The 144,179-nt window shown below is 38.0% G+C and overlaps 3 protein-coding genes and 1 long non-coding RNA gene across 13 annotated transcripts; 2 read left to right on the top strand and 2 right to left on the bottom strand.

The window, feature by feature from the left end:
- Window positions 1-29,492: 29,492 nt before the first annotated feature.
- Window positions 29,493-76,360, bottom strand: LOC105205441 (28S ribosomal protein S22, mitochondrial). 2 transcript variants are annotated; one of them, XM_011174809.3, is made up of 3 exons: window positions 76,178-76,360; window positions 40,981-41,456; window positions 29,493-30,016 (listed from the first exon to the last, which is right to left on the bottom strand). In XM_011174809.3, exons 1-3 carry the CDS (start codon window positions 76,269-76,271, stop codon window positions 29,534-29,536), a joined length of 1,053 nt encoding a protein of 350 aa, XP_011173111.1. In that variant the 5' UTR covers window positions 76,272-76,360; the 3' UTR covers window positions 29,493-29,533. The 2 variants fall into 2 exon arrangements, with proteins under 2 accessions (XP_011173111.1, XP_039302292.1); XM_039446358.1 differs by lacking the exon at window positions 76,178-76,360 and adding an exon at window positions 72,849-72,995.
- A 117-nt stretch (window positions 76,361-76,477) lies between these two features.
- On the top strand, window positions 76,478-118,499 carry LOC105205440 (caspase-8). 9 transcript variants are annotated; one of them, XM_039446354.1, is made up of 8 exons: window positions 76,507-76,659; window positions 82,894-83,050; window positions 87,066-87,647; window positions 89,480-89,739; window positions 89,798-89,990; window positions 90,096-90,221; window positions 92,818-92,958; window positions 118,203-118,499. In XM_039446354.1, exons 3-8 carry the CDS (start codon window positions 87,101-87,103, stop codon window positions 118,400-118,402), a joined length of 1,467 nt encoding a protein of 488 aa, XP_039302288.1. In that variant the 5' UTR covers window positions 76,507-76,659; window positions 82,894-83,050; window positions 87,066-87,100; the 3' UTR covers window positions 118,403-118,499. The 9 variants fall into 9 exon arrangements, with proteins under 9 accessions (XP_025995451.2, XP_025995453.2, XP_039302291.1 ...); XM_039446353.1 differs by having other exon boundaries at window positions 76,508-76,659; window positions 82,829-83,059; XM_039446351.1 differs by having other exon boundaries at window positions 76,508-76,659; window positions 82,829-83,050.
- LOC120357036 lies at window positions 99,992-110,531 on the bottom strand. Its single transcript, XR_005574226.1, has 2 exons — window positions 109,765-110,531; window positions 99,992-105,361 (listed from the first exon to the last, which is right to left on the bottom strand). It is a non-coding gene; the product is annotated as an uncharacterized LOC120357036 (long non-coding RNA).
- Window positions 118,500-131,702: 13,203 nt separating the features above from the next.
- On the top strand, window positions 131,703-133,411 carry LOC105200092. Its single transcript, XM_011167467.1, has 2 exons — window positions 131,703-132,003; window positions 132,408-133,411. Exons 1-2 carry the CDS (start codon window positions 131,703-131,705, stop codon window positions 133,409-133,411), a joined length of 1,305 nt encoding a protein of 434 aa, XP_011165769.1.
- The last annotated feature ends 10,768 nt before the right edge of the window (window positions 133,412-144,179 follow it).

The raw sequence follows: 144,179 nt of genomic DNA on the forward strand, positions 1-144,179 counted from the left end.
CCATTCCGTCCACCGAACGATGTACAGACCGTGCCATTAATGCCTGGGTCACCCATTTTGGGGACCTCATTTCTTTCTTGGTCATTTTTACGTTCATGACCGAATGTCGCGCGCAACTATGAATGTATCGTAGTGTTAGTAGTGTTTTGACAGCTAGCCGTTCTAACCTTAATTTTGATCTGTCAAATTTCTGAAACATTCCAAAAGAATATTTAGTAATAAAGTTAGTTGTCCATTAGGAATTAAAGAAAATTACTCACAATTTAATCAAAAGGAAGTAAATTAAAGCATTTGATACGTCAGATAAGTAGCATTAAAAAAAATAAAATAAAATTGCTAATAAATTGTTTGTTAATAAAAAAATATACTTTGTGAGCTGTTCTTCTTATTTACAGGTAATAATAAATAAGCGAAAGGAGCGTTAACAACGGAGCGTTTGGGGCAACAAGCATTTTATTGGATGCAAAAACAGAAATAATACTTAATCATGAGATATATGACAGAATGTAATGGTAAAGTAGTTCAATATTACTGATTTTGCAAGAATGGATATTGTATGGTTGGATATTGTGTGCATGTAATAAAAATCATTAATATCTGAGATATGCACAAAATCTTGACAAAAATATCTATGAGCTAGCAAGACCAGCTAACGATGTATTTGTTTAGTTTTAGAGAACCTGATAATAAAAAAAAAGTAAATAAAGTTTATATCTTTGCCAGGACCCAAGTTTGGCAAAACAGCATGACGTTTTCTCTTACTGGAAGGCCGGTAGAGTCCAGAGCGTTCATCTTAGTGCTTGCATGCCATTATCATTATATTTTGTACGTGCTATTTTGTACGTGCTTGCATGCCATTATCATTATATTATGTACAAGTGGTATAATTTTTCCAGATGCCTCAGGTACGGAGGCTCTGAAGAGGGATGTCCATAGCTGGTTGCAACATTTTCTAACATAGCAGTGCATCGATGCATCCCCTTTGTCCAGCTGCTCATCGTACAAAATATAATGATAATGGCATGCGAGCACTAAGATGAACGCTCTGGACTCTACTGGCCTTCCAGCAAGAGAAAACGTCATGCTCTCTTGCCATACTTGGGTCCTGGCAAACATATAAACTTTATTTACTTCTTTTTTATTATCAGGTTTTCTAAAACTAAACAAATACATTGTTAGCTGATCTTGCTAGCTCATGGATATCTTTCAAGATCACGATATTATGCATATCTCAGATATCGAATGATTGTTATTACACGCACACAATATTCAACCATACAATATCCATTCTTGCAAAATCAGTAATATTGAACTACTTTATCATTATATTCTGTCAAATATCTCATGATTAGATATTATTTCTGTTCTTGTATCCAATAAAATGCTTGTTGCCCCAAACGCTTCGTTGTTAACGCTCCTTTCGCTTATTTATTATTACCTGTAAATAAGAAAAACAGCTTACAAAGTATATTTTCTTATTAACAAACAATTTATTAGCAATTTTATTTTATTTTTTTTTAATGCTACTTATCTGACGTATCAAATGCTTCAATTTACTTCTTTTCGATTACATTGTGAGTAATTTTCTTTAATTTCTAATGGACAACTGATTTTATTACTAAACATTCTTTTGGAATGTTTCAGAAATTTGACAGATCAAAATTAAGGTTAGAACGGCTAGCTGTCAAAACACTACTAACACTACGATGCATTCATGGCCGCGCGCGACATTCGGTCATAAACGTAAAAATGACCAAGAAAGAAATGAGGTCCCCAAAATGGGTGACCCAGGCCACAGTATAACCAGTAGCGGCACTTCATGTCGGTCCTTTTGATGTTGGTGTCCAATATCACGTGACATGAAGCCATGTTCTTGGTAGTAGCAACGCGCAAATCTTTAAATTGTGGAAAAGAAACGCAATAATAAAAACAAAATATTTTATTACACAAATAATCGTATTGTAATAAATAAATTTTTAAATGCAACATTAAAATAGTTTAAATAATTGTACAAAAATAAATAAAAAACATTTGAGTAGCAATATTTAGTACGTTATTATATTTATAGTAATTTAATAAAATAAACAATACATATTTATCATTTTTATTTTATTTAATAATAAACAATTGAAATTAATGTACAATTAGATTTATTACAAATTATGCATAAGACGTCGATTTACAGCATAAATTCTTGATCAATGATTCATATTCTCTTATAAAATAAAAATACACAATTCTTTTATATTTTACACTCTATATGGATATAAATTAATCATTCTAAAAATATATAATTTATAAAAATGTACAATTTCTAAAAGATATACAATTTTAACTTTATGCTAAATACAATTTATAATGTAGTAATGTAAAAGGCTAAAAAAACGAACGTAATTAGAGTTATTTGTGAATTATTTTGAGACTTAATTTAATTTTACTTCAACTTAATTGTTTAATAATGTTATGTATTTGAATATTTATTATTGACGGCTGAGGAAGATTAAATACGCCAAAACGTTACATCTTTATATTTAATACGGAATAAATTAATTATATTAATTATATTAAGATCTAATTATGCGCTCGTTTTTTAGCCTTTTACAATTACTATTTAAGAATATATGAGCTGATAGTTAATAGTTTTTATAATTTACAATTTATTATAAAATATAATAATTTATTTCTATGTTATTATTGTTATTTTATGTAAAATATTTAGTTCACATGGAAAATTAATATATTTCTGTTTTGTTAATATCAACAATTCAAAGAGTAGCACTCGATTGCTCACGTTGCTAATAGGCTTATTTAATATAAAATTTGTTGATTGGCTGTTTCAAAAGAAAACTTCTATGCACCCATCGTTGTAGATTAATTACAACGTCATTGTCAATTGGAACGCTCTCAAATAAGAATAATTTTGTTGATAATTATGCGCTGAATATTTTGGCAGGATTTAGTTACCTAAAAAAACAAAACAATATTAATTGCAAGACAAAAGGTTTCTAATGATAAACGACATCAATTATAAAACAAAATATTTTTATTAATATTTTAAACAAATTATTTACATTCTATGTAATGAAACAATACATAAACTATGCTTTTCTTCATTTTAAACATATAAAATAATATTGATCAATAAATGTAACTCAATAGTAGTAGTAGTAGGTACTTTATTCCTTGCGGAGTACATTGCGGACTTCCGCTCCGCTTACATAGTTTCAACCTTTTTATTCATTACTTCTTTTACCACGCACGAGAGAGAGAGAGAAAAATCACTCATCCATCCACACTCATTCTTTGGACCTCCGTTTCCGCCGCTTTCTTCCACCCTTTCCTCTCTTCCTTCTACACTCATTCATACCCAGCCACCCTCCTCCCTCCCGCAACTCCTCCAATTTTCTCATCCAAACTTCTCCCTCCCCCCTCTCACCTAAAACCTCTCCTACCATCTCCTGCCATCCCTTCTCCGTCCCCCAATCCGTGCATTCCTCCCATATATGCTCCCACGTTTCCTCTCCCCATCCACATATCCTACACTTTCTTTTCTCTTTCTCTTCCCAGTATCTATCTCCTCTCATACCATTTCCTAACCTAAACCTCGCAATCCTTTTCCATCTTTCCTCTTTCCAATCCCTCTTCAAGTACTCTGGCACTACCTTTCCCTTCACTCTGCTGTACCATCTGTTGAACTTCGAGCTCCTAATTTTTTCCCACCTTTCCTCTTCCTGCCGCCTCCTCTCTCTTGCCACCACCTCTTCCCCCCTTAACCCTCCCTCTTCTCTCAACTTTTCTATCTCCTTGATGTTCCAGCTCTTTTCTTCATAGAAACTTCTTCTTTCTTCCTCCCATTTTCCCATCACCTTTCCCTCCTTCGCTCTACCTCTTATCTCCTCCCAACACAACCTTGCCAACTCCCCCCCTCCTCCTTCACCCAGTTTCTTTTCATAACTCCATGCCCTCATTCCTGCCCTTCCCCTTAATTTATCCCTCTGCATCTCCTCCCTTACCGTATACCCCGGTGTGTACCTTCCCACCCTATTACCCATTTCAAGTACCTGTCCTGTATCCTCTCTACCTTTTCCCTTTCTTTCCACCCCCAAATTTCTGCCCCATAGATAACCACCGTCCATACCAACCTATCAAATAACCACATCCTTCTAGAACAGTTCTTTCCAAATTTCCTTTTCCCTATTCCCCATACTTCTCTTATCACCACCGCTCCTTTTTTGACTCTCTCCTCTATATGTTCTTTCTGTCCCCCATTTGCCATCATCATGTAGCCCAAATATTTATACCTTTTCACTTCTTCTATTTCATTTCCTTTCCATTTCCATATTATCTTTTTCTGTCTCCCACCCCCTCTTCTACACCTCAACACTTTTGTCTTCTCCACATTTACTTCTAATCTTTTCTGTTCTACATATTCTTCTAATGTTTTTATTAACCCTTTCATCCCTGCTTCATCCTCTGCCACCACCGCCACATCATCCGCGTACGCCAGGGAATAAATTTTTCTTCCTTTCACCTTTACTCCCCCCCATCCCCCCTTCTCCAATTCCTCATCCAAATCCGCTAGTAGTAGTGTGAACATGCATGAGCTCAACGGACATCCCTGTCTCACTCCTGTATTTGTCCAAAAGTTTCCCCCCCTCTCTTTCCCCCACCATTAGTCTACTTATTGTTTCCTCCAAAACTTCTTCACACCTCACCACCAGACTCTCTCTCACTCCTTTCCTCCTCATTGTCTGTACCAGTATCTCCCTATCCACCGAGGCAAACGCTGCTTTCATATCCACGAACATAACTACTATTTTGCCTTTTGCTTCCGCTATTTTCTTATTTATTAAATAATTTAATACGTATATGTGATCTATCGTTCCTACCCCTCTCCTAAACCCCGTTTGACTCGGTGATAATATCCCTTTATTTTCTACTTCTTCCCTCAATCTCTCCGCCAAAACCGCCGCGTACACTTTATACGCCGTTTGCGTAAGCGTAAACCCCCTATAGTCTTCTACCTTTTCCCCCTCCCCCTTTTTCACTATCGGTACCACTATCCCTTCTCTCCAATCTTCCGGCCATCCCTCTCCCTTCCACACTCTATTACATATCTCCCACAGCCATTCCCTTATTTCTTTTCCCCCATATTTCCATACTTCATTCGTAATCCCATCCCCTCCTGCCGCTTTTCCGTCCCTCAATCTACTTATCGCCCTACCAATTTCCTCTCTACTAATCTCTTCTTCCTCCTCTACCCCTCTCCCCATTACCACCCCTCTTATCCACCACTCTACTCCCCCCAGCACCCCTCTAAAGTGTTTTTCCCACTCCCCCATTTCAATCCCTTCCCTGACTCTCTTTCTCTTCCTCCTTCCTTTATTCACTACCTTCCACACGTCCTTTTCGGATCTTATTCCTTCTATATCCCTCTCCCATCTTTCTCTTCTTCTCCTCACAATGTTCCCTGTACCTCTTTCTCATTTCTTTATATTTTTTCCCTTCTCCCCCTCTCTTCCTCCACCATTTTAACTCCTCCATAACCTCTCTTTTTCTATCCCTACATTACTCATCCCACCATCCTCTCCGTTCCTTCTTCTCTTCCTTCTCCACTCTCTCTAATGCCACTTCTACTTTTCTCTTCATTTTCCTCCAAACCTCCCCTACCCCCTCACCGTCACTATCCTTCTTCCCAAGGTATTCCTCAAATTTTTTTTTCCCTTCTCCGTCCAAACCCCCCTTCTTCCTCTCCCTTTCCTTTTCCCGGTCCTCTCTTCCCTCCGGCCTCCTCCCTCCACCCATACCGTTATCGGCTGATGATCGGAGTCTACCCAATCCTCCACCTTCATCTTTTCCACCTTCCTTCTTGTCTCCTCATTCCCGATCACATAATCTATTACGGTCCCTCCCTTCCCTCCTGTATACGTCCATTCCCCCTTCTCATCCCCCTTTACGCTTCCATTCAATATTGACCATCCCAATTCTCCTATATAACCACATAGCTTTTTTCCCTCTCTATTAATCTTTTCATCCTTCGAGCTCCTCTTTCCCTGTTCTGCCCCTCCCTCTTCATCCTCACCTATTCTTCCCCCCTCTCTCCCCGTCCTAGCATTGAAATCCCCTCCTATTAACACCTTCCTCTCTGTCCTCCATCCACTCTCTCAGCCTTCCCATTTTTCCCTCTAAATCTCTATTTACATATACTCCTATTAGTCTCCACCACTCTCCCCCTAAATTTACTTTTACTGCTTGTAATCCCTCCTCTTTTCTTTCCTTATCATCCTTTTCTCTCCCTATCCCCTCCCTTATCCCCACAATCATTCCTCCCATTGCCCTCCCTTTCTTACTCTTCCTTGCCGCCTCTTGCACTTCCCACACGTATCCTTTTGGCAGCCATTTTCGAACTCTTTCCCATCCCTTCTTCTGTAACCAAGTCTCACTCAGGAACATCACATCCCATTCTTTTAGTCTCTCCCTGAAATCCTTCTCTTTATTTTCCATGCCTGCCACATTCCAAAAGCCTATTTTATACTTTTTGCCATTCTCTTTTTTCTTATTCCTCCTCTTTTTCCTATGCTTCTCATTTTCTATATTTCCTTCTATTTCTCCCTCTCCCTCTCCCTCCATCTACCTCCCTACTAAAAATCCTCTTTCTCTTTTTCCACTCCTCTACCCTTCTCCATCCCCCCTTCCATTCTCTTACTTCTTTTCCGTGCCATTCCCTCAACTCATCCTTAATCTCATCCCATACCCATAATTTCTCCTCAATCCATATTTTCATATAACCTACTCTTACTTTCCTATCTTCCCTCCTTATTCTTTCCGCTTCCTTCCTTATCCACCACTCTATCCTTCTCTCCTTTTCTGTCAGATCATCCACTATCCACGCCCTTCTTTCCCTCAGCTTTGCTTTTCCTTTCATCACTTCAATTTTCTCCCCTACACTCGCTAATCTTACCCATACCATTTCCCTTCCTTTCTTATCTTTTTTCCCTATACTCCTTATCCCTTCCACTCTCGCTGTCGCCCCCGTTGCCCCCACTATCTCTTCTATCTCTTTTCTTAACCCCTCTATTCCTTTCTCCTTTGCTTTCACTCCTTTTACTATTATATTCCTCTTCCTTTCTTCCCTTCTCCTCTTTTCCCCCTCTAACTCTATTCTCTTCATCCTTTCTTCTAATTCCTTCATCTCTCCCTTTCTCCCTCTCTCCATCTGCTTTACCCCTTCCTCTTCCTTCCTTTCCTCATCCCCTTCCTCTTTCTCCTCCTTCCCCCTACCTTTCTCTATCTCTTCCACTCTTTTCTCTAAACTGTCTAATCTTTTCCTCATTTCTTCCATCCATTCTCTCATCTCTGCTTTCCCCTCCTTTACCTCTCTTAATTCCGCTTTAATTTCCTTAAAACCCTCCCTTACTTCCCTTAATATCTCACTCAACCCCCCTTCTTCTTGCCTTTCCAGCTGTTTTTCCGGCTGCTTTTCTAGCTGTTTTTTCCGGCGATCTCACTACCTTTATACTTTTCTTAAAGATATCTGCCTGTAATGCATCTATCTCCTTCCTTTTCTCTCCTCTCTTAAACGCCTCTATCAGCGATATATGCTCTATCCCTCATCCCCTCTGCTTTGCTCGGTCTCCCCACCCTCCTCTTCTCTTCCCCTGTCCCCTCCTCTACTTCCCTTTCTCTCTCCATCTCGTCTTTCCTCTAACCTGCCTACTTCCTATTCACGAGTTTATTTACTTGCAGTCGGGTTGTAAAAGAAAAACAAAAATTTCTTTTAAGTAATCTATATATATATATATATTTTTTTGTGTAGAAAATATTTACTAGAAAATATGACTCTTTTATATTTAAGATGATCACTTTTACTCTAAAAAAAAAAAAACAATTTAAACAAGTTTTATAATATTTTAGCTTATTTTTATAATTATTATACCGCTGTAGCAAATGCAAAAATATAAAATCATATATTAAGATATTAAATCGGTTACTCAAACGTTACTCTAATTCAAAATTTCCCGCTACTGCACTTACTCTCTCCTGCTCTGCTTCTCACTTCTACCGCCCGATGTCGCTACCCTCTCTCTTTTCTGCTTTCTCTCTACACTCTAAACCTGCTCTCCCGTCTAACCTCCAAATCCCGTCCCAACCCTACTATCCCTCCTGTCTCCCTATTCTCTTCCCCCGGCCCTTTACCCTTATTCACCCTCTACCACCAGCCCCTCCCCTTTCCCTTCACCTTCTCGCACTCCACCACGTCTCACCCTATTCCCTAATACCTGTTTATCACTCGCACTCTCCACACCCACACGTCAGTCACTCTCGCTACCGGAAACGGAAGTCCTAAATGTAACTGAATATAATTTTTTAATATAATTTTTTAATATTAAAATAATATTGATCAATAAATGTAACCCAATACTTATAATTTTTACAATATAATCTTTTATAATAAATAATAAAACGAAAAAATCAAACTAAAAAGTCAAACTGAAAAATAAAAACTTAGAATAACATTCAAAACAAAAAATTAAGTGTGATTCAAAATTATAATCTTTTTGTTTTTCTGTTGTGTTTTAAAATTTCTGTTTGCAAATATTAAAGTAAAATAGAGACGAATTCTGGCATACAATTTTAAAAAATATTTTTTTGGAAAATCTTTATATGGGTGAGGACAAATTACTGTTTCTAATAAAGTAATCATAGTAACAAGAACGGATTCATTTAAAATAAGCGTATTTAAATGATTAAAAAAAATATTATCTAAATTTTTTATGTAAGTTACAAATATTTGGTTTGGAACACATAATCCGCCATACATATTTTTTTCAGTAGATTTTGTTGCTCTAAATAATGTACAATATCTGTTATTATTAAAATTATCAATGTCTTTAGCAAAATTTTCACATGTATCACAGGAATGTTGTTTTAAACTTTTTGACATAAGATAACCGCAAATATAATAAAATTCATTTTCCTCAACTATGTCCTTTTGTCGATAATCATGGTCATCAATTTCAACAGGTACTACTTTTTGCAATGATGTATTTTGCATAAACATTTCATCTCTAAACTCGTTTATTCTAGTCATCATATCTGTTTTCGAATCTTCAACAACTAAAGTACAATTTCCTGTTTGAATTGAACAATGATTAGAAACAAATGATTTTTTAAAAGAATAATAAAATTGCACTGGAGTTGGATTAAATGCATTGCCTAATAAATTTCTTATATTTCCAAATGTATGTTCGACCATATCTTGATTAATACGCCTCATTAATAAAAATTGAAAGCCTGAATTAATTTTTTTTTAATATTCCCACATTTGATTTAAGCTATTTATGTTTTGATTCCAGCATTTAAATACATTAACTTTGTTTGTAATATCTTTGCCATTTTTTGTAAAAACTGTAAGACTGCTGAAATATGTTTGTAATGATTTTAAAAATTCCAATTGTTCTTCTGAAGCTGTAAATGTGTTTCTGCTTGGTTTCTTTCCTTTAACGGATGATGAATTAAAAATATCAAATGCAGCATCTAATTTTTCAACAAATTCTGATGTATCTTTAGCAGATGTCGGCAAACGTCCAAATGAGATCATTAATAGCAGAAGCTACAGAAAAACTTAAAATTTGAGCTGCATATTTTACTTTCATTCGTTGAAGATTATTGAGATGAATGTGTGTGTCCTGATTTAATTTAGGTAATAATTTATTAAAATTCTTTTTATCAACTTCATATAAATTTTCAATGTGTTGCCACGAAAAAATTTTATCTCCTGATTTAATTATATTATTCAATAAATTATTTCTAGCTGCTTTTATAAGATGTGGTGGATCAAAAAAGTAAAATATTTTTTGCCCATTAACAGTATAGTAAGGTCTCTCATGAGTTACACCTAATTTTTTAGCTGTCTTTTTATAATCCGTTCCCATATCTATTACTTCTGCAACAACTCTTAAATTTATATTTTGAAGCCGTTAAACACATTCAATAATAATCATTTGCAACTCATCAGCATCCATAGCAGAATTAAGAAAAAAATAACCAAGTGGTTGCTTAAATTTATTTGTTAAACCTCTGACCACGATTATCGCTGCATTACATGTAGTTGAAAATGTTTTACTATAACCTGTATCGTGAAATCCACCAATTACTATATCTCTATTAATCATATAAAATAAACTTGCTTTTAATGACATTGTATCAATGCAAATACAACAATACTTATCTAACAAATGCAAATTTTCAGTTTTAATCTTAAGTCTTTCAAATATAATATTATTTAAACCTGGAGGAATTATAAGTCCTTCTATAATGCGTTCAAGTGTTCTTTTTGATGGTAAAATAAAAGTGTTACTTAATGCTCTATAAGCTTTGGGACCTTTAAAATATAAATTTAAACAGAACATTTTAAATTCTTTAGTATATCTATTACTATTTTTTTTGTTATTGAAATTATCTCCCTGAACTTTCATAAAATCAGCTATCGGTTTTGGATAAAATTTGTAAAGGAGTTTCTGAAAATCGCTATAAGTAATATCATCTAAATTTTTTTCCTTATTATATTTAAGTTTGGCACGTTTTAATCTTTTTTCTGCAGTATCACATTTTCTTCTGAGAGTTTCTTTCCTTGGTGTTCGATTGGATAATTTTGGTTCGGTTTCAGTAGCTTTATCTTCTTTACATTGTAGAACACTATTTAATAAATTAAAATCTATTGTATTTGAAATAGCATCTAAAATTACAAATATAATAAAAATTAAAAATCTGCTAAATAAAGTAAACAAAATCTAATGTAACTAAAAGTTTCTCTAATAAATAATATTCTATCTGTCAAATTGGCTCTTGAATAACTGATTTTAACTTCGGGCACATTTACTTGTACATCTTCTGTACAATTTTCTATTGAAGTTTCAACTAAAAGAAGATTTAGTATAAACAATTTAATATTTATATAACATATTTAATAATAATAATATAGTAAAAATAATTAGTAAAAAATATGTAATGTAATAATTTATTTTATAATTAAGAAGAATTACCGTTGATTTCACTTTCAGTAGCAGTGACAGCTTCGTTGGAAATATTAGGAACCGCACTTATTGGAACTGCATGTGGCTGAAGTCGATTCTTTAAATTATTTAAAAACATGTGGAGGACAAAATGTTTTGAGCAAACTCTATAATTATTGTAGAGTTTTTTTTCTGGAATATTCTTTTTTATGCCACACGCTTGTAGCCACACTTTTGCTCTAAAATACATATTATTGTAATTTTAAAAATAATTTAACATATGTACATACATCGTATAGAAATTGTCAAAAAGTTTATACCTTTCTGAATTAGATGGAAAACGAAAGAAACTTAAATGACGATCCGCTCCCGAGTTGTTATTGTAATCACTCATTGCGCACATAAAACCGCCAACAATTACACGCTCCATAACACAAATCTTGTTTAATAATATAATAATATAATAATATAACATAACATAACCATACTTCACTCACAGAACATGTGCTTATTATACAGTTGACGCCATATTGTGGGTAGTAATGTAGCGCATGCGCTGTAGCAATTCTCCGACGCTATTTTTATGAAGTGACGCTACTGGTTCTACTTATACTGTGCTCGTCACTATCACCGGCCGAGCATTCTTGACCAATCACCGCCATCCTCGAGTACCTGGATCTCCACATAGACCCTGAGTCAAACTTCGTAACCTGGACATCGACAGGGCATCCGCGCCCTTTTGCCTGGGGGCGCGCTCGGGCGAACCGCGGACACAACCGCACCGGCAACGGACCGCGTTCACGCGACTCCGACAACCAATCACGCCACGTTCCGCGATTTTCCCGACCAATTGGACCGACCGTCCGTATAGCACACCGCCGATTAATGTTACACGAATTATTATAAACTAGCCTTAAAGCCGTTGTTTTTATTAATGTTGCGAATTGTTAGGAATTAGCCTTAAAGCCGTTATTTTGATTAATGTTACGAATTATTAGCCTTAAGCCGGTATTTAGATTAACTGTCGGTATTGCCCGCGTAGCTTTAAGTTGTTCTCACGTATCCGCCGCCATACCCATGAGCTGCTACTCTCTCCCTTTCTGTTATTTTCGTGCGCATTGCGGTGTTCACGAACGCGAACTACCGGTCTAGTCCACATGGTACTGACACTACATTTCTGTTCTTTCAAACACCATTGTATCGACAACTACGATTACAATGTTTAAATAAAACCTTTTTTTTCGTTTACTTGAAACACTGGGTATAATCGATTCGAACACCTGACCAACCAACGAGCCTTATCCGGTCCAATCCCGAAGTTCCCGCACCACACCGAACTGACCGGAAAACCGGTAACGTTACAATTTAAAGAAAATCTCGTAGTTGTGGGACTCGATCCGTTAAAAACAACTCTTAATTTTGTTGTAGAACTTTGTTCTCTCAAAACTCCATGGTGAGGAAGATAATAAGTATGTAGAGGCTTATTAACTTGATCTTCATTAACTAATCAAATATGTTGTAATTCCTCGTATTCCTTAATAAAATTTGAGTAAGCTTGAACGTATTTAGGTTTATGATTAAATTGATTGAATAATTTTGCAATTAATCTTGATGCTTTTAAATAAGAATCTCTTAAATTTTCTACAGGTTTTTTGAAAGGAAGTTTTACTATATATCGGCCTTGATTACCTCTTGAATGTGTAGTAGAAAAGTGTTTTTCACACTCTTGCTCTTCTAAAGTGAGAGATGATTCCTTTTTTGAATAAAATTCTTCTAAAGTCCAAAATTGACATAACAAATTATAAAGATCTTCGCGTGAAACATAAAATGAAGAACAACATCCGTGAACATCAAATGAATTTCATTTATAATTGTCGATCCTGATAATATCCATCCTAATGTAGTTTTTTGTGATATGGGAGAATCTTCTGGACCTTTAATAACTCCATCTTGTATAATACGTCCAAAAACATCAGCTCCGAGAATTATATCAATTGAGCCGGGGCGATAATATTCCAGATCAGCTAATTTTAAATTGGAAAGATGACTCCATGGATATGGTTCTGCGGCCACAAAAGAAGAAAATGTAGTAAGTTTCGAAAGAATATGAGCCGATATTGAGCAATTAAAGTTGGATTCAAAGTGAGGTGATATATTAAGGGTTGTAAAACCTTTTGTCTTTATTGTTCATTGGGCTCCAATTCCTACAAGAGCTACTTTTGAAGATGCACGTGATAAATGCAAACGTTGAGCAAGACGTTCTGTAATTAGAGAAATCTCGGATCCTTGATTGATTAATACCCTTGCTTGAAAGATCCTTCCTTGAAATGAAGAAACCTTCACAATAGCTGTTGCTAATAAAATGCTTGAAATTCCAGTAATCTTTTTCACAGAAGAATGTAAGACTTGAGATTCAGTTTGATCGGAAAAATTAACAGTTTTGTTTGTGTTGGGCTTTACTGAAGTTTTGGAAGATATTTGATGAATTGAAGAATGATGTTTCGCTGCACATTTAAAACAACGTTTTGTACTTTGACATTGCGATATAATATGGTAACCGAGACAGTTAAAACAAAGTTTATGTTTCTTAATAATGGCTATACGCTGTTGTACAGTTTTGTTTGAATATTTCGGACATGATACTATATAATGTTTTTCTTTCCAAATTGGACATGATTTCATATTAATATTATTAGTCTCTGTTAATTTCCCATGATAATGCGATTTAATGGTGCCCTGGTATGGTTGCGAATCAATCTTTCCTGAGCGTGATTTCTCATAAGCTTTTAAGGATAATAATCGAGAAACAAGAAATTCAGTAAATTGTACCCAAGTAGGAAGCTCTTTCGTTGAGCCAAGATGTTATTCCCACGCTTTTACAGATTTGGAATCAATACGTTGTAATATAATAAAAATTAGAAAATCATCCCAAGAAGATACTGGGCGTTGTAAACTTTCTAACGTTTTATATATTTGCATAACATATATAATTTTTCCAATTCGGCAGCTGATTCTTTCGTCATGCGTTTGATATTAAGTAAAGAATGTAATGTTGCGTTTACTAATAAACGTTTATTCTCATAGAAAGAATTTAATGCTTCCCACGATTTTTGGAAATTTTCAGCTGATAAAGTTGTATTCTTTAATAATGAGGCATCAGAACCAATTAAACTCGTTTTTAAGTATTGTAGTTTTTCTATAGAAGACAAGGTTGGATTTTCAATGACAAGTGAATTGAATAAATCTTTAAATGGCAACCAATTCGACGGAGTACCATTAAATTTAGGAAGATCAATTTGTGGGAGCCAAGCATGGTGAAAGTACACTGGTAAACTGGAAGAAGCAATTGTTGCCGTTTGAGAAGAAGATGTACTTGGAGCATTTCCCTGATCATGCTCGATTAAAGTATTTATACGATCAATTGCATCAACATAACGTTGATGAGTTAATGAATAAAGATCTGACGAAAAGTATAAATAAGATTGTATTGCAAATCTGTCTTCGTTATTAAGTTCGCAAATTGCTATTAAAATGGCTTTGTGTTCCAAACAGAAACGCTCCCAATTATCTTTTAAAATGGATAAGCGTGCATTAATTTTTTGTAATGTAATTTCAGATAATCCATCTTTCACAAAATTATCGTATAAACGAGCTATTAATTCAGAATGCGCAAATTGTTGTTCAATATGAATTTTGATATGACTGAGCCTCATCTTTTAATATGATTACTTAAACCAATTATTAATATCCGGCTCAAAGGACCAAAAAATGTTAAGAATAGTTGGAATGTGAAAATGTTTAATTAATAGTATAATTTTAAACATAAAAAAACGATTATTTTATATAATGTTAAGAAATTATATTTTTATATTTTAAGATAAGCTTCAGACAATAACTTTATTATAACAAATTTATATTAATAACAAAAATTCTTACGATACTTTAATCGGATAAAAATTAATTTGAATATCAATTAAATATATTTACAATGTTTTCTTAAGATAATCCATAACCAATATAATTATTCTTCTTTTTTTATGAAGAACAGGGGATGTCCAAATAGACAACTTCCAATAGGCTAAATTATAATTGTTGAATTAAAACTCCTCACCCAAATGGTAGGAAATACGGGGCGTCCCCCTTAATTTTTCAGACTCTTTCACCCAAACGGCAATCACTCCGCTCGAATGGCTTAACAAATCAAAATACTTTATGATTCTTCTTTTTATATAATGCCGAACGCATCAATATTATACAATGCCGAAAGCCAAGAAGATCTTTTCTATTAGATTTCACAAAATCTTATTATTTATCTCATAAATACTTTCCAATCGTAATAAAATACCAACTAATCTCTCAAACCTACTTTTTGAAACTGAAAAACATCGACACTCGAATTTTTGTCAACAACAACCTATCACCTAGCAACCACATTACTCCTTTTTTTAAAAAATACGAACGGAATTTCTCGATATTAAATTTTTACAAATATTATCAACACATCGTTATTATAAATCTACCTCTTCGCGAATCATGATATACTATTTTAAACATCGTTAAATAAAATTGACCAATCACGATTGACATTTAACCGGCATTTAAGTTAATCGGCGTTGGTGCAAGTGACCCTTAGAGTTCTTCGCAAGATATTAAACGTTAGTGATTTCAGGTCTGTTTCGCCTACTCGTGCTAGTTGAATAATCTACAAAGAATATAAATGAGATTAAATCTTTTTGTATACTATTAGTTTCAAAAAATTATTTTTAAAAAATACATACCAATTCATTACTATTAACTTTATTGTCCATTATTAATCTTTCCAATTTCTTTAATTCTTCTAAGCTTTTTAATGGAAAAAATTCCATATAATTAGTTTCAGAATTTTTTTTCTGCTTTATTTTCTATGGTCATAGTTTTTACGTGCTTTTGTAAATCATCTAATTTTGCTGTTACAATATTTTGTAGGTCATATATTTTCGATATTTTAAATTCGATATCCAATATTTTTCGAATAATAAATTTTTTAATATCTGACGAAACTAAAAGATTTCATAAAATTAATTCTTTATAAACTATAACTATGTAATTATAAGTTCTTTATAAAATATGACTATGTAAATTGTTCTAAAATTAGTGATTTCAAATATAGCAAGTCATCAAAAAAATAAATAAAATCATAATTTAACAATTTTTATTTTATACGGTAGTTTTTGAGATATAAAGGTTTAAGTCTAGCCAGTAACCCACTGCGCTTTTATAATATACATATCCATGAATTGCGCCTGTATCAATGATCATATAACAAGTGACATCTAAATCATCTGATCTCTGATTGACCAACTTTAAGCCTTTACATCTTAAAAATTACTGCTTGAAATAAAAATTTCTAAATAACTTTCACTTTATTTTTCAAAAACCTTTCTATAGTATTTTGATTTGTAAATTTCGGAACATCGTCTATTACAAAACAATATAATTAGTACTTACATGAGTTAGCAGTATGAATTTTAAAATGTCCAAATTCAAATGCATCTGTTGGCTAGAGATAGAACTCGATCTAATCTATTTTAACTAAGTTTATTTTGTAATAATACTCATACAAAACTGAGCAAGAGTGGTACAAATCTTGTTCAATCGGAAGTGTGTTCACAAGTCACTTAACGCTTAGCTAAATGTGTCGTACCTATCTCCGACGGATGTCGCTCTCCGGTAACGCTATCAGTAACTATCGCGCAGTGAATATGAATCGAACGCATCATTTCTAGCACCGATCTCAAACATACCGCCCACCAAATTAGTCACTCTAATTTCTTTTCCTCATTCGATGCTAAAGGCAATTTGCAAAGTTTAGTAATCGCTCTTCTAAATTGACCATTCTCAGTTCGTACCGAGGCCACGCAGACTAATCCGTCACTACCGGAGTGTAATTCTACTACACGGCCTAGTTTCCATTTTAGCGGTGGAAAATTTTCTTCTCTTAAGATTACCATGTCGCTTGAAGATTGTTTTGCTTTCCTTTCAACTTGAAGATTGTTTTGCTTTCCTTTCCATTTTGTTCGACCTTGTAGTCCAGCGATGTATTCGACCGCTTACCGTTTCCAAAAATCTTGAAAAATTGAACGAGTCTCCATCGGTCCAGTCAATTCATTTGATCATCGGTCATATCAGTGTCTGGTATACTTGTTATTGACTCGCTGGAGTAAATGCGCTGGAGTAAGTGGCTGTAAGTCAGTTGACATTGGTGACAGTGGTCTTGAATTAAGACAAGCTTCAATTTGTATGAGTACCGTTGATAACTCTTCAAACGTAAATAATACATTGGTTATTACTTGTTTCAAATAGTATTTGCAACTCTTTATACCCGCTTCCCAGTATCCTCCCATGTGAGGTGAATGTGGCGGTATAAACTTCCATTCAATTCTTTCTCTCAATATCGTTTCACCGATGCTTTCTTCGTCCTGAGTCTTGGCAAACTGATAAATTTCTTTGAGTTCTCAATTAACTCCAACAAAATTTGTCGCGTTGTCGCTGTACAGTGTGCGTGGAGGTCCTCTTCGACCAATGAATCGATGTAGTGTAGCGAGAAACGCCGCCGATGTGAGCCTCCAAGTAAACGGGTGGCCTCCAAGTAAACGGCCCTGGTTGCAAAGCATACGAAAAGAGCGACGTATGACTTATTTGTTTTGCGACCTCTACCCTTGTTAACGAGTGATATAATCAGTAAAATCGACACTGGTCACTGTAAAAACTCTGTTGGGAGTCACTCTATCACGGGGTAATGATCCCATCAATTGAGACAGACCTCGCAGGTTAACCCTTGCACAGCGAATACAATCGTGACAAACTCGCCTAGCCAAATCGCGACCCTTGAGAGGCCAGTATTTTTCTCTTATGGAAAACAGTAAAAATAGCTGATCCGCATGTAGCAATCGACGAAGTTCTCTTTCCAATAGCAGTCCTGTAAATCTCGCCTTGGTCGGCAATAATATAGGATGTCATTTCTCGAATTTTTGAGGTGAGTTTTGCAATCGTCCGCCTACTCTGAGCACGCCTTGCTCGTCCAAAAAGGAGTCGGGTGTAGCTGCAAAAGATTGCTATTTGATTTTAACTCCCGATTTCCCCGTATATCGGCGACAACATCTGCGAACTCGGTTTCTTATACGTGCCAAATAATTCGGATATGCGTTGCCTCGAACACCGTTAATCTGGATAGAGTTCGCTGGTTCGAATCGCTCCGAAGATTGTGTATATATCGTAAACAATACGCCAGCACTCGTTCAATTTGCGTCAATGATGAAAACTTGTCTATTAGCTCTTGAATTATCGAACACGACTGCTTGGTGAGAGCGCAAACTCGTACGTTTTGTCGCTCCTCTGCTCGAATTTCCTCGTTAACTTCACCCAATGCCTCAAGTCCTTAACAATCCTCGACCATTAACACTAGGTCTGTTTGCAGCCACTGCGGGCCCGACCACCAAATCTCGAAATCTACGAGTTGATGCAATGTTACACCTCGAGATATTATGTCTGCTGAGTTCTCCAACCCTTTCACGTGCCTCCAACGGTTGGCTGGTAATAATTCAACAATTTCCATTACACAATTAGCCACAAACGGCTTCCATCATGAAGCATTCCCGTGGATTCAATACAATACGACTCTTGAATCTGACCACGCCAAGATGTCGTCGACATGCACTCTTAAATTTCGTTGGACGTTAGTCATAAGATGAGCAAGCATGACTGCGCTACACAGCTCTAATCTCGGTTTGGAAGTTGGTTTAATCGGTGCCACTCGTGATTTTGACCACAATAATCTAGACGTTATTGCTCCGTGTCTGTCAATGGCTTGGACGTAGACACATGCTCCATATCCCTTTTCGGATGCATCGCAAAATCCTTGTAGATATATTTTTGATACAGTCTCGTTTGGAAGCACTCGCCTTGGAATGTAGATCGCTTTGGCCTTATTCAGGGTTCCTTCCGGAAATATTCCCACTTATCAATGAGTGGGGCTGGCAAAGTCGGGATGCGCACGATTGGATACCGCACAATTGGACACCACCACTCACAGCGGCCGATGCCTAGAGTTTTTCCGTTGGTTTGATTAGATAAGTCAAAATGATTGGTTGGTGTCCAATCGTGCTGAGTCCAAAAGAGTGTCACCCGCAAAGTCCCAATCGCACGACGTTTGCCATGTGTCCTGCATGATAATCTTTGCTGTGATTATTATCAGGCCTATGAATCCAAGTGGATCAAACAGCTTACTTATGGCTGAAATAATTTCTCTTTTTGTAGTAGCTGTTTTCATTTCAAGTACCGAAAACTGAAAATAATCGTCAGTAAGACTCCACTCGAGCCCAAGTGTTTTTATAATGTCCTTCGCGTCAATGTGAAGATTTGATGTCTTCCCTCAAGCGTAGTAGTATCCTCTCCAAGACTTCCATACTGTTGGAGCACCATTTATGAACTGAAAATCCTCCACGCTGCAGTGTCATTGCTATCTGCTCTCGTAGCCTCGCGGCGCCCTTCCAGTCATCCGCACTCACTAGTATGTCGTCAACATACATTTGCTCATGTAACATTTGCGATGCTATTGGAAAGTCCAATTCAGCCTCCTCTGCCAACCTTTGAATGCACTTAATAGCCAGATAAGCTGAACTTGCTTTGGCGTATGTGACCGTATTAAGTCGAAATTCTTGAATAGGTTCGTCTTGTGAAAATCTTCAAAGTAATCTTTGACAGTCTCGGTTTCTTGGATGTACCAGTACTTGCCAATACATCTGACGAATATCTTCAGTTAACACGATATTATAAAATCAAAAACGCAATACAATTTCGAACAAAGTACCTTGATTCGTGGTTTCGACGTAGAGCAAATCATTGAGTGATTTTCCAGAACTAGTTTTGCTTGACCCATCAAAAACTGCACGAAGTTTCGTGGTCGTGCATGATTCCTTTATTACGCCATGATGTGGCAAATAAATTATTGGACGTTCAGACGCCTTAACCGACTCACTCACCAATGACATGCGTCCAGCGTCAAGATAATCACGCATGAATGCCACGTATTCCCTTTGCCATGTTTTATTTCCTCTAAACCGTGTCTCTAACTGCGCTAGCTTTTTGATTGCTATGTCACGAGATTCGCCTAACGTTATCGGATTGTCGCGAAATGGAAGTTGTACTACGAATCGACCGTCTTCCCTGCGCGTCGTGGTTTTTTCGAAAAACTCGTTGCATTCACGCGATTCCTTCGACAAAGTTTGATTCGCATTAAACTGAAAACCCTCTAATTCCCGAAATTTACGCAAATTATTATCGAGCGCATTGTGAGGTTTCAATAAACATGTCAACGTCGTTATGCCGCGATCACTAGATGATGACGCGACGCCTGTACTTGAAAACGCTCCAGCGACCACCCAACCGATCTTCGTGTTTTGCAATATTGGCAGATTATTCCCGAGTTCGATTCTTTCCGATTTTAACCAATCGAAGAAGAATTCTGCTCTTGTCAGCATATCAATTACTCTTCGCTTATAAAACTCCTGATCAGCGAGGTTTATATTCGGTGGCATATTGAATGTACTCTGATTAATCTCGACATAAGGTAGATGTTTTATAATTCTTGGCACGACTAAACAACAAATGTTAGCGCTCATATCAGAGTATCTAAGACCATATCAAAACTTCGCAAACTTGACTAACTACGCTTTCAATTTCGTTTACTCTCGTGAGTATCTCGGAGACCCCGTCGCGTTTTACTCCTAGCCGATTACATGCTGATTGTGTTATGAGATGCGCTTTGCTAGCGCTATCTAGTAATATTCGCAATGGAACTACGGATCCATTCGGACGTAACGCGTTGACTACCGTCGTGGCCATTAGTATGTGTTTTTTCGTTGACTCCTTCGTTGCATGACGGCGACATTGTTACTCGTCTTTTTGTTAGTAACTCGCTCCGCTTGCTCGACGGTGACCTTCTCCCCTAGAGGTTTCTCGTCTGTCGTTGAACGATGGCACAATGTATTATGCCTCCCCGAGCATTCCCGACAGGGTCCCATGTTGCATATTTTGACGAAATGATCGTTGTGGAGGCAGTTCATACAAAGTTTGAGTCGACGAACTTCCTTGATCCGCTCGTCGATTGTCATACCTAAGAAGGTCTCACAACGATACATGAAATGATTACCTTAGCACAAATAACACCTTGGAACAGTGGTTACATTGGCTAGAGTCGTCGTTTTGTCATGCAACTTAGATTTTGGCTTGCTGAGCTCCGTCTTTGGCGTGGTATTCCTTTCCTTGACCCTTGCTTCAATCCTCTCCAATGTTTGACATCTCCTCTCTAAAAATTCGGTTAATATCTCCAGCTTCGCGTCAGCTGTGTTTCCATTTTGCTCCCAGGCTCACAGCGTCAACGGATCCAACTTCGCCTCTATCATATGTATCATCAAGTCATCCCACGAGTTTGTCGGCATCTCCATAAACTTCAGAGCTCGTAGATGTTTCAATGTGTAGTCCACCAATCCTCGGATAGCTGTAGCTGATTCTTTCTCTACCTTCAGCATAGTAAATAAGCATTGGATATACTTTTTTTTATGGCTCTCGGATCATCGAATCTCTTTTTTAACAGGTTCCATGCAACCTCGTAGTTAGCGTCGGTTAACTCAATTGATTCGATAATTTTGGCCGTGTCTCCATTCAAAGATGTGAACAAATATTGGAATTTTTGAATGTTTGGGATGCTCTCGTTGGGAGGGTTCTGATAGCGCACATCCCGAGAGCCCACCAACCAATCATCTTGACTTATCTAACCCAACCTACGGAAAATCTCTAGGCATCTGCCATTGTGAGTGGTTTGTGTGCTATCGGGATGTGCGCTATCGGGACCCGCCGGCTCTCGTTAGCATGTATCATGGATTGAAATGTTTCCGAAAATCCTTTCCATTCTTCTGTTCGTCCGTCGAACGTCGGAAGCTTTACTACAGGTACTCGATTCTCGGCCGAGAACACAACGCCTGCGTCTGTGAAACTGCAATCAATTGTGTTTGTTGTTCGAGCAATCTTGTGATTGAGTCGCTATTGCCCACCATTTGCGCTCCGCCATTTTGTAAGCTCAACTGCTTCATAATCTCACCTTGTTGCTGTAACACACGCGCTAGAGTTTTGTCACTCGTCGATACATGTGACTCACCTGGTTGCATCGGCATGTTGCACCATCGTTTAAGCTGAATTTTTAATGCTAGATATCTCTCTTCGAATTCTATGTTTTCCGCAGCGTCTGCGTCGGCTAACCTCACCTTCTGTATGATCGTTGATTTCGTGTTGAATGTTTTCAAATTCCCTTTGAATATCCTCGAGCTTGGCAATGTATACTTCTACTTCTTCTCGACTTGCTTGTCGCTTATCTAGTCAATCAATCCTTGTTTTGAGTCTGGTCATCTTCGCCTTAATCAAACCTCATTGCTTGTGAAGTTTCGCTATCTCGGCCATGTTTCTCGAACTAACCTTGTGCGTGCGTCAACCTCGTATGCGTGCGCCTCGTACGAGCGCCAGCCTTGTATGAACCTCGCCTCGTGCGAACGCTAACCTCGTAATGTGCGTCTCGCCTTGTGCAAACGCCAACTTCGTGAGTACGCGCCTTTCTCGCGCGTACTCTAACCTCGTAATGCGTCTCGCCTTGTGCGGACGCCAACGTCGTGAATGTATGTGTGGACTGTATACTACCGTTGCCTCGTTGAACTCGTAATCCAGCTCGAAGGACTATATGTTGGCTTGAGATAGAACTCGATCCAACCTATTTTAACTAACAAGGGGAGGATCAGGTGAGAGACCCTGGGATTTTGATCCCAATTTTTTTAGTTATTCTGGAGACGAAAAAAAAGTTTACGTCTCCCGGCGTTTTATCGAATAGGCCTTAGTTTCGAAATAATAAATTTGTGAAAATTGGCCATACCGCGGCGCGGCATATGAGCCTTCCTGGTAACTGTTCTCGCGACCAGTGCAGTCGGCTCCGTGCGTTAGGTGCTTGCTTCACAATAGTAAGATCCAGATCGTTCGCTCCCGGATGTGTGCAATATTTTTCTTTTTAATAAATGTATTTATTTATCTTGATGATATTAATATAGTATGCAAATTTCTAAAATAGAAAATTTAATTTAATATTATTTTCTAAACTTCAATTTAAATTTAATTTGAAGGGAATTTGAATTCAATTAATAATATTTAAAATAATAAATAGGTAATAATAATAATATATAAGTTATTTGAAATGGATAACATATAAAGGCAACGTATCTAAATTTTTAAATTGTTTAACTTAAAATTTAATTGGAAATAATATTAACAGTATTTTAAAATTCTAGTTTTTAAAATAATTAATTGTAAAAGAAGAATAATAACCTAACTATAACCGTTTTAAAAGCCCTACCTGAAGGTGCAGTTACATGCAAGCGTCAAGTTGCGAAGAAGTTATTGCGCAGCAAGGACAAAACGTGAAAGAATTTCGGCTTTATAACCGACTACATACCCCTGCAAGGGGATTAAAAATCTCTCGTTTATTTACCATTTTATATCCACTTCTTTTACAAGTGTTAAATTTAAACAATTTGAAAATTTAGATACGTTGCCTTTATATGTTATCCATTTCAAATAACTTATATATTATTGTTATTATTACCTATTTATTATTTCAAATATTATTACTTGAATTCAAATTCCCTTCAAATTAAATTTAAATTGAAGTTTAGAAAATGATATTAAATTAAATTTTCTATTTTAAAAATTTGCATACTATATTAATATTATTAAGATAAATAAATACATTTATTAAATAAAAAAAAGAAAAAAAATATTGCACACATCCGGGAGCAAACCCGGATCTTACGATTGTGAAGCAAGCACCTAATGCACGGAGCCGACTGCACTGGTTGCGAGAACAATTACCGGGAAAGCTCATATGGCGCGCCGCAATAAGGCCAATCTTCACAAATTTATTATTTCGAAACTAAGGCCTATTCGATGAAACGCCGGAAGACGTAAACTTTTTTTTCGTCTCCAGAATAACTAAAAAAATTAGGATCAAAATCCCAGGGTCTCTCACCTGGTCCTCCCCTTGTAAGTTTATTTTGTAATAATACTCATACAAAACTGAGCGAGAGTGGTACAAAAGCTTAGCTAAATGTGTCGTACCTATCTCGGACAGATGTCGCTCTCCGGTAACTATCGCGCAGTGAATATGAATCGAATGCATCGTTTCTAGCACCGATCTCAAACAGCATCTTTTCCTCTATCATCTCCGATATTATAAAAATCATATACTATCACCAAAAATAAAAAATTTTCAAATTATATAACTTTAATTAAAACGTAATTTAGTATTATTGCACATGGAACGTGTGCATGTGTGTGTGGTATGCATGAGAGTGTACATGTGTGTGTGCACGTGTGTAAATTTCTTACCAGTATTAATTTTTGAAGAACATAGCTTCTTCTATACATGGATTTTTTGACATATCGTTTATCGTTTCATACTGTTTTAATACATGTTCCGACTGTTTTAAAACATGTTTGCCTAATTGAAAGAAAAAATTGCTGCATTATAAATCTAACTCACGTAACTGTATGTATGCACATGCGTGCGTATAATTCCTACCTGCATTAATTTTTTCTTTCTTACTTGTTTTCCTGTTTGGTTGATTATCATTAATCTTATTTTCAGTTTCATTTAAAACGTTTTTGCCTATAAATTAAAAGAAATACATTGAGAATTTTTCTACTACACATTTTCTACTACAAAAATGTATTTAAAAAATGGATGATTGGCTACAGCATGAAATAAAAAAATTCTAGACAACTACGAGTAGGTACAATAATCTACTTGTAGAATAGTAGATAATTACATTAATAATAATTGTTTACATAAACATGTTTTACTTTTTGCTCTTATAATCGTCAAAACAAAACATATTAATAAAGTATGTATCTGTTATTGACTTTTACAATTTTGTAGAAACATTAACTAATAATACTTTTTGACTAAATTATAATTAATAAGTATTTTTTATATACAAATTTAAAATATTTGTTGTTGTTTTAACTCGCTAACGCGTTGTGTCGTTGCGCGTATTTAGCGCCGAAACGTGACCGCGCCTCTTGATATTATTTTTTAGTAATAATACTACTTATATTTTTATTCATTTAGATACATATGATAAAGGGATGAAAATTAAAAAAAAAATTGAATATGTATCGGATATTAATTCTCAAAGTGAAGATAATGAAATTTCAAAAAAAAATAGAAAAAAACAGAGCTAAAAATATAGTGAGTAGTGAAGAAAGCTTCTCCGAAGAAGAAAACAGAGTTCAAATATCATCTTATCGAAAAATTCCACAAACTATTTCTCTTACTCATTCTGAAAATGTACTTCAAAAATTGTGTAAAACGTTATCATGTAAAAGTAAGTGAAGATATTTATATGATCGTATTGATAATCTTTTCTTGAAAAATGAAGATTCCTCGTCTCTGTCTGTTTTTTGTCTCGCGTATTTTAAAACGTAGTACGCGAGATAAAGAGAGACGGGAACAAGGAAACCTTACACATATGTAATGCGTGTATTTATAGACCTTCCTTAAGAAATAAGGTTTCCTTGTTCCCGTCTCTCTTTATCTCGCGTACTACGTTTTAAAATACGCGAGACAAAAAACAGACAAAGACGAGGAATCTTCATTTTTCAAGAAAAGATCATCAATACAATCATATAAATATCTTCACTTACTTTTACATGATAACGTTTTACACAATTTTTGAAGTACATTTTCAGAATGAGTAAGAGAAATATTTTGTGGAATTTTTCGATAAGATGATATTTGAACTCTGTTTTCTTCTTCGGAGAAGCTTTCTTCACTACTCACTATATTTTTAGCTCTGTTTTTTCTATTTTTTTTGGAAATTTCATTATCTTCACTTTGAGAATTAATATCTGATACATATTCAATTTTTTTTTTTAATTTTCATTCCTTTATCATATGTATCTAAATGAATAAAAATATAAGTAGTATTATTACTAGAAAATAATATCAAGAGGCGCGGTCACGTTTCGGCGCTAAATAACGCGCAACGACACAACGCGTTAGCGAGTTAAAACAACAACAAATATTTTAAATTTGTATATAAAAAATACTTATTAATCATAATTTAGCCAAAAAGTATTATTAGTTAATGTTTCTACAAAATTGTAAAAGTCAATAACAGATAAATACTTTATTAATATGTTTTGTTTTGACGATTATGAGAGCAAAAAATAAAACATGTTTATGTAAACAATTATTATTAATGTAATTATCTACTATTCTACAAGTAGATTATTGTACCTACTCGTAGTTGTCTAGAATTTTTTTATTTCATGCTGTGGCCAATCATCTATTTTTAAAATACATTTTTGTACTGCTTTTCTGAACTTTTCATTACTGAAGAAAGTCGACCAATATGCAGATTTCTTATCTGCAATTACCCAAGAGAATGGTATCATTTGTCCTCCATCATTAAATTCTATTATAGCGTATTACTCCATAATTTAAAACTGATAAAAATAAACATATATGTCACATAATTTTAAAACATCAAGTACAATACACTTTATTAATGGAATTGTCAAAAAGGCACATATTTAACTTCTAATAATGGTAACTTTACTTATTTTTATCATAACTTTGAAATTCTTATACATCAAATTCAATATTGTCGGAAAATATATTTCGATATCATTTCTTTTTATATTTTAGCGTTACGAGCACTTTTGTATTTAAATCTAAGCGGCTCACTTCGTTGGTGTCTCAAACCCAAATAACTCATTTTTCTTTTATTTTCCGTGCGTGTAGACCCCGCGAAGTCTTTTCTCGTTACAACCGCTTATTTGAAATTGTATTCAGATTTCTCTCATTTCGAATATTAAATATTTCAATAATTATAATCATGTCTTAAGTGTGTTTTATTGAGCAAACACTATTTCGCAATCTACGCCTCTACAACAAATATATGTTTGAGTTTGATTTAATTCTAATATAAAAGAAAGGTAAGTGTAGGTTTGCCCAAATCAGAGAGGAACCTAAGAGCGGCCACGCCGGCCTTTTCTTATAACGCTAAAATTCCCGGCGCACTAACGACGCACATCCATTCTGGTCGAAATATGAACTAAAATTATATTCATTTTGTGACTCTGTCGATAAAAATGGTTCAAGTCTGTGCTAAAATTATGTAGTGGAGGTACCCCCATTATATGGTTCCTCTCTGCCCAAATGATACTAAAATTAGTGATTGTAATGAAATAAATTCAATATCAAGTAAAAAAGAACATAGTTTGTATCGCTTATTAGAGTAATAGTTTCTAAATAAGAAACAATAAAAATAGAACAAAAATAACAAATCAGTAATTTTTTCAGCATCAAAAGTATGTAATCTTTTAATATCAAATATTCTATATCATTCGTTATAAATACATATACCTTTTAATAGAAATGAAAATATGCACATTTACTGCATGTGATATATTTATTACAATAAACATGTTTAAGTCGACAAAGCAGCTAGGTTAGAATAGATTAATAGATCCTACACAACTTACTCTTCTACTTTAACAATCTTTGGATTTCCAATTCTGGTATGATTAATATCACGGTGTTAGAAAAGTTAAGCACTGACCATGTAGCTAATAAGTTGTGTTACCAATAAAAAGACCACGAAATTCAATCCAATTAGATACTGAAAATTAAAGAGTTCGACTGCATTGCCAAGAATAAAACAAAAGAAATTATAAATTAACTAACAAAAAGTATAAAAAAAGGAAATGTCCAATCATAAGTGAATATCCAATTAATACGGTACTTCTTTAAAAAACATACTTAATAAATATCGATAGGCCGGTATTGCTGTACCGCCACCGTTACGAGCCGCTAGTCAGTCACGAGATAAGAAAGTGCATGTGTTGAAGAATATATTAGATATATAACACACACATACAATGTGTGTGTGTGTGTGTGTGTGCGCGCGCGCGCGTGCGTGTGTATTCACTTGTACACTGCCCGTCATTAATTCGACAGGTCATAGTAGATGGCTGACTTACCGACGTCATAGTCTAACATATACAATATATGCTAGACTGTGGCGTCGGTAAGTCAGCCATCTACTATGACCCGTCAAATCAATGACGGGCAGTGTACATATATATTTATAATCATGCACCACATTGTTTCTCATACATTCATGTTGAATTATTGTAATCAAATTAATGCAATCATTCATTTTCATTTAAATAAATTCGCAGAATTATTTTTATATATAACTATGCGCAATCAATCATTTAAACGGAATTCCACGCCACCGCTCTCAGTCATGCTTCTTAATTTAAACGATGACTAATAATAATAACAATAATGTATCTCTTAAAAATATTAAATAATCTCTGATCACATAAAATATAACTAAATATTTCAAATTAATAAAATAATTTTTATTTGGACAGACCTCTGGACTAGTGATAGCAGTCCACAGATATTAAAATATAATACTTAACAATAATAATAATGAAATAAGATAAAATAATAAAAATATAAAAACTCACGTCCGACCCACGCTCGGACGTCACGATTTAAAAATTATATACTACTGTGTCCAAAAAGTAAGGTGACATTGCATTTATTTCGAAAATTCTTTATTTATTCTTGCAAATCAATTTCGTCCCCTTCAAAGTAATCCCCCCATGATATAATACACTTATTCCAACGGATTTTCCAATCTTCGAAACAGTTGTAATAATCGATTTCAGGAATGGCCTTTAGCTCCTTCTTCGCAGCGGCTTGAATCTCTTCTATCGACTCGAAACGGTGATTCGTGATTTTTTAACCAAAAACTCGACTAATATCGTTCCACAACCACCGTATTCACCTGATTTGGCTCCATGCGACTTCTGGCTATTCAGCAAACTCAAGCGGCCGCTCCGGGGACACCGTTTCGCTGCGAAGAAGGAGCTAAAGGCCATTCCTGAAATCGATTATTACAACTGTTTCGAAGATTGGAAAATCCGTTGGAATAAGTGTATTATATCAGGGGGGGATTACTTTGAAGGGGACGAAATTGATTTGCAAGAATAAATAAAGAATTTTCGAAATAAATGCAATGTCACCTTACTTTTTGGACACAGTAGTATATAACAATTAAAAAATATAAGATAAAAAAAATTGCATCCGCGGGGATCGAACCTGGGATCCCAAACGTACCAGTCGATATCCTAATGCCCTACGCTACGTCGCTTACTCAAGAAGCGTTCGTCTGAAAAATTATGATAGAACAAACTGAATTCGTATTCAGCATTCAAAAAACTACAGTAAATAATTTCATTATGGTATTATTTTTGTTAAACTATTATCAGTTATCCGCGTTTGGGATAATAGATCGAAAAAATGGAGAAAATATTAGATAATTAGATAGTAAGAAAGAATAACAGATATTTATTGTTTATGTTTACACTTTATTTGTTTCGGAAGAAATTCCGTGCGCCTGTTTAATATTCTCTGCCACAATTTCATATTCCCGTTGTAATTCCTTATACGATTGCAGGAGCTTCTGGATTTTATCTCTCTTTGGCGAATTTTCCAAGTTCGCGTAATGCATAATAAATTCCGCGTCGTCCGTGTGCTTGCATGGTTCGATTGTCGACTTAGCTGTGGCATGAATCATATGATATAAACGTATCAGCAGTGTGGCATCCTTGACGCGACTGGTCTCGATCATTTCACACAGCAGGTTGTCAATGTTACTTGTCCACACTAGGTGAAATACCATTGGACCGAAGTGACGTGTAGACCTCAAAAGATCAAAACACCTCTCAGCGTTTATGTGCTCGTAGACTTTTCGGGTTATTGTCTGATATTCCGGATCGTCCGGTTCAAATTGCACACACGCACGATCTAGTATGAATTCGTACTCGCTACAATTTAGTAGATCCTGCAAACAAAGCCGTAATATATCACCGTTTATTTCATGCAAATACTTTTCTTTTTTCAGTTTTTTTATTTCTAAATTAAAAATGTGCAAATTATTTAAATCTTTATGATACTACGAACTATTAACAAATTTTGAATTTAAAAAGTTTGAATACGAATCATATATAGGACGATTCAGAACGACTCTAGCGTCCTTGTAAAAACATATTCCATACTTGATTCTAAAACAATTTTTCCTTTACGAAAATTTTATCCGAAGCTTACTTTCAAATTATAAAGAGAAATAACATCATTTATTATTAAATTGATTTTTAATTTAACCCTTTGTGGCACTTTTTCTTCTAGTACATATATTTTTGTGAAACTTGATAAGCGTTTTTGGGGTCGTTGAGTACAAATACGGTGTGAAAAATATAAAATTTAAAATGACGGATCCAATATGGCGAACAAAGTTTTTAAAATTTACTAAATTTTGTTTAATACATATTATTCAAGAGTTTTGGAGGTTGCTAATTAAAAATCCAATGTCAAAAATACAAAATTAAAAATGATGGTCCAAAATGACGGAAAAAATTTTCAAAATCAGCGATTTCGTTTGAAACTTTGAAAATTACGTTTGCCATATTGGTCCACTATATTACACCTGGCATTAAAAATTTTGGTTTCTTTTTATATTAGATTTGTAATCAGAGACCTCGGAAACACTTAAATAACAAGCTTTAAATATCAAAAATTTGGTTGATTTTGATATTTTTGTCGCTATATTAGAGCTACCATTTTGAATTTTTGACATTGGATTCATAATCAGAGATCTCGAAAATCCCTAAATAGTAAATTTCTACCAAATCCAGTAGATTTTGATATTTTTGTCCGCCATATTGTATTCGCCATTTTACGTTTTAAATTTTTGACATTGGATTCGTACTCACAAGCAAACCTACCCAACTGTTACATTCCGATTTTGATGAGCTTTAAATATGTTGTATTCTAGGTCAAAATATAAGACATATTTTTTTATACAGGCCTACACGCACTTTTAAGGGGTGAAACATCTCTTTGAAAAAACGGGTTTTTTTCTTTCAAAACATATATCGTCGAAACTATAAGGGATAGAGAAAAATGTTCTAAATGAAAGTTGAATAGCTTGAAAAATACTTTATAAAAATAATAAAAAAAATTTTCATTTTAATTTTTTTATACTTTTCCCCACTACATAGCTATTTTTTTTAATTTTTACTTTTTTTCGAAAAATAAAGCTTATTTTATTACAAATTCAACAATATAAGATAAAGTTATGTTCCGACATTTTCATATTCCAAAAATAATTAAAAACCTCTCTATACGCATGGTACGCGCACCCGTTCATGCGTTATGGAAGTATCCCCCTCCGATTTTGACGAGCCTTTAATATGTTGTAATAGAAATAAAAATATGGGACACGTATTTTTATATACAATATGACTGTCAAGAGGATAAGACACGCTCTTGAAATAAACAGATTTTTTAATTTCTGAGGTAATACCATCGAAACGATAAAAGATATAAAAAGAAGTTTCAAATAAAAGTTTTATGGATTTCTTTATAACAATTTGCTCAAATTTTTTAAAAATGTCATTTTTTTCGAAATTCCTCTCTTCTTCTAAATTTGTGAAAAATTTAAAATTTAACTTATATCAAAACTTAGCATATTTAATAACAAATTCAAACATGTATGATAAAGTTATAGTCCAAAGACACATTTTTCAGAAATAAACTAAAAATATCTATATCGCTATACGCGCCCCATCCATATCCGCTTTAAGGCGTCTATTGTTAATATTTCTTTTTTATTTAATTGACTATAATTTTTTGTGTTATTATATTTTTATATGTTTTTCAGGTTTAATTTTATTGATTTCTTTATTTATTTATTTATCAGCCATTAGATGTTTATACATTTAAGCCATGAAAGAATTTTTTAAAACATTTTTCAGATATAATTACATTTGTTCAGGAACGTTCTTTGAATTTTTTTTCATTATTCGAGTTAACCGTATTATGTATCCTAAATTCAATATTAGATGTAACTCAATTCTCTGTAACTTCTCGAAGCTTCTCAGTCAGAGCACTCTATTTTCGTGTTCTCGTCATCGCCTTTTTCTATATAGATATTCTCTCGATCACCGTGTTTTTCCGTTCTCAAACACGGATCATTCGACTGACCCGTGATCTGTTCCTTTCTTCGACGGGAAACTAGGATCACCAGCCGCTTCGTAGCAGTTCGCGCCAGAAATCTCCGAGAACTCCAAGCGAGAAGTCAAATATATTACTTTTAATTCTCAGATAACATTTCTTGCTGGCAAGTTTTGCGTGCGATGTGCATGCGAACTTTGTAACAGATTTGCATGCGTTTTGTTCGTAGAACGTGTTACATCGTGTATATTGCTTATAAGTGGCTAGCTCATGTATTGTCCCATGTACTAGCAAATTACATGCAGATGGCTAACATATTGTTAGTTGTTTGCTCCCCAGATAACATTTTTTGCGCGCAAAGTTTGCGCGTCTTATGCATGTGAACGGTGCACGCGGTTTGCGTGAGTTTTGCCCGCAAATTGGTTAAGCTCATGTATTGTCCGATACACCAGCATATCACATGCAAATAGATACCATTTTGCATGTGATTTGCTGGTGTATTGAATAATTATATTTGCTCGTAAGTTGCTTGCACCCAGATAATATTTTTTGCGTGTCTTATGCATGTAAACTGTGTACGCGGTTTGCGTGATTTTTGCCAGCAAGTTGAAATTCTGTAATTTCAGATTGAAATGGGTTTAACAAGTGAGTGCTAATGCCACCGCTAGGCGGCACGCCGCAGGAGATTTTCTCGTGAGTTGAGTGCGGCCACAGGCGTTATACCTATCTAGGCGCCACCGCCGCCAACTCGTTAGCTCATACTTTCGTGATACTTTTAGGAGCTGCTTTTTGTAACCTCGAGACGAATATTCGCTCTCATTCTTTTCAAACATAGCGTGTGTGTGAAACGCTGTTCCACATAAAATTTTATATTTTTACATGTAAATAACAGTTTGTATTGTTATTTAATCTTGTACATAAATTAAATATTTAATTCAAATTTAATCTTTTTTAAATCTTTTTTAACGAAAAAAATAGAAGAAATATTTTTTTTTGTAAACTAAACATTTATTACGTTTACATTAATGTATTCTGTTTTAATAAACCTATCTGGGTTTGGATTTTATTTTTCAATCGGTCTTAATACCGTATTTTCGGTGCAGAAATTCCGATCGATTCAGATTAACTTTTTTTAAATCGGTTTTAATAGCACATTTTCGGCAGGGTATAGCTTATTGAGATCGTGCGCAAAGTGTGCTAGTGTTTTGCTAACGCTATGACGACGCAGTTGGATAAGGTTTTGCTTGCGTTGTAGGAATCCCTTTTGCGCGTGATTTGCTGGACGTTTACCCGCAAAATGTTTTCTGGAAAGATTCGATTAAATGATCCGAATCTTTCCAGGCGAACCTCAGTAAGAACGATTCCGCGTTCGGGCGCGATCTCAGTACGTCATCGGGAAGTAACAGAATCCGTGTCGACGCAGTGCAGTTGTCATCGTTGCATATCCGCCGCTATCGACGAGAAAACCGTGCGCGCGCCAAGTAATTCGCCTCGTCCTCTGCGGCCTTTTTCATACGCTGCACGTAATTAATGTGATGATCGCGTTCTAGTGGTATGCCCGCATTCGCCGTGAACAGTTATCTTTGTGAACCTGTTTTTTTTTCTTTTTAATAAAACTTGTGATTGTTCAAATAGTGCATTCAATCGCAAACTATGCCGCGCAGTGCTCCATCCCACACGTTATCCTCTATCGCGCTCTCTCTCGCTCCCTCTCGTTTCCGCTTTTTCCCTCTCTCTCCCGCACTTGCTCCGTCGCGTTGTCCACGGACAAAACGCAGCACGCCCGAAATTCAAATCCGCACCGTCGCCTCGCGAAGTGGATCCAGTATTCGTTTCACACGCATGGAAAACAAAAATTTTGACAGTGCGTTGTGAACAATATTATATACTTATGATATAAATTTCCATATCAAAAATAATGTTTAAAAAATTCAATCTCTTAATCATAATCAATTTTCATCTCCTAGATTCGTAAATCTTTTTAGATATGCCTGGTACAAGAGTGTTTACATTGAAGAGAAACCTCCTAAATGCGAGACACCTGTAAATTTTTGTTTTAAAAATTGTAATCCTATTTGTAACTCCTGTCATGAGATAGTTTTTAACCCTTAAACAAACCAATCCCGCAAAATACGTAAACATATTTTCGAGTCTGGGACACTTTTTCAACTTTGAGAAGTTATAACTTTAATTCTAATCAACATTTTTCAGCAATCTTTTTTTTCATATAAAAGTTCAGAATCTCAGAAATTTAACTACAATCGATATTGCCAAAAAACGACTATTGTTTAACTATTTAAAAAAAACCATTAAGCAAAAATTAGAAATTCACTTTTCAAAAATTCACTTTTCCTTTAAAAAATCATATCTCCGCAATAAAAAACTTGTAAGAACTTTCAAATACGGCATTTTAAAGCTAAAGAGTTTTACTTTAAAAAAAAATTATGGTATTGTCATTTCTTTTAAAAAGTAGAATTATATAACAAGGACAATATGAGATATTTTTGGGTGTCTAAAAATCTATTTTTTTTTAAATCATATCTTTGCAACAAAAAACTTTTAAAGACTTTACAATACGGCGTTTTAAAGATAAAGAGTCATCAAAACAAATTATGTCACTGCCATTTCTATTAAAAAATATATTTGTATAACAAAGCAAATATAAGATATTTTTCATAAACTAAAGGTGTCTAAAATTGAAAATTGATATGTTTTATAATATATTTCAAACCCTACGCAAAAATCCTCTTTTTCACGGCACTATAGTATTTTAACTTTAGACAAAGTAACATACGCGAACAAACCTGTTTGAACGTGTTTTGCCCAGTTTTTTAACTCATAAGATTACTCAAAAAAAGTTTAATTTACACACTATATGGGTCACATTGACCCTAACAAAACTTTGCTGCCGTGTTATTCGAATTCTAATTGATCACAAAAGTTGATCAACCATATCAATCGAAAGAGGAGATTTCAAACTTTTTTCACGTCCTGGTCCAAACCTTCTATCTCATTTGTCTTCACATAGTAAACGTTCAAAACTTTATATGGGGTCTCTCAGACCCACTTATGTGTTTAAGGGTTAAATGTGCTTGGTGTACAAAATCAAAGTGTATACGGCATTTTTTTGACACCACAAATTCTGAGCGTCCTCATTATTGTACAAATTTTCAGCAATAAAAAGTAAATAAATAATAAATGAATAAGTAAATAGGTAAATAAATAAATAAAAAATAAAAAATAAATAAAATTAAACTTAAAAAAACATACAAAAATATAATAATACAAAAGGTCTTGTAGGCAATTAAATAAAAAACAAATATTAACAATACACGCCATAAAGCGGATATGGATGAGGCGCGTGTATAGCGATATAATTTTTAGTTTATTTCTGAAAAATGTGTCTTTGGACTATAACTTTGTCATACATGTTTGACTTTGTTGTTAAATATGCTATAAGTTTGGATATAAAGTAAATTTTTAATTTTTCAGACATTTAGAAGAGGAAGATTTCGAAAAAAATGACATTTTCGAAAAATCTGAGTAAACTGTTATAAAGTACACAAAAATCCATAAAAGTTTTATTTGAAACTTTTTTTGTATTTTTTATCGTTTCAACGGTATTACCTCAGAAATTAAAAAACCGATTTATTTCAAGAGCGTGTTTCACCCTCTTAACAGTCATATAGTATATAAAAATTCGTGTCCCATATTTTTACCTGTACTATAACATATTAAAGGCTCGTAAAAATCGGAGGGGGACATTTCCGTAGCGCACAAACGGGTGCGCGTACCATGCATATAGAGAGGTTTTTAATTATTTTTGAAACATGGGAATGTCGGAACATAACTTTATCTTATATCGTTAAATTCGTAATAAAATGAGCATTATTTTGCGTATAAAAAAAATATAAATTTTGAAAGAAATAGGTATGTGGTAGGGGTCCCGTAGGGGTCTGGAGTCGTTTCGGGGCCTCCCGAGGCTGCGGAACGACTCCAGATACAGGAATTGGCGTTCCTGCGGTTTCCCGAGCTCGCTAGGGGTCTGCGGTCTCTCGTAGGCCGTAGGCTCAGGGATCTCAGCGACCCTGGCGCCCGAGCTGATACACCGTAATCCATCACGTGCTGAAACTACGTGCGAGATGGACCGGGGAACTTGGCTTCACCGCCCGGGTCGCGAGGAGTCAACCTCTATAAAAAAATCAAGGAGGCGGCGTCTGAGTGTCGTGTTTCGCGCCGCAGACGCCTTGGTGGTGCGTGAATTGTTCAGTGTACGGTGTTCGTCACGGCGGGGGGTCGAGTCGCCTTCTCCTTGCAGAATCCTGGAGCGAGCTTCCGGTCGATGGTTAAATCCCGCGTGTTGACCAGCTGGTTGTCGATGTCTCCGGCTAGCCCGGGTGCATCGGCGCCGGGCCTTCGGGCCTAGGATCAGCCCGTATACCAGTGCGACTGGTGCTTCCTCTCGGGGATGTTCCTCGTTAGCGCGGGGGCATCGTCGCGAGGGGTGCTAGCTCCTGCCGAGGCCTCGAGTCGGGGGATCCCTCTGGGTGCCTGTTGGGATCGGGGGTCCCGTCTGCCCGCCGCAGTCCATTGTCTGGCGCGCGTCGATCGTGGGTGTGCGCTTAACCGCGTGCATTTGGGTTTTTTGTTCTATGTTCTTCCCTGATCGGCGCGTGCGATGTGTGTGTCGTCTACTAGAGTCGCCTTGGGCCGGTGGTCCCCGGACACCGGCTCGTAGTATCCCTCGGGGCGAGGGTGGGGTTCCCTTCGTAAAACAATACCCCATTTATGAACATTTATGACTAATGATAGGGATATGTTACCGCGCAGGGGGGTCGGATACCCCAGGGCCGGCAAGGGGGGACTAGTGTCCCGGGTGCCCCCTTGTCGTCATCTCTCAACGGGCGGCCGTGCGGAGTGACCACACGCTCCGCCGGCTATCGGGCTAGTGTGGTAACGGATGTTCGTATTCGTCCCCGCGCTAGGCGGATAGACCAAAGGTTTTGTCCAGTTTACTGAAGAAACTCGAGGTCTGAAGCCTACCAGCACTTCCTGTGGCGTCGCCGGCTAGGCAGGGCGCTGACGCCTTATTGCGACTTCACGAGCTCCGACTCGTGGAGCCTCATTGAGGTCGAATCGGCGGAGGAGACTTCCTCCTCCTCAAGTGACGGGAGGAGTGCCTCCCTTGACGGGAAGAGTGGAGTAGAGCCGTCCCCAGTGGACGAGGCCTCTGCCCTGACCGTCGAGGGGGACACGATCCTGCTGGCCGGCGACTGCCGCAGTCTCCGACCGGCAGGATGACAACGCAACCGGGTCGTCAGAACCCGGGTCAAGAACCCGATTTTTCAACATGGTGGCGCATCCGACGCCACTGCAGAGTGGCGATGGCAGAACGGCGATCCGCGTCCGTGGGGGAGGCTCGAGCGGGGAGGACCTCGCTGACCCGCCTCGTAGGAGGCGGCAGGGGCTCTCTCAGCTCAGTGCTGAGCCCATGGACGTCGATCGGCGTGACGAGGAGGAGGAGGATATGATGGCCGGGAACCCCCTGGAACCGGTCATCGATTTGGATGAGTCGGAGGGTCGTGTCCGAATCCCGGATGTCCCGGGGGACGGAACCGACCTTCCGACTCACGTTAGAAGCAGACGCGCCCGCGGCCGACCCCGTTTGGACGGGAGTGGACCCTTCCAGTCCCCTTCCCCATTGTCCGACGGGGCGGACACAGAGGACCGGCTCCACAGGGTTCCCCTGGAGCAATTTCGGGCCCGCCGACTCCGAGCTAACGTCATACGTAGCTCGGGGTCGGAGGAGAAGGGAACGGGGGCGAATGATGCGCGGCCTCGGCAGCGCATCAAGATCCCCCCGACCCTGTTCACGCCAGACCAGCGGCGTTATGTGGATCGCCAACTGGGAGTGATCTCCCGGAGTACGACCACCGATCTGGCCGGATTGGCAGATGGGTGGCTCCGGGAGGTCGAGGGGGCGAGAAATAAGGCCTCCACAGGTTGCCCACTGTCGGGCAACCTGTCGGGGAGGATGAAATTGAACACCCATCTCGCTCGGGAGGCGCTATGACGCTGGCGTACCGCGCCATGGACCGTCTCGGGCGAGAGAATGAGCAGGACGAGGTGACGACCGCGGCCCGGGAGGAGGAGGTTCGCTCCCTCCGGGCCGAGGTCGCCGAGTTGAGGGGGCAGCTGGGGGTCGCAAAGAGGGCCCTCATGCTGCAAAGCGGTCCCTCCTCGTCCACGGCTGCCTCACAGCCAACGAGGAGAAGATCTCCTTCCCCTCCGCCGCCCCCGTCGGCCGCTTCTGCCCCCGGCTCTTCTCCTTTTGAGGAGCGAGTGCTGGGGACGTTGGAGCGGCTGACGGCGACGGTGGCGGGCCTGGAGAGGCGCCTGGCGCGGGTGGAGACGGGGGCTGTTCCGGCCGCCGTCCCCACCGACGCCAGGGGCAAGAAGAAGACGAAGGGGAAGGGGGAAAGGGAAGTATGGGAGCTCCGCGGGAGGAGCCTTCTGCGCCCCTCGCCGTGCCGGCGGCAGCGCCCGGCCCCGATACGCCTGCGAGCAATCGGAGCTGGGTCAAGGTCGTCGGCACGCGGAAAAGGAGAAAGGTGGACAAGGGGGGCCGTAGAGCGCCCCGTCCGCCCCACGGGGGATGGTGACTGGGGGGTATCCCCCCCAGCTGGGTGGCGGCTCGCGTGGAGGTGCTCAAGGCATCTCCGCAGCGATGCTTCCGGTGCCTGGCTCAGGGACATACGCAGCACCGGTGTCCTGGCGGCGTCGACAGGGCCCGGTGCTGCTTTAATTGCGGGGGGGGGGAGGGGCACACCCAGGCAAAATGTGTGAGTAGGCCGTTCTGCCCGGAGTGTGCCTCCAAAGGCAAGCCGCACAATCACCGCCCAGGTGGATGGTGGTGTGTCGGAGGGGCCGGTGGCCGACGTCGGAGGAGACCCCTCCCGTGATGGAGACCTCTGTCGGTGAGGCCTTCATCACGGGAGTGATTAAGATATCGTCGGAGTCGTCCGGAGCATCTGGGCTCCGGACGAGTCCGCCGACAAAAAAGAAGTGTGAGGCACTCGACAGTCCGAGTGCCGCGCACCTCCCCCAGGCGAAGGTGGTGCTCAAGCCCCTCCCTCTCCCGCAACGGGAGAAGCGAGTGGGACGAGACTCGAGCACCCCTCTCAAAAAGGCGTTGAGACCCCGGGCGGAGAAGGCGTTGACGCCTTCTCCCCCGGGGTCGCCTATCCTCGGAGGAGATAGGGCCGCGGAGTGACTCCCCTGGGGGGGGGGGGGTCATTACGTGACCCTGGGCCTCGTTTCCGGCTGCCCCTGCGCTCGGAGATGCCCAGGAAACGAGGACCCTGGCTGTTGGGCCGCCCAATGAATAGGGGTCTCCGCTCATCCGGTGCGCCGGCCACACGAGGATAGGAGGTAGGCCCGATTGGTTCCTCGGGACCACTGGACCTTGGGTAGGGGGTTGGCGCGGAACGGGTAAGTTCGGCGCTCGCCTCCTGCCCTAAAAAAGCGCGGGGGGGGCGTGGTATTTTTCACGGCGCTACCCCGGGGTGGACAAGGCGGCAGCTGACGTATCTCGGCTGCCGCCCTGGCACGTCCTCTCCCAACCTGACGAACTGGCGCGTCGGGGGGCTCACGCTCCGCCCCCGGGGGAAGGCTACCGAAGGAATGACGTATTGTCGGCCGGGGCCTTCCTTTATCCGGGGCAAGGTGGCTCGGTGAGGTTTTTAGTTGATAGGCGAGTTAGGGCGAGCCTGGTCGCTGAAATTAGTGGCCAGGTTAGCACCGCCCTAACTCGAGTCCAACACTACCATGGTTTAGCCAACCTGGTGTGCCATGAGCATTTCCCTCATCGTACAAAAAAAAAAAGGTATGTGGCAGGGGAAAGTATTAAAAAAATTAAAATAAAATTTTGTTATCACTTTTATAAAATACTTTTCAAGCCATTCAACTTTCATTTAGAACATCTCTATCTCTTATCTCTACTTTCGACGATATACTCTTTGAAAGAAAAAAACCGATTTTTTTCAAAGGAGTTTTTTTCATCCCTTAAAAATACGTATGGGCCCATATAAAAAAATACGTGTCTCTTATTTTGACCTAGAATACAACATATTCACAGCTCATCAAAATCGGAGTGCAACACTTGGGTAGGTTTGCTTGTCAATGACTTCAGATAATAATTTGGAAGTATAGGTTATTATGCAAAATTTTATGAAAACAAATTTAATCTCTAAAAACGACAATTTTTCAGTATATATTTATTCATAACAAATTATTTATTTCAAATATGATTTTAAAACTTAATATATTAGAAGAATTCAGCAATACCAAACATGCTAAAAGAATATGTGAAATGATTCATTAATAAGAATGAATTGATTCATTAATAAGATAAGCTCGGATAGTAGATATTAGCTCCCAGAGCTACATCGTGACGCAAAAGGTTAATAAAGTGATATTACTTATTTAACTTAAAACTGTTATGACCGAAAATTTATTTGACGAGCAGTTTAATAAATTTGAAAATGTATATAAAATCACACGATAAATATCAACACTAAGCTATGACTATTAAGGCATTTCGTTTATATTGTGTTTTCACATTATCGGTCAAATAAATCCTCTATTTTAAATCAAGTTATTAATAAAATGTTATGTTTAAGTGATTCAATTCGATTTAATTTAATTTAGATAATATCTTTTCAATTTGGCATCAAAAAACCTTGATTCTAAATACATAAATATTAGCTACAAGTAGAAACAATACACGCATACTTTTAGGTATTCATCCTCAAACATCTTTGGTTTCTGTAGTTTCCTTTCTGGTCTTGGAAAGAAAGTTTGAATCATTCTGTCCCGTTCCTTCCAAGTGGCGTGTCTTAACGTGCCATTCGGTTCTCTGATTACTATGAATCTTTCTCTATCCTTAAGACCGTACGTGATATCAGTAAACACGTATCTGACATTATCGTGCCCTTCCAGCGCAACATCTTCCTCTAATGGTACAGAACGATCTATTCTCGGTTTTACGACTGGTGGCATTTGCAAGTATTTTTCCGCTCTACGTTTCGTTGCTTCCATAGCTTCCTGAAGTTGCTCGTCCGTCAGAAATTTATACTGTGGCGGTTGGAGTTTGTGCCCGTCCTTGCGATTTCGAAAGACTTTGTTATAGTCCACTGTTGTCAATATCTTGAGACACGTCTGAACTTCTTTGTTAAAAAAGAATGGCGCCGGATCTCTTTCTACTGAATCTGCAAAGATTGCACATGACATGAAGACATCTATAAATTCACTTCAACTCGTTTAAAGGAGGCATTAAAACTTGATACATTTTGAATTAATCATGAAATAATATTAAATAACTCAAATAGGTCAATAGCTTGTATTCATAGCTAATTTACATAGCATATTTACAGTTCTAAGTACTGAATACAATTCTTTTAAGAAGTCGTCTGTCAATCAGACAGTCGTATTAGCATCTTAAGTCATCACTTAAGACGGTTTTGAAATAAAAATCAAATGTGAATACGGTCAATGTCAAAATATTCTAAAAATGTCATTTTGGCCGGGATTCATTGTAAATTTTTACATTTAAGATCGTCTCAAATATCGTCTTAAGATGCCATCAACTAATCATAGAATAACAGCATTTTAAAACATTACTCAAGATGGTCTTGAAATAAGTTTCGATTATGAATACCAGCCTTTGACGTCAAAATGACAAGTAACATAAGTTTGCTGAACGATTATTAATCATCGATTGAAGTTGACATTCTGTGCACACAAATCAACAACTTTGTTGATTTGTGTTGCCAATTTCTCTTTAAAAAAACAAAGAGCACACTGTAATAGTTATAATTAATATTAAGTACTTATAATCAAAGTTATAATATAATCAGGATAAGTTAATTTTCTTAACTTCTTCTATAACTTCACAATAAATCATTTTTCGACAATGCCGATTGTGCTATCACATTTCTGAGATCTTGAACTTTCATGTGAAAAAAAAAGATTGTTGAAAAATGTTGATTGGAACCAAAACTATAGCTTCTCAAAGTTGAAAAAGTCTCCGAGATTCGAAAATGTGTTTACGTATTTTACGGGATCAGTGTATTTAAGAGTTAAATTGCGCCAATTATAAACAGAATATATTGCTCTTTGAAATAACTGCTATACTACTTTTAACAAATAAAATGCAAGTGATAGTATGTTTATTTTTTTAAACCCAAGTAGTAGTACCTTTAAATTTCTTTTAAATAAAATTCAAGTGGTACTCTTTGTGTATTTCTAACAAAAAATCTCTTCTAACACAAGTAGATCTAATTAAAAAAAGTTTTAATGGAATATATAACATTTAATCTTAAAAAATTAAAGAGAAAATAAAAATATAAAATTTTATAGAAATAAAAAATTTTTTAACTACAAAAACTTGGCGCTGCTAGATGTCTAAATATAATGTTGTAACAATAAAAATAATAATTACTTTTAAGCTTAAAATATTTAACAATAAATTATAACAAGTGACAAACAAAGTCAAAGGGAGCAAAATAAAGATTTTACAATATTACTTTAAAACCTAAAGTTTCTCTGTAAGCAGATTTCGTATACAATTATATACATAAACATATTTCGGACTTATATGTCCGTCTTCAGTATGTTACAATTCCGATAATGTTGTAAAATATAATAGTTATAATGACTTACAATGTTACTTAAATTTTAAGGAAATTTAATCTTTAACTTCGCATAATTACTTTTATAATGCAAATCTTACAAGTGTTACATTTATCGCAGTCTTTCTCGTGTCAATTCCTTTCATTGCTCTTCTTATATAGCAGCACTAAGTTTTTGTACTTTAAAAATTTTTTGTTTCAATAAAATTTTATATTTGTTTCCTCTTTAATTCTTTGATGTAAAATGTTATATATTCTATTGAAACTCTTTTGAATTAAATACATCCACTTGAATTAGAACAGAGAAAAGTATACAGACTTTTCAAGAGAAGTATATAGACAATACCACTTGAATTTTATTCAAAAAGAAATTAAAGATACCACTACTTGAGTTTTATTAAAAAAAAAAAAAAAAAACTATCACTTGCATTTTATTTGTTAAAAGTAGTACAGCAGTTATTTCAAAGAGCAATATATTCTCCTTGTAATTGGCAAATTTTAAAGATTTCATACATTTTTTTAGGAATAATACGTTTAGATTGAATTTAATTGAAGATATTTATTTTTAAGTAAATACTATTTGGGTTGGAAAAGGAAGATTTTTCAATAATAATACAAAAAGAGTACTATTTGGGTTTTGTATAGAAATTAAAGAAAGTAGCACATAGATTAGAATAGGAAAATTTTTCGATGAAGAAACAAAGATGGTACCATTTGAGTTTTGTAGAAAAAAATAAAGATTTGAGGGATACACACGCGCGCGCACGCACGCACACACAGACACATACACAGGTACATAGGAACGCACGCATGCACGCACGCACGCACGCACGCACGCACGCACATACACTTGACGCTTTTTTTTATCTTTTTTGAAAAGATAATTTTGTACTGATATCACGCGTTTTATACTGTTAAGCAAAATGTATTTTTTGGAATGAAAGATGTGATTTCAATTTACAAGGAGATGTTTTGAACTGTAACGTCCGTACTTCGCGCACGGACGGAGGGCAGCACGGGAACGGGCGCGAAAGGTCGCCTGAAGGAATTAGACGTAGATACTGGTGTTTGCAAAAGTAAGAGTCTTTATTGAATGCACAGTGAGATGGTAGGATCACAAGTATTTGATCGCGAACTCGACTTAGTCGCGTGAATACAAAATAAATGGATATGGTTACACTAATATACGATCGCGAGACAAATCCGGTAGCGTGATGACGCTATCGCGGGAATTAAATCCGGGCGGTGATGAGCTCGCATCTAACAACAACAAATCGAAGCGCGCGGACAGACGTGACAACAAACTTCGCGGACAAAAATACGGAGATCTATTTATAATCGTTATGTATAAGCACCTGCTACGCGAGACGCGGTTCGTGGAACGGTGTCGAGCTATTTTCCTGGAATCCAGGCGGCCTTGTTATTATAGCCGCAAAAATATAACTCAAGACGCGGTGCGTGGTGTGGCAAAGCGGGGGCGCGGCGCGTACACGGATCCGTGCAGTTATATTCGGTTTCGCGCAGCCCGTCTCGAAGCGGTTAATACCGCTTTAGCAATCGCCGGAAGACCCTACCCCACGCCAAGTGCGCTTAATGGAGGCACGGAGCACCGTATCCCCTTACGTCCCCCTTAAGGTAGCGTCGGACTCGGGAGGCTGAGAGGATCACCCTGCGTCAAGTGTCTTGACGGGGCCCAAGTTTCACTTGAGCCCATTGCGGCGAGTCGGGAAGCGAAGTCGGAGTCGGTATCGGAGCCGGTTGACTGGCAGAGACAGGTGCTCGATCTCGTAACCCGGGGAGCTTCTGCTCGGTGGACCGGCCAGAAGCGAACAAAGCAACTTGCGTTCGGCGGACGTCGCCTTATATATCCAAGAATCGAGATGAGGGGATGTGCGATGTGTTGCGGTGGAGCGGTCCGGCGGCAGCATCCCCGCCACTCGATCTCGGGTCACACGCGTAGAGCGTGGCTGCGGACGCGATGGAACAAGAGCGCGTGCGCGCGGAGATGCAAAGCGCGCGGGAACGCTCGTTTGCTCGCTCGGTTCTCGCTTATTTTATTAGGCGCTATGCGCCGATAATTGCCGTCCGGCGGGTGTTTGGCCGGACGGCTCGGTCCAGGGGGGAAGTCGGAAGACGGTTCGTTACAAACTACAAAACAAAAAATCAGATGAGCCGTAGTTTTTTTCGAAAGGAGGTCGAGGATATAAAAAGTGTTAGAGCGTTTAATTGCATGGGCCTTCGTTTCAAAAATATTTGCATGTGATGTTTGGCATTCGCCACGCGGTACGTTAAGTACTGTTGAGCGGTAGGTTAAAGCGTAAAGCGCTGTGGCTGAGAAACCTAAGGCACGTGCGTTCTACTTTGTTGTGAAGAGAGATGTTCGACACCTCAGTGTCAACTTTTTTTTTAAATAATAGTTACATTTATCAATTGTAATTAATTTTTATTATTCTTAACAAAATATTAATCGTTATATATGGCGATTTTTAATGGTTGTATCCACTTTTTAGAAATGTGTGCTTCTATGGTAAAAAGTGGGTACAACCATTAAGAATAACCCTGTATATTATTCGTTATAAGTAATAAAATGTAATAATCAGGAAGTTTGCATATTTATTCAAGTTTATTTATTTATTATATTTTTATTCATTATACAATTCTGTCATTGCTGTACATGTTGTGGGTAAAAATTTACGTAAAAACATTGGACATATTTGTTTATCTATGTTACGGTAAATTTGATTAATCGGTTATTATGCTAAATAACCGGTTATTATAAATAATTCCCAATTTGTTCGGTTAATATAATAAATAGAAGAGAATTAATCAAATTTACCAGTTATTATACATAATTAGCAATGCCAAACGATTATTTTGATAAATCATCTTATTTTTTTTTAATTTAAATACACAAAAACATTTTTTAATTTTCAGTACTGTTTTGCGTAAAAAATAAACACTTTGGTGGAGGAGAGGCTCCACCCCTCTCTCGCACCCCCTCCCCGACTTATCTAACCCAACTCAACCTTACATTTTCTGTGACCGGCTTCCACATAGGTTTGGGACGTTCCTCATGTGGAACAATATAGTACACCTGTAAACCTCGTTTCGCTCACGAGGGCACGGGAGGAATGGTGTGGACCTCGCTTTTCGTGAAAAGTCGCAAATCCATGTGGAATAATACATTTGTAGACCTCGTTTTGCTCGCAAGGGCAATGGGAGAGTGGGGTGGACCTCGCTTTGTAAATAAAACAGGTTGAGATTACGGAAAACAGTCTTATTTATTTAAAATATTGAATAAAGTTCTAAAAAGGTAAACCCCCCAATTTGGCTCCAATTTGGTATACTACTGTATTTTGGTGCGCTGATTAAGAATAGGATAATAAAAATCACCGACAAAGTCATTTTTAAAGTAAAAAATTTAAAGAACTTGAAAAATATCGGATTTTTAATATTATTTTGATAAATATTAATTTAATCAAAAAATGTTTCAAATAAAAGTTACAGCTCTTGAAATAATACATCATTTATGTATTATTTTTTTGCATAAAACCAATAGTTCTCGAAAAAAAAACAAGATAATATGAAAAATACTCGCTTCACGTGGAACTTCAATACTCTAGTCGTTATAAAAGAAAAACTGTTTTAAAATAAGTTGTCTTTTACTTTTACTACGTTTTTATTTATGTAGTACATTATTTAATTAAAATTTACGTTATTTTGCGTGAAAAGTAAACGCTTAAGCGGGAAGGGGCTCCGCACCTCCCCCCCCCCCAGACTTATCTAACCCAACTCAATTCAACTTCGCTACGCGCGAAAGTAATGTTTTTTTACTTTTATTTTTAGGGCAAAAAATTTTATTTTTTTATTACACGTATACCGTTGCGATTATGAAAATTATGCAAAGAAGCTTTTTTGAAGACAATTTCAAGAGCTTTATTTTTTATTTGACACTTTTTTAGGGAATCAATATTTTCCAAGATATATGTAAAAGAATAAAAAAAAAACTAATTTTTACTTTGATTTTCACGTAACCTTGAAGCTGACCTTGTCCGTGACTTTTATTATGATATTCGTAATCAGCGACCAAACTACAATAGTATACTAATTTGCAACCAAATCGGAGGGTTCACCTTTTTGGAACAGCACTCAAAATATTTTCAGTTGTTTCAACCATTAACCATATTGTCCACTTGTCCGTGAATATTATGCAAAATAACCGGTTATTTCGATTAATTTGAACATTTTGCTTTCATTAATCAAATTTATCAAAACTAGCGGTTATTACGCATATTAACTAGTTAATATGTATAATAAGCGTGGTCATCAAATTTACCGTAGCACATATATCGTTTTGAGGCATGAGATCCAAATAAAATGAATACTTTGTATCTGCGTTTGAAAAGATTCTGGATCAGGTATCTGTTCTCATGTCAGCACATGCGCAAAGATCAGAACTTGAAAAATATGTTAAGACTACATAGCGTTCTCTTTATGAGTATGCTCACGAGTATCGATTAGTAAAGAAATCTCCATTCATTCTGTTCATTACACAGTGATTTTAAACATTGTGGAATACACAGACACAGACACACGCACATGCACGCGCACATGCACGCGCACACGCACGCACGCACTCACGCACGCACGCACGCTCACACAAAAGTACCGGAACAGCAAAATATTTCAAAAACTAAGCATTTTAGAAAAGTGTTTCAGATAAAAATTGTAGAGTTTCAAAAGATTTATACACTAATATTATCAGTTTGACCTTAGATGGCGTCGCCGAGATCAGATCAAAATCAAATTAACTTTTTTAAATAGAACAACCTATTTTTGATTTCGGAATCTAATAGCTGGTGTCAAGACCTTTCCAAAACTCTACAAGAAAGTTTATTTTTGTTTAGTACTTTTCAAATTGTGAGGCTTAAAAGCTACAGGGTACTGTAACTTTCAAGCGTCATAACTCGGAAAGTATTTAATAAAAAATATCTTCTGATTGAAATTTATAGGGTTACAAAGGTATCACACAATCTAACCCTATAAATTTCCATCAGAAATTATTTTTCATTAAATACTTTCGGAGTTATGACGCTTAACAGTTACAGTATACTGTAACTTTCAAGCCTTACAATTCGGAAAGTATTCAACAAAAATAAACTTTCTTGTAGGGTTTCGGAAAAGTCTTGACACCAGTTTAGATTCTGGAATTAAAAATAGGGTGTTCCATTTAAAAAAGTCAATGCGATTTCGATCTGACCTTGGCGATGCCATCCAAGGTCAAACTGATAATATTAGTAAATTGATCTTTTAAAACCCTACAACTTTTATCTGAAACATTTTTTTCTAAAATGCTTAGTTTTCGACATATTTTGCTGTTCTCGTACTTTTTCCCTATCATGTGTGCGCGCGTGTGTGTGTGTGTGTGTGTGCGTGTGTGTGTGCGTGTGCGTGTGCGTGTGTGCGCGCGCGCGCGGGTGCGTGTGTGTAAGGGAGACCCGAGCACATCGTTAGACGGGATAATTCAATAATTGAAAATATCTTTTTATGGGTACATATTAAAAATTTACTTTAAACACTGTAAACACGTCCTAATGTAATGATGTTGCTAACACAGTTTGGTTGGCAATGGCGTCATATTGAAATCGTAGTAGTGAAAAATAAGTTTTGCAACAGTTTAAGTAATTTCTGATAGTCAGTATTTCTTCAAAATTTAAATAAGATAATAAGGTTTTTTTTGAAAACTTTGAATGTATCGGGTACAGTTAAATGTATTTGAAACATTTCGTGTTGTTTCGAGATGGACAATGAAACCACGACGTACAGTCGTGGTCCTTGCGCACTCTACTTAGATCGCGGGATGGCGCCACCTTCCCGAAATTCTTATCGCGAAATCATTAAGTTATTCAAATTAGCCGTAGCGCTGAAGATATCCGGGAGGGGAGCGCTCGCGATTCCCGTTTTGCTGCGCGGGTTCGGCGATGCGAGTCGTTCGTTTCCGGCTTCTTCTTCCTTCTTCTTCCTCGAGTCGTCGGAGCCGAAACACGCATTCAGTCCATGTGTCAGTGTACCGAGATTCGATACCACTCTAAGATCGCGATCGTACCTTTAGGCTCACGCGAGTGACATAAAAGTAATCGCGTCTAACGACCGCGCGTTGTCGTGAGTGAGGAGGAAGCCGGAGCAAACTCGCGAGCTCCGAACCGGCTCGCGTTCGCCGTCGGTGACGAGAGTCACGCGGTAATATCGTGATCGCGCAGCAGCGCGGCAGCGAGCGCGCTCAAACCGCGGTTGCTCCGAAAATTCTCCGTTTGGCGAGAATCGAACAATCGTAATTTGTGAAACACTTGCCCGCGCGGTGGGGACTTGTGCATGAGATTTCCGACAGCGAGATCTCCGTTTGGCGAGATTCCAATGGTCACGTCATTAGCGCGTGGCGCGGAACTTTATGGCATTCAAAGGGTCGATCACGTTGGTGATCAAGCAGTGTATCAGTGACAATAATCGATAAATATATTGAACTGTTGACTCCCGTGAATTACCAAAATAGTTATTTCACCGATCTCAATCTCCCCGTCATCGTCACGATCCTTATCGTCTCGTGCGAGACGAGTACCGGCGCCTAGCCTTCTTGTATCTTTCCTCCTTTACCCTTCTATTTCAAAATCAAGTGCGGCGACTTACTATCGCGCTCGCACATGAAGTGTTGGTCCTTCAAGACGGATTAAGAGATCAGACGATCGGACTTAGAGACCGGACAATCGAACTTAGTGATCGTGAGTCAGTGAATAATACCGGGTGCAAAAAAGGTCAACATGAGCGATCCTCTCGCCATGCAACACACGCGATTTCATCAAATCGCTCGCGCGTTGGACAATTTTAAAAAAATCGGTCGGAATAACTACACTCCGGCAAAAATCCGAACGCGGATGGCATCTCTCAGGGACACATGGAACCAGTGTCTTCAACGTCACGCGGCCATTCTGAAGGCCTATCCGCCGGACAAACGAGAGAAGGTCGACTATTTCCAAGAGAATCAACTGGATCTTCACGAGGACACCTACCACACCACCATGGATTACATGGCTGATTGTCTAGAGGAGGTCGAGCCTAGCGTGAGTGCGAACCAGTCTATCAACAGCTCAACGGTACATTGCGACCATTCATCGTTGTCTTTGAGACATCTTCCCGCGATTCAGTTGCCTCCGTTCTCAGGCAAGTTAGACGAGTGGGAGAGTTTCCGGGATCGTTTTACATCACTCATCATTCAAAATCGTGAACTTTCAGACTTTACACGAATGCACTTTCTCGCGGCAAGTTTAACCAGAAGCGCGCGTGATGCGATTGCCAGTTTAGCGATTACCGCCGACAATTTCGAAATTGCCTGGAGATCGGTCACGGCACGATTTGAGAATAAACGTCGGATGATCGAGGTACACGTTTCGACATTGTTTAGTTTACCGAGCATGTCACGCGAATCGCCTTCGGATTTGCATGCGCTACGCGACAAGGCCGACAAAGCAATCGCCGCGTTGAAACGTCTCAAGCGATCCTCTGAAGATATGCTGAACGACATCTTAGTTGCGTCTCTCAAAAACTCGACACGGCGACGCGTCGAGCATGGAAACTTAAATTCAACGATGACTCTCCTCCCGGGACTTACACCGATTTGATCAATTTTGTATCCTCGCGTGCCATCGCGCTTGAAGAACTCAAACCGACGAAATCATCGAAAACAAATTCGGATTTCAAGGTTACAAGTTCACCTGCCTCGGCCGTGTCAGAGCCGACTTGCTCTCTTTGTCAAAAGCGTCACTTCTTAAATAGATGTTCCAAATTCCTCGACAAGAGTCCGAGTCAACGTCGAGAGTTCATTAAACAACATAAACGTTGTTTAAATTGTTTAAGCACAAAACACTCTCTTTCAAAGTGCAAGAGTAAATTTACATGTCATCAGTGCCAAGAGAAGCACCATACACTGTTGCACATTGACTCGCTCTCTTCGTCTAACATTAATCAAGCTATTATTCAGGCAGATCACCAGGCATCGCCTACCGCGGAAATCAATGTACTTGCTGCCACGTCAATTGATGCGCTTCCGTCTCCGGTTTTACTCGCAACCGCGAGAGTTGTCGTCAGCTCGCCGTCGGGACGTTCGCTAACCGTCAGAGCCTTGTTAGACTCCGGGTCGGAAGTCTCATTTGTTACTGAAAAGCTAGTACAAATCTTAAAACTACACCGCCTTCGCACGATGATATCAATTTCAGGCGTCAGCGGTGTTAAAGCCGGTACTTGTAAACACGCGGTTCAAATTCAAATCTCTCCGCGTAACAAGGTCGGACCGATATTCGAAACGCTCGCGTTCGTCAGGAGATCACTAGTTGAATACGCCCCTCCACATGCACAGTTCGAGGATTCATGGGAGCATTTAAAGCAGCTAAATCTCGCCGATGACGATCCAACAGGTTCCGATTCCATTGAACTTCTAATCGGCGCTGATTTGTACGACCGAGGGTTTCTCGACAGCAGTCGGAAGGGGGCGGTTGGACAACCGTGCGCCCGAAACACTCACTTCGGTTAGGTTAGGTCATTTCCGGACCCACATCTCCTCGCGTCTCTCCCTCTCGCTCGATTAAAGTTATGCACTGCAATCTCGAGCGGGAACTCAGTAGATTTTGGGAAGTCGAAGAACTTCCACACCAATGTACGCTCTCTCCAGACGAAAGGCTCTGTGAGGAGCACTTTCTCGCAAACTATTCGCGCAGTGACAACGCAATATATCGTGCGGCTCCCGTTCAAAAAAGGTCCGCCTATTGAGATCGGTGAGTCTCGTGTTATAGCAAATCGCATGTTAGCCACGCTGCATCGACGATTAAATCGTGATCCCGATTTAAAGAGAGAATATTGCCAATTTCTCGCGGAGTACGCACAGCTCGGTCATATGGAAAAGGTCGTAGCTCCTTCCGCTCATACGTCACTTTCGCAAATAGTCTATATCCCTCACCATGCAGTTGTACGAGAGCCTGACCACGCGTATCAGAGTGGTCTTCAATGCCTCTAGTCTCACAACTAATGGTACCTCACTCAATTCGCATCTGTTGCCGAGTCCCAAGTTGCAAACCGACATTTTCGACGTCCTGTTACATTGACGACAATATCAATATGTCTACACGGCAGATATTGCCAAAATGTACAGGCAAATCCTAATAGATCCTCGCGACCGAGACTATCAGAGCATTCTATGGAAAGCTGAGGACGAGACAACGCCACAAGAATATCGGTTGAAAACCGTGACTTATGGCACCGCCTCAGCCCCCTTTCTAGCATTAAGAGTTATTCAGCAGCTTCTCCATGATGAAGGAGAAGCTTATCCTCTCGCGCTCTCAATTTTACATAATCACATTTACGTCGACGATGTCCTCTTTGGGGCCGAGGACATCCCTCTGTTGCGTCACACTCGTGACCAAGTGTGCTCACTATTACAACGAGGATTTAACCTTCGGAAATGGGCGAGCAACCATTCGGCGTTGCTGGCTGACATTCCAACCAACGATCACGGGTTGGCCTGTACCAAGGATCTCAAACCCGACGAAAGTCTGAGCGTTCTCGGAATAAGTTGGAACCCCGCTCTCGATTCGTTTCAATTTCGAGTTTCGTTGCCGGAGTCTCTTCCTCATACGAAACGCGCAATTCTCTCTACAATAGCCAAATTATTCGATCCTTTAGGATGGGTCACTCCGGTCACGATAATTGCAAAGATTTTCATGCAACAGCTGTGGCAACTCAAATTGGAGTGGGATGACGACATTCCCAAAACTATACTAGTTCAATGGGAGACAATTTATCGCAAACTCGCCTCTCTTGACGGTCTACAACTAGTACGATGGGTTCACCGCGGATCCGACACCAAGCATTTCGAAATTCACGGTTTCGTTGACGCTTCATCGGTCGCTTATGCCGCAGCCGTTTACATCCGAGTAACCTCATTCTCCGGTGAGATCACGACTACATTGCTAGCCGGAAAATCAAAAGTAGCTCCCATTAAACCAATGAGCATTCCACGACTCGAGCTCTCCGCCGCTGTCTTACTTGCGCGTCTCATCGAGTCAGTTCAAAACGCGCTCAAGTTAACGGATCTCGTCTGTCACTGCTGGACAGACTCAACCGTTGTTCTAGCCTGTCTCAGCCAGCATCCCAGCAAATGGAAGACGTTCGCGTAACTGTAGTCCAATCAAAAGTGCCGAAGGCTAAATGGCATCATGTGCTGTCCGAGAATAATCCTGCCGACTGTGCCTCACGGGGACTCCTAAAGTAGGACCTCGCGTCCTTCTCACTATGGTGGCAAGGCCCTCATTGGCTTAAGCTCACGCCCTCGGACTGGCCAGCTGCGAGTTTCCCTCAGTTCGAGGAAACTCAACAAGAGGCAAAACCGACCCAGGCCCACCTCACGCAAGCTGAGGAGTCTTGGGATTTAGCTTCTCGATATTCTGAGTGGCCTAAGCTAGTAAGAGTCACCGCCTACGTTATTCGTTTCAGCGATAAATGTCGGGGACTTTTTCCGCAGTCGCCGGATCTGCAAGTAAGTCCTCGTGCTCTTACCACAGACGAGTGTGAAAGGGCAAAACGGTTCTGGCTCAAAACTATTCAAAATGAGACGTTCCCCGTCGAACAAGCGGCCCTTCGGCAAAACACATCTCTCTCATCTCGAAGTTCAATTCTACCGCTTAACCCCTTCCTCGATGAAGATTCATTAATTCGGGTTGGCGGGCGGATAGAGAACTCCCCCCTTCCATTTCGTACCAAACATCCGATTATCCTGACATCTCATCCGTTGGTGAAGATGATTATTCGACACGCCCATTGGCGATCCCTCCACGCAGGTGTCCACCTTAGCCTTGCCACGCTTAGAAGAGATTATTGGATACTTCGCGCTCGCAGTTTGGTGAGGTCGGTGCTGCATCAGTGCGTCACATGCGCACGAAAGAGAGCAGTCGTTCCGGTCCAGTTAATGGGTCAGCTACCTCGTGCTCGCGTATCTGCTCCGGCCCGCGCTTTTCTCCATTGTGGCGTAGACTTTGCTGGCCCCGTGGCCACGCGAGCATCCTCCGACCGCGGAATAGCATCACGCAAGGGATACATCGCGGTTTTCATTTGTCTTGCTACTCGTGCTGTGCATCTGGAGCTCGTGAGCAGTTACTCGACGTCGGCGTTCCTTGATGCATATTCAAGGTTTTGTGCCCGACGAGGTTTGCCAAGGACGTATACTCGGATAATGGAACGAACTTTATCGGTGCGGATAAAGAATTGACCAAAGCTTATCGCGACACGTTGCGAGACTCTGACTTTTTAAATAGAACTGCATCGGATAAGGTGTCGTGGCACTTCATGCCACCTCACGCCCCTCACTTTGGAGGATTGTGAGAGGCGGGAGTTCGGAGCGTAAAGCACCACTTGCGGCGAATTCTCGGCTCTCACACATTAACGTTCGAAGAGCTCGCAACTCTTCTCTGCCGAATCGAAGCGTGCTTAAATTCCAGGCCACTCGGACCTCTCACAGATTCATTTGACGAACTTGCGCCATTGACGCCAGGCCATTTCCTAATCGGTTCGGAAATTACGACAAGACCTTCTGTTCTGCACCTCAAGGAAAATCGCCTCTCACAATGGCAGTTAATTAGACAACTTATCGAAAAGTTTTGGCGGATCTGGCAAACGGACCATATTAACGTTGCAGCAAAGAGCCAAGTGGCGCAAAGCACAACCTTCCATTCAAATTGGCACGATGGTTCTTATCCGGAATAACGCATTACCACCATGCAAATGGGAACTCGGACGAGTCACCCAATGTTTCGCAAGCTCTGACGGTTCGCGTCGTCTTAGTTAAAACAGCGAAGTCTGAATACAAGCGTCCGCTTGCACAATTGTGCATCCTTCCCGTTGCTATCGATGCGCAACTCAAAAATGCCATTGCTCAGTAACTTTTAAAGGCGCTAGTCTCACAAAGTTGTACAGAATGTATGAAGTAATCCTTACGTTAAGTCTGCGTTGCTCCTTGGTACGTAGGGGACAGCGCGCTTCTCTAGTTGATAAGTCTTCTTTGTATGTTTAAATTGCGCTCACACGTTTACCTCCCTGTTTGTTGATGTTAAATTCTAGTTTATAAGTTTTGCTCTTTAGATGTTCAATTTTCGGAGCGTAAGTAACTCTATCACCGTAAATGTTTAATCTCTAAGTCAATTTCCCGATTGTAAATGCGTTCAGATCAAAGAAACCTCAAGCCTCTCACTGAACTATGAATCTTTAGATTACCAAAAACTTGGATAAGACGTGTTAAGGCGAGCAACCTTCAAGGCTGAGTCATTAGCCTATGAGCGAGATCTGAACGGATTTAAGTTATCTTTAATTAGTAATGCTTCCTTTCGAAACTGTCGTTTCGAGGCGGGCGGCATGTTTCGAGATGGACAATGAAACCACGACGTACAGTCGTAGTCCTTGCGCGCTCTACTTAGATCGCGGGATGGTGCCACCTCCCCGAGATTCTTATCGCGAAATCATTAAGTTATTCAAATTAGCCGTAGCGCTAAAGATATCCGGGAGGGGAGCGCTCGCGATTCCCGTTTTGCTGCGCGGGTTCGGCGATGCGAGTCGTTCGTTTCCGGCTTCTTCCTTCTTCTTCCTCGAGTCGTCGGAGCCGAAACACGCATTCAGTCCATGTGTCAGTGTACCGAGATTCGATACCACTCTAAGATCGCGATCGTACCTTTGGGCTCACGCGAGTGACATAAAAGTAATCGTGTCTAACGACCGCGCGTTGTCGTGAGTGAGGAGGAAGCCGGAGCAAACTCGCGAGCTCCAAACCGGCTCGCGTTCGCCGTCGGTGACGAGTCATACGGTGATATCGTGATCGCGCAGCAGCGCGGCAGCGAGCGCGCTCGAACTGCGGTTGCTCCGAAGATTCTCCGTTTTGCGAGAATCGAACAATCGTAATTTGTGAAACACGCTCTTTGCACTCGCCCGCGCGGTGGGGACTTGTGCATGAGATTTCCGACAGCGAGATCTCTCAGCGCGCAACATTGCGATCTCCGTTTGACGAGATTCCAATGGTCACGCCATTACCGCGTGGCGCGGAACTTTATGGCATTCGAAGGGTCGATCACGTTGGTGATCAAGCAGTGTATCAGTGACAATAATCGATAAATATATTGAACTGTTGACTCCCGTAAATTACCAAAAGTTATTTCACCGATCTCAATCTCCCCATCATCATCACGATCCTTATCGTCTCGTGCGAGTACCGGCGCCTAGCCTTCTTGTATCTTTCCTCCTTTACCCTTTTATTTCAAAATCAAGTGCGGCGACTTACTATCGCGCTCGCACACGTGTACTTTTGCTGTGTAATGTCTATTTTTGTCGATCATACGCAATAATGCACACAGTTAATGTTGAGGCTATTCGTAATACTGAGCACCGGGGCGATTCGTTAATACTGATTGCAGCGCCTATGGATAACCCTAACCATACGTTGACTGTATTACAAACGTCTACGCTACGCAGAGTTAAGCATTAAGATAAACTGAAGTTCTTCATTGATTTAGTTCAAACTTGATAATATTGTGTATTTTAGTAGATAGAACATGAATATAAAATCGTCGCTCTTAAGCAGGTAAAAAGTTAGAAAGCGATGAAAATTAACATTTGTGAGGTTAGGAAATCTGTCATACCAAAGGCATAAAAAAATATGCAAACGTGTATGTTTGAATTTGTTTTTTGTATACTGTGACGTGACATCCCGTTTGGCTGTCCGTCACAGGGATCGTAAGATCCGAACGAGGAGCGCACGCTGCGGCTTTACGTCCTCTCGGCTCGGAGACGGACGTGTCGGCGAGTGCGCTTACAATTCCGCGTTTTTGTTTTGTGTGCGTGTGTCCGTCCGTTAATTTTAGCGACGTTTTGCGGATCGGCGGCTGGCTAATATTCATTTTTTTGTATCGACAAAATTTCACCCGGCGAGCAGACTACAAGAAGGAGGACCTACCGCCACTTGAGATCTTCCGGACCGTGCGCAGGATCGCAGTAACGCGCACGACAGGTGATCTCTCTTCATTTAATTACGTTATCTCTTGCCGTCGCGCCTGTACGCAACAGTAAGGCCACTGAAATTGCAGGACGCAAAGAGGGAAGGTCCAACGTAGGGGATGTCGACACTCCACGCAGATCATCGCGTAGGAGACCCCAAACGAGGAGCTGCGAGAGAAAGTTCCTGGCGTGGTCCCGAACGCGGGGGCACCGGACGTCGAAGAGTCCGTAGGGATAGCCGTCCGGCCTCGAAAAAACCACGGGACGAGTCGCGAGCTGCCCGAAGACACCGACCTACCTCGAATTGCGCGCCGCGACGCGACAGCCTGAGTAGAGGGTCGCAAGGACCGCGCTATAAGGCGGAACCAATAGCGCGGCGCGACAAACCCCCGTGCGTGGGGCGAGAGATCCTGCGTGCCGCCTGCCGAATTTCCTCGCGCTATCGATCACTTCGCTGTGGATCGTCGCCGGGGTCTGACCCTTAGCCGAGACGACGGAAACCGCCGTCACCCAGGGACGAGTCGTACCCCTAGTCAAGGACGAGCTTCGAGGAGCAGCCAGCGTCGTGGTGAGGCAAACGAGACTTGTGTAAAGCCACCGATTTCGCCGGTCGGATGAGTCGCGCGTGCGAGAGTTGCATTGAGAGTTAACGTTCGTCGCAAAATCTTCTGCCGTAAAGGGAACACGCCTGCGATCGCGTGCTGTCCGCGTGCTCGGCCGCCGTGCGCCTCATCCGATCAAGTCGCGTCTTAATCTTCTTCGGTTCCGTTTATTGAGAGCGTCGCCGACATCACAGCAAAGTCGCGTTAATTGTGTCATATTTTTGTGTGTCGTCTGTAGTAGCGTTTGTATGTGTTTCTGTTTGGCGATCGCGTATTTCCGAACGCTTGCTTCGTATCGAAGCGCCATATAATTTCGCGTGAAATGAGAGTGCGTGTGCAGAGTTGCGAGTGTGCACAGCGTGTTTTGTCCGCCGCTACTTAGAATGGAATTTTGACTCTCTCCGTTCGGTGAGCTCGTACCGACGACCGCGTAGTATTTTCCGACCGCGCTCAGGTCGCGAGACATCGTCGCAGAACCATGTGAGTAGTGTTAGATCTCGGAAATACATTGTCCATTTCTTTATTAAATTGAAGTGTTTTCTCTAAGTTCCCTCGCTCTCCTCTACCACCCCGCCCGCCGCGAACTACCCCCTCTGCGAATTCCGTGGCTAAGCTACCGGTTACAAGAGCCCGTTATTGCCCGTGACGAAGTAGAGTATTTTCGCGTTTTTTTTCCCGGCCTGAGTCGAGAGATCGGTAGTGTCCCGATCTAAGAGTGGCACGCTCGCTCGTGCCTGGCGCCCAATCGTACCGTCTAACTTCGCGCATTGATGCGAATGACTTTGCGAGCATCTTGGCTACCTAACTAGCGTTACGAGCAATTAACGTAGTTGCACCACGCTCGTGAGTGCGGTCGCAATACCTATATCTTTTTTTAAATAAAAAGTCTTACCAACAGTTTTTTTACAGTCTTTCAACTTAAACAAATTTCGGGATATTCTCGGACTGATTACGAATTACCCCAGGCTTGGGACTATTCGTAATTCTTGGCATTGGTTGACATTTTTATATATACTTCAAAACAAGTACACTTCCATGTTCTATGTATACGGGCATTGTGAAGGGGAAAGTTCAACCTTTCAAACAGTTTTTTTTTTAAATATAAAACTCAGAAAACACAAAAAAAACATCTAACAATTAACCCCAATCTCCTCTATACGTACACACGCACGCGCGCGCACACATCCACACCCAAACCCATCCACACACACACGCGCGCACGCACGCACGCACAGACATATATATTTTACACAAATATTTCCAATGCTTTTACGTAAATTTTCACCCACAACATTGTACAATAATGTCAGAATTGTATAATGAACAAAAATAAATAAACTTAAATAAATATGCAAACTTTCTGATTATTACATTTGTTACATATAACAAATAATATATAACAATTAATATCTTGCTAAAAATAACAAAAATTAATTACAATTGATAAATGTTGCTATTAATGAAAAAAAAGTTGCCACTGCAAAGTTTCGACCACCTTTCTTCACGCGGCCACCGAGGACAAAATAAAACGCACGTGCTTTAAGTTTCTCAGGCACAGCGCTTCACGCTTCAACCCACTACTTAATGGTATGCCAAACTTCACATGCAAATATCTCTGAAACAAAGGTTCGTGCACTCAAACGCTGACACTTTTTATAACCTTGCTCCCCTTTCGAAGAAATTATGGCTCATTTGATTTCGTGTTTCGCAGTTTGAGGCATCTCCTTGTTAGCATGATTATGAAGAATAATACACTATATTTTATAGTATGTAATAAAATTTTGCAAAATGTTTTTGTACAGCAATTTTAAACTACTTCATAATTTCAGGCTTTCTTTTCTAAAAAATTAAAAATTTGATTTAATTAAATTTATATGTAAAAGCATATGCTTTTTTGTTTCAGATGTACATTATAAGGTATGGTGGTTTACAAGAAAAAAATAATATATGTTTAGATGCATTGATGTATTGCTCGTATTGATGGTATGTATTATTTGTGTAACGCTGGTACTTTCTCGGTGTCGGTTACGGGAATTTGGTTCAGGATCGGATGTGCTCGCCGGATGTCCGGGTTCGTGTCAAAATGATAACGCCGTGGTTTGTTAGTGAAAACGATATAGTGTTAATATATTTTGAGCTATGATTTAGTACAAAATGAATTATACAGTTCCGATATCGTTATCGGATAATACTGAACTCCTCGAATAGTATTACGGCACTCAATTGCGCGGTCATCGGCCCGCGTGAAATCAAGAGAACGATCACAATGTATTCGAATAGTGTTACGGCACTCAATTGCGCGGTCGTCGGCCCGCGTGAAATCAAGAGAACGGTCACAATGTATTCGCGCGGTACTTAATATCTAAACACTTAGAAAAAACGGTCTCGACGGCCAGGTAAACGACTGACGAGTACTTAATATCTAAACGGAACGGACTTTAGAAATTCCGGAAACGGATGGACAGTGACTAGGCGCTTTGCGCTCGGAGGTAGCAATCGGGGTTGCTCGGTTCGACAACATATATATATACATAACTCGCGGCGGAACGTGCTATACCAGAACGGACTCGCGGTTATCGAAGTGTACGGACTCGGATGAGTCGTGCGATATACGGACGGATTCGGCTTACGCTCTACGCGTATGGTATCCGTATTTAGAGTGGTCGGGCGGCGGTCCACTCTAATGCCGTGCTCGGGGCGTGATTGGCCCGTGCGGTTGACCGGTTACGGTCTCGGATGCGACGGCTCGCGGCGTGGCGGACAGTTTTCGCGCTGCGCGAGGGTCGTCGCCGGTGTCAGCCTGGGCGACCTCATCTCGCGGGGAAAACTCCCCGCGAGGTACGGTAGGCGGACACAGGAACGGTGTCGGCGCGGACAGTCCCCGAGAATCCCCGGGGACACTCGGAACGGTCTGGTCGGAATAGCCGGACGACGAGGATGCCCGTCGTCCGGCTGAACGGAACGGATAGGCCGTGCGGTGAGAATTCCCGCCGCACGGTGTAACGGATGCGGATTGGACCTGACCGGACGTACGAGAATACCCGTCGTCCGGCTGAACGGTCTGATTGGCCGCGCGACGAGAATGCCCGTCGCGCGTCGGAGCGGATCGGAGCGGCCGAGCATACCCGGCCTCGGGGACGACGGTTATACCCGTCGCGGGAAGGCAGGAACGAGTATGCCCGTTCCCGAGGAGGTGCTCGAGAATCTCCGAGCTAGGAGGCGCCGAATATGCCCAGCGCTGGAGATGATCCGGGGAGATCGGTTGTTCGAAGGGATCTCTCGTACGTTGCCCACTGCCGGCTTATATACCGTTCCGCGCGGCTGGACGCACCAATCAGCGCGCGCGGACGGGCCGGCTAGAGTGGGAGCGCTTTCGGAACGCGGCGCGTAGCGCGTCGGTCGCGCGCGGTAGCACGCGGTGGTCTTACGTAAGTCGATCGTACGCGCGTGGGTCTTACGTAAGATGCACGTGCTCGGCTGCGGTGCGTCCGACGGTTGGTCGGTCTTGAGTGGCGGCACGGTGGAGGGGCGTAATGTTACATTTGTATGTATGTTTAAATGTATTTGGTTTATAATATTATGTAGGTTTTGTCGGTGGCTTCTTGTCCAAAAAAAAATTTTATATCCAAATTTGTCCATTTCACGGATGCACTATATGTGTTGGCTTTTTAAGGAATGGATTCTGTTTACTTCGATAGTAATAACCTTAATCAACAGTTATATTTAGAGAGGCAATTGTGAAAAAGATAAGAAAATATTTAATTGTAAAACTATCAAATAATATAATTCTTGACTTAAGTATAAAAAAAAATTTCTGATACTAGTTCAATTAAGAAGTATAACACTAGTCATTCTGGCTTGGCAAGTCTTACTGTACGGGCGCTTGCTCCAGTTTTCGAGACGCGTGATTTCTGTGATTTAAGGTTCGAGCCTATCTCGAGCCTTAAGATTAATACTTTTTTTTTTTTGTTGTGAAGCCACTGGGCTAAGCTATCTGTGTAGTGACTTTTGTACTTTTAATAAAGTGAACAAATGCAAGTTCAACGGGGCCGTTTCTTTCTTTCGTTGTAACAACCTGCGTTTGTCCGAGCACGGACGAGCTCAGGGAAGCCAGAGCTCAAAGTGAGGTTGCCGGGTTAATTAACTCTGAGGTCGGGAGTGCGAGTATAAATGAGAGTTTATTATAAACAAAATTAATCCGGTAGTACAATATAAAAAAAGAGTATATAAAGACGCGGTATTTACAACGCGGCGGTAGCTATTTACAGAGTTTTATTCCCACGAGGATCGCGGTCGATGAGTGAGAACGGTGTGGTATCGCTGTCGCAGTCGCACGTGTTCGTATACGGCGTGTATTCGTCCGCGGTGTTTATGATCGCGGTTGTGAGGCCTCGCGATGCGCACGGGTTGGGACGCTGCATAGGCGGCACGTCGGTGCATTTCTTAAAACCTCGTCTCGCAACTCGCGACAGGTGTCACGCGGAATTCCCTTAGTAGGGAACTTGCTGATACGATGACGACAACTGCCTCAAGATCTCTCGATAAAGGCAGAGATCTTTCTATCCCCTGGGTGACAGTCATCGTCGCGGACTCCGGTGTCGGAGTAAGAGATAACCAGCGCCGAGACCTCTCGGTCGGGAGGGAGCTCGCTCCACCGCGGTAACTGGTCTCTTTGGTATGCCGGACGGAAAGCAGCGGAATCGTCGAGATCTCTCGACGGTGGCAGAGCTCACTCTACCACACGGATTTCTCTGGTTTGGCTCGAAGGCTGGATCAGGAAAAAGTCGTTTTCTCTGCAAAATCGTCCCCCTTATATACTTCGATTTCAGAGAATCAGAGATGCTCGGATAGAGTTCGGCACTCCTCGGAATACAGCATCCCCGCTGCTTCGAGATCGGTTCGGTGTGACGTTCTCGCTCGCACGTATGCATATGTCGGGCGGTCTAGAGCGTGTGCGCGTGGAGTTCGTGCGATAATGGCGCGTTTGTTAGGCGCGGCTGTGTAACGTTTATTGGCGCACAGCGCCTGTTTGTCTGTCCGGCGAGTGTTCGGCCGGACAGGGGGAGGTTCGTAGCCCCAGGGAGACAATGTGAAGACGCATCATTACATCGTTAACATTCCGGTACGCTTGAACGCGACAGGGTCTCCAATTTTCAAAAACGCTCGTCTCGCCTTATCAAGTCGAGCTATTGGGATGAGTTCAGCGCGGAACACTATCACAAAACCTTATAACATCGAATAGGCTTTAGTTTCGCAATAATAAATTTGTGAAATTTGCCCATACCGCGGCACGCCATATGAGTCTTCCCGGTAACTGTTTTCCCAATCAGTGCAATCGGCTCCGTGCGTTAGGTGCTTGCTTCACAATCGTAAGATCCCGGTTCGCTCCCTGATGTGTGCAATATTTTTTTTTTTTTTTTTTTTTTTAATAAGTGTATTTATCTTGATGATATTGATCTAGTATGCAAATTTCTAAAATAGAAAATTTAATTTAATATCACTTTCTAAACATTAATTTAAATTTAATTTGAATTCAAGTAATAATATTTGAAATAATAAATAGGTAATAATAATAATAATATATAAGTTTGAAATGGATAACTTATAAAGGCAACGTATCTAAATTATCAAATTGTTTAATTTAAAATTTAATTAGAAATAATATTAACAGTATTTTAAAATTCTAGTTTTTAAAATAATTAGTCGTAGAAAAAGAATACCCGAGGGGTTCACAACTATTGAAATCCGGTGTACAGGCCACCATGAAATCCGGCTGAAATCCGATTGAAATCCACGAAATCCTTGAAAACGTGCTGAAATCCTTAAAATTCGACTGAAATCTTTGACATTTGGTTGAAATCTCCTGAAATCCGACTAAAATTCTTTGAAATTCGATTGAAATCATTGAAATCCGACTAAAATCCGAGTAAAGTTCTATGAAATCCTTCACAAATTTTTTTCGTTATCCTGCGAAATCTTTTTGGACTCAGTGGGTAAAACGTTTGTTTTGCGCGCCCTGCAAGACGCTGCAAGACTTTTGTGCCGCCAACGCGCTTTGCTGACACGGAAGCAAACGTTCACTACGTTCAGCGCGAGCGGCACCACGCTTTCAGCAGCGTAGCAAGCGTGAGGCGTTGTGAGCAGTTGTGAGTTGTGTAAGCCAAAGCGTTTGGTAGTTTGACTTGAGATCGTTCGTGGTGAGTAATTTTTAGAACAATGGACGCAGTGATACAGAATACGGTAATTGTTCAGAATACCACCCTCCACCTCCGATTTTGACGAACTTAGGCTCATTCGATGCATTTTCACTCAAAATGAACGAATCTGGCAGGAAAATGTGTCGGACTGCCTCGCGAACCGAGATATCAAGCACTAAAGTTGACGATTGTACAGGTTAGGATATTTGTCATCTCGGCGTATTGTAATGAACTGTGCATGCGCTGTGATAGAAATGTGCGAAATTTGAAATGTTTATTAATAATTACATCAGTGGCACATTTACTACACTTGATTGTGCACTGTATATTTAACCCCCCCCCCCCTCTTGTTAATTATAAAATATATTATAAAAATGTTTAATAAAATGTAAGCACTGTGTTAGATTAAAAAATTTATTAGTTTCTGTGCAATGTAGATTTTTGATTAAGGCATTAAAACAATTTATTTTATAAAATTAATTAATTTAATTAATAGACACATCCCACTTACATTCTTATTTATAGCTTTTTACAATAAACAAAAAGCACAAGATGGCTGAGAATATAACTGTAGAGAAGAGCTTGGAACAACACAGGATTCAGGATGAAAGAGAAAACCAGCAAGAGAAGCTAATCGAGCAAAGAAACGATCAGGGGGAAGTAGAAGAGGTGGAGAAGACTAGCAAGGACTTTTGGGAAGTCATAGAAGAGGAAACAGGTGTAATATTACCTATGTACTAAGAATCTGTTAAATATGACAGAGTTTAACAATGATCATTCTATGAAAGGCTTTGAAGCTTCTAAACATTTGCCAGAACTAGAAACTTTTGCACGCAATGTTGTGTCAGAATATGCCAATTCAGTTTGTCCTCCTGAAAGTAAAGAAAGCTACCTTGGTATGTTTGCTAAATGCCCAAAATTGTTTACAATAGCAAGTGGCCATAAAATTATGTTTCAGCAAGTAAGTGATTTTTGCAAGAATCAATCAGCAGGAAATCTTATTAAGAAGTAAGAATAAGGTATCCAAATTACAATCATCACGTCAATTGTCTGTTGTGCCCGCATGCCCTGCAATCACAGCCCATCAATGTGAAAGAGACAAGTTAGCAGCTTCCATTTTGTCATCAATCCATCGATTAAGGAATCTTGTTGAGAGTGATCAGTCTGTTTTAGAGAAACCAGTTTTCACCATTGCACATAAGAATGAAAGGCCTTCCAGTGCTTCAATCAATTGTCCTGTATGTAGTGTTGGAAAGTGTGCAACCTCGTGTGCAACTAAAAAGCATTCAAATGTATATTTTAATCAGGGACGGTGGCTCTTGTCTAATTATCGTCGGCATTGCTTACGCTTTCATTCGGTCGAAATGTTAAAATAACTCCACAGATTACCATCAAGAGTATGCTTGAAAGAGGCCCAGTTGCAGGCACTTTAAATGCAGCAATGTCTCACAGCCTAGTTTCAAATTCAGGGTCTTCATCTACAGTTCCTCAAGATGGTGAATTTGATGATGATGATGTTGTGAATCCCAAAATAAGAAGGCAACATAATTATAATCTCCTTTCTGACGATGAAAATGAAAATTTTGTTTCTCCGGGGGCATCCAAGGAGCAGGACACCTCCGTGCAAAGTAAAGTCATCTCAGCTCCAACCTTATTCAAATAAGTAGAAATTAGAACAGTATTCCCGTGCTGCCAGAAATAAGCGATCTCTAGAGAGGGTATCGCAGAATTATCCTTGCATCATATCATTTTTTCCCTGCTTAAATAATCACGAAAAGCTGTTGACAGAAAATTCAGAACTTTGGAAATCTTTATTGAATTTATCAGAACAGTTGGTAGAGCAAAAGCAAACAGACCACCTATCTAGCATACCATCAAAAATTCTTAGTGCTCTCGTTAGAACAGCAGCGGAAAATGCAAGAAGTGTCCATGGGTTTAAGTACAAAGAAGAAATTGTTCCCAAGCTTGCTAGTCTTGTATTCCTTGTAGGCGGTAGATGGTTGTATGAAGTTTTGCAGAAAAACCTCGGACTTCCTTCAATTTCAACTTTGAGCAAGGTCACTAATTCTGCCACTCAGCCTGTTATAGAAGGGGAATTTTGTTTCAAAGAACTAAAAAGGCATCTTGAAGATGGCGGTTACCCACCAGCAGTAATGATCAGCGAAGATGGAACTCGAATTCTAAACAGGATTAGGTATGATGTGTCATCCAACACGATTGTTGGTTTTGTTCCTCCCACCCTCTTATACAGGACTTCCAATTACGTTCCACTACAAAGCTACATCCAGCAATGTTATTCAAGATTATTTTAATTCATGTTCCAAATCGAACTACGCTTATGTTATCATGGCCCAACCTCTCTTTTCAACAGCTCCTGCATTTTGTTTGTGTGTATTTGGAACAAACAACAAATTTGATTCAGATGTGGTTTTGAAACGGTGGAAGTAAATGAAGGGAGAGGTCTCTGTTCATGGAATTGACATTCTTGGATTCTCCTCAGACGTTGATACACGACTGTTGAGTGGAATGAGGTCAAATGCCTTCCCAGTGATTGTTGACAATCCGCTTGTGTAGTATGATTGGTTTGTTCAAGATATTGACCAGAAGACGTCCTATATTCAAGACACCGTGCACATTATAACCAAGCTGAAAACAAGATTTCTAAAACCTTCAATAGTTTTGCCTATGGGTAGCCATGTTGTTTCTCCAACGCATTTGAGAATATTCATGCAGGAGGAATCCAAGCTAGAGCACGGTTTGGTTGAGTCTTATTTGAAAGCTGATGACAAGATGAATTTCAATGCTGCAGAGAAAATTATGTCAGTAAGAGTGTCACATCTATTATCCAATATACCTGGCACTGCAGCTACGAAGATGTACCTAGAAGTTATGAGAAACATTTCTGATGCATATCTTCTAAAAAACCTTACTCCTTCTGAACGTATAAGTGCCATTTGGAAAAGCGCATTTTTTTCCGCATCTGGAAGCGATGGCTTCAAGAAAATGGTTACAGCACAAATAAAAATTTCTTGACTACGTATACCTATCTATGTATAGAACTTAATGCACATGCACTTGTAGCTGTAATCCGAAGACTGCGAAAAGAACAGAAACCAGAGCTTTTCCTACCATGGATGTTCAGTTCCCAACCATGTGAAGGATTCTTCCGTGCTATGAGGTCTTTTACAACTGTTTTTAGCACAGTTGTTAACTTTGATACGCTTGATCTCTTGCACAAAATCAAGAGAATCCAACTTAAGTTACACCTTATGCAAGAGCTGTCCTCTGATGTTGTTTTTCCAAGAAACAAACCAAATCCCTCAACTTTGCCAATATGTGAACTCCCTTGTGATAAAGATATAATTAAGTCAATTCAGGAGGCCAGAGCATTTGCTATTTCTGAAGCTAGAATTCTAGGCATGAAACCAAAAATAAGTCAAAAAGTTCCTCCTCCTGTGCCTCTTCATCTCTACCATTTAAAACCTAAAGTCACTCAGGACGAGCTTATTTTCGATCTTACTGTGCCAGCAAGTGAAGAAGCAGACACTGAAGAAGACATATTGCTGGCAGATATTTCTGCTAAACAAGAAGTATAGTTGAATCTTCAAAGTCCATTTGTAAATTATGTCGACAATACTGGAAAAGAGATTGTTCTTCGCAAAACAACGCTTTGTTGGCTCCTAAGTAATGGTCACTCTAGGCTTAGTTCTGATCGTGTCCACAGGGTGAAGCAAAAAGAGGACAATTTTAATCCTGAAGGCCATGTGGAAACAATCAATAATGTATGTCACTGTGAGAATGTTCATCTGGGTGATTGGTGTGCTTTTAACGATCCTGACAATAATTGTGAACTTTTAATTAGACGGGTCTTAAGTTTTTCTTACTTAACAGGAACATTGAAAGCTACAAACTACTCAGCTACCTTTGCACCAACAAAGGATCCTTTAAATAATGCTAAGGATATAAGATGTTTGTGTACATGGTTTAAAATATCTGTAAGTGGTGTTCTTATTCCGTCCAGAAAACAACATTCCTTCTTTAATTTATCAAATTATATTTGTTCTTTGCCTGGCCCTTGCTCTGTAGACGGTAGTTTGAGGCTTAATGGTGATATTATGAGTAAGATCGATGAGCTTTTAGTAGCTGCCTCTAATTCTTAGTTATTGATTCCTAGTTTACTCTTGTCACCAATTTCAAAGTATTTATCAGAGATAATTAGTAAGTAAGTTTTTACTTAGTTGTTCTGCTGCATTTGCTTGACGTTAGTTAATTGCAGTGTAATTTTGTCTTTTATAGTAAATTGACATTTATTACCATGAAGTAACTAGTTTACCATGTGTTACATATCAAAGATGTTCAGTATTTAAGTTTTTATTTGATTTTAACTACTTGTGATATATTTTGTTCAGATGTTTAAAGACTGAAAGTACCTCTATATTTAATTTTGCTGTTGTGCGGCTTTTATTAAACATAAGTTTAATTGCAGCGTGTTTCAGAAGTCTATGTAAATTAACACTTGTTACAATACGAGGTGTGTTCAAAAAGTATCGCGAATTTTGTGTTTTTTCAAAAATTATTTATTTATTCATGAATATCTATTTTGTCCCCTTCAAAGTAATCCCCATGAGATATTATACACTTGTGCCAACGGTTTTTCCAATCTTCGAAGCACTTCAAAAAATCATTTTTTTTTATCTTGTTCAGCTCCTCCTTCGATGCCGTCTTTATCTCGTCAAGCGTAGCGTAACGTCGTCCTTTCATGGGCCTCTTCAGTTTAGGGAACAAGAAAAAGTCACAGGGGGCCAGATCTGGGGAATACGGTGGCTGCGGCATCATTAGTGTGTTGTTTTTGGCCAAAAAGTCGCGCACAAGCAACGATGTGTGAGCAGGGGCGCAGAAGCCAATTTTTGTTCTTCCACAAATCCGGGCGTTTCTGGCGGATTGCTTCGCGCAAATTGCGCATAACTTGCAGGTAATATTCCTTATTGACCGTTCTACCCTGTGGCAAGAACTCATGATGCACCACGCCCCTGCAATCGAAGAAAACTGTCAGCAAAACTTTCACATTCGACCGAACTTGGCGCGCTTTTTTCGGTCTTGGTTCGTGCGGCAGCTTCCATTGAGATGATTGAGCTTTGGTTTCCACGTCATAACCATAAACCCACGATTCGTCACCAGTTATGACCCTCTGGAGCAAATTTGGGTCGTCGCGGACAGAGTCCAACATCTCATTAGCAATGTTCATGCGATGCTGTTTTTGGTCGCAATTGAGCAATTTTGGTACGAATTTCGCGGCGACCCGTCTCATGCCCAAATCATTGATAAAAATCGAATGGCACGAGCCAATCGATATGTTTAGGTCCTCAGCAACTTCTCTAACGGTGATTCGACGATTGGCCAATACCATTTTCTCCACTTCATTAATTTTTTCGTCTGTTGTTGAAGTGCTCGGGCGTCCGGCACGCTCTTCGTCGTTCACATCTTCTCGGCCTTCTGAGAACATTTTGTACCACCGATAAACGTTGCTTCGGTCCAAGGTAGCTTCTCCGTATGCCACAGTCAACATTCGGAATGCATCCGCGCACTTAATTTCGTTTTTCACACAAAATTTGATACAGGTTCTTTGATCCATTTTTTTGAATAGGTAAAAATCGAAGACGATCCAAAACACGTGCAAGCAAAGCAGCTGTCAACAATTAAGTGAACATTCAAAATGGCCGAGCTTGTCGGCATAAGTGAGAGACATGAGTACCAACATAACGCCACAAAAAGATCGAAATTCGAATATACGTAACCCGCGAAAATTCAAAATTCGCGATACTTTTTGAACACACCTCGTATATAGCCAGTTCACTAATGTATAAGTTACGTATCAAAGATGTTTAGTATTTAAGTTTTTCAGTAGATGTTTAAAGATTGCAAGTTTCTATTTGATTTTAACTACTTATACTATATTTTATTCAGACGATGTTTAAAGATTGAAAATGTATCTATGTTTAGTTTTGTTGTTCTGCTGTTTTAGTTTGACATAAGTTTAATTGCAGCGTGTTTCAGAAGTCTATGTAGTAAATTAATAATTGTTACTACTTGTAGTCAGTTTCCTAATGTGTAAGTTCAGAAATAAAAATTAAATTTTCAAAGCTTGTTTAAAAGTTACCTTTATTGCTCTACTTTTCTTTTGCATTACAAAGTAATAACTAGAGCTGTTTATTGAGTTTCTTGAGTTATCTGTTGTAGTTTTTCTACTACGAAAAATAGAAAAAACACTGCAGCAGATAACTCAAGAAGCTCAGTGAACAGCCCCAGCCGTTACTTTAGACTAAATGTCTAAAAATCCCTGGAATCCTAGAATGAAAAATGTTGTGCCAGAAGATTTTCAAAGTCTCAAACTAGTATGGTGAGAATAGCAGCGTTAACGATTTCATCCAAATAGTGATACGAAACACATGCTTATATTGCTAAAAAAATATTTATTTACTTCTAAATAATTCTACATTCAGTTCTAATAACATCACTTGATTTTCTTGTACACTGAATCAAATAGGAAAGCATGGAATCAAGAAATTGGACAGCAAGTTGTGCAAATGCAGTCTGGCGCTCGGTCTGGCCTTCTACAACTCGCGCGGCTACAGATTTTGAAAGGCGCAGAAATTCGAATCTAATAGCGAATTCGGTCGCTTGCATTAGTGCACACTGAGTGCGCACTAAGGCTTGTTTATAATCTATTCTTATATTTAAAGTCGCTTAAATACACATTTAAAAACTTTTTAGCCAATAAAACAATCTGTAATAATTATATGGATCGATATATGGATGCTGTACAAATCATTTTATAGACTAACAGGGGAGGATCAGGTGAGTCACCCTGGGATTTTGATCCCAATTTTTTTAGTTACTCTGGAGACAAAAAAAAAGTTTACGTCTTCCGGCGTTTGATCAAATAAGCCTTAGTTTCGAAATAATAAATTTGTGAAAATTGGCTATACTGCAGCGCGCCATATGAGCCTTCCCGGTGACTGTTTTCCCAACCAGTGCAGTCGGCTCTGTGCATTAGGTGCTTGCTTCACAATCGTAAGATCCGGGTTCGCTCCCGGATGTGTGCAATATTTTTTTTTTTAATAAGTATATTTATCTTGATGATATTGATCTAATATGCAAATTTTTAAAATAGAAAATTTAATTTAATATCACTTTCTAAACATTAATTTAAATTTAATTTCAATTCAAGTAATAATATTTGAAATAATAAATAGGTAATAATAATAATAATATATAAGTTATTTGAAACAGATAATATATAAAAGCAACGTATCTAAATTTTCAAATTGTTTAATTTAAAATTTAATTGGAAATAATATTAACAGTATTTTAAAATTCTAGTTTTTAAAATAATTAATCGTAGAAGAAAAATACCAGTGTTAAATTTAAACAATTTGAAAATTTAGATACGTTGCTTTTATATGTTATTCATTTCAAATAACTTATATATTATTATTACTACCTATTTATTATTTCAAATATTATTACTTGAATTTAAATATCCTTCAAATTAAATTTAAATTAATGTTTAGAAAGTGATATTATATTAAATATTTTATTTTAAAAATTTGCATGCTATATCAATATCATCAAGATAAATAAATACACTTATTAAAAAAAAATTAAAAAAATATTGCACACATCCGGGAGCGAACCCGGATCTTACGATTGTGAAGCAAGCACCTAACGCACGGAGCTGATTACACTGATTGGGAAAACAGTTACCGGGAAGACTCATATGGCGCGCCGCGGTATGGACAATTTTCACAAATTTATTATTTCAAAACTAAGGCCTATTCGATCAAACGCCGGGAGACGTAAACTTTTTTTTCGTCTCCAAGATAATTAAAAAAATTGGGATCAAAATCCCAGGGTGACTCACTTGATCCTCCCATTGTAAGAAGTATTTAAAATGATCTGTAAATATAACAATTGATTAAGAACAAGCCTTAGTACCCATTCAGTGTGCACTAGTGCAAGCGCCCGAATTCGCTATAACCCAGTCAGGAACAGCAGATTAGGTGTAAATTTTCATACATTAAGAAAGAAAGGGGTTTTTTAAAAAAAAAAAGAAGTAACACGCAAATACAATTAAACGCATCAAAAAGGCTGATTTATCTCAAATAAGGATAAACTTAATGTAAAACTTTTGAAATCCTCTGAAATTCTCTTGAATTCTACTGAAATCTACTTGAATTCTTTTGAAATCCACTTGAAATCCGATGAACTCCTTGAAATCCGTTGAAATCCGCTGAAATTCGATGAAACCCGCTGAAATCCTTTCCCTCTGAAATCCGGTGTACAAATTTTTTTCTAGTTGTGAACTCCTCGAGAATACCAGTATTAAATTTAAACAATTTGAAAATTTAGATACGTTGCCTTTATATGTTATCCATTTCAATTAACTTATTTATTATTATTATTACTACCTATTTATTATTTCAAATATTATTATTTGAATTCAAATATCCTTCAAATTAAATTTAAATTAATGTTTGGAAAGTAATATTAAATTAAATTTTTTATTTTAGAAATTTGCATACTATATCAATATCATCAAGATAAATAAATACACTTATTAAAAAAAAATAATAAAAATATTGCACACATCCTGGAGCGAACCCGGATCTTACGATTGTGAAGCAAGCACCTAACGCACGGAGCCGACTACACTGGTTGGGAAAACAGTTACCGGGAAGACTCATATGGCGCGCCGCGATATGGCCAATTTTCACAAATTTATTATTTCGAAACTAAGGCCTATTCGATCAAACGCCGGGAGATGTAAACTTTTTTTTTGTCTCCAGAAAAACTAAAAAAATTGGGATCGAAATCCCAGGGTGACTCACCTGATCTTCCCCTTGTAAAACAGCATATATGTTTACATATAAATTTAATTAAAACAGATTTTTAATTTTTTATAAAAGAATGCCTGAAATTATAAAGTAGCCTAAAAATCCTGTACAAAGATCTTTTTCTCTTTCTATCTTGCAAAATTTTATTACATGTACAAGAAGTAAAGCAACCAATATATTAAATATACAAATGATACATACCACAGCAATACACCAATGCATCTAAACATATATTATTACTTTTCCTTGTAGACCACCATAAAACTTTATAATGTATGTATATCTGAGACAGCATGTATGTACATATAAATTTAATTAAAACAAATTTCTAATTCTTTAGAAAAAAACCTGAAAATATGAAATAGTCTAACATCACGTAGTATATTATTATGTTATAATGTTATACGAAAAGTAAGCAATAGGTAAATTAAATAGGTATATTAATAGATTGTAGATATGGATTACCTCTGATATTGACGCATTTAGGCAGAAAATCAATCAATATTTTTAAACAAAGTAAATGGATTCGGCAGAAAAAAGTATCGCTCTGCTGCACAAACCAAAATTTTAATTGACAACTATTCAGGTTAAGAAACCTGTCGTAGCATTGCCATGAATAATGCATCACATAATCGCATGAATACGGCTATGTGAGCGCCACTCTGTGTCGAAAACGTGTACTCGGCAAGATTTGCTTGGCGACGATGATGATGACGTTACTTACAGAAAATTTTCAATACTTGAACTTTGCGTCGCAGTATCTTTGCTCGTAAGACACAGAGAGGAAAAATAATAACACTTTTATCATACAATTTTTCCCAAGTTATCATTCGAGACTACTCAGAACTAGGGATGCATCGAATAGTGCTTTTTACCGAATAGCGGGATACCGGATAAACATATACTCTTGCAGCCAGATACCGGAAAATCCGACCGGATATTATTTTGCCGGGTATTGTTCGGCAGAAAATGTTCCAAAAATAAAGTTAAATTATTAATTTAAAAAAAAAACAAAATATTATTTATTTTAGTAAAAACAGTGTTTTATTATCTTTATTTTCAACTTAATTTGAACAATTGTTTAAGAATTATTTACAATTATTTACTTAAACAATTATTTTAAAATTAAATTTTTTATTATAAAAAATAGCATATTTGTATTGTCTAGAAGTAATTTATTTCGATTGTCTACATAAACGTTCCTTACGGAACTAAATAGCCTTCGGAATTTACTGAGAAGGGTGAAGCACTTAAATATTTAAAACAAGATTTTCTAAATTTGAAAGGGTTAGGGTTACCCAACTTAGGCGCTGTAATCAGTATTAACGAATCACCCCGGTGCTCAGTATTACGAATAGCCCCAACATCAACTGTGCGCATTATTGCGTATGATCGACAAATATAGACATCACACAGCAAAAAGTAAACACGAAATGTTTCAAATACATCCAACTGGACACGATACATTCAAAATTTTCAAAAAAACCTTATTATTTTATTTAAATTTCGAAGAAATGCTGATTATCAGAAATTACTTCGACTGTCGCAAAACACATTTTTCACGACATTAATATGCCGTTACCAACAAAACTTTGTTAGTAACATCGTTACATTAGGACGTGTTTACAGTGTTTAAAGTAAATTTTTAATATGTACCCATAAAGATATTTTCAATTATCGAATTACCCCGTCTAACGATTTGCCCCGGTCTCCCCTACATCTTTCGTCGATTAGTGTACCGCGATTTTAGTGCGCACTAGTACATCCAACCAAATTCCCTATAAATAACAAAACAATTATAATATAGAGCATCCAGCAATTTGAGTAATTATTCAGAATACTCCCATTACCTCCAATTTTGATAAAATTAGATTCATTTAACGCGTTTTTGCATGGAACTAATGAATCTGGCAGAAAAAAAGTATTGCTTTGTTCTGCGAACCACGATATCAAGCACTAAAGTTGACGACTGTTGAGGATACCAACATAATGTAACAAACTGACTGTAACCATATGCGTATGCAACAAAAGCACGAATTTGAAATGCGTGTAAATAAATATTCTCTAATTACACGAATTCTCTGTTTTAAAGCAGCACAAATTCTCTGCTTTGAAAATACAAATTCTTTTCTTATATAATTTTTGTGTTCTTAAAGCAGAGAATTACTTAGTCTTTTTAAATCAAAGAATCAGTGTAATTAGAAAAATTTAGATAACAAAAATATTAACAAGATCCCTAGTTATGCAAGATGGGACATATAAATAAAAACTTTGCCTTACTAAATAGATGAATCTACAATATACTAAAAAAATAGATACCAAAAAGATTAACAAGACTCCTACACAAGGTGGAGTTTCTCATGAATCAAATCTTTGCCTTACTAAATAAGTGAGTTTACAATATACTAAAAATACACAGAAAAAAATTAACAAGACCCCTATGCAAAGTGAAGTGTCTCATAAAGCAAATCTTCATCTTATTAAATAAATAACTTTACTTTGTGTTTTGTTAATCTTTTCGCTATCTATATTTTTAGTATATTGTAGACTCATCTATTTAGTAAGGCAAAGATTTGATTCATGAGATATTCCATGTTGTATAGAAGTTTTGTTAATACTTTAGATATCTATATTTTCTTTAATTACACTAATTCTTTGCTTTAAAAACACTAGGTAATTCTCTGCTTCAAGAACACAAAAATTAAATAAGAAAATAATTTGTTTTCAAAGCAGAGAATTTGTGTAATTAGAGAATATTTATTCACACACATTTCAAATTTTTGTACTTTTTGCATACACATATGATCACATCGCATAATCACGTAATGTAACAAACATAGACATAGACATAGGATACATTCTACGTAGGATGTATTCTATGTCTATGGTAACAAAAACTGCTTTCCTTTTAGAGAATACAGTTGACACTTTTAACACATAGCGACACACTTCGCTTTCATTTACAAACTCAATCAACACTTTTCGACTCTACTCAGGAGGAGAGTCTGAAACTGTGTTCGAGTGTGTTAATTTGTATCGATTTGTGTCATCTAAAAGGAAAGCAGCCAAATTGTATATGTATCCTATGATAGGTGTATCCTATGATAGGCTGTATCCTATGTCTATGTTCGTTACATTACGTCGGTATGACAGATGTTCTGAACTCAATAGTCAAATTTAGTGCTTGATATCTCGGTTCGTGGAGCAGAGCAACACTTAATCCACCAGATTTCATTTCGTGCAAAAATGCGTCGTACGTGCCTAATCTCATCAAAATCGAAGATGGTAGGAGTATTCTGGATAATTACCAATAATGTAACAGTAGCGTTCAGCAGAGTCGATTAAAATGATCATATAAATCTATGGTATAAAAACTAAATCCAGGATACACACACAAGGATAAAGTAAAGAGACTATAATTATATACTTAAAATTATTTCACAGAAATATTACATTTTTGTGGCACAAACAAAAAGATAACCTAAAAATTGTACTCAGCTCTCTGTCGCATGATAAAACATTGAAGATACCTGTTTCAATGTTTGTCGAAGCAAAGCCACGGCAATTTGAAAATGCACGTGAATATGAGTAAGGCAAAAGTTTACTTATGTAACGCGAAAACATGATTTTTTTAACGAAGTTGATAACGCCAGACAACACTTTTCACTTGAAACTCCTGAAACTCTTCACACTTTTAAGGGCCTCGCACATGAAATGCATAACAGAGCATAAGCATAGCATAAGATCTCTGAACCAATGGGAATCTTATGTAAATCAATATGGCAACTTTATGCTGGATGCTCATTGGTCCATCAGTCTTATGTTGTGCTTGTTATGTTATGCATTTCATATGCGAGGCCCTTAAATTCGTGATTTCATCAATAAATTTCCTAACCTGAAATTGTCAACTTTAACATTAATATTATTTATCTCACTTCGTGATACTTATTTCTTATAGTTTCATTCGTTTCGTGCAAAAACGTATCGAAAATATCTAATTTCGAAATTGAAGGTGAGGAACTTAAACTGTAAATTATCTAAAATTTTTATGTAATATCCCATACAGCACAGAAACTTGCAAAAAGATTGTAATATTGCAAATTTTATTGCAATATTATTGCAATATCCTAGGTATTACGTATTGTAATATATAATCAATATTACTGTACAAGATAATAACAAAATTGCAAAAATCTTGCAGCACAGTTGCAAATAATATTCTATTATTTATATTTTATAATGGCCCCAGATAGTATATAAGCTGACGTTATTTGTCATCATTTTAATGTAAAATAACATTTTTGACATTTTGAAGCTTATGCTTGTATTTTGATTTTGAAGTCCATAATTTTTTTCTTTGGCACAGCACTTTTCAGAAACATTATCGATAGATGAAATAAGTTTATGGATGAAAAGACCCCGATCTACATCTCAATGAGCAGATAATATTTTTTAAATGTTTTTTAATGTTATTTTAATAAAAAATTTTTTATACTTAGATTATTGTATCATTGACTTTTTTTAGTTGTATTCTTATTTAAATAAATAACAGAAAAATTATTCCAAATGCAATGAAGTTTGACTCTAAAAATTTTCAAGGAAAGTGGTCACAGAATTAATGAGAGTGTTAACACACTAATCAGTGTGCAATTATTAATATTCAAAATACAGATTTTATTTTAATCCAAATGTATGTTTTAGACCGTCTTAGTTGGACCAGCAAGTAATATACAGAATGCATAGATCGCAATTAAATCTCCATAGCAAAAGAATTATTCAATATATCTCTGTGATATCAGCTCATTGTAGTGACATTCCAGTGTCGACTAGAAATTTAAATACAATATATATAATTTTGCGAAAATTGATGGAATGTATCAGTGAAGCACAGAAACAATTCACCAAGTTTGCCACAGAATATTTAATTTTAGACAAATTATGGAGTTGTGAGGAAATTTCATAATGATGACAAGTTTTTCAAATTTGTAACTAAATTAAGTATATCCTCAACATTAGTTAAAGAAACATTCAATATGGTAGTTCATTAATAACTAAGTCAAAAGATAAAAAGTAAAAATATATACACAGTCACAATAGTCAAAGAACGATCATATAGGGGAGATCGGGGCAAATCGTTAGACGAGGTAATTTGATAATTGAAAATATCTTTTTATGGGTACATATTAAAAATTTACTTTAAACACATCCTAATGTAACGATGTTGGTAATAAAGTTTTGTTGGTAACGGCGTCATATTAATGTCGTAGTAGTAAAAAATATGTTTTGCGACAGTCGAAGTAATTTCTGATAGTCGGCATTTCTTCGAAATTTAAATAAGATAATAAGGTTTTTTGAAAACTTTGAATGTATCGTGTCCAGTTGAACATATTCGAAACATTTCGTGTTTACTTTTTGCTGTGTAATGTCTATTTTTGTTTATAATACCGAGCACCGGGGCGATTTGTACTAATTGCAGCGCCTAACCTAAGTTGGGTAACCCTAACCCGAGGGGGAATTCACAACCCAAAATTTTGTACACCAATGCCGATTTTTGGCATTGCTGTAAAACACTGCCGACATTTTTGTACACTGCCGACAATGCTTATTGTTAGTCAATGCCTACAATGCCGTCAATCCTATATTAAAATTAAGGCAATGCCATGCAATTATGAACACTACCGCGTGCCCATTATCATACGCCAATGCCTGCACAAGAATTCTAAAGCTTTCCCGAAGTATTCTACACAATTATACAAAAAACTTCCAAAAATTTTATTTACGAACTGTATCTATACATTTTAATGTAATTGCACATTATTATGTGCTGTCTTATGCATATAACTTCAAACAATGGAACACTAAAAATAATAATAAAAATAATCAAAATAATGATCTTGATATTGTATTTGTTTGTAATCAAAATAAATTTCAAACATTCTTTAAAAATTCTATACATTTTACTGTAATTGCACATTATTATGTGATGTCTTATGCATAGGTATACCTAACTTCAAACAATAGAATACTAAAAATAACAATGTCTGTTAAGTTAGCACCCCCACCACAAAAAATTGAAACGCCACTTATGCCAAAATTAAGTGCTTTTTATGTGCTAATTATGTACCCTATTTGAAATTTTTGTGCTCGAGCGGTTTAGCAGGAAAATGAGATTGAAGGTGGGGGTGCCAGCTTAACGTTAAGCCAGCACCAACTCATATAAATAATTAATAAAATAAAAAAATAAATACACTAGAATTAAGTGCTTTTTATGTGCTTTCCAACGATATATAAATAAATGTTCGTACTCAATCTCTTCGACCAGAAAATCGTCCCGAAAGTACGAATACACATTAACGGTACAAGAGTAAAGTACCAGAAAGAAAGCAATTCTGAAACTGATTATAGGCTTAAAATATTCTTTTATTTATGTACTTTCGGAATATGCAAGAAAAAATTTTTGTGCTCAACCCCATGATCGAAAAACCGACTCTGAAGTGAGCTCACCACTCCCCAACCACTGACGACAATGCCGTCAATATTATAGGTCACTGCTTACTTTTTTCGGCAGTCCACTGCCGAAATTTTGTACACCAATGCCGGCTGTGAATTTCCCCTCGCCCTAACCCTTCGGCTGTGTCGAACGTCTGCGCTACGCAGAGTTAAACATTGAGGTAAAGTTCTTCATTGATTTAGTTCAAACATGATAATATTGTGTCTTTTAGTACATAGAACATAAATATGAATATAAAATCGACGCAGGTAAAAAGTTATAAAGCGTTAAAGGTTGACACTTGTGAGGTTAGGAAATCTGTCACACCGATGGCATAAAAAGACATGCGAACGTGTATGTTTGCATTTGTTTTTTGTATACCTATATCTTTTTTTAAATAAAAGAAAGTCTTAACAACAGCTTTTTTACAGTTTTTCAACTTGAAACACAAATTTCGGGATATTCCCGGACCAGTTACGAATTACCCCGGGCTTGGAATTATTCGTAATTTTTGGCATTGATCGACATTTTTATATGTACTTTAAAGCAAGTACACTTCCATGTTCTATCTATACCGGCATTGTGAAGGAGAAGATTCAACTTATCAAATCGTCTCATTTTTTTTTCTTTTTTTTTTTAATGTATATAGGACTCAGGAGACCTAAAAGAAAAAAAGATCTAACGAATAGCCCCGGTCTCCCCTACATTTCTTTCTGTTATCTCATTTAAAATATTACATTAAGAATATTACATTTGTTATAGAGACTCTTTGGGGCAATGATTATCCATTGAAATTGATTTTTAAGGCTCCTGGGGGTCTATCATGTAACATTTCCCCTAGGGCGGAAACGTGAAAAGTGAAAAGTTTCACGTGAACTGCACGATCATGTACGATTCCACGGAATCATGTAACTCACTCATGAGCGGAAATATGAACTTTTTCACGTGAACTTTTTCGCCATCAGCCGTGATGGCGAAAAGGTGAAAATTTAGGGAATTAATAAATTGTATGTATTTTGAAATAAGAATGAAAGTGTGGTAACAGTTTGAAGAGGTATTATTGAAGAGGTTAACCTTTTTGGTATTGCATTGCGTTGATAGGATAAAGTAATACATACATAAATAAAAATAATGCTTTTGTGATGTAATTAGATTTGATATTTATATTTGACAAATTGATATTTTGATAATTATATAGAATGAGGTTTCATCAAATGCAAATTTAGATAAAAATATACTTTAAACGCGTTTTGATACACAATGATATAAGAAAGGTGCGTCTTGTGAAATAGAATATTAATCAATCATGTAAGTGTTTATAACTTATAAATTTGGAAAATACATGTGTGAGCGGAGAATTCAGTTTTGATCAAGGTCGTATTCTAAATTATTCAATATTTTTTAATTAAACAAAGTTAAATTTAATGACTAATGAAATTAATTTACTTTAAAATTTGCACACATAAAAAACTAATTAAAATTAATTTTGAAAAACAATGTTTGAATTAAATTACAATGTAATTTTGAGTATTAGATTACTACATAATAAAATAGTTGTTACAATATATGGATCATTAAAAATAAATGTAATATATATTATATTTGTAAATTAAGTTTATGCAATATAACTAAGAAATATTGCTATTTATTTATGAATATTTTTTTTACAATTTTTTTTATATAATAAAATTTTTACAGTAGAAGTTATACTGTAAAAGCAGGTAGAAACTTTTTTCACGATCGCTTGATAGTTGCAATGATAGAGACTCTAATGGTGAATTTCGGATCCTAAACTAAACTTCCGCGCATTATTCATACATAATCGCTATGTGTGAAAAGATTCACGTGAACTCTCTATGAGTGAAAAATGAAAAGTGAAAAGTGAAACGTGAAAAGTGAAAAGTGAAACGTGAAAAGTTCCACGTGAAATTACATGATTGACCCCCTGAGTACTCGCCGCGGCCATATTGAAGTCGTGACGTCAGAAGCGAGAAATTGCGTGAAATGACACATAATTTTGTCAAACATGCCATTTGTAAATGAAACCAATTTCGATAAAACAGACTAAGCAGATGGCTTTAAAACACTTCTAAATATCGGTCACAACTATTCTTTTTCTGCCAAACAGTCAGTAAATAGTCGTAAAAAGCATGTAAAGTGAAGCTATTGAAACAGAAAAACACACGGTCACATAATTTTGTCAAACATGCTATTTGTAAATAAAGCCAATTTGGATAAAACAGATTAATCAGATGGCTTTAAAACACTTCTAAATATCGGTAACGATTATCCTTTTTTCGCTTAGCAGTCAATAAATAGTCGTAAAAAGCACGTAAAGTGACGCTTATTCAGACAGGAAAACACACGGATAGCTATTGAAAGGAGTGAAAAATGTACTTTTATGTATAAAATTCAAAGAAACTTTACTCGCGGTCTATTTTTACGAATTTGGTAAATATGAGACAAGTCATATTTTCACAATGAAACACATAATAACAAAATGAGATGCACGACAACATCTCATTGTCAATCTGTCACGTTTCACGTGTATTGGTTCTAATTTTGTCCGCGACGGAATGTCGCTACCGTCAATGCGGAGGTCTCGGCTGAGGAGTCAGGAGCCTTAACACTATTAACGAATGGGTTAAATTGAAAAAGAAAGTTGAATGATTTTTATTATCTTAAAAAGTTTGAATACCAAATTTTATTTCGGTTAATAATTCGTCAACAATAGCATTTAAATCCTAATTTCATCCTGTACCTATGGTTCCTGTAATAAGAATATGACAACTAGAAGGCTTCTGATTACGAATAGCATACGACGTTGCATCTTTAGTTTGCCACGTCAATGTAATATATTACTTTGCTGACGCAATTTTGACTGTAAAAATTATTTGCAGTTATTAAAAAACGAAAAGGTTAAAATTATTGAGGAGGCGTTGCCTTCCTTATAATTTTATTATTAAGAAGGGAAGTGAAAAATGCTTGCTCCCCCCTCTTTTAAGTCAGTGCCTATATACGCAATCAATCTGCAATATTGCAACACATTTTTACAATGTTTTTCAATCTTTTTGTGCTGTATTATTACTGTAGGATATTACTATAGGAAATTTTAGCACAAGTAGGCACAAATTGACATAGGAATTATTCTATCTTTCATTGAATATCAAATAAAGACAGAATGTTTTTTGTAACAATTTGTGTTTCTTACTAGAAAACTCTCCTATACATTATGTGTCTTTTTATATCTCAGTAAACGGAAATGGATTGAAAATTTTTAGTTTATTTTAATTCATTTGAATACATTTTGGTTAAAAATGCAGCAATTAAGTCATTTTAATTTGATGCCATGGATTAAAATGGATTGGGTAACTCTTGAAAACCCCTTTTAGATTGAAAAAATAAAAATTATTTCTTTTTATTCCCGTTTCACAGATAAAAATGGATTATATGGCCCTCGTAATTTTTTTAAATAAAAAAAATAAAAATCCCAAAATTTCAATCTTACTTCATGGATTAAAATGGTTTCAAAGAATTCTTAACTATAATTGGATAGAAATGGATTTGTTGCCAAATCCTAATTCTTGATTTTGTTAAATCCATTTTTATCCATTTTAAATATTTTGAATCTATTTCCGTTTGCTGGAATAGTATTAACAAATGTTATTAACAAATGAGAATTCTTGATAAGATTTTTACTTTTATAGAAAAAGGTCTTGTATTAATTAAATATTAACATACTGTTGTCATGTGCAGAGTGAAAATAAGTTTATGGAGTTTAGAGACTACAATATAAAAGGAATACTTTTATTCAGATAAAAATCCATGCTGTGTATTTAGGCGCGAAAACCGAGAGAGAGCAAAGCGCACGCACAGGAGGCGAGTCGTCTTGTCAGAACAACCAACTTAGAAAGTGACTAAAGTAAAAGATAACTAATAAATAACGTGCTGCCCTCTTAAAAAGATACAAAATTGGTTTTTTAACACATACCACTTTCCCAGATAGCCAAAGCATATATTGCTACCAAGAACATGTATTGTAAATGTATACTGTATATTAGTAGAAATCTAGCCGAGCACAATCTACTGTTTCTTTAATATAGTTAGAAATATAACAGAAAACAGAACTGCATTATGATATCATGATGGCACAGTATACTCTCTGTTAATTTTCTATTATACAAATAAACATAGTGACAGACTAAGTTTGAAGAGTACACAGTGTATAAGAATCTGCTGTTATGATCGAATTTGTTATATACTATTGGCATATTGCTGTCTGGATTATTTTTGTATAATATTTCTTAAACTAAAACTAAAAATAAAACTTTGAAAATATGAATACAAGCCAGAAAATAAGTTTAGATAATATAACAGTTTTTAGAATACTATTTTGTATTTTGCAATAAATAATTTTTCTGTAACATAACTAAAAATGAATAAACGAGTGTCAAAACTAGTAGGCAGCAATGATAGAATTTAAACATGGCTTCATAGTGTAAAAGTAAATTATAAAATAAATTACATGCATTATACATGTATATCCGTTTCATGAATTAGAATGAATTATATGGCTCACATAACTTTTTTTAAATTAAAAGAATAGGAATGCTATAATTTCAATCCCACTTTATGAATTAAAATCAAGATTAAAATGGATTCAAGAAATTCTTAAACTTTATTTGGATTGAAATAAATTCAAAAAATTGAGAATTTAAATTTGACAAGAACAATATGAATCCGTTCTATTTATTTTAATTCATTTCTGTTTATCGGTTACTTTTTTATATTAAAATTTTTTTAACAATGTGTATAGCAATCTGTCTAATTTAATACATTCAGTAATAGTTTGCACATGTGCAATAGTTTTGTATAGTGAGTGTCCAACCGCACATCCAATGCACATTATTACAGCTATTCTGTGATTAAATGTTATGATATTCTTTTTTTTAGTCTAAAAGTTCTCTTGACTTCTCTTGAGTTGAATTAGGTTAAATACTAATTTGAGTGATTTTATATCTGTTTTTTATACATCTTAGTTTTGATTTTAATTTCATTTTTTATAATAGAGACGTTTAACTCACAATTTAATCTGCCATTGTAATATACTAACAAGGAAACACAGGGAAGTGTCCGCCTCAGATTAAAACGAGCTTTTAATATGTTGTAGTACAAATAAAAATAAGGGACACGTATTTTTTTATACGTGCCCATACGCACTTTAAGGGGGTGAAACACCTCTTTGAAGAAAATTGTTTTTTTTCTTTCGAAGCGTATACTATAAGAGATAGAAAAAAATGTTTTAAATAAAAGTTGAATGGCTCGGAGAGTAATTTATAACAGCGAAAAAAAAATTTTTTTCTTTTAATTTTTTTAAATACTTTCTCCCACCATTTACCTATTTTTTTCAAAATTTTTATTTTTTTTATAAGTAAAATAAAGTTTATTTTATTACGAATTCAACGGCATATGATAAAGTTACGATACAACATTACCATTTTCTAAAAGTAATTAAAAACCTCTCTATACGCACGGTACGCGCACCCGTCCGCGTGTTTGTGCGCTATGGAAGTGACTCCCTCCGATTTCGACGTGTCTTTAATATGTTGTACAGATTAAAATAAGGGACGTATTTTTTTACATGTGCCCTAATACACTTTTAAGGATGAAACACCTCTTTGAAGAAAATCGGGTTTTTTCTTTCGAAGCATGTCGTCGAAATTATAAGAGATAGAGAAAAATGTTCTCAATGAAAGTTGAATGCATGTTTTAATCTGCCATTGTAATATACTAACAAGGAAACACAGGGAAGTGTCCGCCTCAGATTAAAGGAGCTTTTAATATGTTGTAGTACAAATAAAAATATGGGACACGTATTTTTTTATATGTGCCCATACGCACTTTAAGGGGGTGAAACACCCCTTTGAAGAAATTTGTTTTTTTTCTTTCGAAGCGTATACCGTCGAAACTATAAGAGATAGAAAAAATACTTCCTTACATACGTAACTTTTGAATCTATACATGTCAATACTGCCGAGACGTAAACATTCTATTTCAAGATAGGAAATGACCCAAAGTGCACGCGCCAGTAGCGTGGTTATGCATGTTTCTACACTAATCGAATTTAATAAACATATTAATTGAATTGTATAAATGCAGTATAAAAGATAAAATTTCTAACTAATTTTTTAATTAGTTTTATGTTAGTTCTCTTGTTGATAAGCTGGCGTTAGATAGTGAAAGTATGGAATATGTGAGTAATAATTTTTTGTAATCCAAGTCTTCTTATCTGTAAAATGTTGAAGAGAACAAATATTCTAGTCGAATCATGTAGACCAGTAAATAAATGTTTAACTTATATTAATTACATATTATTTTCTAAACAAGAAATTAATGTCTTACAACACCGTAATTGTTGTTATTCTTCAGTGTAGTATCGTTTTATTTTGTAGTAAATGTTTTTCTTGATGTCTGCGTTTTCATGTTAGACACAGACTGTCCTCGAAATGTTTTTGTCATCTTATGCGAGAAAAACATGCATTCAACTTTCATTGAGAACATTTTTCTCTATTTCTTATAATTTCGACGATACATGCTTTGAAAGAAAAAACCCGATTTTCTTCAAAGAGGTGTTTCACCCTTAAAAGTGTATTAGGGCACGTGTAAAAAAATACGTGTCCCTTATTTTAACCTGTACAACATATTAAAGGCACATCGAAATCGGAGGGAGTCACTTCAATAGCGCACGAACACGCGGACAGGTGCGCGTACCGTGCGTATAGAAAGGTTTTTAATTATTTTTAGAAAATGGGAATGTTGTATCATTACTTTACCATATACCGTTGAATTCGTAATAAAATAAACTTTATTTTACTTATAAAAAAATAAAAATTTTGAAAAAAATAGGTAAGTGGTGAGAGAAAGTATTTAAAAAAAATTTTTTTTTTTCGCTGTTATTAATTACTCTTCGAGCCATTCAACTTTTATTTAAAATATTTTTTTCTATCTCTTATAGCTTCGACGGTATACGCTTCGAAAGAAAAAAAATGATTTTCTTCAAAAGGATGTTTCATCCCCTTGAAGTGCGTATGGGCACGTATAAAAAAATACGTGTTCTTTATTTTTATTTGTACTACAACATATTAAAAGCTCGTTTTAATCTGAGGCGGACACTTCCCTGTGTTTCCTTGTAAGATGGGTTGACAATAATACGAAGTATTTTAGACTGCTATCGTTAAAGAATTATATACCTATTAAATAACAAATTTTTTTATAAAATTAAAAGATTGGAGTCAAACCTTGATTTATATAAAATAAAACTAATTAAAAACTAAAAAATAAAAATAAATAATTTATTGAAGAACTAAATATACAATTTATTTGATCAAATATATAAAAGTCATTTATGAAATGTGTATTAACAGATTTATTATTGTGATATACATAATATATAGCAAAGTTTGCGCTGTATAGTAATTAACAAAGAAAAGAAAAAGAAAAAATGATAAAGAAATGAAAAAGAAAAGTATAAACAAAACAGTTTTATAAAGCTACAAACACGTAAAATAATCTAATATTATCAATAATATTTTCACTATTGTTTGAACTATGTAATTTGCAAAAGAAAATCATGTAAATTTTTTCTTGTTTTTAAAAAATTTGTTTTTATTAGATTTTATACGGAGAAAAATGAATATATGAACTATGGGCTATTATGTATTACTTTTTTAATTATCTAAACAGATTATATTCTTATCAGTATTAATATAATATTTATTGGAAATAAAGAAATCACTTTAGAAGTCTCATATTGATATTAGTGACTTTCTTCTAATATTTTAATACCTCGCTGATTAATATGTCAGTGATTATTACACAATTTAAAGAATTATGTTGCGAAAGGTTGTTAATGTTAATATGTTTTTCAGGTGAATAAAAATATGTTGTTAATGGCATATAATTTATGATGTCATCACTATCAGTAGATACAATTACATGTAGCATAGCAAAAACGGTTATAAACACAAATATTTTAAGACAGATAGAAGATGATCTTGATATTGATGAAAAACTTTCCATGTTATTCTTAATAATAGACAATTACTCAAATGGATTTAACGATATTTTTAAACTTATTCAAATAAAAACAGAAAATGCTTACATAATAGCGGATTATGTAAAAAATCATCCAGAAAATTGGGAAGAGAAAATCTTGGAAGCATTATGTATTTTGAACAACCAAGAAGTGATAAGGAAACTGAACATATCATTCAGTGATTTAGACTTACAATACGTTCCAAAACACAGATCATATTCGAGAAACATAAATGTAGTTGCAAAATGTTTATATAGACTATGTGAATCTTTAAATCAGAATGAACAAGAACTATTGTTGGACCATGTAAAATCTGATGAAAATTATAATCATGAACAAAAATTGGATAATGAAGATTATCTTGAATTACATATGCTTTATTGGATACATATCGGATATATAACAATTTCAAAGGGTATTTGCTTATTTTATAATCTTTGAAAAAATATCAGCATATTTGTACAAAAAACAAAAAATAAAAAAGTTTTTAAGACAAAAATCTTATGAAAAAGAATGTTTCTTATTTAAAGAAGTATTATACTCTTGACGTTCTCATATTCGAATTCATTTATAATTTTTAGGTCAAGAAAATGTCATTAAAATTTAGTTGCGAGTTGTGGAACATTTATATGTATATATACATTTATATACCCCGACAGGACAGCATTTATTAAATCATATAACGAAATCTTGCATAAAAATTATAATCAGCAAAAAATGTAAAAGTTTGTTTACAAAAATGTAGATGTAGAAGGTTGGACCTTTTATAAAATATTGATAATTGTTTGCTCAATTAATTTTGGAATGGTATTTCGGTAAAACTATAACGATATGGCGAATCATTTTAGTGATATATTTGCAAAATTAAATTTGGAAAAAATTGTTCAACACTTAAAAAAAATATTTTTAGCTATGTCATGTATGTAACATCTAGAAATATAAGTAATCCAAATAAATGTTTAACAAAATGCACAATTATTCCTAAATTATAACGTATAAATATTGCTGTATGAAATATTACACATTCAGCATGATAACATTTTAAATATGAAATCAAAGTTTTTGGAATAAATGTAAGATATTTATTATATATCTCAGATTTAGATTTATTTAATTTTTGACAAATAACGTATCTTAGAAAAATTATTTAAAATCTTTGTCAATTTATGGTGCTATTGTACAATATTTGCACAATATACCTATCGGGGTATATATTATTTTGCTTTTGTTTATTTACTTATTAAACTCAAAATATTTTTATATACTTTAAATATTGTGATATATTGCAATATTACACATTATATTATAAAGAATTTTTTATATAAAATATATTTTTATTTTTAAAGTGGTTTTCATTTAATAATTCAAAAATTTCAATAATTGACATATATTAACCTCTTGAGGACCGGCAAGTTTTTGGACGACTTTTACAGTTTTAGACTTTAGAATTTTGTTCACGCTGCACTGCATCAATTTATGGAAAAGATGGAGCTGCTCCTGAATTAATATGTTTGCTTTTGGATACAAAATTTTTTTTTTCATATTTGAGCTTTATTTATTATTATACATTTCTAGAATAATTATTTAACAGCATTTGCAACAAATTATTTTATAAAAGCAATTATAAATGCATATCAAGATTTGAAATGTAGTAAAGTAATAAAAAAACTTAGTTGAACATGAAGTTACAGCAATTTACGTAGTAAACAAAAATGAATTGAAAATTTATAATCCATTTTAATTCATTTGAATACATTTTAAATTAAAAAACAGCAATTAAATTATTTTAATCTTATGTTATGGATTACAATGAATTGAATAATTCGCGAAAACTCCCTTTAGATTAAAAAAATAAAAATCACTTTATTTCAATCACGTTTTGTGTATTAAAAGAGATTATATGGATCGCATAATTTTTTTTTAATTGAAAAAATAGAAATCCCGTAATTTTAATCTCACTTCATGGACTAAAATGAATTCTTAAATTTTAATTAAAATGAATTTGTGTAGTTATTGCCAAATTCAAATCGATTTTTTTAATCCATTTCCATTTGCTGGAACTTTGTAAATTTATAAGTTTACATGAATACAAAATAAGCAATGAAACACATTTAAATCGTCAAAAATCGATTTATCGGCTTGCGGTCCTCTAGAGATTAAAAACAAATAGCAGTTGATTAATTGTGTTATATTAATTAATGTTAATAATGTAGGATTGGATAAGTATTTTATATTATTTTGTTTTAGATGGGACGTATAATATGAAAAATTTATTAAAACATTTGGAAACATTTGAAGATGGCCATTTAAGAATAATTTGTATGGACTTACAGAAATTTGAGAATAGTCTACATGTTTCAGACAATCGCAAAACTATTGGAACAAATGATAAAAATTACTTAACTTCTCCAGAAGAATTATCTTTTATTGAAAGATATTGTCACGGAAAAAAGATTATTAATAGTGGATTGTGTATCATTATAAATCAGATAAACTTTAAAAAAGAGGTATTGTTATTTATTTTAAAGGAAGATAAAAATATGTTATACATTTTTATTTTTTCAGTATGAAACACGACACGGAACAAGAGCAGATAGTAATAATTTATCTGAAACATTAAAAATTTTTGGGTTCAAAGTCGAGACGCTTCAAGATTTAAAGAAAAGCGAAATATTAGAAAAAATAAGAAACATTTCGAAAGACCATGGTAATGAGTATGACTGTTTATTTCTCTGTATTTTGAGTCATGGATATAAAGGTGAGTATTATAACAATAAGACTTTTGAATGGATTTGAATGCTTTGTATACTTCAAAATCAGTGCTAATATATGTATATAAACAATAGATAAATTTATATTTTAGGAGGTATAATATCATCCGATGAGAAAGAAGTTTCTTTGGAAGCAATCGAAAGGGCTATTTGTTGTATGGAATTGAGAAATGTTATAAAAATTGTTATTATTCAAGCCTGTCAAGGAAAAACACGTGGTAATAAAGAAAAGTTTTACAAAAGTTAAAATTCCTATAAAAAGGAATACCATACATTTGAAAACGTATATGTTGTAATAAGTTTTTTGTTTACTGATAGTGGTCTTTTATAACTTTGAAAGATGCAAAAAAATATTAAAAATTTTTCTAACTACATATATTGTAGTTTATAGTATATTTAATTAAATACGCTTTAATATATTAAAAATTATTTTTCTTTCTTGTAATATATATATTATAAAATGTTATTTAAAACATGGTAGAGACATAAGGGTGTGCTCTTCTCAAGTTCAAGTATTAAAAATTCTACTGCATATAGCAGGCTGCGTCTTGATTACGTTACATTTGTGCAGACTCTGTACATTTTGAAGCGCTTTGACTTGATAACATGTGGCTGTCCGCTATCAAAAGCATGACATTGACTATAACAACTCATTCAGAAAAACAGTTGAAATTAAAAGTCTGGTAATTAAATATTTTACATTTTCAAAAGACGCAGCGTTTGCTGAATAGTGGCGTAAAATATGCAGAGATAAAGTAAATGTGACAAATGATAAGATGACTGTTTTACATTAATGTATTAGGAACCCAAAAAAAGAGAAAAGTCAAAATAATGTTTGATGTGTTAAATTGATCAAATTTACTTTTTGGACGCATGATTTGATTTAAAAAATGACAAATTTGATTAATTTTATTTTTTTGACTTTTCTGTTCTCCTTTGGGGAATATTGATATCTTTAAAACATGTAAATAATGTCAACAATGATGCTAATCGTGCGTCTCTTTTCAATATCATTGACATGATAGATGAAGATGTTAAACAGTAAAAAATACACAAAAAGAAAATCACAAAAGTGACAAACATCTCGAGAAATGCACTTTTTGGTCATTTTAATACTAAATTACGCAAAATTTATTAATATTGAGCTAATGTTAGAAAAGTCCAATTTGCCAATCAATAATGACATAATGATGACAGTCAAGATACACTTTTATTGGCTGACCGCTATAGTTTTAAAAACGCTTTTTTTAAATTGCTGAAAAACAAAAAAATTGCGGTTTTTTTTTTTTAAATTGCTGTTTCGAGAAAAATTTCTGTTTTTGCTATACATATAAATGACATGCTATCTAATTTTATAATATTAAAATAAGATCCGTATAAGCAATGGAATTAATTTTGAGCTAATTTTTATATTTATATTTGGAATATTACATCATTTGGGGTTTAATAATTATTAATTATTAAACAAACTACTGTAAGAACGAATGTAATCCTAACAAAGACTAATTTAAGTTAATATTTATGTTAATTATTTTGTGAAGAATTTTGAATATTAGCATTTATTAAGAGGCATACGTTTTATTTTATTTAAAAAATATATTAATTTTGTTTTTATTTATTCTTGTGGTTTGTTTTTCGTTTCTCTTGTACTTACATTATCATAAATAAAAAGAAAAAACTTTAAGAATAGAAACTTGAAGACTGAAACTAACATTAGTCTAACTTTATATGGACCATTTTCTAGTTATTTCTTATTAATACAGATTTTTAAATAGTTTGCCATACCCTAATTAGGTAAACTCCTAAAGTATAATCTCGTTTTATAGTTTACTTTTTCTTGTATATTATAAATTTAATTATTTTAAATTGTTCTCTTGATGTGCTATTATTTGATGAGCATGGAATTTAGATTATATATTTTTTAATTTTTACAATACAAGTTTTAAAATATAAATTAGAATGAAAATGACAAGACGAAAAATTGAGTTATCTCACGGATCGGAATATGACGAATAACGGATTCGAAAATGAGTTTGGCGAGCTAGAAATCATATCTTAAAACAGGTAACTTTGATACTGATGAAGTATCACCATAATACAACATTTTTTGAATTTTTGCAATAAATTTTTCTACCCTTTGAGAGAAAACCGAAAAAATCCACGGAAAAATTGAAAAAAAAACATGTTTTTCTCCGAGTCTTTAAAACTATATTGGCCGCCATTAAGAATCACTGAAATATATTACTGAAACGCATACAGCCATACAATCCTTTGTTAGAGCATGATCTGAGAGAGAGCGTCCTAAGTGGTATTTTTATCCTCTTTTAACTCTTATTAGCCAACGTAAGGTCACTCGCGTTCGAGCAAAATTTCTCGCATTGCGTACGCCGGTACAGTACATGCTACAAGCGCCTATACTCTGCCTAAACAAACTTTGTTAGTAGGGAAGTATGACGCTGCAATAGCTCTTTTTGACTGCTGTTATTTCAATAGTTATGTCGGTTTGAAAAATTCACAGTCCACGACTGACTCTAGCTTGGCTGATGAAGATGCTAAAATTGGAAGTAAATAACTTTTTGTTTCGTGAAAAGTATATAAGTGCTAAATTTACAGTATATACTTGAGATCCTGACTATGCAATGAAACTTGGTCAGATTGTACTAATAATAAACGAAGATAGCACTTGAGACCCTTTTTATCGGATTGCCGTCTAACTTCCGTGCGCTGTCTAATAATGTATTTTAGTGGTAAGAGCATACCCTTGAATTTCAACTGTGATTTATAGTGTATTATATAGCTATTTTATTTTTTCAGGAAATACAGGTAATACTTTTTTGACAACAGATGGTTTACCTAATTCTTTTGCACCTGTAGAAGATATACGCCAGTTTGCAAATTTTTTTATGTTTATGTCGACGATACAAGGTTTTTTGTCGATACGTCATAAAGAAGAAGGTAAATAACTAAATTATATTTTACATATAAAGATCTGTATTCTTTATTCATTCGATTTGAATTATCCGTTAACACCTCCTTATGTTTACTTCTAATTAGTAATTATTGATTATATTAATTAATTTTGATAGATAAAAAATATAGATCTATTTATACAGAATGTCTCTAAAATCTGACTCGGTTTCTGAATCTCAAAAATGACTTTAAATATGGAAAAATGTTTTAGACAAAAGTTATAGAATATTAAGGAGGATAAATGATAAAAATAGTTTTAAGACTAGGCCAATGTAATCGATGTTTTCTTAAATAAAATCCCCCATTTTTTATTACATGTTTTTGTAACTCTTGTCGAGACGTTTTCAACACATTACTTATTTGTGTCTTTTGTCCAAGTCATTCTAAGATATAAAATATGTGTGCGCGTGTGTGCGTGCGTGTATAAGCATATGTAAGAGAGAATTTTAACTGAAGAAACACAAAATTGGCTCTTTTTAGAGCCATTGCATGATATACAAATCCGATCAAACAATCTGCCTGCGATATACTGTACATCAAGTATTGCGACTCATTTTTTTTATATGGGGAAATTCTAATATAAAAAATGGGTACCTCCTTTTGCTCCCTCTCGGGACGAAAAGGGAAATTATGCCGGAATTTTAGGATTGGTTTATAATAGCCGTTACTGTAAGAAATTTATCAATAGTTGATTATTCTTCAATAAATCAATTATGATTGGCCAATTTTGTACGATTACGATTGTTATAAACCAACTTTTGCCAGTTAAAATTCCATGGTGGTCCAACCTAAAAGGACGAGAGGACGCCCCGATATTGCAAGCATTTTAAACAATAGGTACCCCCGAGCCCCGGCTATCCCCTCCCCCCAAGGGGGAGTTTTATCCCAGTAATATCCGGAAGCCGATGCGGGACTACCACGCAACGGTCTTCCCTACTCGCGAGTTGCGTGCAATGTTGGTGGGCGACCCCGCGTCCATCCCCTGGGCTACGTTGGAAAATGTCCTTTGCCAGATGCAAGTGAGGTGATTTGGTGATACAATGGTGAGGTAATTGCAAACTCAGGGAAGGGTTAGTTTTTGAACGACTTCATAAGCAGTCCTTTTGGTGGGGACTGCGTGGCAACCATTTTAACCTGTAATGCTTATCTGTGCTTGTAAGTTCATATTTTAAAAAATTGTTTAATAAAATCTTGACTAAAAGTGAGAAATTCAGAACAAGAAAACCTATAAATGAATATATAATTCATTACAATATATTCGCTCAGGATCTCTAATTCTGATTTTCTTATAACTAATTGTAACTTTCTTAAAAATTTTTTTTAATACAAACTTACAAACCCGAGACTGCAAACAAATATAGATAAAAACAAAACGGTAGCCATGCGGTCCCAAACGGACTGCTTATGGAAAAGATACGATGCCTTTTTTAAGATCGATTAGTCTTTATAAATATATTGTTAAGAATTACAAAACTAAACTTAAAGAAATAAATAAAGTATGCAAACATACAAAAGTTATAGCAACATTACGTGCATATAGGTTAGGAAATATACTTTTAACATATTTGGTAAAGATGCACAAATAAATGTTTATCTACTTTATCCCATAGAAACAAACATTCGTTTTGTTTAATCACTTTATTTGTATCTTGATCTTTAATTAGTACGTGCTTCGACAAACTAATTTTTTTTTTACATTGACTATTATTTTCTATTTTCCCACTAAATTCACATTTGACTGGGTTTCCTTTTTCCTCTACCTCACAGAGGTAGGGAGACATAGTCACTCTCGAAGTGGCTCGCAGGAATTTTCGAATGCAACGATTGAAAGTTCACTGAAAGTTTTTGTAGTATTTTCGAACGATCTTCAAGATTCAGGCACTCAATTGGTATTTTTGAAGCCCTGAAATTCATAGCAGCCCCAGAGGAGAGGGGGGGGGGGAGAAACGCGCTAATATCTCCCCTTTCCATTTCAAGGCTTAAAGGGTTACAGAATCCGGGCATACATTCGGGCTCTTTTCTCTCTTTTTCTCTTTCGTGAGGGAGGAGCTTCCGGTGCTGCCCCCCTCCCTCCCTTCCCCCCTCTCTCCCCCCTCTCTCTCTCGCCAGGAAAAGACGTGTCGAGAGTTGCTCCGTAAATGTAATAATTTTTGAGTGGTTTGAAGTGTGAAAAGACATAAAATAAGTTGATTGACTTGCGCTGCCATAGACTGGGGATAGCTGTAAAAGTTATCTAGCCGGGATATGGCGATCTGTGAGTGTGAGCAGTGAATTTATTGTTCGGGACATCGAAGTCTCACAAGATAGTAGACATTATACGTGGACACAATAGTGCTGACGTGTGTAAGTAGATCACAGGTGACAGATCGCTTATGCTGATATTAACGGTCAAAAACGTTAATTGTACCGCCAAAGCCGGTAATTGTCAGCATGGACGAGGAATATGCAGAATACCGATGCTCGGCATGTAGGAAGGCAATTAAGAGCAAAGTTGTTAAATGTAAAATTTGCCCAAAGTTTTTTTACCATCCAGGATGTGTAAATAAGCATAGAATTCTCAACAGAAATCAAGAGTACGTGCCGTGTAAAGGCCCATTTGAGGAATTTTTCATTGATATTAAGAAAGTACCGATACCGACAGGAAGAGATAGGACATTATTGACAGGATCTGTAGGGTCTACAGGAGCGGTCACACAATGAGCAGTGGAAATAAAAGGTCAGGCATTGATTTAAAAATAGATTGGATTATAAGAGCTGTAAAAGAAATAAAAGATGAGGCGGTACGTAAAAATGAAATTAAAATAATGATTAAAGAAGTAGTTCAAGAAGAATTAGGAAATGTCAAGCAAGAACTGGAAAACTTGAAGAAAATGATACAGGGAACAGCATATGGATCAAAGGAAGAACCACAAAGAAGCTTCAGTGAAGCGGTTAAAGAAAAGAAGAAAGAAAACGTTATAATAGTTAAACCAAAATTGCAACAGGAGAGTGAAGACACGAAAAAAGTAATAAAAGAGAAGGTAAATATAAAAAATATAGCAATGGGAGTAACGAAATTAAAGAAAGGAAGTAAAGGAGTAGTAATTATGGGTTGTGAATCTGGAGAACAGGTGAAAAAATTGAAAGAGACAGTACAAGCTAAGCTGGGAAAGAATTATAAAGTGCTCGAGTCGTCTCAATCGAAACCAAAATTAAAAATTGTTCACATAAATTTAGAAGAGATGAACTTAGATGATAATGAACTTATAAATACAATTAAGAAGCAGAATAAAATACAGAATAAATACAGTTGTCGCCGCGAATAGGTACTCTTAAATAATGCTCGAGCTCCGCATGCGATCATTACGAATGCTCGCAAGAGGGCCTCGGCAGTAGCGAATTTTAGACCCTTGTCTCCATCTTGCGGAACGTCGCAAGATTCGGCAGTCGCGTTCCCGAGCTTTGCGCTTTTTCCTTCCCTGATCGGCTCCTCGGTCAGCGATTTTCCGAGCGCGAACCTCAGCTTACTGTACGACTTCAAGAGAGAATCACCTGTGCGAAAGTCGAATAAAGTATTATCGCTCTTGTTAATTGCGTGCGCGTTATACTACCCAGCCCTGGTACTTCTCATCCTCTCGCAACTTAATTTAAACTATTTGGGAGCGCCTTTCTGCATCGGAAAATGCGCCACCACAATTTTTGGTCCTTCGAGCCAGATACCAACGGCGGTGGAATCGGAGCAAGGACGAGCGATAGGCCGGCAACTCGCCACGCGGTTTTGTGAGCCATCTTGGATGCCGGTTCTCGAACATTTCTCGTGCATGCTGTGAAACTCTTCGTCTTTGGCGCGTCGCGTGTGTGTGCGCGCGGACTCGCAAGTGCACAGTACGTTAGGCTGTTGACTGGGAGCGAGGACATAGCCGTGCGGAGCACCAGGAGTCGATCTCCAGGCTTTCCACTCTTGCTCAGACGGTGTTGCCACGCGTGCTTGCACGCACCGTGGAGCAGGACATTGAGAAGATAGCGGTGCGCAAAAACCTCGAGTCGTAAACGAGCTCGGAGCAACCGGAGGACCAACGGCGGAACGTGGACATCGTCCCCGAGCACACCCCCCTCCCCCGCAAGCATCGTAAGTTTGGTAAGAATGGAGCGGCGCGGTGAGGGACGATACCGGTATCTACGCTTCACGCATCTACACGCCTCGCGCATGTGTCTTGCTCGCTCGGAGCACAGTGCGAAATCGGTCTCTCTCTCTCTCTCTCTCTCTCTCCCCCCCCCTCCCTCTCTCCCCACTAGCGTTCCAGCATGCAGCGCTCTCGCTTGCACGCCCGCGAACGTGCATGCCACAGCGTGCTCCGTATTGGACGCTCGCTCGCATTTTCACGTCTTATCTCCTTGCGCGATCTGCGGATATTCGTGCGACATTTGCTGACTCTTTTTCCGTCGACTCGTATTATTTGTTCGCGACCGGACTTTCGTTTACTTTCCGCGATGGTGCTGAAACAATACGCGCCTTAATTTTTATTTGCGCCGTTATTTGCTGCTGGCGCACGCGCTGTCTTTTGCATCATGCCGTTGGAGCGTGCGGAAATTGACGAGACCTTGGCGCGTCAGAAGCGTGACCTCGAACTGATCGCGAACTTTCAGGCAAATACCTCTAAACAGAAGGCAGTGAAGGCATGACGCTAAGCGATTATCAAACGCGAGATCGTCTCCTTGAAGATTATTGGAAAAACTTCCAGTCAAGGGATTATGCCCTCTTTCCTCATGCCGAAGAACTCAAAGGTCGCACATAATTTAAGGAAAACCTCTATGAGTCAGGCTTGTCGGCCTATATGTCGGCAAAGTCGTCGCTAACCGAGCGCATTGCCGCGAGAACGATGCCTGTGCTAAGCGGTGGATCTGCGTGCTGATCTGGTTCAATCGTTTCGACCTCGACTTCCCAACTCGAACGCGTCAAGCTCCCGAAATTTGACGGTACTCAGCGGGATTAGCAGAGCTTCAAGAGTAAATTTCAATCGCTCGTCTTGAACGATCCGAGCATAACCGCGGTCATTAAATTTTAGCATCTTAACTCTCTAGAAGGAGAGGCTAGAGGCAAGCTCAAGGAACTGAAGGTCACCGGAGAGAATTTTACTACTGCTTGGGAGTCGCTCTGCAGTCGATACGACAACATTTTTCTTAGATTTTTCACTCACTTCAATGCGTTGCTCGCGCTGCCTTTGTCGGCTAAGGAGACAAGCGCGCATTTGAGTGGCCTTCTCAATACGACTAACGAAAGCATAAACGCCTTCAAGTCATTGAAGCTTCCTGTTGAACACTGAGATATGATGTTCATTCAATGCATCGAGTCCAAGTTAGCTCCTGCAACACATATGGACTAGGCGAAGCAGGTTGAAACCCTTCAGGACGATTCCTTCCCGAAGTTTGAACTTTTCAAGAAGTTTCTTGAAGACCGGATCCAGATCTTGGACAGAGTCGAGGCCGTAACTCAGGCATCAGCAGATTCCAAGGGCAAATCTTCTAACGATCAGCAGGAAAGCTCGGGCAAGCAACCAAAGGGGAACAGCACCGCTGTTCACACGACAGTTTTCTTTTCTTCAAAATCGAACAGTTCGAAGTCCTCGAACCCTGGTTCCTCCGCACTGTCAAGGACTACATTTCATCAGCAAGTGCAACGGCTTTGCCGCTCTTTTGCAAGGCAAACGAAAGCACCTTGCTGTCAACAAAAGTCTTTGCACGAATTGCCTCAGCAACCGTCACAAGGTCGATAAGTGCAAATCTCAAGGGCGGTGTCTTGTGTGCGCTGGGTTGCACCACACGACTTCACCAAGACGGACAGCATTTCGGATCTACAACGCAACATTTCTGCGAATCCTCAGAGGAAACCACCACGCATCCAGCTCACCTCAGATTCTTAGTGAGTCCTGCGGCACTGAGCAAATTTCTAACGACGGCCGTAATCACCTTGCAATCTGAGACTGGGGTGTCTCTGACTGCGCGCGTGCTCCTGGATTCCTGCGCAGAGCAATGCATTGTTTCGGAATACATTGTCTAGGCGCTCAACTTGAAGCGCAAACCCGCTCACGTCATTGTCAATGGCACGGGCGGCACTCCAAATGCCGTTGCTCAGAGTCGCGTTGGACTCATTCTGAAATCGCAACGAGACGCTAATTTTTCACTTAAGTTGTCAGCTCTGGTGTTGAAGAAAGTCTCCAATCTGATGCCCAACCGGCGGGTCAAGCCTCAGGAGAGGTGGAGCCATTTTGACGGCCTTCACTTAGCCGACCCTCACTACGGAGCGCCCAGCAGAGTGGATTGCATCCTCAGCTCGGCAGTTTTTGGCGCCGCTATGCTACCTGGGGTGCGGAAGGCTGTCAATCCTCTTGAGGCTCCGATAGCGCACGAGACCGTCTTCGGTTGGGTCCTCATGGGCGTAGAACCGAACAACGATCTCAGCGAAAGGACTTCTGTACACAACGCCTCCGTCGACCATGAGCTTACTAAAGCCGTGGCCAGGTTCTGGGAAACAGAGGAGGTCCCGCGCGTGCATCGACCTCGGCCACATGGAGGTGATTGCAGAGAGCGAGGTGGCAACAAATCAGGCCTATTATCTGCCACATCACCCCGTTTTCAAAAGGGACTGTGGCAAAATTTGAGTCGTTTTTAACGGCTCTCAGAAAGACGCGGTGGGCGTCTCACTTAATTCCAGGTTCCATGCTGGTCCTAAGTTGCAGGAGGATCTATTGGTCGTGCTGTTGAGATGGTGCTTCTTCCGGTATGCATTTACCTGCGATGTGGTGAAAACGTTTTGCCAGATGTTAATACACCGGCAGGATTTGGACTGGCAGCGCATCTTCTAGAGGTTCTCACCCGAGACGCCGTTGCTTTCGTACCACCTGCTCACGGTGACATATGGTACCGCCTCTGCACCGTTTCACGCCAACGCCTGTTTATTGGAACTCGCCGAAGCGAAAGCGCATTGCTTCCCACTCGGGTCCAAGCTGCTCCAAAAAAATCGCTATGTGGACGATTTTTTGGCGGGGGGAGACACACGAGAAAGCGGCAGCTGTTAAGACGGAACTTGTTGGCATCCTATCCTCCTCGGGAATGGCGGTGGACAAATGGGCTGTCAATCACACCGACCTTCTCAGTACAACTAAGCCACTGCGTCACAGGAGGCTCACAGCAAGCAACGCAGTCTCGACCTTAGGTCTGAAGTGGCTGGACGTCTTGAACTTTGTGGTGCGGCTTCCGCCGTCACTTCCTGCAGTAACAAAGCGCGCAATTTTGTTTCAAATTGCCACGCTGTTCGATCCGGCGGGCTGGGTGTGTCCAGTGGTCATACGGGCGAAGCTGCTTCTCCAGTGCCTGTGGCTTCAAAGTGTAGACTGGGACGCTCTAGTCACAGGTCGACAGTGAGACTATGGAGTGGCATCTCCACGGCTTTTGCGACGCTTCTGAGCGTGCGTTTGCAGCCACCCTCTACGTCGTGGTACCAGCAGCATCTCACTCTCGACTGTTGATGGCCAAATCTAAGATGGCGCCTCTGAAGGCTGTAAGCCTTTCCAAACTCGTGCTATGTAGGGCTTCTCTTCTTGCGCGGTTGATCGCTGGCACTCTGCCGCAACTAGAAGCTCAACCGGCGCAAATACATTACTGGTGCGACTCGCAAGTAGTCCTGTCTTGACTACAGTCGTATCCATCAAAGTGGAAGGCATACGTGGCGAACAGAGTCAGCGAGATTCCACCTTGCTGCCCACTGCTGTTTGGCGGCACGTCAAATCTGCCCAGAACCCCGCGGACCTGGCTACGAGGGGATGTACCCCGCGACAGCAGGAGGAATCCGGGATCTGGTGGAGCGGGCCTGAGTGGCTGACTCGGCCACAGACCGAATGGCTCTCCAAAACTGTACTCAAGGCCATGGAACTGGAGTCACGCGGTCGAGTTAACGTCTGGTTGACTCGATCCGACCTTTCACTTTTCGACTGGCTGCGGAAATTTTCGTCTTTCGACAGGATGTGCGCGATTCTTGCGTACGTTCATCGCTGGCGACTCAACTCGAAGCTGGCGAAACTTGATCGCCGCAGGGGCTTTCTGTCCTCGCAAGAACTGGCCTTCAGATCATCGACACTTCTCAGGCTGGTGCAGATGGAGGCGTTCTCAGAAGAATTCCGGAGCCTGGCCTTGAGAGGGGAGGTTCGATCTGGCAGCCCCCTTTGTAGACTTCTGCCATTTGTCGACACTCACGGGTTGATCCGCGTCGGTGGCAGACTGCAAAACTCCTTCCTCTCGGAATCCGAGAAACATCCTGTCATTCTCCCTAAGGACCATCACGTCACCGCTCTCCTTATTCGCAAGGCTCACATCTCTTCTCTCCATGGAGTTTACAGACTAGTACATAGCTATCTGTTGCAGAGGTATTGGATCCTGCGCGCCAACATGTCGATCCGACGCATTGTGCTGCATCAGGTGCGCGCGTCACAACGCCATCACCCTCGAGCAGCAGATGGCTCCGCTGCCGGCCATCCGAGCTAAACCGGCGTTACCATTTGCGCACTCTGGAGTCGACTTCGCCGCCTACTTCTGGGTGAAGGCTTCACCCGGGCGAGGTCAAAAGACATCGAAAGGGTATGTGGTGGTGTTTGTGTGCCTTGTAAGTCAAGACCATTTATTTGGAGCTGGTCTCTGTCTTGACCACCGACGCATTCTTAGCGGCATACCGTCGCTTTACCGCCCGGCGTGGTCTCTGTCGGGTCATCTACACCGACAACGCTACCACCTTCAAGGACAGCGAGGCCGAACTGCATAGACTCTTCTCGGAGACTTCCGCCATCGGTCAAGCTGTAACGGCTGCCGTGGCGTTGGATGGAGTGGAGTGGCAATACATCCCTCCTCGAGCTCCAAACTTTGGGGGCATCTGGGAGTCTAACGTAAAGTCGATGAAACGTCATCTTTATAGAGTCATTGGCAACTCTAAGCTCACATACGAGCAACTGATGACCGTGCTGGCTAGTATAGAGGCCTGCTTTAATTCTCGGCATTCAGCGCGCTTAGCGGATCCTAACGATGCCTCAGCCCTGACACCTGGTCATCGGAAGGCCTCTGGTTGCTCCCCCGAAACCTTTCACGGAGATCGATCAGGCAGGGCAACCCTGCTCCGGCTGGCATTTGCTTCGGCTGATGAGAAGTCACTTTTGGTGACGCTGGCGGTCGGACTACCTGGCTCAGCTGCAACAGCGGGCCAAATGGCTTAAGCCAAACCGGCAGCTTCAGGTGGAAGACCTGGTCCTGTTCAAGGACAAGCTGGTTCTTCCGACAAAGTGGCCACTGGCCAGTGTGGTGCAACTTCATCCTGGGAAGGATGGGCTGACAAGGGTCGCCACTATCCGCTCATCGACGTCGGAGTTGGTGCGACCCGTCAACAGACTTATTCTGCTGCCGGTACACGAACAGACACTCGTTAAATTTTCTTAATTCGAATCTTCCATGGCGGGTGGTGCTTAGTAGAAGAGCTGTATCAGGACTCGAGATATGTGAACTCCTTTGTGTACAGTGACTGCTTAAATTAAGTTTAGTCTACCAAAGATACCCGCAATCCTTCTGAATTGCCACTGAGTGTTTAATCTCTAGGTGTTGCGTGTGCCTAATTCATCTTGTAACATATACTCGTTTCATTAGTTTAATTTAATCTTCTGCTTAGTCATGCGTTCTAGTCTTATTAGTTACGAACTCTTTCAATTTATTCAAGTAGTGTTTAAGAAATTGTAATTTTAAGGCCTTTTTCACAGCCATCTAATGATTGCTGAATCGTGATATTGACTCTGTTAACCTTTAACTTAAATCTGTGAATTTTTGGGTGTGTTTACCTCCGACAAGTTGGGTTACAGTATTATCCTCCACCCTGTAATCTTGTTTGTGTCTACCGCGACATGTATGTTAGGTTGTGACCGCACCAAGTTATTCTATCGTTCGATCGCTCGAACCTGACACTTCTAGCGAAGGCGGGCGGAATGTTCGCGCGAATGGGTACTCCTAAATAATGCTCGAGCTCCGCATGCGAGCATTACGAATGCTCGCAAGAGGGCCTCGGCAGTAGCGAATTTTAGACCCTTATCTCCATCTCACGGAACGTCGCAAGATTCGGCAGTCGCGTTCCCGAGCCTCGCGCTTTTTCTCCCCCTGATCGGCTCCTTGGTCAGCGATTTTCCGAGCACGAGCTTCAAGTTTACTGTACGACTTTGAGAGAGAAACACCTGTGCGAAAGTCAAATAAAGTGTTATCGCTTTTGTTAATTGCGTGCGCGTTATACTACCCGGCTCTGTTACTCCTCGTCCTCTCGCAACTTAATTTAAACTATTTGGGAGCGCCTTATTGCATCGGGAAGTGCGCCACCAACAGTAAATATGCGAATTGTGAAGAGAATGGTTAAAAAAAAGAGTAACAATCAAATAAGAAGAAATGAAGAAGGATCAATAATAATGGAAGTAGATGAAGAGACGCACGAGCTGATATTGAAGAAATCAAAACTAAATATAGGATGGAAGAAATGTCCTGTATTTAATCACATCAGTGTCAAAAGATGTTTTAAATGCTGGGGGTACTTCCACATTGTTAAATATTGTACGAGAGAAGAAACATGCTGCAAATTCGCAGGGAATCATAATTCGCGTGTTTGCACAGCTACGGAGAGCAAATGTTTGAATTGTATGTTCAAAAATAGAACATACAATCTAAAAATAAATGACGAACATGAAGCCATCAATCGAGAATGTCCAACTTTTAAGAGGGCGTTCCAAGAAGAGAAGAGGAGAGCAGGTTGGGAAGATGCAAAATAGCAACTACCGAAAAAAAAGAAATAATTATGTATACAAATGCGCAGAGTTTACCAGCGCACATAGACGAACTGCAGCATCAGGTTATGAAGAGCATAAATCCTGTGGTGGTAGCGATAACCAGGCTGATTAGTGACATAGAAGACAGTGAAATAAATGTGCTGGGTTACACTGTAGTTAGACGCGATGCCGAAAATAGGAACACAGCGGGGAGTTATTATGTATATAAGAGATGATATTAGATATGAAGTAGTATTAATAAAAAAGTTAGAATCAAATTGCTGGTGTGCTGCGATAGAAATGAAAGAAAAACTTTATAAAGGAGTTATAATGGTAACATATAACTCACCAAGCGCATTGCACGGGGATTTCACGAGATTTTTTGAGGATATAGTAGAGGAGTTAGTAATAAAAAGAGAATGCATGGTAATAGGAGATTTTAATATAGACCTTATGACGGACTCGTTTTATACAAAGAAATTACAAGAGACAATGTTAAGCTTGGGCATGAAGCAGTATATAAACGAACCGACGAGAGTTACGAAAGACAGTCAGACAATTAGATTACAGATTTAATTTTCTCTAATAATAATAAAATAGTACAAATAATTCATGAACCTAAGATTACGGACCATGCGTGGCTAAAAGTAGAGTTAAGTGTGAGTAAAAATGAAAGTAAATACAGAGAATTTAGCGCTGGAAATTACAAAGAGTTTGATGAAGATGAATTTGTTATTTTAGTAAAAAACAAATTATATGAAAGTCAGGGATGGCAATGTAAATGTATAGATGTGAGTAAGAGAGCGAAAAAATTTGTTAACAGTATAGTAGATGCGTTAGATGTAATGGTACCGAAGAAAAAAATTAAAATTCCAAAAGTATGGAAGGGGAAAAAATGGTTCTCTCAGATGAGATGAGAAAGGCTGCGGATAGGAGGGATAAGTCATATAGGAAAGCATTATATGACAATATTGAACAAAATTGGTCACAGTATAAAATTGAAAGAAATGGAGTAGTAAAATTAATCAGGAAAAAAAAGAAAGAATATTACGAAAGTATGATAGATCTTAATAAAGAAAATCTTACGTCTATGTGGAAAACCTTGAAAAAAGTAATTAGAGGCGAGCCAGTAGGTATAAAGGAAATAGGAAATATAGATTTTGAGATCTTAGGCAATACAGAAGAGTGCAATATAGCCGATAAATTTAACTTATACTATATACAAAGTATTAATAGTATAGTAAATTCTATAAAGGTAGATAGATCCGGCAGTGATATAATTGAATTTTGGATGAATATAAATAAGAAAACTATTTATATTATTGAGAATGTTGGAGATTAATATCGTTGCACGCAATTTATATGGACTTCTTATCACTTAATATGTATATCGCATATAGATTGCAATTGTTATTTGCTTAATTCATGTTGTTTTGCTTTCTCTTATGGCTTCGTATCGCCTGACATATATTTATATTGTATTCTACTGTTATTCTCTGAATTATATACATTATATTAACACGCATCTCAAGCCTTGTGTCTTCTGGTCTAAATCACTGCGATAGACGTAAAACCTTCTAACAGGTTATGGGCCCAGAAACACTTATATTGTAAGAATTAAAATTATTGTGTTATATATTGAGAGCGTAAAGAAACATATTGTGCAAAATGGCTACTACGAATAGTCTGCATATTGAAAAATTAACGGAGGATAACTACGAGTCCTGGAAGTTACAAATGAAGAGTGTATTAATCTGTAATGAGCTATGGGCGTACGTAAATGGAGCCGAAATAAAGACAGAACAAAATGCAATTCAGTGGACAGCTAAGGACGAGAAAGCACTGGCATTGATTGTGCTGAATATTTCCCGTGGACAACTGAGCTTAGTGAAGAAAGCAGAGACGTAGAAAACAGCGTGGGATGGACTCAAGCGTGTCTTCGAATCGAAAGGACCTGTCAGAAAGGCGACATTGTATAAGCAATTATACCGATTGAAGAAGGATTCTAGCACAACAATGAACCAGCACGTAAGTGACTTTATTAACAAAGCCGAGCAACTCGCGGAAATAGGCATAAAAATTCCGGAAGATCTATTGTCGATAATGTTATTAGGATCATTATCTGATGAATTCGAAAATTTTAGTATTGCTATTGAATCTAGAGATGAGATACCTAATATTGATAGTTTAAAAGTAAAACTTCTTGAAGAAGAAGCTCGACAAAACGATAGGGACGGAAAAAGTGACCGCGAGAAGAACAATTCAAGTAATGAGGCTTTAGTCGTTAAAACAACACAGAAATTTAGTAAAAATAAGCACATTGACGCGAAAGAAAAGCATCACAAACCTTTTTCACAAAAATTTAACGGTAGCTGTTATAATTGTGGAAAATTAGGAGTTCGGAATGTCGATTCAAACTGAAGCGTAACGCGAAACAAAGTAATGTAAGTGATGCATTAACTGCGATTGCTTGTGCAGCAGAGGAGCAAAAATCTGAATCTTGGGGCCTCGGTAGCGGTGCGACGAGGCATATGTGCAATAACAAACAAAGTTTTTTAAACTTAAATAAAAGTCAACAACAAAAAGTAAATACAGCCGCGGAAGAATTTGTTGTATCTACTGGCTCAGGCGACGTACATTTAAACATGTAAAATTAAATAGAAATTTAACACGAGAAATTAAATTACAAAATACATTGTATGTACCTCAATTGCGAAATAACCTTATGTCAGTGTCAAGTGTTACAGAAAATGGTTATAAGGTAATATTCTACAACGATCGTGCGATAGTCAAACGCAGAGATGGTTCAACGGTACTGACAGCAACGAAACATGGTCAGTTATATATAATGGATGTAGCAGACAATCATGCAATGGTAATGAAGGAAGCCAATGATAGCAGTCTGAAACGATGGCATCAGAGACTTGGACATGTGAATGTCAATGATTTGCAAGAGATGAAGAAAATGGAATTAATAAATGGTATGAATCTCGAGTCGCAGGTAACCCAATTTCGTTGCGAGGTATGTGATAGATGCAAAATACGTACAATACCATTCAAACAATCTGATCATCGAGAGAATCAAGTTTTAGGTCTTGTACATTCTGATATATGGCCCTATGAGCACAAATTCGCTAGGTGGAGCGAAATATTTTGTCACTTTTATTGATGATTGCACTCGTTATACAGAAATTGTAATACTACGAAAACGTTCTGATGTACTAGAAGCATTTAAGAAGTACAAATGGAAAGTCGAAAAACAAACCGGATATCACATCAAGAAACTTCATACAGACAATGGAAAAGAATACCTCTCAAATGAATTCAAGAAATATTTAGAAGAAGAAGGTATTGTATATCAGCTCAGCATAGAATATACACCTCAACAGAACGGAGTAGCTGAACGAGCGAATAGAACTTTGGTGGAAATGGCGCGATGTCTTATGTTACAAGCAAACTTACCACAGATTTTATGGGCAGAGGCAATTAATACAGCTACGTACATACGTAATAGATGTCCAACAAAAGTACTGAATAAAACGCCGGTTGAATTATGGTCTAATCGGAAGCCTTACATTGGATTTTTTAGAATTATCGGAAGCAAAGCTGTTGTACTTAACAAAGGAGAAAGACGAGGAAAATTTTATCCAAAAGGAGACAATTACATTCTAGTAGGCTACTCAGACGAATCGAAAGCTTACCGATTATGGCGACCTGGAACAAGAACTGTTATTAAAGCACGAGATGTTAAATTCTTTGAAGATATTAATTCCTATAAAAATTTCATATCAAATTTAATGTTTACTCCAATCTTTACAGGAAATTCACAACAGCTAGTAGAAAATACAATAGAAGATCAGCAAAAAGATCAGCAAATAAGAAGAATGGATCAGGCTGAAGAAGAGGAAAAAGAACAAAACTCTCTACAGTTGGAAGATTCAAGAGAAACGAATGAAGAAGAAAATTCAGAAGAGGATCATGAAGATCATGAATATTCCAAGAGTGATGAAGAATGTCGAAGAGGACGTGGACGTCCAAAAATCATCAGAACAGGTCAACCTGGAAGACCGAGAAAAATTTATCAAAAAGATAAAGCTCAAACTACTGATCCATGTTCTGTTTCACAAATGATGGAGAGAGACGATCGAGAAGCATGACTAGCTGCAATGAAAGTGGAATACAATGCATTAAAAGAAAATAAAACTTGGATTTTGGTTCCAAGACCCGAAAATAAGAAGGTATTATCTAATCGATGGGTCTTCAAAATAAAACGTAAGCAAGATGGCCGAATTGAAAAATATAAAGCACGATTAGTAGCTCGAGGACACACACAAGAGCAGGGAATTGACTTCGAAGAAGTCTTTGCTCCTGTTGCCAGATACGAAATAATTAGAAGTTTACTTGCTGTTGCAGTAAATGAAGAAATGTATGTGCATCAAATGGATGTAATCTCAGCTTACATACAAGGTGATTTGTCTGATGAAATTTATATGGAACAGCCTGAGATGTTTATTCAACTAGGTCAAGAAGATAAAGTTTGTAGATTACAAAGACCTTTATATGGTTTAAAGCAATCAAGCCGTGAATGGTATCGAACATTTAATAATTTCATTGTAAACAATGGTGGAAAACGTACACAAGCGGATCCGTGCGTCTATGTATTTAACGAAGACGAAGATCGTGTCATCCTTGTTTTGTATGTAGATGATTTAATACTAGCATCAACAAAGATTACAAGACTTGAAAATATAAAAACTAAGTTGCAGTCTGCATTCAAAATGACTGATCTTGGACCTATTGGTAGCATTCTTGGAATTTGTGTAAGAAGAAAAGGTCAAACAGGTGATATGCATCTTTCTCAAGAAAAATATGTGAATGAATTGTTAGAAAAATTTTATATGAAAGATGCAACAACGGTCTCAACACCAATAGAATCAAATGTTAAAATTTCTAAAGAAATGTGTCCCTCGTCAGAAGAAGAAAAACTCAGAATGCAGAATAAACCATACAGAGAACATATTGGAGGGCTAATTTATTTGGCGAATGCAACACGTCCAGATATCGCATTTGCTGCTGGTTTATTAAGTCGTTTTTGTGAAGATCCCGGTGAGATGCATTGGCAATTAGCAAAGAGAGTGCTGAAATATCTAAAAGGCACTTCTGAGTATGGTATAACTTATACAAAAAACAACGAGAACTTAATAGCATATACTGACTCCGATTGGGCAGGAGACGTTGACGATAGAAGATCCTGTACTGGTAATTTGCTAATCTTGGCAGGAGGTCCGGTGAGTTGGAAATCAACGAAGCAGACATCAGTTGCTTTATCTACTATGGAAGCGGAATATGTCGCTTTAGCGGAAGTTTCTAAAGAAGTAATGTATATAAAAAGATTATTACTTCATATGGGTTTTTATAAATATGTTCAAGTTCCCATAACAATATTTTGTGATAACCAGAGCGCTATAGAATTGTCAAAAAATGCAGTATCTCACAAACGAAGCAAACATATTGATATAAAATTTCATTTTACTCGGGAATTAGTAGATCAAAAAGAAATAAAAATTATGTATTTGAGGACTGATAATATGCTTGCAGATGTATTAACTAAATCGTTGCCAAAGACTAAACATAAGCGATGTATTGAAATGTTAAAGTTAAGTTAGAATCATAGTTAAAGAATATTTCTTTTGTATTATTAAATGTAATTACGCATGCATCGATAGGAGGAGTGTTGGAGATTAATATCGTTGCACGCAATTTATATGGACTTCTTATCACTTAATATGTATATTGCATATAGATTGCAATTGTTATTTGCTTAATTCATGTTGTTTTGCTTTCTCTTATGGCTTCGTATCGCCTGACATATATTTATATTGTATTCTACTGTTATTCTCTGAATTATATACATTATATTAACACGCATCTCAAGCCTTGTGTCTTCTGGTCTAAATCACTGCGATAGACGTAAAACTTTCTAACAGAGAACAAAGGAATTATGGAAAGTTTTGAGGTTGTTACACTAGAGCAGCTAGAAGAAATAGTTATGGGATTACCAAAAAAGAAAGGTACGGAAGAGGGAATAACTAGTGATATATTGAAGGTAGCTTTTCTCGTAATAAAACAAGAATTTGCGATTTTAATAAATAATTCTTTAAGAGAAGGTCATTGTCCGGAAGGTTGGAAAACCTACTATAATACCGATCCCAAAGATAGATAAAGCCAAAAAAGCGACTGAATATAGGCCTATTAATATGTTACCAATGTATGAAAAAGTGTTAGAATTAGTAGTAAAAGAACAATTTGAAACATATTTGGAAACAAACGGTATTATAACAGAACATTAGGCGGGATTTAGAAAATATTATTTGTGTGAAACAGCGATTCAATCCGTCATAGACGAATGGAAATTAATAGTGAGCGAGGGAAAAATGGTAGGAGTTATCTTCATGGATCTTAAGAGAGCGTTTAAAACAATAGATAAAGATTGTTAGAAAAAATGTATCAATACGAAATTAGAGGAATGATCTTAAAGTGGTTCAAATCATACTTAAATAATAGGAAACAACAGGTACGATTTAATCAGATATGGTCTAAATTATTGCCTACAGAATATGGAGTGCCACAAGGTTCAGTACTAGGACCTTTGCTATTTATATTATATATAAATGATATAATTGAAGTCTGTCAGAAGGGTGCAATATAAAAATGTTTGCAGATGACACGCTTATATACAGGGTGCGAGAAAAGTTCCGGGACGGCGAAATATCTCGAAAACTAAGCATTTTAGGAAAAAGTGTTTCAGATAAAAGTTGTAGGGTTTAAAAAGATCTATTTACTGATCTTATCAGTTTGACCTTGGATGGCGTCGCCAAGGTCAGATCGAAATTACATTAACTTTTTTAAATGGAACACCTAACTTTTTATTGCATATTCTTGTAGCTTATCTCGAGACCTTTCCAAAACATTACAAGAAAGTTTATTTTCATTGAGTACTTTCCGAGTTGTGAGGCTTGAAAGCTACAGTGTACTGTAGTGTGGGTCCAGCCACTCTTGCCTTAACTGGCCGGACACACGCCACACTTGCCTTAACTGGCCGGACACACGCCACACTTGCCTTAACTGGCCAGACCCACACGCCACTCTTGCCTTAACTGGCTGGACCCACACTACAGTACACTGTAGCTTTCAAGCCTCACAACTCGGAAAGTACTCAACGAAAATAAACTTTCTTGTAATGTTTTGGAAAGGTCTCGAGATAAGCTACAAGAATATGCAATAAAAAGTTAGGTGTTCCATTTAAAAAAGTTAATGTAATTTCGATCTGACCTTGGCGACGCCATCCAAGGTCAAACTGATAAGATCAGTAAATAGATCTTTTTAAACCCTACAACTTTTGTCTGAAACACTTTTTCCTAAAATGCTTAGTTTTCGAGATATTTCGCCGTCCCGGAACTTTTCTCGCACCCTGTATATAAGTGGAGAAAGTAGTGCGGATGTAGAGGTAAAAATGAATATGGCGTTTAATGTAATCGAACACTGGATGAATATAAATAAGTTAAAAATGAACGCAGATAAAACAAAATATATGATAGTTAGAAGTATTAGAAAAGAATTAAAAGGTATTACTGTCGTGAAGTGTCTGGATGGAATTGAAATAGAACGGGTATCAACCATGAAATATTTAGGTATAATGCTAGACGATAGACTTACATTTTAGGACCACTGCGATTATATACTTAAGAAAATAGGGAAAAAGACTAGCTTTTTAAGTAGAATAGGTAACTTTGTATCAGCATATACTAAATGCATTGTGTACAAGTCCATCATAGCACCTCATTTTGAGTACTGTGCCACTCTATTAGTTGGGATGGGTGAAACGCAATTGAATAAAATTCAGATAGCTCAAAACCGTGCCACGAGAATTTTACAGTGCAATAGATATACCAAAATTGAACACATGCTACACGCCTTACAGTTCATGTCTGTAAGGCAACAGCTATGTTATAACGTTAATGTATTTATCTTTAAAATATTAAGTGGCATGGCTTCGGAGGCGTTAAACAATAAAATAGAGATAGTGGGAGGAGAATGCGATAGGCAAACAAGGCAAACAGGAAACTTAGTAGTAACTTTTCGTAGAACTAGAAGTGCTCAAAAAAGCCTTTTTTATGAAGATATAAAAATGTATAATTCGTTACCCACTGTGATTAAGCAATGTAGAGAATTAATAGCGTTTAAGAGGCTGTTAAAAGAATATATATCAGTTAATATTAATATATAGTTAATGTATATATAATATAATATTGTTTACAAGAAATAGCTGTGAAAGCTAAATAAAAGTCAATCTCTTTCTCTCTCTCATTCTCACTCTCTCTTGTATTAAATTATTAAAATCTAGTGTAAAAATTGTCAACTTTGAAAGATTAGTCTATCCTGGCAGAATCTATTATAGATGCACTAAATTATAAATCTATTATAAATGTACTAAATACTTGGAAAAATAAGAATGAAAGATTATAATGCACTTTTGTGTTACACTATGAAACTAAACTGCGTTCCAACAAGTACTTTACACGAGATAACACAGTGTGTCCTAGCTGGAAAACGGCCATAAACTGCGAGTATGTAGAAAGTGGTGACTTTTAGTTTGGAAAATTTTCCCAGGGACAGAATCAAATACGCTAGGTATACACCCAGCGACTTTGATTCTGCCCATGGGAAAATTTTTTAAATTGAGAAGTCGCTATCTTTCTACGCGCCGATCCCGATAACACACGGAACCGATAGCACACCACCACTCACAGCGACCGATGCCTAGAGTTTTTCCATTGGTTGGGTTAGATAAGTCAAGATGATTGGTTGGTGGGCTATCGCACCGTGCTCTATCGAATCCCGTCCTCTTTCTACATACTTACAGTTTATGATAACGTAACGACCAATAAGCTCTAGTCGTTACAATAGTCATGAACTGTGAATATGTAGAAAGTGGTGACTTCTCAGTTTGGAAAATTTCCCCATGGATAGAATCAAATTCTTTGGGTGTACAGTCGTGTTCATTATAGTTGCGACACTTTTTTTTCGATGGTTTTTGGAATGTAGCCTTGCTCATCAAGCGGCGAACGTAATTGGTTGGATCCACAAGTAAGAACCAATCATGTTCTCAGCTCGTGTTTTAGTTGCGTGTTCAGAGACGCATCTAAGAAAAAATGTCGCAACTATAATGAACACGACTGTACAATGAGATGCATTAATGAAATCTTTTTTCGGTGTAGGAACTCTAGCAGTTTAACCGTCATGTGTTGCTATTGACTTAGTGAGTTCGTCTGATTGGCTAAGATTGCTATGACTTTTGCACTAGCTACACCGAAAAAGGACCTTATTAATGCACTTTATTGTACACTCAGCGTGTTTGATTCTGTCCATGGGAAATTTTCCAAACTGAGAAGTCGCTATCTTTCTACATACTTTCAGTTCATGTTTAACGTAACGACCAATAAGCTCTAGTCGTTACATTAATCATGAACTGCAAGAATTTAGAAAAATAGCGACTGTTTAGATTGAAAAATTTCCATTTTCATGGACAGAATCAGGGTACTTTCCAGCTACGACACAAATCGACACTGTGTACCACAGTGTCCGTTAGTGTAAGAGAAAATTTTAGTTATCTCACTCACACTAATGGACACTGTGTTACACAGTGTCGACTTGTGTCGTAGCTGGAAAACACCCTCAAACACGCTGGGTGTACATACAGTCGTGACAGTATAGTTGTGACATTTTTTCGATGAAGTTCGGTCTGATCATCGAGCAATTATGAACAGTGTTGCCAGATGGCTTATGCTGAATGTCACCAAATTTTTCATAACTTCTCAAAATTTCCTCAAACAAAAGTTTTGGGGGGGGGGGGCGGAAGAAACAGCGCTTTATAGTAGGTTTTACCCGAATCAGATTAATGACGCCATATGTTGGAATCAGAGAACTTAAAATTGAGCATGTTACATCATTAATCCCCCATAAACCAGATTAGAACTTATTGCACTCGAAAGCGCTATACTTTGATCTTAGTTTAATTTACTTTTTATCTTTCTCGAATTTTTAGAATTAGAAAAGAATAAAGAGTAAATGAAATCGAGATTAAGCACAATAGAGGAATATTACATATTACAAATAGGAATTAAAATATTAAGCAATTGTTTTACTAAACATTATAGATAAATAATAACTGATGTATCTTTTATGACACATTTATGTCTTGCGTTTTATTTGTATTTCTTATGCTTTATGTTTAATATTTGTGGAGAAAACTAATTCTAAAATTTTAATTTTGCGCTTATTTCTAATATCTAACATTTTTCTATTATACACAAGGCCTAAAGTTTAATTTATACATGATAAAAAATGGATGTAAAAACTAATTCTAAAGTATTAATTTCTATTTTTATAGTGTTTAATTTATTGTGTGTTATTTAGGCTTTATTTATAATATTTTATGCTTACTGGAATAGGTGTCAAATATAATCAAGAAAAGAAAAATATTGGCTACCGCGTCACATTTTGCTATGTCATGAGATTTTTCCTTCAAAAAACCTCCAATTTTTAAATTTTTCTCCAAAATTTTCTCTATAATTTTTTGTTCTATAAAATTTCTCCATTAAAATAAAAATTTCTCATTTTGAGGAATTAAATCCTGGCAAAAAATCTGACAACACTGCTTATGGATCTAACCAGTTACGTTCATCCGCTCTAAGAGCAAGGCTAAGCTCCGAAACTCATCGAAAAAAAGTGTCGCAACTATATTGGCCTAGTTTACTTGACACACGTATTAAGCACTATGTCCTAGTTTACATCGAGCACTTGATACGCGTACTAACTAGTAATTTTCTATTAAATTATCTTAATTTCGGCAATAAATTTAAAAAATAGTAATATATTAAGTTGGTACAGTATGAATCGAGATAATTAAATATATGTATTATGTATACACCGAGGGGAAATTCACAGCCGGCATTGGTGTACAAAATTTCGGCAGTGGACTGCCGAAAAAAGTAAGCAGTGACCTATAATATTGACGGCATTGTCGTCAGTGGTTGGGGAGTGGTGAGCTCACTTCAGAGTCGATCATGGGGTTGAGCACAAAAATTTTTGAATACTTCGGGAAAGCTTTAGAATTCTTGTGCAGGCATTGGCGTATGATAATGGGCACGCGGTAGTGCTCATAATTGCATGGCATTGCCTTAATTTTAATATAGGATTGACGGCATTGTAGGCATTGACTAACAATAAGCATTGTCGGCAGTGTACAAAAATGTCGGCAGTGTTTTACAGCAATGCCAAAAATCGGCATTGGTGTACAAAATTTTGGGTTGTGAATTCCCCCTCGGTATACACGCATTGTCGAAAGTAAGATAAATTAATAGAAAGTTACGAGTTAGTACGCGTATCAAGTGCTCGGTGCAAACTAGGCCTATATTCGTACTAAATTTTTAGTATTTACAATATAAGCGCTGCCATCAACTTGGTACGAACGTATCAAGTAAGAGTGACTTACAAAGAAACACAGGGAAGTGTCCGCCTCAGATTAAAACGAGTTTTTAATATGTTGTAGTACCGATAAAAATAAGGGACACGTATTTTTTTATATGTGCCCATACGCACTTTAAGGGGGTGAAACACCCCTTTGAAGAAAATCGGTTTTTTTCTTTCGAAGTGTATGCCGTCGAAACTATAAGAGATAGAAAAAAATGTTTTAAATGAAAGTTGAATGGCTCGAAGAGTAATTTATGACAGCGGAAAAAAAATTTTTTTTTTAATTTTTTTTAATACTTTCTCCCACCACTTACCTATTTTTTTTCAAAATTTTTATTTTTTTTATAAGCAAAATAAAGCTTATTTTATTACGAATTCAACGGTATATGATAAAGTTACGATACAACATTCCCATTTTCCAAAAATAATTAAAAATCTCGATACGCACGGTACGCGCGTTCGTGCGCTACAAAAGTGACTCCCTTCGATTTCGACGTGCCTTTAATATGTTGTACAGATTAAAATAAGGGACACGTATTTTTTACACGTGTCCTAATACACTTTTAAGGGTGAAACACCCCTTTGAAGAAAATCGGGTTTTTTCTTTCGAGACGTGTATCGTCGAAACTATAAGAGGTAATAAAAAAAAAAACTCCCGACTGCTGCCAAAAGTTGGTTTAATAACAAGAATTAAAAAGTTTAAGATTAAAAATTAATTAATAACAAAAAGAATTAAAAATTTAAAAAACAATTAAAAAAATTATAAAGATAATTAAAATTAAATAAAAAATTAAAAATTAAAAATTAAAAAGTTAATTACAAAAATTACAAAAATAAGAAAAAACCAACAATTTAATAAAAATTAACTAAATTAACAAATTTAAATTGTTAATGTTATAACGCTGAATGTTATAACTATTCAGGATATAATGTAATGTTATATTTATTATTTAGCGTGGCGTCTCCCGACTGCTGGTTAAGTACAATTTATTATTGAAAAAAAAAGTAATTTATTAAACAAAGTGTAAATTTCAATTTTAATTTTTAATTGGTACAATAATGTGCTAAAAATATAATTAGCGTTTAAAATGTCAAGTATTAGTATTTGCTTTAATTAATTTTTGTTTCAAACTTTTAAAACTATTTTTTAGTATCCGTAGTTTTATTTTTTGTTATTTTAATTGTTTAATTAATTTTTATTTCAAACTTTTTAAAGCAATTTTTTTATTATTATTTTTTAGTTTTGTTGATTTTCTGTTTTTATGAAAATTTGTTTTTTATTTCCAATTTTTTACTAAATTTGTTAATTTAGTTAATTTTTATTAATTTGTTGGTTTTTTCTTATTTTTGTAATTTTTGTAATTAACTTTTTAATTTTTTAATTTTTATTTAATTTTAATTAACTTTATAATTTTTTAAATTGTTTTTTAAATTTTTAATTTTTTTTGTTATTAATTAATTTTTAATCTTAAACTTTTTAATTCTTGTTATTAAACCAACTTTTGGCAGCAGTCGGGAGTTTTTTTTTTATTATCTCTTATAGTTTCGACGATACACGCTTCGAAAGAAAAAACCCGATTTTCTTCAAAGGGGTGTTTCACCCTTAAAAGTGTATTAGGACACGTGTAAAAAATACGTGTCTCTTATTTTAATCTGTACAACATGTTAAAGGCACGTCGAAATCGGAGGGAGTCACTTCCGTAGCGCACGAACGCGCGGACGGGTGCGCGTACCGTGCGTATAGAGAGGTTTTTAATTATTTTTGGAAAATGGGAATGTTGTATTGTAACTTTATCATATACCATTGAATTCGTAATAAAATAAGCTTTATTTTGCTTATAAAAAAAATAAAAATTTTGAAAAAAAATAGGTAAGTGGTGGGGGGGAAAGTATTAAAAAAAATTTTTTTAAATATTTTTTTTCCGCTGTTATAAATTACTCTTCGATCCATTCAACTTTCATTTGAAACATTTTTTTCTATCTCTTATAGTTTCGACGGCATACGCTTCGAAAGAAAAAAACCGATTTTCTTCAAAGGGGTGTTTCACCCCCTTAAAATGCGTATGGGCACGTATAAAAAAATACGTGTCCCTTATTTTTATCTGTACTACAACATATTAAAAACTCGTTTTAATCTGAGGCGGACACTTCCCTGTGTTTCCTTGTTAGTTTACATTGTTTAAACTTTGGTACGCGTATTAAGTTTGGTGCGCACTAATACTTTAATACACGCTTGTTTACATCGAACGTACTAAACGTTTCTTGCAAGACATTTTTCAATATCGTTTTAGAGAGACCAAATAAGATTACTTATCATAAAACCGGTCAATTAAGATTATACTTAATAAGCCTAATCCTCTGCAAAAGACGTTTCAAGTGTTTACATTGTCATTTGTATCATTTGGTACGTGTATCAGTTTAGTACGATACTCCTACTTGATACGTTTGTACCAAGTTGATCCGACAGCGTTTACATCGTGAGTACTAAAAATTTAGTTCAAATTTGATACGAATATATTGCTTAATACGCATATCAAATACACGATGTAAACTAGGTAGGTCAGTATTGTGTACTAAACTGATACGCGTACCAAATGATACAAATGACGATGTAAACACTTGAAACGTATTTTGCAAGGAATTAGGCATATTGAGTATAACCTTAATTAACCAGTCTTATGATAAGTAATCTTATTTGATCTTTCTGAAACAATAACATATTGAAAAATGTCTTGCAAAAAACATTTAGTACATTTGATGTAAACGAGTTTGTACTAAAGCATTGGTGCACACCAAACTAAAGTAAAAGCTTAAAGAAGTTTGCATATTATAAATATAAGAATTTGAATTATATCCTAATATTTTATTTTATTATTGTTTCAGGTTCTTGGTTTATCCAAGAAGTTTGTAAGATCTTCAAAACTTACGGAAATCAATTAACTTTCCATGATTGTGTTAGAAAGATAATGAAATCAATACGGGAGAAGAAAGGCACGATAGACGGAAATAAAATTGCACAATTATCAGAAATACGACAGGATCGTTTGGAATACGACTTTCAATTGAAGCAAGTTGCGATTTAAATAGTAAATGTTAGTTATAAATAATTGTATTTGAAAAACGGATAATTTTCTGTTGTAACAATAGTAATAAATTAATATCCTTTTTAATATGTTGTTACATCTGGCGGATAAAATTTTTTATTTTCCCCCGCCATCCGTATTAACAGTAGCGAATTAAGATTTGGAAACACTTTCCGACTAATTAAATAAATCCTACATCGAATTCGTAATTTAATATTGCTCGGTCTCAATAAATTTTATACGGCTCTTACATGCGCAACTGCTTGCCAACATCGCGGCGCCGCCCGCTCGACGCGCAACACCCGCGAGCATCTATCGGTGCTGCACAAACATCGCGCGCGCCGACCCCTTCGCTCGCGACGACCTCTAACATCACCAGGCTCCGCGCATTGAAATTCCACCTATCTTTTCAATTAATTATAAAATATTAAGAACGACAATTTAATATAATTATTGAAGCGTGATTCTTTTATGGATACTTCTTATTACCGCACTATGCAACTCAAATTAAAACAACTTTAAAACCGCAACATAAAAATGCTAAAAGATGTTGAATAAATATAAAAATTAATCTCTTATGAATAACAATAAAACTTTAACGTTTTACATATAAAACAATAGCGCGTGCTTGGCGCTATTGCCTTATACACTTCTAATTACGCTAATTCAAAAATTAACACTCATAAAAGTATTCTAAAAATTCCTCCTGTTAAACTTTAATTCCCTGCAGTAGCAACAATAAAATATTAACGTCTAAAATTACATAACGCATTCAGTACATGGTCTTCCACCATACCATGTACGCCAAATCAAGATCCTTTAAGGAACATAATTTATATTAATTTTCTAAGTGCAAGAATTTGCGTCAAAGCGTGGTATGCAGTACCTCCACGAGTCGCAACTCCCGGAAAAGTCTACGAGCATCTCACGCGAACTATAGGCGCAAGCCGCGCGGTCACGGAACGGGGCTGGCTTCTAAGGGCAACGCGTTTAGAAAAACTATTACTCCGAATTTTCCGGGAACCTGCAGAAACGTCCCGCGACATCTCTTGCCCATACTCGTGCATATAAAAAAAGCGAAATCGGAGTTCCAAAAATCAGATCAGTCTTGTTAGTTGAGCGAGTTTTGCTGCCCGGCGACCGCCAAAGAGCAGACCTCTAGGTACGATCTCACCGACGGGTGGGTTTACTCCTAGGCGAAGACGTTGGTCTTTGAAGTGGTCCTGGTCGGATTGCCTTTTCCTTCTCTATCATCCTTTCTCTCTCCCTCCTATCAGAGACTCAGAAGGTTAAACCACACTAAGCATTAACTAGAGTGTGGCCTCATTCATTTCTCTACTTCTCTCCCTCGCATCCTGGCGTTGAGGAAGAGTTGCTAACGCGACTCCTCGGCGTCTCCTTTCTCTCTCACTCCCAACCCCGTCGAAGAAGATTTGCGAACGCGACTCTTCCACGTCTTTTTTCTCTCTCACTCTCCTATCCCGTTGAGGAAAATTTGCAAACGCGACTCTTCGACTTCCAATACTTTCATCTCTCTCCTCCGTCGGAGATTCGCGAACGCAACTCTTTGACGTATTCACTTTCTCTCTACCCTGTGACTCTCAAATTTTTCTCCTAGATAAATCCTACCTTCAAAAAGGCATTCTAACGGGCGTCATTTTTGACCCGGCGAATTCGTCTCTCTCTTAATATATCTTCTTCCTTAATTAGTCTCTCTCTGTAAATCAAAATTGAAATTTTGCTTCACTTTTAATATATTTTCTTTTCTTTTATATCATTTTTGCTGTTACTAATAATTAATTGATCAACATTTATAGATCACTTGTACCATTGAAAAGACTCTCTCTCTCTCTCTCTCTCTCTCTCTCTCTCTCTCTCTCTCTCTCTCTCTCATTTGATACATTTTTTTTCGGGAAAGACCGGTGGTAAGTTATTTTATATTCATACTCTTTATTCTTGTGGCAATCATTTAAAATAATATCATCATACTATCTTTAAAGAAAACATGAGCCGAAAGAAGGCGCATCGCGTGTACGCCGGCGGACGCAAACGGTTTTTTTGTCGATTGATGAGAGAATTTCACGCAGCTGGGGATTCCGACCCCTCTGTGTTCCCTCCCCCGGAAACTCAGAAACAGTACCTATACCTATACCAAAGTGTTAAGCAACACATTAAAAACTTCAAATGTTCTAAAAACGTATTAATTAATCAACTGTAATTAATGTTATAATAAAATTAATTAAAAGTTTAAAAAATTTAAGTTGCTTTTTATTATTGTGATGTTTTGTTACTTTTCTTTCATTGGACTTACAACGAAAAAGTTACATTTTATTATGTTTGTTCAAGCGATCAGAAATTGAGTGAAGTACAAAAGATTTTTTTTATTTATCACAATTTTGAATTGAATAAATCATACATTCAAACGTTTGTCTTTTATTTTTTATATTTCTTTCAAACAAATTTTATTTATAAAATTATTTTTATAAAAATTTTAAAAAAATATTTTTTATGAAAACTTTTATAAAATATATTTTTTATAAAAATATTTTTCTTTAACGAAAAATTGTCACGAAAATTAAATCTGGTATAAGGGCCAAACTTAAGAAAATTCGCATTTTTTTAAGCATTTTATGACTGCAGCGCTATCTATCAATAAATGTTGAAGTTTCTGTATATCATAATACATTCTCCATTGAACAAGGAAACCGATACCACAAACAATTTTCGACTGCGACTTGTCAAAATAGGCTTTTTAAGCCTTTAAATGTCCATTTTTGTAAAAATTTGAGTTTTGAAGGATTAAATAAATGACTTATTGTCAGTATTTTTAGCTATAAAAATTCAAGCTTATATATTTGATTCCTAGCAACAATATCTCAATGATCAACTCAGCAGGATATGCCTCTATATGATTTAAAAAAATTAAAATAGCATGTTACGTCGATTTTCGTGTTTAAACGACTTCAGCGACCTCTAAAACATTTTTGATAAATCTGAAAAGAAAGCAAAATTATTTTTGCAACATATACTTTCAATTTCCGGTGAATGCCATGAAGAAAAAAAATAGTCGGTTTTTTTGGACCACCCTAATATATATATATATATATATATAGTCACGTATTTTCTTTACGTCGGAGAGCTACGGCAAAATATGCGATCAAACAAAGATGAAAGATGTTTAATGCGAACTCACGCGGGAGCGACGAAGAGCTACAAGATCCAAATTGTCGTAATGTCACAAAGTTGGACGCCAAACGCGATTATGCCGGTCGCGGCGCCGGATCAAATCTTTAACGCTAAACACTAATTCATACCATGTGATAGACAGAAAAAAACGCAAAATCGTCACTTACACGCGGCCAGCTAGCTCCTCTAACCGGTCGAGGGGCGGGGTAGCGAAGACAGAGACAAAGCGGCTTTCCTACGGGAGGAAACGGGTAGGCGAGAAATCAAGCGAAGTTAGGCCGATGGAACAAGCAGAATATAATACACTACTCAAAACAAAATAGGGAACACTTTCCAGACACTAAAAATTTTGCTATTTTTAAATGACTGTAACTCGGTGAAAAATTATCGTAGATAAAAAATTAAAAAAGCATTTTGAAGCTTGAAAATCCAACTTTAACGCTCTATCAGCATATTTTCAAAATTCTTTTAACTTTCTTGTCTTATGCAGTAAAAAAGCACACCTTGTTTTGTTCCTTAAAATTTTGTATTTTTGACACTTTGCAGCTCGACCAACAAATTTTTTTCGAATAATTCAAGTAAAACTTCATAAACTACAACATTTTGCCTACAAAATGCTTTTTTTTAATTTCTCTACGATTTTTTTTTACCGAGTTACTTTAAAGCTAAATCTGCATTTTTTACAAATGATATTCGTACTCCATGAAAAATCCTCGTAGACAAAAAATCAAAAAACCATTTTAAAGCTCAAAGTTTCAGTTTTAACATGCTATTAATGATTTTCAAAAATTTTCTCAATTTTTCAGTACTATGCTCCCAGAAAGATACACTGTTTTTTTCTTGAAATTACGTATTTTTAACAGCCTGCGCAATAAAAAATTTTTTCTCGACAAATCCAATGCAAGTGCCATAAAGTATGACATTTTCTCTCCAAAATGCTTTTTTTTATTTTTTCTACGATTTTTTTTTTTTTTTTGACCAAGTTACAAGACTTTGTAACGCTGGTACTTTTTCGGTGTCGGTTACGGGATTTAGGTTCAACGAGCGGATGCTCGGATGTGCTCGCCGGATTGTCCGGGTTCGTGTCGAAATGATAACGCCGTATTTTGGTAGTAAAAATGAGATTAAATATATTTAGCTATGCTTTAGTACAATAATGAAATCATACAGTTCCGATATCGTTATCGGATAAAATTGAGCTCTTTGTATGACATTACGGCCCTCAATTGCGCGGTCGTCGGCCCGCGTGAAAACAAAAGAACGATCACAAGGCATTCGAATAGTGCTACGGCCCTTAACCGCGCGGTCGTCGGCCCGCGTGAAATTAAGAGAACGGTCGCAACATATTCGCGCGGTACTTAATATCTAAACGGAAAGGACTTTAGAAAACTAGGAAACGGACTTAACAATTCGGAAACGGACGGACGGTGACTAGGCGCTTTGCGCTCGTAAGTAGCAAGCGGGGTTGCTCGGTTCGACAACATATATCTATATACATAGTTCGCGGCGGAACGTGCGATGTCAGAACGGACTCGCGGTTGTCGAAGTGTAACGACTCGGAGGAGTCGTGCGATCTGCGGACGGCTTCGGCTTACGCTTTACGCGTACGGTATCCGTTTGTTAGAGTGGTCGCGCGGCGGTCCACTCTAATGCCGTGCTCGGGGCGCGATTGGCCCGTGCGGTTGACCGGTTACGGTCTCGGTTTCGACGCCCTCGCGCTGTGCGGGGGCTGTCGACGGGGTCGGCCGGTTCGGCCTCATCTCGCGGGGTTAGCCCGGGAGGTACGGTGGCGAACACTGGAACGGTGTCGGCGCGGACGGTCCCCGGGAATTCTCGGGGACACTCGGAACGGTCGGGTCGGAGTGGCCGGACGACGAGAATGCCCGTCGTCCGGCTGAACGGAACGGATTTGCCGTGCGGGGAGAATACCCGCCGTACGGCGCAACGGATTCGGATCGGATTTAGCCGGACGTACGGGAATGCCCGTCGTCCGGCCGGACGGTCCGGATTGGCCGCGTGACAAGGATGCCCGTCACACGACTGATCGGATTGGATGGCCCGCGCGACGAGAATGCCCGTCGCGCGGCTGAGCGGATCGGATTGGCCGAGCATACCCGGCCTCGGGGACGACGGTTTTACCCGTCGCGGGAAGGTTGGAACGAGAATGCCCGTTCCCGAGGAGGTGCTCGAGAATCCCCGAGCTAGGAGGCGCCGAGTATGCCCAGCGCTGGAGATGATCCGATGAGATCGGATGTTCGGACGGATCTGTTTCACGTTGCCCACTGCCGGCTTATATATCGTTCCGCGCGGCTGGACGAACCAATCAGCGCGCGCGGACGGGCCGGCTAGAGTGGGAGTGCTTTCGGAACGCGGCGTAGCGCGTCGGTCGCGCGCGGTAGCATGCGGTGGTCTTACGTAAGCCGATTGTACGCGCGTGGGTCTTACGTAAGATACACGTGCTCGGCTGCGGTGCGTTCGACGGTTGGTCGGTCCGGAGTGGCGGCACGGTGGAGGGGCGTATTGTTACAACTTCAAAGAAACACATTTTTTATACATTCTTCCGAAAAATGACGTCTACCGCCGACATTAGCATTACCCAATGTGCACCACGTGGAAGTTGCCGGTCGGATTTTTGCACATCGCGCGCGCACGTGCGTGCGTGCGTGCGTGCGTGCGTGCGTGCGTGCGTGCATGCGTGCGTGTGTGCGTGCGTGCGCGTGCGTGGACGTGCGCGTGTGCGTGCGCGTGCGTGCGTGCGTGTGTGTGTGTTTGTGCGTATCACAGCAAAGATAAGGACCCCGCAGTTCGTCACTTCTGCAGTATTTAATGACTCCAAACCCTCTTAAAAAAATCTTTTTAAACAAAGATGACTATATGTAAACATATAGTCTTACTTTAAAGAAAATTTTTTTTTAGACAAAGATGATTATATGTAAACATTGCATGCTCAATACAATAAAATTTTGTTTAGTACACCGGCGATTTTCGCAGTGTGATAAGCGACACGGAATTTTCAAAATACGTAGACATTTATCGGCCGTAGAAGTTGCACGCATAATCGCGCTTTTGCAACAAGGTTTTAGTATGCGTTATGTGGCGCAAGATATTGGTGCATTCGTGTCCGTAGTGAGTACAGCTTGGTCACGATATCAAGACACGGAAAATTACACGAGACGTGAAGGTAGTGGTCGATCTCCAATAACGACAAATAGACAAGATCGAGCCATTGTTCGTTATGCATTAGAAAGACGAATAATTACCGCAAGAAACATTCGCGATGACATTCATTTGAGCCATGTGTGCGAACAAACAATTTGCAACCGTTTGAGAGAGGCCGGTCTTTTTTCTCGTGTTTGTGCGCAAGTACCAAGACTCACACTCATACATCGCCAAGTACGTTATCAATTTGCGCGCGATCACATAAATTGGACCGCAAGGGATTGGAGAAATGTATATTTCTCCGACAAATCACGTTTTTGCCTTTATGGCAATGATGCTCGTATACGTACTTGGCGTCGACGAATCGAACGCTATGATCGACGTTGCGTTATGCCAGTACGATCTTACAACGGCGGTTCCGTGATGGTATGGGGGTGTATATTACATACATTGTAATATTGCCGATTTTCTTTCGCGCGGATTAGCTCGTCGGGGCGGTGCGATAGAAAAGGCTCGAACGGGAAGAGAGGAAAGGGTCGTGTGTATAAATGACGAGTCGGTGGTATGTGAGATGTAATCTACGTGTGTTTATTAATTAAGCTTCTACGGAACCGAAAGCATACAGTGGTTCGGTGCGCGCGGACGGACAAGGTACATGAACTTAGAACGGCGTGTGGACGGACGGATCTTTTGAAAACGCGGCTATTTACAAGTCTATATACATACGGTTCGCGAGGTGTCGCCAGGTGACGGAACGCGAGTGACGACTAGATGCGGGCGCGGCTTTTCCGGGTGTATCGGTACGTGATGGGCGGAGCTCCGCGTCGCGCTGTGGCGATGCGCGAATCGGCAGGGCGACCGCGGCCGTGTGCGTGCCGATGACGATGGCGGCTGGGATGCCGCGAAACGCGTCGAGTACCTCGGCCGAAACCCCGTATCGACGATTCCGTTTGCTTGCGTTTCGTGGAGGAGCGGAGGTAACCGCGGTTTGAGAGCTGGTCGGGAATCCTCCCCTCGCCAAGGACTTTGACGAGAGTTGGACGCTTGGGCTCGCGAGGGTGCGGAGGATGGAGGAGTGGTGCGGAAATTGCGGAGTACCTCCGCCGTGGCCAAGCAATCTTCGACCACTTTTATTTCCAGGAGTGTCAGACGCAGCGGATCAACGGGTGATGCTGGCTGACGGGAAACAGGTGCCTCTATCGGAGCACGCGGCCCTATATATATACCCGGCGACTCCGTTTGCCTCCGTCATTTTTGGCGCTTGACGGCGGGGTCGCCGGAGTGGGACGAACGCGCGCTCCTTCGTGTGCGCGTGCGCGCCGACTTGGCGCGCGCGATGGTTCGACACGGTTTTACCGCGCGAAGTTCTTATCATCTTTATAATTGGGTGCCTGAGACACCCCCGGTTATAGCCCGGCGGCTCTTTCTCCGGCTGTCGGCGGCCGGGGACGATGCATAACATTTATCGGGGGTGTGCATCGTTACAACATGACGAAGTGCTCTAGTAATCCTGCCACCTCCGGCAATGATGGGTGTTCGTTATATCAACATATTCTACGACCACATGTTTTGCCATTAAATCGAACCTGTCAAAACTTTATTTTCATGTAGGACAACGCTCGGCCTCATACGGCGAATATAACACGACGTTTTTTTGAACGACACGCAATTAGACTGTTAAAGTCATCGGTAAAACTTTACAAAAGAGAAACAGTCTCTGACAACTTTGACCTTGACATATGTCATCAATGGGAAGGTACTAAGTGACATACAAAAGGTTTTGAGTAATGCTCACTTCTTATTAAAATAATATTATCAAAGAAAGAAAAAATAGTTTTTCTTAATTATTTCACTAAATATTCATTTTACAAAAAAATGTGTCAAACAAAAAATGAAGCTAGTAATAAGCTCTATAAAAAAGGTTATATACATTTTTTATCTAACTTTAATACTTTAATCGTTATAGTAGAAAAACTGTTAAAATAATTTTTTTTTATTTTTAGTAGTTATGTGTGAAAAGTAAATGTTTGGGCGGGGGAGGGCTCAGCCCCTCCCCCGCGCCACCACCCCGTGTTTTTTCTAACCCAACCTAACCCTATTTTAATTGTAATTTGACCAAGGATATTTAATTGATGTTGCGATATTAGATTATTATTATTATTATTACCTATTTATTATTTTAAATATTATTACTTGAATTCAAATTCCCTTCAAATTAAATTTAAATTGAAATTTAGAAAATGATATTAAATTAAATTTTTTATTTTAGAAATTTGCATACTATATTAATATTATCAAGATAAATAAATACATTTATTAAAAAAAAAAAAGAAAAAAAATATGGCACACATCCGAGAGCGAACCCGGATCTTACGATTGTGAAACAAGCACCTAACGCACGGAGCCGACTGCACTGGTTGCGAGAACAGTTACCAGGAATGCTCATATGGCGCGCCGCGGTATGGCCAATTTTCACAAATTTATTATTTTGAAACTAAGGCCTATTTGATGAAACGCCAGGAGACGTAAACTTTTTTTTTGTCTCCAGAATAACTAAAAAAATTGGGATCAAAATCCCAGGGTTTCTCACCTGGTCCACCCCTTGTTAGCCTGCTACAACAGCTACGCGAAAGCGAAAACTACGGTGGCTGCTCACGCGTGGGATACAACAACTAATCGCACGTGCTCTGAGCGGTGCGGCATGGACACGATAACCACTTCCGCGGGAGAAATTGGTTTAATTTACAATAAACGCCAGAAAATGCGCGCATTAACGACAACACCGCCATCGCCACCAATATCCAAAATTATTACACATGTTAATGAATGCGACGCACCGAAATACCGAGCGGCCGTATAATCACGTGGCACGACTCTCGCACGTGCGCGAGGGCACGTGCTTTGCAGTTTTCCGAGAAGCCGGTCGTCTGCGAGCTTCTACGGTGGGACGGCTAACGTAACACGCGGCAGCCGATAGCTGGGTAACACGACAGCGTCCCGCGTTTGAAATGAGTGGCCCGCTAATTATCAAAAAAAGTGCAGTCAATTGCCCCGCGGCGGACGCACTCACACGCTAACACTAATGGCTCTACCCCAAAACGCGAGCGTCTCAGTGCGGGCAGCTCGTGGCTTCACACAGCACAATATTTGGAACGACAGCTGTCGCGATGAAAAAATGTGATGCGTTGCGGAACGCGCGCGAATAGGTACATGAGGCAAGTGCGCGAAAAGAAATCAGATTGCCAAGCTGGCGAGAGCGTGGAAGCACGTGAAGAAGCGTTTTCTTTTATTCAAATTTTTGATTTGTACAAGTAACGAGCAATAAAGCATTTTTGTGTGTTACACATACTACGAAACGAGTTATTCCTTGCAACGAGGTCTAACAAAACTTGGTCCTTCGAGCACGGATTCCGTACATATAGAGGTGTACGTCGAATCGGAAATACAATGAGAAGCCGACGTTGTTACTAAGGTCGTTGAATCAATCCGACGTTAGTAGTCCAGCGAAGCAACACAAGCAGTAGGCCTGGAAAAGACTCTGATTATCGAGATAATTCATCGACTCGAGGCAGGTACGACGACGAGAGATTAGACAGACGTTCGATCTCTCTTACAACAACGACACGCAGTAACAAGGAATAACGGAACGAGGTAGCTACGAAGTCTATCTCTCTCTCACCAACGAGCATAGCAACAAGGTGCAGCACAAGGCTGCGAATCAGCATAATAGCGGGCGGTAACGACGCAACATAGAACTGAGGACATACAAGACGTGTAACGAACCGCCTTCCGACTCCCCCCCCGGACTGCCGAATATCCGCCGGACGGCAGTTAAACGGCGCATAGCGCCTAGTAAATATTAGGACATCCGAGCAAACGAGCGATCGCTCCTGCGCTCTCATCTTCGCGCGCACGCGGTCTCGTTCCCGCGCCGTCCGCAGCCACGCTATGCGAGCGTGGTCCGAAGCGAGAGACCCGAGATCGAGTGGCGGGGATGCTGCCGCCGGACCGCTCCGCCGTAACGCGCCGCGCATCCCCCTCGCCTCGATTCTCGGGTATATAAGGCGACGTTCGCCGGAGGCAGCAACTGATCCGTTTCTGGCCGGTCCGCCGAACAGAAGCTTCCCCAGGTTGTTACTGAGATCGAGCGCTTCGGTCTCTGCTAAGTTACTTAGCTAGCAACCGCTTCCGAGTCCGATCCTAGAACCGCTTCCTGACTCGTCAACCTGGGCTCAAGAACTTGGGCCCCGTCAAGCCACTTGACACAAAGGCGATTCTCCATCCGCCCTGCCTCCCGAGTCCGACGCCACCTCACGTACGGGGGTACGGTGCTCCGTGCCTCCACCAAGCGCACTTGGCGTGAGGGGAGTGTCCTCCGGCGAACATTCGCGGTCTTAACCGCCTCGCGACGGGCCGCGCATACGAACTGCCGAGAATACACGGATCCGTGTACGCGCCGCGCTCATCGCTCCCCGCGCCGCGCCACCGCCGAACGTCACGGCCACAATAACAAGGCCGCCGGGATTCGCAGAAAAACACGCGACTAAATTCCACGAACCGCGTCTCACGCGACAGGTGAACCTGTAAATAGATTCCCGTGTATATAGACTACGCCGAGCCGAATTTCTGTGTCACGTCCGTCCGCGCGCTTAACCGATTTAACTCTGGATATCTGTATCGCGTCCGTCCGCGCGTCTAGAAGATTTAAGTTTGTACCGCGTCCGTCTGCGCGTTTCGTAGATTTAAGTTTCTAAATGTTTGTATCGCGTCCGCCCGCGCGCTCAGACACAAGTCTCTGTACCGCATCCGTACAACCGCCGATGTGAATGTAACGACGTCTAGTAGAATAAACACATTGATATTTTCCATCGTTAAGAAACGTCTAATTCCTCCAAGCGACCTTTCGCGCCCGATCCTGTACCGTCGACCGTCCGTGCGCGAAACACGGTTGTTACAGACGATTGTAAGCGTAGGTTAAGCAGCGTATATTAACTGTAAGTAACTGTAAAATAAAGCAATGGCGAAAAACGAGCTTGTAGCGCTTAGGTGTACACGCGGTACGTATAAGACGAGGCTTACGCACTTCGAAGTTTATCAAGAGATTTTGCGATTTGGGCGATCCGGTAGAAATTCTCGAAACAAGAATCGAATTTGTACAAAATGCATAGACGGGTTTCGACTCGATTCAAACAAAAATTGAAGAGTTAGAGAATGTCGGTAGCGGGTAGATTTAGACGAGCGATATTGTGCATTAGTAGGTATAGCAAGAGCGCTTGCCAATAGTTTACGCCGACTAATGCCATTAATTAATCAAGCGAATAATCAACAGGTACAAAACGATAATGGCCATGTCAATGGAATAAATGCTCAAGTGCACGAGCGTAAAGTTAAGTTGCCAATCATGAGCCTTCCAACGTTCGATGAAAATCCCGAGCAGTGGTTGCAGTTTCGGGATAGTTTCCAAGGGCTCATTGATACTAATACGGATTTATCAGACATTCAACGGATGTATAATTTATGATCAGCTTTAAAAGGGCATGCTGCTGCTAATTATGCAGTAGTATGGATGCTGTTGAAGCGAAGATTTGAAGATAAAACGGCGATAGCTAACTGCTATCTGCAACTGCTGCTTGACATTCCCATCATGCATAAGAAATCGGGCGAGCTGTTGCGACAAACATTAAATAACTTGTTAAGACATTTAAAAGCCCTCGAGCAACTGGGATGCTGTGATAATTCACATTTTAACAGCGAAATTAGACAAGGAAACAAAGCGCGAATGGCGAGCACATTCAAAACCATTGGAAGAGGTCTTGGTAGGCACCTTGACTGACTTTCTTGAAGAGCGATGTTTGATTCTTAAACAAGAACATGTAAAATTAGACGCAAGCAAGCCGCAGGGTGCTGTGAAGTCCGAACGAAAGCAATTAAGTCACATAAAAAAGAGCGAACAATCAAATTCATTTGCAGTCACGAGCAGTGATAGGTCAAATGCACGTAAATGTGCATATTGTCAAGAAGAATCCACGCCATTTATTTTTGCACTAAGTTTTAGGCATTAGAGGTTCCAAAACAACACGAGGTTGTTAAGAAAAAGCGACTATGTAGAAATTATCTAAGGGGAAATCACCTTGCGGCAAATTGCATATCAACACATTGTAGAAAGTACGGAGGTAAACATAATACGCTATTGCATTTGGAGAAGCAAACGGTGGCGAAGAAGCCACAAACAACGATCGATGGCAGTTCCGACAAAGAACAAAGCGTTGCATTAACATCTATCGTTAGTAGGTATGGGTTACCATCGGGAGTCATTTTACCAACTGCACGGATATGGTTAAAAAATAACAAGGGTATACGAGTCGAGTGTCGAATGCTATTAGACTCGGGATCACAGTTCAATTTTATATCGCAAGATCTCTGTCAAGGTTGAACTTAAGCACACATAAGCTAACCTGTTTTGTGAAAGGGCTAGGTCCATCAATAGAGATACACGAAGCAACAGGAGCAATCATACAGTCTTAGCATACGGCATACTCAATTAAGTTACGGTTCTTAATAGTAGAGCAAATTATCGGGCGGCTACCTTTAGCTCCAATTGCAATCGATCATCCCAAATTTTCTTTGTCGCAATCACTTGCGGACAGTACATTTAACATTCCAGACAAGATTGTTCTGGTTGGTGCAGGAATCTTCTGGGATGTTCTCTTCATTAGTCAAATAAGGCTAGGAAGAAATCAACTCATCCTTCAAAAAACGCGTCTCGGGTGGATTGTTGCTGGCAATATCATCTCAAGCAATAAACAGACAGCAGCAGTGAGCTGCGTAGCATCGGGTGCAGCACTGCACAAACAGGTAGAAAAGTTTTAGAAACTCGGGGAGATAGAGCAACCAGCATCACGATCAACGAACGACAAATTATGAGAAGCAGATTTCATTAAGACTTTTCGACGAGATGCGAGCGGAAGATTTAGTAAGCCTTCCGTTTCGAAGAGATCCACAGGAGGTAGGTGAATTTCGCAGCGGTGCATTAAAGCGATTCTACAAATTAGAGCGACGATTGGAAATGCAACCTGAACTCAAGAAGCAATATGTCGCATTCATGGACGAATATTTGAAGCTGGGCCATATAAGCCTGATTATTGAAAATGAACGCAAGGCAACAAGGACATATTACCTCTCACACCACGCAGTAGTCACAAAAGTTAATGATCGTGCGAAGCTGAAGCTGGTATTCGATGCATTGGCGAAGAGAGGTGCGCACGATTGGACACCGCACGATTGGACACCACCTCTCATAGCGGCCGATGCCTAGAGTTTTTCCGTTGGTTTGGTTAGATAAGTCAAGATGATTGGTTAGTGTCCAATCGTGCTGTGTCCAAAAGAGTGTCACCCGGCGAAGACCAGTACCGGCGTCTCTCTCAACGACATTTTATGTGCGGGTCCTACCATTCAACCAACTCTGCTCACAACCGTGTTATGGTTTTGACAGCACCAGATTGTCTTGATGGCCAACGTAGTAAAAATGTATCGGCAAGTCAACCTGAAAGAAGAACAACGAGATTTACAACGTATACTTTGGAGATTTGATAGCAGTCAACCAGTGCAAGAATACCGTTTGAATACATACATATGGAGTGACGTCAGCTCCGTGTTTTAGCTATACGAGCATTACAGCAAGTGGCACTTGAAAATCAACGAGATCATCCAGTGGCGAGTAAAGTGATCCTGCGGAATTTTTACGTAGATGATTTGCTGACGGGATGCGACAAATTAAACGAGATACGGACATTGAAGCAAGAGATCACACAAATATTAGAGTCAGCAGGTTTCCAGCTAGCGAAGTGGAATTCAAATGAGCAGTCACTCATTCCTACAACACAAGGAAATGCAGTGCAATGCGTGAATATTGGAGATGAGATAAAAACTCTCGGATTAATATGGAATGCCGGCAGAGACGCTCTCCAATATCAAGTTCAACTAAAAAATACAGAACAGCGAGTTACGAAACGTACGGTTTTATTAATCATGTCACAAATTTTTGACCCACTGGGGCTAGTCGGACCTTCGACAATCAAAGCAAAATTGATGTTACAACAGATATGGAAATTAAAACTCAAATGGGATGAATCAGTATCAAGCAGTCTACATACCGAATGGATCGAGTATGTAAGCATGATAGCGTCGATAAACGAGATTCGCATTCTAAGAGTAGTGATTTGTAAAAACCCAGTCAAGATTGAATTGCACGGGTTCTCAGACGCGTCACAAAACGCATATGGGGCGTGCATATATCTTCGATCCGTCAATCAACCCGATCACACGACTGTTTGGCTTTTGTGTGCAAAATCAAGAGTTGCACCATTGGAGACAATTTCTCTACCACGGTTAGAGTTATGCGGAGCAGTGCTGTTGGTAAGGCTAATGCATGAGGTTATTGAAACGCTCACAATATCAATTCAGTCTTGTCACCTGTGGTGTGATTCTACGATTGTGCTGGCGTGGATACGCGACGAGCCATATTTGGGAAAAACATTTGTGGTAAATCGGATCACAGAGATTCAACAACTAACGGAAAAGAGTATGTGGCATCATGTCCTATCCGAAGACAATCCCGCGGATTATTACACGAGAAATGAATCCCAGTCAATTGAAACATCTTAAGCTTTAGTGGAAAAGGTCTGATTGGCTATGCAACCCAAAAGAGCATATCAACCAAGACATTTCGGGCATAACAGGCGAACTTCTGGAGTCCAGAACAAAAATTGTAAATTGCACAATGGTTACTGAAGCTGCCGACATATTCGAAAGATTCTCATCGTGTACACGTCTCACACGGCTCCTGGCTTATTGTCTGCGGTGGAAAGAATCTAAACAAGATTCTAAAGCAACTTCAATACGAATGCTAAGTGTCAAAGAGTTGGAACGAGCAACGAAGGTTATCATCCGAGCAGTACAAACCCGTTGTTTTCCTCAAGAAGTTGTCGACAAGAAGAGACAAGAAGAACAAAGGTCATGTCAGACAAGATAGTCGATTGCTTACGTTACATCCATTTTTGGACGTTGATGGAATCATCAGAGTTGGAGGGAGGTTAACAAACGCCCCGATTACATATACGCATCAACATCCTGCCTTCTTCTCATCATATCACACGTTTAATCATTCGTGATGCACACATCAAGAATTTGCATTTAGGTGCACAAGTCTTACTAGCCTACAGGAATTATTTTGTATATTATCAGCGAGATCCACGATCAGACAGGTTTTGCATAAGCGCGTAATTTGTTTTCGAGCACGACCGCATCAGACGCGTCATATAATGGGAGATTTACCGGGTCCTCGCGTTTCCGTGTGTTTATTAATGTAGATGTAGATTACGGAGGTTCGTTCAACCTGAAACTTAGTCGCAATAAAACTTGCAAGGCGTATGTATGCGTATTTGTTTGTATGGCAATCAAGGCGTTACATATAGAATTAGTTTCGGATTTGAGCACAGCTGCTTTTTTAAATGCTTTGAAGCGGTTCATAACCCGTCGAGGTTTATGCTCTCATATATATTCTGATAATGCTACCAATTTTAAGAGTGCAAAAAACGAACTGCATGTAATTTACAATTTATTTCAAGAATCATCTCATAAAGAGGTTATTGAACGTTATTGCTCCAAGAACGCCATTCAAGGGCATTTCATTCCGCCTTATTCTCCACACATGGGACGTTTTTAGGAAGCGGGCATCAAGTCCGTGAAAACGCACTTTAGAAAAATACTGGGTGAGGCATTACTCACCTTTGAAGAAATGTACACTATTCTTACTCAAATTGAAGCCGTGCTCAACTCCCGATTGTTAACACCTGTATCAGCTGACCCTGACGATCTCAGGGCATTAACACCCGGTCATTTCTTGATCGTAGCACCACTCAACGCTATTCCACAATGCTCTCTTTTAGAACAACCTGTTAATCGACTCACTCGATTTCAATATCTTACCAAGTTGATTCAACTTTTTTTGGTCTTGATAGTCAATGGAATACTTGTTAAACTTACAGCAAAAAACCAAATAGAATCGCGAGGATACTGAGTCTCCGGTCGGGATCGAATCAATGGTGATTCTTAAGCGAAGATAATGTTCCTTCTATGCAATGGCAATTAGGTCAGATAATCGAGTGCCATCCCGAAAAGGATAACAAATGTAGAGTTATAAGCATAAAAATAGCAAAAGGGATAGTAACACGTGCAATTGCAAAAGTTTGTATTCTGCCAATAGACATAGACTGAATTAGTTTAACCATAGTGTGTAAGTAGCATTATATTCAGTTTTGAAAACCGAGTCTTTCAAGGCGGGCGACATGTTTGGAACGACGGCTGTCGCGATGAAAAAATGTAATGCGTTGCGGAACGCGCGCGAGTAAGTAGGTGAGGCGAGCGCGCGAGAAAGAATCAGATTATCAAATGGCGAGAGCGTGGAAGCACGTGAAGAAGCGTTTTCTTTTAATCAAAGTGTTGATTTGTACAAGTAAAGCATTTTTGTGTGTTACACATACTACGAAACGAGTTATTTCTTGCAACGAGGTTTAACACTTAGGACGGTCACCTCGACGACGATTCTAGTCTTCCTCTGTCTCGCGGTTCCTCAGGGCCTGTCCTCGTCTGGGCAAGGCTCGTCCGGATCGGGCACTCCCGATAGCACGCCGACAGCCAAAGGCCGATAGCCAGACAGCCGATATCGCTCGCTCGATTTTTCGTCGCACGCACGCGGTTGCACGGGTTGCACGCAAAAACCGCAAGGATCATTCTTGATGCGCGATCGATGGGCGCTACACCTCCCACAGGGTGCACGGTATCATTACGCCTAGCGGCGCGGCCTATCAGCGGCCGTCCTTATCTAGCCGTGACGTCACGGTAGCGCAGTGTTGGGTCTCCGCCGGTGTCGCGCGGTCCTCGTCAGCATCCGATATTTTCGCCGCTATCGCCGTCCTTGCAGACAGCAGCTGCTTTCTCTCGAGGCGACGTTCCTCTGTCGCTATCATTTCGGGTGGACAGCCGGCATCCGACGGCCCTTGTTCTGGTCGTTTGTCCGCTCTAACCTGTTCATCTTTAGCGCCTCGCGCGAGCCTCTCCCGCGCGGCGCTCAGTTGTCATCGCGTCTTGTTTTGTCCTCCTCTCCGTCGGCAATTTTACGTGCACCGGCCCTGAATGATCGTTCTCGCCTTGTCCAGCTGCCGTCGCCATCCCTCGTCGCCGCTGCTCCTTGGATGATGTTAGTCGAGGTGCTCGATTTTACATAACAAGCCACGAATAAATATAACAAAATAAGAAACGCTATTCAGTCCCACCGGAGATTTTGCCCTCTCGCTTAAGGTGCCTACTGATAGACGCGGCAAATGCCACGCGCGGCAACGCGGCAGTTCAGAAAGAACTAGATCTAGGGCCTTTTAATTCTGATGCCGCTAGCCGCATGAACGCGGCGTTATCGCATTTGCCGCGTTGAAGGGAGATAACATAACCTCAATTTTTTAGTTATAGTGAGACAAAAACTGTAATAAAAAATATTTCAATTGTAAATATCTCATTGTCGGGACTGTAATTAATATAATCAGCAAATCATGTCTATGAAAATGAAAAATCGATTCAACAATGCAATGATGCAAAAAGAAAATTAACTAATTGCATTTCTACTTACATTTCTACTTTTTCATTGTTCATTTTTATTATTTATTACATGAAAGAAAAGTAGAATGATTTTTGCATGTAATGATTTATGGAATTATTTGACATCGATTTGAACAATAATTTTCATTAGTTATCAGAAATTTTTTTCAAAATTTTTATATAAATTAAAACACTTTGAAAATATTGAGAAATCCATATTTTTTTCTCTGAATTTTTCATACATATGTGTATTTTTACATATTCTAAAGTTTACATTAAAAAATCTGAAAACTACTCTAAAAAATTTGTTATACAGAAAATCAGGAAAATTTCAAGAAAAGTTTTCATCAGAGTATATAAATTTGTCTCAGATTTTTAAATATAATTTTCAAAATTTGTAGATATTTTTTAGTCATTTCCAGAATTTTTCAAAATTTCTGTAATATTTTATAGTTTTTAGAAAATTTCTTATTTTTTTTTATAGAATATTAGAATATTTCAGAATTTATGCATACATGAAAAATTAAAAAAAAAATCCTAATTACTTAATATTTTTGAAAAAAGTTCTGTAATTCGTATAAAAAGTATATCTCAGAAAAATTTTTTTCAGCAATAGAGTTAATGATGTCTTTCTTCTCAAACCGATTTTTCTAGTTTTATCTTTTTTGTATACCAAAATTATTACATACGTTTATAAACTATAAAAAAAATTGAAAAAAAAGAAAATTGCAGCAACATTGCAGCAGTGTTGCAATGTTGCAGATTGCAATGCGATATTACGGAGACATTGCAAAAACATAAATTAACAATATGCATGCAACATCGCATGGCATATGCCAGTAATATTCCGGAAACATTGCAATATCATTTTTTTTTTTAATAAAGTAGTGACAATGAAAAGCTAAAGCAAAATTTAAAAAAATAAAAATAAAAATAAAAAATTAAAATTAAAATTATTAATTAATTATTAATTTTAATAATTATCCATCAAAATTAATAATAAAATTTCGAAAATTTTTGACTTGCATTTTTGACATTAAAACGACATCGTTTGCAAGACTAGATGTAGGATCTTTAAGGGCCTGAGCAGAATAGCTGACTTACAAACTTAAGACAATTTTTATGACTTAATTCTTTGTAACGCACAATAACTGTCTTGTGTCTCAAGGGTGTTGAATGGAATTGAAGTGTTAACCGTTGCGAAGAATATTACGTATGTAAACATGAAATTATTAATTTTACTTTGTGAGAAATGAATAATTTATAAATATCTGTAATCATATTTAATTTTTTTTATTATGTAAAACGTGAAATACACTACTAAAAAAAAAATAGGGAACACTTTCCAGACACCAAAAATTAGGCTATTTTCAAATGACTGTAATTCGGTGAAAAATCATCGTAGATAAAAAATAAAAAAAGCATTTTGAAGCTTGAAGATCGAGCTTTAACGTTCTACCAGCAGATTTTCAAAATTCTTTTAACTTCCTTGTCTTATGCAGTAAAAAAGCACACCTTGTTTTGTTCGTTAAAATTTTGCATTTTTGACACTTTGTAGATCGACCAACAAATTTTTTTCAAATAATTCAAGTAAAATTTCAACTACAACATTTTACCTACAAAATGCTTTTTTAAAAATTTCTCTACGATTTTTTTTGACCGTGTTACGCAACTTTGAAGCTAAACCTGTATTTTTTACAAATGATATCCGTACTCCGTGAAAAATCATCGTAGACAAAAAATCAAAAAACCATTTTAAAGCTCGAAGTTTCAGCTTTAACATGATATTAATGGTTTTCAAAAATTTTCTCAATTTCTTAGTACTATGCCCCAAAAAAGATACACTGTTTTTTTCTTAAAATAACGTATTTTTAACAGCCTGTAGCTCAATAAAAAAATTTTTCTCGACAAATCCAATGCAAGTGCCATAAAGTATGACATTTTCTCTACAAAATGGTTTTTTTTAAATTTTTTCTACGATTTTTTTGACCGAGTTACAAGACTTCGAAGATATACATTTTTTACAGTACATTTTTCCGAAAAACGACGTCTACCGCCGACATTAGCATTATCCAATGTGCACCACGTGGAGGTTGCCGGTCGAATTTTTGCACATCGTGTGTGTGTGTGTGTGTGTGTGTGTGTGTGGGTGTGTATGTGTCACAGCAGAGATAAGGAGCCCACAGTTCGTCACTTCTGCAGTATTTAACAACTCCAAACCTTCTTTACTGTGTATGTGTGTATGTGTGTGTGTGTGTGTGTATCACAGCAGAGATAAGGAGCCCACAATTCGTCACTTCTGCAGTATTTAACGACTCCAAACCCTCTTTACTGTGTATGTGTGTGTGTGTGTGTGTGTGTGTGTGTGTGTGTGTGTGTGTGTGTGTGTCACAGCAGAGATAAGGAGCCCACAATTCGTCACTTCTGCAGTATTTAACGACTCCAAACCCTCTTTACTGTGTATGTGTGTATATGTGTGTGTGTGTGTGTGTGTGTGTGTGTGTATCACAGCAGAGATAAGAACCCCGCAGTTTGTCACTTCTGCAGTATTTAATGACTCCAAACCCTCTCTGCTGTGTGTGTATGCGCTCGCGCGCATAAGAGTTCAATGGTGTGTATTTCCTCCTCTCTGATCAATTACTGCTTGCAAGCGTTCTCGCATATTTATACATCTTGCAATACAATCTTGCGGAATGTTGTGCCAAATTTCCGTTAAAATTTCTCCCAATTTTTCTAAATTTTGCGGCTTTTCCTTGCGACGCCTTAATCGTTGTTCCATTTCATCCCAAATATGCTCGATTGGATTTAAGTCCGGGTTATTGGTGGGATTTAACAGTCTAATTACGTGTCGTTGAAAAAAATGTCGCGTTATATTCGCCGTATGAGGTCGAGCGTTGTCCTGCATGAAAATAAAGTTCAGGTTCGATTTAATAGCAAAACATGTGGTCATAGAATATCGATGATATAACGAAAACACACGAAATACACACCATTGAACAGTCATGCGCGCGCGCGCATACACACACACAGCAGAGAGGGTTTGGAGTCATTAAATACTGCGAAAGTGACAAACTGCGGGGTCCTTATCTCTGCTGTGATACACACACACACACACACACACACACACACACACACACATATACACAGTAAAGAGGGTTTGGAGTCGTTAAATAGTACAGAAGTGACGAACTGTGGGCTCCTTATCTCTGCTGTGACACACACACACACACACACACACACACACACACACATACACAGTAAAGAGGGTTTGGAGTCGTTAAATACTGCAGAAGTGACGAATTGTGGGCTTCTTATCTCTGCTGTGATACACACACACACACACATACACACATACACAGTAAAGAAGGTTTAGAGTTGTTAAATACTGCAGAAGTGACGAACTGTGGGCTCCTTATCTCTGCTGTGACACATACACACCCCCACACTCACACACACACACACACACACACACACGATGTGCAAAAATCCGACCGGCAACCTCTACGTGGTGCACATTGGATAATGCTAATGTCGGCGGTAGACGTCGTTTTTCGGTAAAATGTACTGTAAAAAATGTATATCTTCGAAGTCTTGTAACTCGGTCAAAAAAAATCGTAGAAAAAATTTAAAAAAAACCATTTTGTAGAGAAAACGTCATACCTTATGGCACTTGCATTGGATTTGTCGAGAAAAATTTTTTTATTGAGCTACAGGCTGTTAAAAATACGTTATTTTAAGGAAAAAACAGTGTATATTTTTTGGGGCATAGTACTAAGAAATTGAGAAAATTTTTGAAAACCATTAATAGTATGCTAAAGCTGAAACTTCGAGCTTTAAAATGGTTTTTTGATTTTTTGTCTACGATGATTTTTCACGGAGTACGGATATCATTTGTAAAAAATGCAGGTTTAGCTTCAAAGTTGCGTAACTCGGTCAAAAAAAATCGTAGAGAAATTTTTAAAAAAGCATTTTGTAGGTAAAATGTTGTAGTTTATGAAATTTTACTTGAATTATTTGAAAAAAATTTGTTGGTTGATCTGCAAAGTGTCAAAAATACCAAATTTTAACGAACAAAACAAGGTGTGCTTTTTTACTGCATAAGACAAGGAAATTAAAAGAATTTTGAAAATCTACTGGTAGAAAATTAAAGCTCGATCTTCATGCTTTAAAATGCTTTTTTTATTTTTTATCTACGATGATTTTTTACCGAGTTAAAGTCATTTGAAAATAGCCTAATTTTTGGTGTCTGGAAAGTGTTCCCTATTTTTTTTTGAGTAGTGTATGTTTTATACATTAAAATATATTTTAATAAATAAATATAACCTATCTTTTATGCTTAAGAAAATTTATTTAATGTACTTAAAAATTAAGATTTATTAAATCAAGTTTGCGACAAATTTTTATTAGTTTTTATAAAGGAATTTAATAAATTTTTTATAGAGACTGCTTTAACGTTGGCATGTTAATCTGTATTAAAAGTTTTGACGAGATTGGCGAAAGAATTTTTGAAGACGATGCCGCCCGTCAGCAGGAACATTGACATCGAGAGCTGGCCCTGCTTGATCATAAAAGTGGAGAAAGCGCGCAAGACCTTAGACGCCGAGTAGATAAATTGGCAATGGATCTGTGTGAATCGATGGAAGAGGGCAAAGAGCACACTCAAGAACAACAACGAGCCATTTTAGAGAGCATTAGAGAACAGGCTCTTCATAATTATCAAACCGGATTGCACGAGGATATCAAGCTCCTCGTACGCGCACAACGATACCCGACACTGGCTGAAGCGATAACTGGCGCAACGGCCGAGGAAAAAATTAAAGGCCCAAGCAATCGCAAACCGAATTTTTATTAAAAGAATAAATCAGAGTTTCAAAAACGGATCCCCTCGTATAGAACACCGCAATGCAAAAAATGCAGGAAAACAGAGCACTACAAACAAGACTGCCGTAGTAGCCGATATGCAAATCGTTTCTCATTATCAAAGCCAGAAAATTGCTCCCATATAAATACTTTTGAAAAATATTGCAATCATTGCAAGAAGAAAGGGCACACCCGCAAGGAATATTGGTGGTTAAATAATCAAAGAGACACCGCAATGAAGGAAACAAAAACATATCAAAACGGTAAAAATAATAAAACAGAAAAATACGAGCCATAAAAAGCTTGGGTGCACAAAGCAGCAAAGAAGAAGAGAGAGAAGAGACAACTAAGACAACGTTGCGCACTGCCGCCGCGTATCGAGTGTCACATTTGCGACACGCACCAAGAAAAGATACCGGGCTGGATATGATATCCCTGCCTGTAAGAAAGGCCCAAAGAAATCAAATTACTTTCTTGTTCGACATAGGGGCAACAATCTCGATTATAAAATTAAAAACATTAAAAGATGAGACTATCATACAGGATGACAAAATACAACTAACTGGGATAACAGGCCATTCAATTACTACACTTGGAAAAACGTACATACATATACATGTACAAGATGAAAAAATAAGCCACCCGGTATACGTAATTAAAGATAACGAACCTCTAGAGTACGATAAAATACTTGGGGCCGACTTTGTCAGAAAAAATAATATGACATGCGATTATGGATCAAGAAAAATGACCATTGGCAAAACAAGCTTTAACTTATTTCCATATCGAAGGATAACACTAAAACCGCGAAGCGAAACTATAGTACAAGTATTAACAAATCAAAATAAAACCGGTATAATCAAACCAGAAGAATTGAAACCGGGAGTTTATATTGGATGCTATTTGGTAGAACCAAATGAGTGCCTTGCGAGTATATTAAATACTACGGAGGAGGAAATAGAAATCCAAGCACCGCAGGTAAAAATCGAGGAATTAATACGCGAAGATACACTCGAAAAATCAATAAATAAAATCGAACATAAAAACGTACCAAAAATTTCAAGAAAAGAGCAAATAAATACCTCTTAAGAATAAGACATTTAAATGAAGGAGAGAAAAAAACTTAAATATTTGCGAAGAATTTAGCGATATCTTCCACTTAGAATGAGAACGGCTAACGTGCACCTCAAAGGTTTTGTACAAAATAAAAACACGCTCGGATACAGCAAGTGTAAATGTCAATGGAATGCGCCATTACTCGTAGTCCCAAAAAATTTGATGCGTCAGGTAAACCAAAACTACGCATTGTAGTGGATTTTCGAAAACTAAACAACTTAACGATTGGAGATTCGTTTCCAATACCTAATATCACTGACATTTTAGACCAGCTAGGCAATGCTAAATATTTTTCAACACTTGATTTGGCGTTAGGATATCATCAAATCTCGATGTCTAAAAATGATAAACAAAAAACAGCATTTTCAACGGCATACAGACATTACAAATTTAATCGAATGCCGTTCGGATTGAAGAATGCGCCTGCAACCTTTCAACGTCTAATGAATAGCATTCTAACAGGGTTACAAGGGCTAAAATGTCTGGTATATCTCGATGACATCGTAATATACGGTTCGAGTTTAGAAGAACACAATAAACGATTAATTAAAGTATTTAAAAGACTACGGAAGAATAATCTAAAATTACAACCCGACAAATGTGAATTTCTAAAAAAAGAAGTAGTATACTTGGGACACATTATAACAGAAAAAGGAATCTCCAGATCCATCCAAGCTTGAAGCAAATTTCCGACTCCTCGTCGAGTAAAAGAAATTCAAGCTTTTATAGGTTTAACAGGATATTATAAAAAATTTATAGAAAATTTTTCAAAAATCGCCAAGCCGCTCACAAAATTAACAAAAAAGGGGGAAAAATTTGAATGGACGAATGATCAGCAGAATGCATTTGATGCATTAAAAAGTAAATTGATAACGGCGCCCGTACTGAAGTATCCAGACTTTAACGCGGAGTTTATCGTTACGACGGACGCTCTCGCAAGGTATCGTAGGCCAAGATCGGTCGATCGCATATGCAAGCCGAGTGTTAACAAAAGTCGAACAGAACTATAATACAACCGAAAAGGAATTATTGGCCATAGTCTGGGCTGTTAAACATTTCCGGCCATATGTATACGGTACAAAATTTAAAATTATCACGGATCACAAGCCACTGATATGACTATTCAATGTAAACGATCCGGACTTACGATTAATCAGATAGCTCGTACGTACACTCAAGGACTTTGATTCTGTCCATGGGAAAATTTTTCGAACTGAGAAGTCGTTATCGCTATCTTTCTACATACTTACAGTTCATGATTAATGAAATGACTAGAGCTTATTGGTCGTTACATTAATCATGAACTGTAAGTATGTAGAAAGATAGCGACTTCTCAGTTTGAAAAATTTCCCCATGGACAGAATCAAAGTCCTTGGGTATACAAATGATAGTAAAGCGCCCTTCAGAAAACATGCACAAATAACACTAACCGTTTGAAATTACGACTAACCACTTAACAAAAATGATTAAATAAAGTGATTTTACCACATGCATATTTTGCTCAGCAAAGCTGAACTGTCATAAACAGAGCAATATGGTCCTCAACAGTAGTTGGTAGGTCTCTTTGCAGATGGCAAAATAATCAAAAAACATATCTATGCGATGGGCAAAGAGCGATAGCCTGGTCTCGCTCCAAAAATAATCTGCAGTGATCTGCAGTACCGACGTCGAGAAAATTCTTCTGTTACTTTAGCATCCTCGTAAGTCACCGACGAGAGACTATTAAAGATGACCTTACGGGAGTGTGACTATTATATTTTTAATGGTAATTGTTAAGAATACCCACTGCACCTCCAATTTTGACGAA

This window comes from Solenopsis invicta, chromosome 2 (genome assembly GCF_016802725.1).
Source record: "Solenopsis invicta isolate M01_SB chromosome 2, UNIL_Sinv_3.0, whole genome shotgun sequence".
In the NCBI taxonomy this organism is placed as follows: Eukaryota; Metazoa; Arthropoda; class Insecta; order Hymenoptera; family Formicidae; genus Solenopsis; species Solenopsis invicta.

Excerpts from the sequence above, each read along its gene's own strand:
- LOC105205441 (XM_011174809.3), bottom strand. The coding sequence starts at position 76,271 with ATGTTTTCGCGTTACATAAGTAAACTTTTGCCTTACTCATATTCACGT. Across the intron at positions 41,457-76,177 it reads TTCGACAAACATTGAAACAG|ATTCAGTAGAAAGAGATCCG; the intron begins GTATCTTCAATG and ends CAATCTTTGCAG. Across the intron at positions 30,017-40,980 it reads TTGAGGATGAATACCTAAAA|GATCTACTAAATTGTAGCGA; the intron begins GTATGCGTGTAT and ends CTTTGTTTGCAG.
- LOC105205440 (XM_026139666.2), top strand. The coding sequence starts at position 87,101 with ATGATGTCATCACTATCAGTAGATACAATTACATGTAGCATAGCAAAA. Across the intron at positions 87,648-89,479 it reads ATATATAACAATTTCAAAGG|ATGGGACGTATAATATGAAA; the intron begins GTATTTGCTTAT and ends ATTTTGTTTTAG. Across the intron at positions 89,991-90,095 it reads TTTGAGTCATGGATATAAAG|GAGGTATAATATCATCCGAT; the intron begins GTGAGTATTATA and ends TTTATATTTTAG.
- LOC105200092 (XM_011167467.1), top strand. The coding sequence starts at position 131,703 with ATGCGAGCGGAAGATTTAGTAAGCCTTCCGTTTCGAAGAGATCCACAG. Across the intron at positions 132,004-132,407 it reads CGATGCATTGGCGAAGAGAG|CTATACGAGCATTACAGCAA; the intron begins GTGCGCACGATT and ends TCCGTGTTTTAG.